The sequence below is a fragment of the Plectropomus leopardus genome, chromosome 20 (assembly GCF_008729295.1).
Source record: "Plectropomus leopardus isolate mb chromosome 20, YSFRI_Pleo_2.0, whole genome shotgun sequence".
Classification (NCBI taxonomy): Eukaryota; Metazoa; Chordata; class Actinopteri; order Perciformes; family Serranidae; genus Plectropomus; species Plectropomus leopardus.
Genome location: NC_056482.1, coordinates 27,093,266 through 27,237,444, shown reverse-complemented (window position 1 = coordinate 27,237,444; position 144,179 = coordinate 27,093,266). Strand labels below are relative to the sequence as shown.

The following is a 144,179-nucleotide window of genomic DNA, read 5'->3' as shown; positions in this document are numbered from 1 at the left end:
CTTAATTTGTCAACAAAGGGGTTTGACAAGCTCGGAGAGGCCCTGCCCCCATGTTTCCATAAAAGGATGATTTGGCCATACACGGCCAACAACCGAGCCGTGTGTAACCTCTTCCCGTCCCCGTCCCGTTCATATGGTGCGTTGACTTCCTCCGTCGCCGTTAAAGCGGAGCTATCATGGCGGAGCGCGTACAGCAGCCCCCGGCCAAGCGGCTCTGCTGTCGACCGGGATACAGCGCGACATGTCGGCAAGGCCAGCGGGCCGCGGGGGCTCCGTGCGGCGGCTCCGGAGCCACCCAGGGCGAGTCGAGCAAAACCCAGAACCCGGAGACCCTGCTGGACATCGCGGCGAGGAAAGTCGCGGAGAAGTGGCCGTTTCAGAGGGTCGAGGAGCGTTTCGAGCGGATCCCGGAGCCCGTTCAGAGACGGATCGTTTACTGGTCTTTCCCGAGGAGCGAGCGGGAGATCTGCATGTACTCGTCGTTCAACACCGGCGGGGAGGAGCTCGGGAGTAGCGGGGAGAGTAGCAACGAAACGCGGCTGCCGTTCCGACGGGGCATCGCTCTGCTGGAGAGCGGCTGCGTGGACAACGTACTGCAAGTCGGTGAGTGATGTGACGGGACCGGGCAGTACGAATATAACCCTATCTGACAGTTAATCACCCTATAAGACTCGTATCGACGATTTTATGTGAATATCGGGTAAAAATAGGCAGATAAAGTGACCGGGTTTGAAAACAAAGGGTGAAGCGGTCATGCGGCAGAGGAGCGCCTACAATGGGGCTTTAAATCTGCTGTGTGCATGAATGGGAATGTGTGACTGGGGCATTTAAATCCTGTTTTGCTTGGGGCAGTTTGAATGTGAAATGCATGGTACAAAGCCATAGAAAAACCTCTAATTGTGGTGAAAATCAAGCTGTGGCTTTAACAAAAGAGGAATCCCTGCATTTTTACCACAAGTCATTGAAAAACTTTAGCAGAAATGATAAACCACCATATTGTGCTTTAAAAAAAAATAGGCTAATTTGAAATTCAACCACATCAATTTGTGACATAAAAGTAAGATTTTCACAAGACAGGGAGGCATCAGAAGTCACCTCAAAGTACTTCATATGTCCTTAAATTGAACAATATATCACATTGTTTGAGCTTATGTGACTTCCATGAAGCACAAGGGGGCATTTCAGCTCATTTTTTATTCTCCAAGTCACAGTTTCTGGCAAAAATTCCTCACATTAGCAGAGATGACACAGCATGACCTTTTAAGATAATTACTTAAATGATTACGTGGAAGTATTCAAAGTAGTTTGAATGTGAAATGCAGGGTACATCGCCTTATAAGTCATTTAGTTGTGTTGAAAATCAGACTGTGGCTTCAACAAAAGAGGAATTCCCACATTTCTTACATGAGAATCATTGAGAAACTTTAACTGAGTAAGTATAAAAAACCATATTTACTGCTTGCTAATGATTTTTCAGTAATATTCTTGTACCACTTACCTTTTTTTGCTTGCAATTTTTGGGTAATTTCTTCTGAAGATGCTCATAGCCATTTCCCCATGTTTTGAAAGAAAAGAGAAAAATTGGATCAGGCATTAAAGCTCATTTTTATGTATTAAAATCACAATTTCTTGCCAGATCTAGCACATAAAGACTTTGACACAGTATGACCTTTTAAAATAATTCTTTAAATGCTTACATAAAAGTATTGAGTAATAAGGGAAGTACACAGGGATGGGTTGGGTGTCAACTGACACACATTACATTTGAATGAGTTGTTTTGTGTGTGCCACAGTACAGATGCTGTTGTCTCGCTGTCAGGATACGCGTTGTGCACAAATTGGTTAATAAAGTTGAAGTACTGAGTTGGAAAGCAGTCAATTATGCAGTCTCACGTAATCATTGTTATATATTTAGATTGCCTGTTATTACTGAAATGTTTGAGCAGAATAACCATTACAGAAGTGAATGTGCTCTATTTCCAAATGGCTAAAATGAGACCAGCTACCGTGTGTGAGCTTGTTTAAAACCCACTGAAAGGAGATTTTCTCTCCAAGTGAAACAAGAACAGACACCTGTGAGCTGAGCTGACAGCTGCTTGTGCATGACAAGTTTACCCCACCAGCAATACAAATCAATCACTCAGTAACATTTGATTTTATGTCATATTTTTCGTACTATTTTTACGTGCTTTCTCGGCCCTCTTTGAGATTTTAATTACCCAGCAGCACACATATCAAATGCCCAGCATCCCTATTGTGAGTTTGGCACTTTGTTCCTATTTTCATGTTCATTTGTGTCTTTCAAGCTTCCTGTCGCCTCCAAAAGGGAAGGCAAACAAAAGCATCTTTTCACTCCCTTGTTAAGTAGAAGAGATTTGGAAAGGAGGAAGCGTATTGAGCACAACGATTCTTTTAAATGGGCGATGATTCACACCAGTTTGCAGCCAATTGGTTTGGGTTTGCGTCTTTGTGTGTGTTTGTAATCGAGCACTTTGGCTGCAGCCAGCGTGGTGTTGAAGTTGAAGGGATAGTTTTTGGTTTGCAGCCTTGGTCATTGCGTGGTCAACCTTTGATTGTGTCTATCACCTGTGAGTTCAGCAGATTCAGGACACCTTCTCAGGGAGCGCCAAGGGCTGTAATCCCATTACTCTGCATGGTTAATTTGAATTGTAATGCAATCTGAACACTTGAGTTGCTGCAAGGCACGTCACTTGTCTCCCCGCTTTTAAATGCATGTGGGCTTTGTGAAGGGCCACAGGGAATACACCAGTGATTCTCAACTCACGGCCCACTGGCCAAATCTGGTGCCCGGTTGGGTGCCCCCCCCAACCATTTTTAAATTCAGTTAATTAAGTTTCAGGGAATTGTTTTTGTACTTTTGAGGTGAGGCCATGGTACTAGAAACATTCCTGATTCCTAGAAATTTTCTTAAATTCCTTGAAATGTCCTGGCATCCTAGATATGTCCTAAAGTCCTAGAAGCATCCAAAAACCCTAAAATGTCTTTATGTCTAAGAAACATCTTAAAATCTGAGAAATGTCCTAAAATCTTAGCAACATCTTAAATTCCCAGAAATATCCTAAAATCCTAGAAATGTCCTGATATCCAAGATGTGTCCTAAATCCCAGAAACGTTCTGAAATCCTAGAAATGTCTTTAAATCTTAGAAACGTTTTAAGATCTTAGAAACAGTCTAAAATCCTAGAAATTTCCAAGAACAGTAGTAACAACCTAAAATCTTAAAAAAATCCAAGAAATGTCCTAAAATCCTAGAAACATGTATGGGGCTGTTGCGAGTGCCCCCTGGCCTCCTGTCATTTTACAAAAGTGGCCCCCAAGCAAAACAAGTTGAGTATCCTGAGAATACACATTCACACAACACACACACCAGCCTCTGTCCTGCCAAAATAAGAGGCCTATATATTCCCACATATTGGGAAATGTTTCTGTGGGGAAGAAACTGAATCTGGGTTGTTATTCCAGAGTGTGTGTGTGTGTGTGTGGGGGGGGGCGCTCGTTCAGCATGCTTACAAAGAGGAATAACATTCACACACATACACAGGGAGGGTTTCTTCCTTGGCTGATTGCACCCCAGCCTGGAATTTGCTGGAAAAATAAAGCCAAGAAGTGATAAATAAAAGATGTAATCTCCCCACGTGTGGGCCGTACCAGAGGAGGGAGGTTTTCTCGCAGCAGACCTCGAGGAAATGAATTGGCACACATTTGCTGTGGACCCCTCGCACTCCACAACAAACCCTCCCCGCTAATCAGCGCAGAGATAAAGGGAGCCGTTTCTTCTTACGAGAGCAAACACTGAAGCTCCTCCAGTTTAGACTTGAGGGCTACTTTATTCCCTCGGTTGTAGCCAGTGTCATAGTTGGCGGTGGTGTTATTGTGCTGCGAGGTGGATTACCAGCACTGACGAAATAACTGAAGTGTGCTGCTGCTCCAAATGCGCTCCAGGCCAAGGGCAATTTAATACCAAACAATAATAACAGTGTCTAGAGCGGAAATAAGTCGACTATTTTGACAAGCAGTTGCAAAAATGCCAGTAATTTCATTGCTCTTGCGTCTGTAATAAATAAATGAATTACTGATTAGGAATAATCTCTTGAGATCTTGTTTTTAAGGTAGTATTCCTCAACAAAAACAATACAGTATAAGCATAATTAGATATAATATTTAACAGAAAACAAAAAAACAACAGTAAAATAAAAGAACAGCAACTTAAAGGCATCATTTTTAGCTCTCATGTTTAAAAAGACAAACAATTAATGGTAAAAATAATCCTCAGATTAATTGCTAATGACTTAATTATGTGCTTGTACCATCTTGTTAACATTAATGCAACAATTAATTGATTAGTAGTCAACTATTAAAATAATTGCCAGCTAATTTGATAGAACTGCTTTGAGTATATTTTTAAAGAAAAAGGCAAAATTCTTTGATTCTTAGATGTGAAATATTTTCTGTTTTCTTTCCCCTGCCATGACATTAAACTGAATATTTTTGGGTTGTGGATGAAACACGACATTTCCAGACATCACTTTTGGGCTTTGGGTACCACTGATCAACTTTTCACCATTTTCTGACGTTTTATAGACCAAAAGACTAATGAATATAATCAAAAGATTCATTGAATATGAACATTATCATTAGTTGCAGCACTACTTAACATGCATCAACCCAGACATTAAACATTAAAGACCTAGAAAAGATGGAAATACTGCCAACATAGTGCAATTATTTTTTTCACAACTTGTCATTAACTGACTCTTACTGATTAATTCATAATATGAGATCAAAATTCGGTGTTTATGAAATGTATGATCGATATTAATAGGGCATGCACTAACAGTATTTTTACACAGTAAAACAAGGTTAAGAGAAAATAGAAGTTAAAACAGAGCAATCAACACAATTTTATAAGTCCAAGTTCATTATTTGATTTTTTTAAAAAAAGGTATTTTACAGGGCTGACGCCAAACTACGTCTTCACTAAACAAAGCCCAGACAGGCATCCTCATATTGACCGATTCAACATCCTTGATTATCTTTAGTCTTTAAGCTCACAGAGGAAGCTCCTCTGGTGTCAAGTCATTTTGCAGTTGAGTTTCATGCAGAGAAACAGCTGAGAACATGAAAGCCTTTTGTCTAATTCAGTTTGCACTCAGGGTCAGAAAGCAGAAAGCATCCTGGGTGCAGAAACAACAGCTTTCTACAGAGATTTCTGAATATGTTATGGGAAAACATCCACAGAGGAAAAAGATGTACAAGCCACTAAACCAGAGCATATTATAACTGGCTTGATAGTGTAATTAATAGTGTAATAATTAACTTAACTTATTAACTTATTAAATAAATTCTCTCTACAAACAGCTGAATATATGGCCCAAAGCTTCGTGGGAGATGTCATTTATCACTTTTGAGGACATCTGTTTGTAATTCAGAGCAGGTTTCAGCTGTTATAAGGAAGGAACATTTGTGTTTAAAAAGCAGTTTGTACAGATACATCATCAGCAGTTGTGTTATGACATGTCTCCCTATCAGACTGATAAGTTAAAACAAGACTAACAGTCCACTTCCGTGATAACCAAAGTGTTGGAAAAGACAACATTTTGGCTTATGAGTGCTACTAAGTGAAAACTCAAGGGTTTAAACAACTATACAAAATAAAATGAAATAAATCTATGTAGCAAAAGATTAAAAAGAGATTAGACATTAAAGATTTAAAATTAACGGAAATACATAAATAATTAATTAGGTTCAATAATAATATTAATACTAGTATTAGTAGTAATAGTAATAGATAAAAAATAAAATTAATTAATTAATTTAAAAAAAGTGAATAATATGACAATCTAATCTGGACCAAACTACTGGATTGATAGACGTCACCAACCGAAAAGCCAAAAAAACCCCGACATTTCATAATAAGTTTTCCTGGATGTTTTCATGTACACAAAATTCCAGTGTTGCGTTCAGTGTGAGAAGCTGAACTTCTTATTTCTGACCCCTTTTGAAATCCAATAATCTTACCAAATTGTGACATTAGAAATGTCAACTCACCAGAAGCTCCTGACATCAGAAGCAGTTTTATCTGGAGCCTCTAGGACACAGACAGATTCACCGTAAACATGGCGTGGTGCTGCTAATACACACAGGGATAGTATATGTTTAGGCTGACGTATAGGCTTCAGTCTCATGTTAAAGTATAGGCTGCGGTGTTTATGTTTGTACTGAGAATGATTATCTGTACCTGCTACTTAAACTACTTCAAAATAGAGTGGAGGAAAAAGAGATGTAAGGTAATGTACAGCATTACATTTACATGAGTAAGGACGGTTTCTATATATGGTGTGAAAACATGTGCTGTAATATGTTTGTTAGCAGTGTTACTCGGTTATTAGGTCACAGTTAAGCTGCTTGCACTCTGCAGGAGGTCAAGTTCATAGCTTTGCACACTTCAGAGGCCCTCCTCCCGTCGTCTGATCTCATGTTAATGTGCTTCCATCTGTAGTATCAGGTCAAAGGTCATTAAAACATCAATGCAGTGTTTGTTATTGATGAGAAAATGGGAGACCCGCCCTCCTTTTCTCTCCTCTTTCTCACCTGCTCGGCCAGGAATTAGAGTAACTGGGCTAAAATAAATGATTATTTAGATATGAATTTATTTGACTATTATTTTCTCTTTTTTTAATCATCGGTTTTGTGAAATTTTCATATATTAAAAAACAGGTACTACAACGTACAACTTACACAAAAACAGCCATAGACCATCTGTCCAGACACTAACCGAAAAGTTAAAAACAGAAAAAAAAGAAACATTATTTTCTTGATTAGTTGTTTGTTCAGGAAATAATGGAAAATTTCTCCAAAAGTGTCCCAATGTCCAATTTGACATGTTGATTTTGCTTGAAAACTATCAAATATACACATTTGAGAAACAGCAACCTGATTTTTTTTGGCATTTTTACCTTTTTACCATTTTACTGTACAATATGCAAAACTGTGCAATATGCAATACTGACTTGAAGTACTCTACATTTTACATTTTGCCTTTGTTGATTTTTATGGCTAAAATCAAAGAAATCAATGTCTTTGTCACGTGTAGTTGTTTTTTGAGAGGGAAAAAAATCAATTAAAATTGTAAATATATATATATATATATATATATATATATATATATATAAGAGCCTGGTGTTTGGTTGTTATATATAGATTGAAAAACAGAGGTAACTAACTGACTGCATTATAGCCATATTGCCCAGCCCCTCTTACAGGTTATGCTCAAAGTGTAACTATTAATTACTCGCGTTCTCTGTGATCAGAGCCTGGTGTTTGGTTGTTATATATAGATTGAAAAACAGAGGTAACTAACTGACTGCATGAGCTCCCACAATTTGCATAAAAAAATCATTATCCTTCTAGGAGTCATCGATGCAACATATTTTTGATTCCCAGCACAAATAAACGTCATAAATCTGCTTAGAAGTTATAGAAGAAAGGTGCTGCCTGTAACCCCGTAACTTGACATAAAATCATTGTTTCTTTAGTTTCAAAGTAATCTGGTGAAAGTTATCAGTACATCCACAGGTACACTGCAAACAGGAGCTGCCAACAGCTAAGTTGGCATATTTTCAGTGACACCCATTTGACAAAATGTGAACAAATATAAGTTAAAATGCATCTTTTCACTCCCTTTTTAAGTAGAAGAGTTTGGGAAGGTGTCGTGGCCCAAAGTGAACTCACTGACATTATAGTTCCTGTTTACTCCTAAATTGTGGAAACTGTAGTTCCAAAACTGAGAGCATATGTTTTCTGTCTGAGTGAGATTTGTGTTTGTTTGCACAGCCCTACCAATTAAAACTCGGCTGCCCCCGAAATGGTTATAACCCAGTTTACATCAGCATTACTGTCATTTTGTGCACTGAAGTGCAGAATTTGAGACTCGGTGCTCAAGTCTGTCACCGGCCTGTTGCTTCATAGACAGAGCGCTGATAGGGACCGATAGTCTGTTGTCACGGTGGATTCTTAGTCTACCAGGTGTTGTGTATCTGTAGTTTTCAGACTCGGGCGCTCTGGTGCTCAGAGGTTGGGTTTGGTTCTGCTGGCAGGGAGGCAAACTGTCACCACACAGTGAAATCTCACCGGCTCTCTGTGGTGCTCTTCAGTCATCACTGGAATGAGACAGTTCAGCCAAAACTTTTCCGGCTCTGGTTTGGAGACGATCTGATGAAGTGCCGTGCCCTTAAACAAGTATTAGAAGTACTCAGATCCTTAAGTAAAAGTACAAATACAACAATCTCAAAGTGCTCCATTACGAGTTAAAGTCCTGCATTAAAAATCTCAGTAAAATCAGTGTTATCAGCAAAATGTACTCAAAGTATCAAAATTAAATGTACTTGCTCTGCAGTAAAATGTCTCTTGTGACTGATATCAGATTCCATGAGACATTGTTAGATTATAATACATCAATGTAAGAGCAGCATGTTTCTGTTTTAGCTGATCAAGGTGTAGCTAGTTTTATATTCAGTGAGCTAGTTTAGTCCGGGGGTTTCCAACCTAAAGTGTCACCAAATAAGTGTTAATTTTGGGAGCTATCATAGATCTCATGGCAGTGGTTCTTCACTAAATGTTAATTTTTTTGTTGCGGTTTGACCTTTTGTTCACACAACAGCGGTGTTTTTGGGGCCTGAAAACACAAACTTTGAGACCTGGTTCCAGAGTGTAATTTTTTGAAAATGTCACCTTTTCTGTCGCCACGGAAACTGGCAATGTGCGGATACCGTGAGAACGGTGATGTCACGGCCGCACTTTGTGCATGTGCGTTACGTTTCAGACAAACAGCTATATGCGAGTAGGAGGACAACAATAACTGGCAGACTAGTGAGCTGTGTTTGTGCTGCTGACTCTGCTGAGGTTATTAACACCGTCGGTCCTTGTGTGTTAGACAACTAAGATTTGTACCCAGTTTCACTGCAAACTTTGACTTATTGATAGTGAGATTAATCAAGAAGCAGAATATGAACTTTATTTCAGCTCATATTCTTTCTAAAACTTGTAACATGTCAGTTTGGAGGTTTAAATGTCCCCTCACAGAGTTTTTTTAATCAGGACTGTCAATCAGCTGTCTAAATGAAACTATCTGCTATGTTTAGAGGAAACATGTTTCTTTGGTGGAACTGATAACAACTCAGACATGTTGACCAGTCTAATCACAGTGTGTCTGACTGTGTCTGAAAATAGACCCCTCTCACGTTGTTTATATTTGTAAGAATATCGATTATTGCCGCTCTGATATTGTGATACACTACATATTTATACGCTTGACTGCTTAACTCAGCATACTCTATTGAATTAAACTAGAGCAAAGCACATCAAAGCACAATTTGTGTTATCTCAAACACACACACACACACACACACACACACACACACACACACGGTTGCCTACATGAAGCCTCAGGCCTTTTGTGTACACACTGATTACCGCCGGCTTGCTCTCTCATCTGCAATTTTATGAAGAATCAATGAATCGGCGCACACCTATTGAATGATGCAAAGCTTTGTAAGTATGCTAGGGGAGAGCGCACATACACACACACACACACACACACGTACACACAACGCTCAGCCTTGCAGGTTGTTGATCAGCATTAATGGTGTATGCATAGCACCTCAATATGCTTCTGCTCTGCAAGATCAATTTTTATTGGAGCTACATTGGGCGCATGCTTTGAAACCAACGCTCGGCTGCATCTCACAGAGACCAGTCATTGGAAAAACCTGCCATTTTTGAAAAATGGTTTTACACTACAGTGACCGTAGTTGTATAAATTTAAGGACAGAGGCAGTGCGTGTTATATCTGAGCCAGTTTTCCTCTTGTTGCTAGTTGAAGTCTTGGATTTCTGCCCAGGTATTTTCCAGGTCAGTGTCAAACACCATGAAGAATGTGGCCAAGTTTTTCAGTTTTACTTCCAAAGAGCTCAATAATGCCGTTTCAAACACATTTATTTTTTCAGTAGAGAGTCAGACTTATAAAGAATAAAGCTGGTGATATTCTGTATTTATATTTTTTGTCAACAAATGCCATGAAAAGGCCAAAACAAAGGACCTGGTCGCTGTATAGATATAAACAGCTCATTCTAAGGTGATTTAAAAACAACATAGTTTTTATTTTTAGGTGATTGTATGTTAAAGAAAACATACTTTTTATATTATATTATATCCCAATCATGAAAGCAAAACAATGAAAGGGACATTTTTATTTGTCTTCATAATTGATGTCCCAAAGAAGCTTGTAACTAAGTTTTAATAGATGTTACCCAAAGAGGAGGAGATGTTGAATTGTTGGGGACTATTTTCAGCGGCGCATTCATCCACATTTGTTGCTCTAGTGAGCACCTGTGGCAGCAGGACGGTGTGTGTGGGACAGTGTCAAAATAAATGACAGTGTGTGTTCATGGTAATGAAGCAACAGCAGTGTGGCTCACTGATGTGTTTTTGAGCCCATTATGTTAAATTTATTGTTGGTTTTGGTCTTTTTATGGGATTTCTTAACAATAGGAATAATACTGAATATCACCAGCCTCATTCTTACGAGGCTCAGGTTGGGAGGTAGTTAAAATTTGCCCATAATCTCTCACCACAGCTGCTCCGGCCCGGTTTAGCACCCTCTCCACATCCATCCACGTCTCCCTGATCTGTATTCCTCTGCCGTATCCCTTCATCATTAACCTTCAACTCGAGGGAGAGGAGAGGCGGCGGAGCAGGGAGACGGGTGGAGGAGGGGAGTTTACCTCCGCCTGCACTCAATCGGCTCAGTGGATCCCGTTTTGTTCTCGTCTCACTTGTGGGCTGCAACTAACTACTAATTTCATCTTTGATTAATCTGCCATTTTTTTCCATAAAATGTTAGAAAATAGTGAAAAATGTTCTTCACATCCAGCTTAAATCCCAAAACCTCAAAGACAGACTGAGCGCTGCAATGGCTGGTCGATTAATTGAGCAAAAACATGAATGGGCATTTATTTTGCTAATTTTGTAGGCCATTTTTCAATCAAAAATGCAGTTTAAATTAAGTTTTGGAGTTTGTTTCAAATTCTAAATGTTGACACAAATATTTTTATTTTTATTGTAAATGCATATTGGTTCCAAATATTGTTTATTGGTCTCAATAATCTGTATCGGTATTGGCCCTAAAAATTGTCGTTAGTTGTAGCCCTATTTTGGTTTACTTTAACATAAGATAAAGAAAAACAGCAAATTGCCAAAAAAGAGAGTCCGTAGTTGGAAAATAAATGGCTTTTTGCTCAGACGTACGATTAATTGCCTCAACATACGGCTGTGGAGTAAAATAAAAAGCAGTGTAGTAGTCTCTTTTCTTTGGGGACGTCTGGGGAGTTTTATCTTCCCCACAGTGTCTCAGCAAGTCAAAGCCTGCCGCTGTCTTCGCCTCACGGGGCGGCCAGGCCTCATGGGATGGTATCCGTAGAGGAGCGCCCTTCGGACCTCCGCAGCTCTGCAAACTGAGCGCTCTAGTTAATAACAGGTGAAGCGCTTCGAGCATTTCAAACATATTAGCACTGCTCACAGTTTTCTCGAGGTCATCGCCACCAAACGGCTTGTTCTTGATCGCTTTGATTCTGGTAAAAAGAGGCCGAATACGCAGAGAGAGCGAATGAAAATCACAGCGTAAGGGTGAGGAGCGTTTGTCTTTGTAGAGCAGGCGGCCCGAGTGTGAATCAGAAGCTGCTTATGAGCAATGCTTACCTTGTAATGGGAACTTAAAGGTGTCATCCATCAGAGGCTGTTAGCTCATAGCTCACAGCCAGAGCAGATTTAATGAAGACTGATGGTCCTCTTCTCTCTTCTCTCCTCGGAAACAGAAACATCGGAGTAGTAGAAGTCAAACTGAATAAGAACTCTGCGTAGATATACTGTGTTTATTTTCACTCATGAATAAGCAGCTGATTATTTACACATCCAGCAGCCACAGAGCAACATAATGAATCATTTGGGGTCTTTTGTTTGTGTCCACCTCATGAATCTTCTCTTTTTTAGCTCTCTTTTTGGTCTTCACCACTCCTGAGACAACTGTCTCTTTTGCTGCTAAATGCTCCTCTATGTTCACCCGCTAGTCTTTGATGTTAGTTTACTGTATACTACTATACTTGTGCACCACATCTACAGTGTGTGCTCTGTGTAAATGCATAACTAATGCTGAAGCCTACATTGTAACCTCACATAAACCTCTTCAGAACTGTAAATTATGGCGACACATACGCATTTATTTTTTTAAGCAGCACTGTGATGTGATATGATGCCATAGGCTTATGACCCCTTGCTTAGGCTACAGCATAGAGCTAATGTGCATCTTTAAATTAGCCTTAACTGTGTTTGCAGCTGAACTAAAGTGGCGTTTTAGAGCTTTTTTGAGCTGAAAACGAGGCTTTGAGAGTGAATCAGAACAGCAAAGTTATGAGTCGGACAGATAAACAATGAGCTGAACTCATTATATAAAACTCCGTAAAGCCACCCACTTACTGAGCGTTATACAAATGTAATATCACGATGGGTTTCCCAAATGTTCATGGTTGTAAAGGGACAGATGTCTGAATTTGCTTTGGGTACATAAACAGCAAGATTTGGGCTTGTTGAAGAGGGGAAGAACTGCCAAAACCCCTCGAATGTCAGTCTACCGTTTACTGCCGGAAAGGCCTGAAGTTTAAACTCCATCTACAAATCTACAGATATATCCTCCTTTAAAACATGAAAAATTGTACACAATAGATCATGCAGTATCGTTGTAGCTGATATATTTGAAATACTTGAAACGCCTCCATGCTGCATGTGAACCTGCTCTGCCAGATAACGCTCCTGCCATCTGCTCTCAGTATCTATACGCCTGTGCTTGTTGGGCCCAGAGAGGAATCATCACAGTGTTTGCTTAGCCAAATTTACCAAGTGCCCAGACTGTGTGTCACATAATGTAAACCCGCTGACTGCGAACCGACGGCGTTGTCCCGGGACTCATAACCATCCACTTCCTGCCTCCGCTCTTCGCTTGGGGATCCCCTGTCTGCTTTCAGTTTATTTTTCGTTTATTACTCTTTGCTTGCTCCACCTTTACACCGTCATCTGTATCTGTAATAACAAGCAGATGATCTCGTTCTCCTGGTACAGCTGTAGCTGCAGGCCTTTCCCCGAACTTCAGCACGGCTCCTTGACTCATAGCACGTCGCTGCCTCGAAGCCTCAACAGGTACCGCGTGTTGAAATTTAGACGAGTAAAACCAGGTTTAAAGGTGCATCCCGAAACTATTTGATTGTGTATCCATTGTCTAAACACTTCCAGGCAAACTGTTGCACAACTTTGTCACCACAAAAAACCTCACTTTTCTCATTTGTGATTTTATCAGTGATCATCATCATCATAACTGAAACAATTAGTTGAGTGATTGTTTGACATTTATGTCACTTTCACAGCAAAAGTGCTAATATTATAATTAATGGATAACCATGTCATTGTCAGTGGTGAGGATTTGCTGCTTTTCTTTGTCTTATTTGATAATAAACTGAAAATCTTTGGGTTTTGGGCTGTTTCTCAGTCAAAACAAGGGATACAAAAGCATTTTCTCTGGCTTCAAGCAATAGAGATGGATTTTAGACTTTTTTGGGATATTGTATAGACCCTCCTATAGTGTTGGGTAAGGGAAACAACTTAATCTTTATGTTGCTGTTCCTATTACTGTGACTGTTATATAAGTTATTGGATTTGGGTTTGGTTTTATTTATTAGGAGATTTTTTTGTTGTGTTTTTTCTATTTTGTAATATTCCTACCTTTTTTGGAACCAATTTTTAGGTGTCACTTTTATTAATTTATTGCAATTAATGGGACATTTCTTGCGCAGTTGGTTATTGCCTTTCCTCCCATGTTTTTTTTAAAGAACTTAATGTTGAAAAGCATCCAAATGCAGCACAAAAAACTGATATTGATCCAGGTTTAAACTGGTAAAGTAAACTTTAAAATGTTAAGAGTTAGGCTAAGTTTTAATTTGCCTTTGCCAAAAAAGCAGGTCTCTTATGTAATTGACTGCCTTTTTTGGCTTCATTTACTTTTAGCTTTTGTCTCAGGCGTCGTTTAGGCATTGGTACTGTCTTGAAAGTAATGTTTTATCACTAGTATAGAAAAAAGCACGAAAGAAACCCAGCCCTACTGTACATCTTGTAAAATCCAAAACAAGCTTCAACTATGAGTTACATAACATTGTCTATTGAAAAAAAAGTTTTACTTTTAATAATAATTGCGCCCAACTTGCAACTCTATCTAGTTGTAACACAAATATTTAAAGCCTTACTACAAATATTTGAGGCCTGACTACAGACGACATCTTCAGGGGTTATTTTCTCACACGTCCCTCCCTCAGAGGCCACAGAAGACAAATTAAATAATTATTCTCACAGGTGTGGGTGCCCTTTAAAGGGAGAAAACAATCAGCATAAGATCTGATAATGAAGATAATCGTTAGTTGCTGCCATAACAATTACGTATGATTATTAAGCTTGACTATAAAACCCTGTCTCTCCACACATGCACACTCATGCCTCAGAGGTGACACAAGCTCCCACAGGCCCTGCAGACTACTGCGGTATGTTTCCGGGGTATGCCTGGCATGCGCCTACAAGTTGAGTCATTGTTTTCATCTGTTAAAGATGAGTAATGTGGGTACATGTGATGGAAACGGGATGCACTTGAAAAGCGAATCGACTCTGGGCTTTAATGCAGTTCACAGCAGGGAGGGGCTGTGGTGGCGGTTAGAGGACGACGATCAGATGAGCGAGTGCTGCTGCATGTTCAGTTAAAGGGATTCAGTAGAAAAAGCAGAGGATTGACTTCTGCATTTAAACTCCTACTTATGTAAAAGTACACAAGTATCATCAGCAAAATGTACTTAATGTATAAAATGTAAAATCTAAATGAAGGGCTGCAACTAATAACTCTCCTCAGTGTTGATTAATTTGCCAATATTGCCTCAGTTAATGGTTTTATCTATAAAACATTCAAAAACTAAGTTTATGATTCAGGAAATTCAAATATGTGGGTATCTTTCTAACTTTACCAAACTGCATAGAGCTGCGTTCACAAACGGGGCTGGTACCCACTTTGCTGTGCTCAGCCAAAAACAGATTTCGTTTCTTCTTTTTGGCAGCACCTTTCCCGGTCTACCTCACCGATTACGATACAGTGCCACCACATTGGCATAAAACAGCAGCTGATGACAGAAATCAACCAAGTGCAACGATTGTTAGAATTGTTAGATTGTTCGCGTTATATTTAGAGCTGTATTCGGGGCGAAATTTGCGGCTGCCTTGTAATTCTCATCAGGACAAAAGAAAAGCAGAAAATTCTGTCATTGGAGATCCTTAATAGTCACATTTTTTGATAACCCTTTTCAGCAGCAGGGAGAGAAAGGAAGATAAATATCTGGAAGTCTGAGCAGCCAGTATAATCATGATCATAACTCTGTGTGTGTGTGTGTGTGTGTGTGTGCTTGCATGTGTGTGTGTGTGTGTGTGTGTGTGTGGCACTCAGTCGTGGTGACGAAGGATGGTTAGAAACTGCGAGGTGACAAATCACATGGCAGCTGAGCAGGAAGGCAGCTCCAGCTGGTGAATGAGATGCAGTGAGGAGAAAGAGCTGGTTGGTTGGTTGGTGCTCAGACAGGAAGAGACGAGATAATGTGAGCCAACAGAAACCAAAATAACACACAGAGAAAGAAAGAGGCGATTGATTAGCAGTGACGATTGCAGTGTTGTTTATCTTGCAGGCCAGTCATTCCTGCTTGTTTAAGCAGAGCGAGTCTTTTACCCAGATACATTGAGCAAGCTGTGCCTGTCTGTTTAGCCCAAATAGAACAGGAGGTGCAGGGTGTGTAGTTCTGGTTTGATGCACTGCCACGATATGGTGTGTCCTGCATCCTGTTTAGACAGCGAGGGGCCCCTCCTCCTCTGTGACGCTGTAGGAAAGTATGCTTTCCTCCTACAGACGTTATGACGTTACGCCGACAGTTAAACGGTTTCTCTCAGTCGGCTGCAGACAAAGACAAGCACAGCTAATTTTGCTGAGCTAGTTGTTCAACATACACATGCACGCTGTAGATACATACACACACATTGATTGTTGGTTTGATAAAAACCTGGATTTCAGTTATCCAAGAACAGTTTTAACCTGGAGCTGGAGGGGACCAATCATGATTTTCCCATTATCGGTCATATCTATAAAGTTACCGAGTTTCAAATAATGAGGCAAATGTATGGAAAACTAATCCCTGTGAGCAAAAACCTCAGGCTTTAGACCATCCTGAATACTTTTATCTCCTTTTACAGTCCCATATGTTGACATGCACAGTGCAGTCGAGCTACAGTTATATCTGGATTAGGCCATTTCATTGTACTGTCCTCGTCCCAATACACAAGCACCAGGGGACAATCGATTTATTGATGGAAGTGTGTCCAACACCTCCACAGCAGGTGGGAATGTCCCCCCTTTTCAGCTAGTTGCTATAAATCTATATTATTTATACAGTCTATGATAGAGTGAATCACAATCACGACTCTTTATTTACAATAACTTTGGGGTAGAAAACCGCAGCGTCACGTAAATATAATCAAACGGCGCTGAGCAAACTCTGCCTTCATTGATTAGTCTAAAGCCACCTAAAAAAATAATCAATATCAGTTTAACTGTGCACTGTATTTAGAATATTTTTATTGTTTTTAACCTGCTGTAATACTAAGCAGTCATATCAAAAACACCAGACTCCAATGAGAAAAATTTTACTCCATTGAACGGCGGAGCTGTGGCTCTACCGCTGCCTCCATCAGCTGTTGTGTAAGGTAAAGAGGAGAAGATATTTAAATATAGTGTAATCTTAAACTGATATTATTATTTTTTTCTTTTGGTGACTAAAGCATGTTTTGCTGCAGCCCTGTCCACAGCAGGACATTGTTTAGTTTCCGTGCCAATGTTCTGGGACTGTACTTTATTTATCAGAGGAGGAGGGTGGTTGGGGTGTGGCTTTTTTAATTTAAAATATACCTTAAATATTACCTTCTCAAGTTGTTATAAGCCAAAATTAAAAACACATGTCCCTCCTCAGTGCTTACATTTTTTAAAAATGCCTTACCTGTTTTGCACCACCCCTTTCCCTCTCACAAGTTACGAACAGTCCCTATCCCTAACCACTGAGGGAGGTCAGCGTGGCGACTAGGAGCACACGCAGAACTCTGAGTCCAGTTAAAGTCCGACTGAGGTGTTTATATGATGGAATAGACTTCCAGTCGCATTATCTGGGTGTGGTCATCCACCTTTGAGAAATTCGATTTAGTCCGATTTCAGTCAGGACCAACATGTTAGTGAAAAATTAATGGTAACTATTTATATAGTTGAAATCATTCATTTTTTTGACATTATGAAATAATGAAAAATAATAAATAATTTGCTGTTGTGTTGATATTTCTGGGTTTTGGACAAAACGAGACATTTAATGACCTCACTTTGTTCCCTACTTTAGATAATTCTACAGATTTCTGATGTTTTATAGATTGGTTGAATGATCAATTTATCAAGAAAATAATCTTTATTTGAGGCCCTAAAAAGCAGTGTCATTCACAATAACTTTATCTAAGATTAACAATTCAATCCTATTTCTTTGAAGACATGAAGTAGTACACGGGGTTCTTTCAGCCTGATAGCAACATGTGTTTTAGATAAACCATGTTTGAATTACAGAAACACCAACCATCTGAGTCATCATTTATCTAAATGCACCAACAGGAGGGAAGTGTTCCCTTTTGCTTCTCACTTTATGACCTCTCTGGTCTCACTTTTAAATATGTACACCTACAAATATAGCGTGTGAATGTGGAGATATGAAAATGTGCTCACTTACTGGAAAGGCTTAGCCCAGCCACTCTGTTTGTTTTTTAATACCACAGCATCTGCCCAGTCATTCTTTACCGTACAGCCGCCGTATGTGGCTTTGCTTAAGTGACGGTCATGGGTTCAAAATGTTCCCTAAATTTAGAAAGAAAAGTGGAAACGTATGCTTGTGTTTGTGCCAAGTCTTTTGCTGCTCGGATATGATTTGAATTTTCTGCTATCTGCCGTCATCCCCGCAGGCGGCTTCTACTGCACACACTGTCATATTAAACACACACCACACTCTGGTGTTGTCATGCTTTTTGTGACCTCAGGAAACATGTGCAGTCAGAGGTCAAAGGTCACACTGGTGTTCATGAAGAGAAGCTGTTGTTGGCTACAGCAGGTGTGTTTGTGTTTGTTTGGACAGATGCAGGTTTTCCTCCTTTAGAATATTTATGCCAAATATATATCAAGAAATAATGCATCTATATATCTGAAGCTACATAGAAATATATAAAGTAACTAGTTAACATTAGCCTTATCTTCATGTTGGTCACTTGTATATCAGTATTCGTTGCTTGTTTTATGCTCTATATTTCCATGTTATTCACATTAAAAACACAATTTCCTTTTGTCAAAATAAGTCAAGCTCCAAGTCCACATTCCTGATGAATCTTTAAACCACTAATCATACCATCTCTTCACTTTCTTTTATTAATAATAATGATATGGTGATAAATAATTATATTATTCTGAAGTTGACCACTACATGATGAGTACTTTTAAATAATATTTTGATACTAATACTTGTTTACCTCATATTTCTACTATGTTATATTAACACTTTGACTTAAGTGAAGCAGTGTTTCCCACACATTTGTTTATTTGTGGCGGCATGCCACAATTAAAAAAAAATCTGCCACCACATGTTGATTTTCTATTTTTAGAGCTGGACCATTGATTAGGAGCGTTATTGGTATATATACTATCTGGTTATTAACTGCAGAGCGCCAAGTGTATTGTGGGCACAGGTGGAGCAATAGAACAGCAGACATAGTGAAAGTAAAACTTAGCTTTATTGCGACGAGTCTAAATTGCACAAGTACTCCTTTCATCCATTGACTTGTATCAACAGATTAATTATCCACCCAGTGACTCAAACTTCTGCTTAGGGAAAAAATGAGTCATGACAAGTTCCACCTGCACTGCAAAAAAAAGAAAAAAAGTCTAAATTTAGAGAGGGGGCAGAGAATGATTAAAAAAAAGAAACACGCACGATAAAAAAACTGCAGGAAACACTGAGTAAAGGATCTAAATACATCTTCCACAGCTGCTAAAAGATTAAAAATATGTCAACGTATACCTAAAATAAGTGTTATCTGTAGATATACCCTGTCGTGGAAGTGTGTAGACTCTAATTATATCAGGAGATAGCGAGTGCAGATCCAGAGGAGGAAGTGGCGACATTGAAGAGGAAACAAAATGCAGAAACAACTGGAGTTGCACCACCAATATTCAGGTTACTCCGAGTTACCTCGTTTCCAAACGCATTTGTTCCCACAGAGTTCACAGAGTGTTCTTCCCCCATCGGCCTTTTGTTGGCCTGCCTCACTGATGCTCTGCCTATTCCCACATCGAGTTTTTCCTTTTTCTTTCCTTTACTTTCTGGTTATTTTTGTCAGTATCTGCGCTGATATGATCAAAGATGTGATGTAAATAATTTAGGGGATTGAGGATACTTTCATCTTCTTTTCTTTAAAGATATATTTAGCTCCTGTGATGTTACCAGCGATATCAAAGGCACTTTAGCACAACGTATAACCGTCAATTAATCTCTATTAGCAGCTATTTAAAGGAACAGTTCAGGATTATGGGAAATATTAAAATGAAACTCTCATGTTTTTAAATTAAATAACCAGAACCTGGTGAATTTTTGCTTAGCTTAGTAGGAGGTCAACACACCCGGCAGTGAAATGGATGCAGTTGGTATTAATTGGAGTTTTTGCGATGAGTGCAAAACAAAGCATTTGCTACCATCTTAAGAGTTGCTGTGTCGCACGCCAAGCACAGTATATTTTCCATTTCCCATGTTTCTGTGTTTTAGCGACTAACAGGAAAGATCCTTTTTGTTTAACCAGAAACAGCCTAAAAATCGCTGAATCCACCAGACTCACCCTATTTAACATTAATTTCATCAGTGTAAAACACACTAGATTCAAAGTCGACTGTTAATTGAAATGAAGTCTGGTTGGTTTTGGTTAGAGCCATTTCGGGACTGTTTCTGATCAAACAAAAAGGATTTTACTCGTAAACAAAAATGTCTGTCTCTGTAGGGATCCTTTCCGTAATGTTGTCAGACTTTTATAATAACAATCTGAACCTGTCAGTTGCAAAACGAGCACTTACAGTGGACGTACATTGATGGTTCACAGATGCCCTGAGTGGTTACATTACAGCCTGGTACGCTGCTGTAGGCGGCAACCCTCTCGCTCAATACGGGACCAATTCCAAAATGTTTGTTCCTGTAAGTCATTTAGACAATAAAACGTGAAAATAAGGTCCTGGTTGGAAAATACAGAACTTTCCAGGGTTGGAAACAAACTGTCTCTGTGGTTTGTGGATTCCAAAATCTACCAGCTACTCAGGAGATTATCATTGTTTTTTGGCTGGAAAGTGAAGCAAATCTAGCTGCCACTTGCATATTTTTATTTATTTTGTATTTTAGAATCTCCCCTTGTTTCCAGTCTTTATGCTAAGCGATTTAACCGTCCCCCTGCTTTCAGCTTTAACGTACAAACATGAGTGTTATCGATCTTCTCCTCAAACTCGGGGCAAGAAATGCGTAACTCTTCCTTTCATATATATGATCAGAGGACATGACATCAGCTGTGGCGAACACACGCTCACGATTTGATAAACGACAATCAAATCAACATGTAAGCAAACACTAAAAGCTTTTTATTTGATTTTATTTGCGTCTTCATGGGATTCCTGTGCTCATTAGCAGCAGCAGCAGCAGCTCTGTGAGATCTCTGCGGAGACCGAGCCGTATCTCTGGAGTGGGAACAAATGCATTTGGAGAGGAGAGGCACTGGCTGGCCTGCTGATGGTCCTCCGAGGCTAAACAAATGACTTTCACTGAGCACGTCGGGAACAGACAGCACTCAAACAAATGCTATTAAAAGACAGGAAAGACAGGGAGGGGATAAATCCTCGTCTGTCCCTCCAGAAGCTTGCTGTGAAACCTCGGACGGCCGATATTTATCTTAGCAAAGACACATTGACGTAAATATACTGGTGAGATTGCGTGTTTGTGTGTCCAAAATCCTCCACGGAGGAGCCGGCTCCATCAGGGAGCTGGATGTGAACTGCTGGATGTTTTCTGAAGTTATTCTAAAAGTAGAGCTCAATGCGAACTCAAACTCACCCCATCGTTAACATGCACTGCACCCCACACACGTCATGTGTTTGTGCATATGTGTCCATTTACCCAAGTACTGTAATTTAAGTACAGATTTGAGGTACTTGTACATTTGATTTTGTTTTATACGTTTACTCCACTACAGTTCAGTGGCAGAAATTGCACTTTTTAATCCACTACATTTATCTGAGAGCTAGTAAGAAGAGAGCTGGCAGGTAATTACCAAAATTTACCTAAAAACAATTAGACGAAAAGGTACAAGCCAGACAGACAATAAAATAAAATAAAGTATGAACAGACAGGGGTTTACAAAATTAGCTATAAGTTTTATACTGTTTTAAGATATATATCTACACCTCACATTTTTTTTAAAGCGGTTTATGAGGGAAATGTCTTAAAAAAGATTTTATGAATTTTAAATTAAATTAGAATTATAAAGCAAACTAACTGTATAATTATGTATAAGTATGTTTATTCTTTTTGAATAACATAGTTATAAGACAAGAGTTTATATAACAAAAGCAAAAAAATAGAAGAAAAATAAATGTAATAAAAATATAAATCAATACAATAAAATATAATAATACAAAAATATAAATAAATAACAGAAAAATATTTATCAATGTATTTATTTTTTTAACATCATTTAAAAAACTGACAAAAAAAAAGCAAATCACTAATCATGTCTAGTCCCCTAATTGTTAACCAGATCTCTCATGAATTCCCATAATCCCAATGCAGCACTTACATAATGGTGAGATGTATTTTTACAGTTTGGTACTGCTGTTACTAAAGTAAAGGATCTGAATACTGGTTAGCATGAAAGCGTCTGTGGTTAAGCTGCTGGGTGTTAGTTCTGCCTGTTAATCCATCCGTCCACACAGTGTTTCCTCATGTATGTTCTGTTTCATAAGGGTAACTTCCCCAGGGCCCCTGAACTCCTGGGGCCCCAAAAGCTACAAGCTTACTGCGTGTCAACATGTTTGTGCTACTTTTTCTTTAAATTTAACAGCTGACATGACGAAGGTCTTTAGGTCTGAAGAATTCTTATCTTACGCAGGCTCATTGTGTCAAACTTTTTTTTGAAACCGTCATTATTCTTTAATTATGTTTCCCCGTAACATTAAACAGTCCAAACTTAATCCATTTAAGAAAGAACTGTAATTTATGTTTTGTATACTTTTGATGCTCACATACTTTAACTTCTAAATAGAGCTGCAACTATTAGTTGATTTATTGTTTAATCGACCGCTCTGAAAATGAATAGACGGCTGCTTTTATACCAAAATAATTGTCTTGATATGTTTTGTCAAGCAAAAATAGAAATATTTCCAGGTTCAAGCTTGTTGAATATGAAGATTTTATGCAAATGTTTCAAATTTTTTGACTGGTGGTCAGATAAAACTAGACATTTGAAGACACCACTTTGAGTTTTTGGAAAGAACCTCAAATTCTTCACAATGTTTGGACATTTTCAAAAAACATTAATGGAAAAATAATGAAAAATAATCAGCAGATTAAACAATATGAATTAAAGTATTGTAATACAGTCGTGGATGAGTGTAGCATCTCTGAGTGCTTTGATAGTTGTTTCGGTGATTGATTTCTGTGCGGCTCTGATAAAAGCTCTGGTTGGACTGTAAAAGGCCCGTCTTTCTCTCGTCTCACTGGCATGTTGAGTCATTCTTTGTGGCTCCTTTCAAAGAGTTTCCAGTTTCCTCCCAGTGCTCACTGTGGGCCAGACTGGCCGGTGAAATGGACGCTATAAAACAGCAAGAGGAGTCGTTTTCTTGTCTGGGTGACCAGACCGTTTAGCAATGTCTCATGTGTTGTAAAGGCGGCCTCTTTGTTTTTGTGACAGGGCTGAGGAATTTCAGTGCGCTCGGTCGAGGACGACTCCTTCCTCTGTGTTGTATTTCAGTGCAGTTTGTTATTTCTGCAGTTCTGTTTCAAAAGCAGGAGGCCGGATCAGAGAGAGGAGAAGTGCCAGGTGTATTTATGGTGGCACGTATCGGGAGAGCAATGATTAGTATGTTCAGAAGGAGCTGCTGGGGATCACTAAAGAGGGACACAGATTGACCCAGTTAACTCAAATCCTCATTGACCTCATTCTGAGCTCGTGTGAAGGTGCTTCCTCCAGCTTCCTTAAACACGCGATCACACTTCAACCCCCCTTTCTCTGAACACATTACCCTGTTAGCTGCTGGCTCCCGAACCCATTGACCGTTTGCTAAGCCAGTTTACAACAGTAACAGCGGGAAATTTACCCCTCGAAAATCAAACGCCACCCACTTCTGTCAACTTTTGCCAACTGAAACAATAACTGCTTTTACACAGAGATCGTGTGGTAGAGCCACAGCGAAGTCCGGCTTTTATATTGCCCCTGCACTTTTACACAGAACAAACCGACGGCGGCGTCACGCCGGTTTAACACACGAGTGTCCGCCTCTCGGCTCACATATAACATGTTGGCAGCGCAATCATTTACCTTCTCTGTTATATGACGGGTAATCACGTCCTCTTCTTGGAAGGTAAAGAGCTCTTGAATCTCAGTTTTCCCAGTTTGCGTACATTTACCAACATTACCGTCTTTAACACGCTGTACCAGGCTGATTTTTAAAGCTAGACTGATGATACTGGTATGATATGAAATTAGTGATACCAACCATGCCATGTTAGCCTCTCAGTAACGGGACTGAATAACACTCCAAATTTAGGCTAAATTTCGGTGTTGCAAAAAGTGTGAATAATTGCGATTATCGATAGAAATTCTTTGATTAAAAGAATGAATCATTTGCAGCTCTAATTATTAAGATGACATGAATTAGCCTAAGTCAGAAAAGATTAAGTCTGCCATTTTTTGTTTATATATATGTGCCCCACTGAAGTGACTTTTGGTGCTATTTATTTGGGTGTCATCTTTAACTTATCCCTCCACTGCATACTGTAGTCCTTGCTGTCTACTGATAAAAGCTGATCTGAAACCAGTCTGTAAGCACAGATGATAATCAGTGCACCGTGACTATTGATTGGTTGTTTACTTCTCCTTCCTACAGCCCCAGAGGTGCTGCTGCATCTCCACAGGCGACAAATTTGTCACAACAAGTACACACACACACTGCACATGCACACACCAAGCACACCTTGGCGCTCACTTGCGCCTGACAGGCAGCTTTTAGAGGCTGAGCTCACTGAATGGCTGAGTGTCGTGAAGGAGGGAGAAGATGTTTGTGTATCTGGCTTCAGTGTTCTGAGAATTAAATGACGGCTTCGGCCGCATTATAGCCGTTTTAACACAAAGATCGCACTATAGGGCTGCTACTGGGTCCCTTCTTCATGCTGCCTTTGCATCATGGCACTCCAGTGTGTGATTTTTAGGCCGCGTTTAAGCGAGGACAGCCCGGATAAAAATGGATGTCTTTCCTTTGCATTAAAAAAAAACAAAAAACAAAAACTGAAAACGCTGTAGTATGCATGCCAGGCCAGTAGTTGGTGGTGTAACTTTGTAATGACACACAATAGAAGAACACCACGCTCCAGGGCATAAAGGCGTTCTTTTACAGAGCGGTGAGTGTAAACCGACAAGAAGACGATGGCGAATGCACGCACAAGAAGCGTTAATAACCTCAGTGTAGTCAGCACAACAAACAGATTTGTAGTAAGTCATTGTTTTTTTGTTGTCCACCTACTCGCTCAGGGCCGTTTGTCTGAAACGTAACATGCATGTAAGAAGTGTGGCCATGACGTCTCCGTTCTCACAGGATCTGTGCACTGCCAGTTTAGTTTAGTGTAGTCTATTTGTTTCACATAACACAAAGCACAAAGTACATCTTAGGGTGTGGTAGAAAGCTGTACTGGCTTGTATAAAAACCACACCCAGAAAACATATGAATAGTAAAACTCAAGCAATCGAAACATCAATATGTTCAGTTGCTAAAAATTCTAAATCTTTACACAGAAACAGAAGGAGAAATGTTTTCAAAACATTGCACTCTGCAACCCGGTTTCAAAATTTTGCGTTTCCAGGTCACCAAAATGCCGATGTTGTGTAAACGAAGGGTCAAACCACAGTGAAAGTTTAACATGTCATGCAAGAACTGCATGGTTTGGCATGCATACTACAGCGTTTACGGTTGTTTTTGTGGCTCCGTGTACACGAGGATCGTTCTCACAGTGTTATCATACAATGTTATTATACAAAAAAACTTAAAGACTTTTCTGTTTTAAGGTGGGCCATTCTCAACTTAACGTAGCCTTAGCGGGCAATGCTGCTCACAGCCTGAAGGTGTCCTCAGGCCGAACTCTGCAGGGAGTTGAGATCCTGCTCTTTCACAGGCGTGAACGTCCTGGCCTTGTTTTCAACCCCCCCTCACAGAGACATCCCCCTCACTTAATCCTATAGAGACGGCTTAACTCGACTACCTTGGGCTTAATTGAGAGTGAAGTGTTAAACCTGGGTTTCTAGGCGAGTGTGTTCACGGCATCAGTGGGTCTTAAAAAGTTTGATAAAAGTGCTGAATGTAGTGTCATTATTCTTACATGTAGCTTAGAAATATCTATAAATATTTTCCCCTTGCCTTCCATCGACACTACTGTGTTTATGTCTGATTGCAGCCGGTTGGAAAACACATTTATAACTAAAAGTGAGATTTTGGGAGAGATTTGATTTTGCTGCATTAAGCTGTTTAGTTCACTGTTACGAGATGATGTAAACGAAATGAACAATGAAGCATGATATCAAATGATGGACCTTTTTTATTGTCAGACGATATATTTCATCATATTGCACCGGCCAACACTGAAGAAACCAGGAGAAGTTTCAGCTGATTGTAATCTGTAATCCTCACCACTAAATCCCCCTAAATCTTACCCACTGATCCTTTAATGGATCAACATGATAGCGTTATCAATCTTCTCATCTAACTCTCTTCAAGAAAATGAGTATTTGCTAAAAAGTTGAAGCGATTATTTCATGAGGGCCTAGTATTTTACACTGCTGCAATGTACTGAAGAACTGTGATATGATAATAAATCATTCTAGGCCATATCGCCCCTCCTTGACTTCCACCATAATTTTACGTTCTGTGTGGATGTAAAAAGCTCTTCAAAAAAGTCTAAAATGTAACTTGCGGGCTCGCTGGTATTGTGTTGGCAGTGAAGGAGTTAAGTTTGGTTGCTATGCAGTGCACAGGGCCGTATTATGCAAGCTGTGAAGCGCAGACACACAGAGAGGAAGTGCATTACAGAATGCTGAGCTCAGGGCTTTGGCTCGCCGCCAAGCGTACACTCCTGCATGTGCACACACACACTTACACACACACACTCAGCTGAGGGCATACCGATTTTTCCAGCAGCATAGCGGCCCTCCTCCTCCTCCTCCTCCTCCTCGAGTCACTCTCTCTCTTTCTGTTACGTCAGTAGTTCAGCTGCGGGCCAGGCATGACTGGGGCAGGGCTGCGTAACGGAGAGCACCATGCTTTTTTTTTCTGTGTGTGTGTTTTAAGACAGGATGGGGATTTTGTGTGAGGTGCGATCTGGTGTGTGTCTGTGTGTGTTTGTATGTATCTGCTCAGCAGGAAAGCACGTTGTCTGTGTTTTTTTTTTGGTTTCACTCTCCGATATTGTGTTGTACGCTGTTTTTGCTCAGCTCACAAAGCTTCACCACAAATTCAAACAAACACCCTCTCCGTTTTCAACGGCCTTCCACCTAGCGGGGGGTGATATGTGTCAGCTCTGCGGTGTGTGTCACATGTATGAGAACATTTCAGCAAAGTGGAAGTCAAATCTCTCAGCTAATGTTCCAGAGTCAATAACACTGCTAGTATTTTGTGCACCTGTTTATTTCTGTTTTGTTTGAGCCTCACAGTTAACTGTTTATTTTCGGCATGTGTCGTTTATGAATTTGCACCTACTTTTAACTTTTAGATTTTGCATTCCTTACCGTTAACCAGGGCTGTACTGAATATCAGTTTTTGGGCATAATAGCTTGAGTTAGAAATATTCCAATTAAGGTTTGAAACCTGAAGAAATTTTCTCGATTTTTGTCTCAGTTTGCAAGAAATTAGTAAAAAAAAATCACTCGTATAACACACCTATGTGGCCTTGGATTTGAAATAATGACGGTTAGTGCGGTGGCTGCAATAGAAATAAAGCTGCTAATGTTTTGAACATGCTTCTTGGAGTGTTATCTCCAGAGGAGAAGCGCAGAACATCACTCAGTGGAAACACAGTCATCTTGCAATTGTGTTTTACAATTTAAAAAATATTGCTTATGTTTTTTGCAAATCCCTGCCAAATATGACATGCAAAGTACATCATGCAGCTCCAGCTGTCTTTTAATTTGTTGGACAAGAAGTTATATATGTCTTTCTTCCTTTGTCAAACTTCTGAGTTAAGTGACGTGTTTCAATTGTTTTAACTATTTTAAGTTGCTGTATATCATCTTCTGTGTGAGAGTGTTGTAAGGAAAGATCCCTGCAGTAAAAAAACAATACAGAAACAGTACAGATGTTCACTCTGCTAAATGTTCATGCCGTTTGCATCAGTTTTGCTCTGACTGAACTTCTGATGCTGTCTGTTATCACTGGTAACCCACTAACCCCATTAGATACATGCTCCTACTCACAAATCGTCCTCTTGTCATTACAGAAGAATTTTAATCATCAGGTTTACAGTTTGCTGCACAGTGTAGTCATCTCAGGCCCATCTGCTTCGTCTCATCTGGTTTGACAAAATGTTTGAAGCTACTGTTGCTCCCACATTCAGCGGAGTTTTCAGATCTGTTTTAGTCATGGTTTTTCAGTCAAACGGAAAATGGCACTTGCCTGGTCATGTGTGGGAGATCCTCCTCTTCACATCAGAAAACATAAAGGTTTATTTTCCTGTCAGAGCCTCCGATACCCGAACTTCAAGGTCAAGAAGTTTAAACCACATGGAAACCCGCTCCTTGGTTTATGTTTACATTCTCTCAGACACACATGGAGGCCTATAGGTCTCAGCTCGTCAGAGGTCCTCTGTACAATAGCAGGTCTGACTGCCCGCGGTGAAATGATCCTGAGAGAAGGCGGAGGTGTGCTGGGTTGGGAAAGCACTCATGTGTTGTGGAAGGGAAATGAAAAGGAAATGAGAATATTTAGGAGAACTTTACGCTTCCCTCCCTTTTGCTCTCTCTCGCTTGCTCTTGCTCTTTCTCTCTGTGTGCCTTTTTTTAACTTGTTTTCTGTCTATCTGCTGTTTATCAACGTGTTTGGCTTTGAAATATATATATATATATATATATTGATATTATAGGTGCTGATTTAATTTTTTTTAAAAAGAGTAACTTATTAAATCATATAACCTACTTTATCCAAACTCAGGATTGTGTTCAAGGATTTTTTTTAAGGTGATGACGTCATTAAATATAACCACAGACATTCAAAGTTTCATTCCTAAACCTTGATACTTAAAAAAAGAAATACTAAACAAAGATAAATAATAAATAAGATAAAAGATAAATAAAGAGTCACATGACTATTGTTTGTAAAAAGGGAGCTTTACAGAGCATCTTAGCAACTTTCAGCTTAATTTTTTGCTTTTTGGTTCACTTTCACTGCACCCATGGTGTTGTTTTCAGCTAAAAGAAACAAACAAACAAAACAAAAAAAAACATGCTACATGACCCGCCAAGTGCCAGACAACAGACAGATGCAGTGAGAGATAAGCTGGTGAACACAGTGGAGCATTTAGCAGCTAAAGAGACAGATATTAACTTCAGGAGGTGGTGGAGACCAAAATCAGAGCCAAAAGAAAAAACAAAAATAAGTCTCATTAATTCTGATAACATGTCAATGATTGTTTACAAATGTATTCCTCTGGCTCCTATTGGCTAATAAATCAGTTATTGCAAGTTTAATTTAAGAGTTTTATTGTAATTTGTACAAAAGCTGTACTGTGTATTTATTAACTTAAGACGATTAACAGTATTTTGTTCTCTGCTTCTCTGCAGGGTTTCACCTCAGCGGCACAGTGAGGGAACCGGCCACGTCCTCAGAGCCCGAGCTGGTCTGCAACGTCAGCGTCAGCTTCGACCGCTGCAAAATCACAGCGGTAACCTGCAGCTGCGGCAACAAGGACATCTTCTACTGCGCCCACGTTGTGGCGCTCTCCCTGTACCGAGTACGGAAGCCCGAGCAGGTCAAACTGCGCCTGCCCATCTCAGAGACTCTATTCCAAATGAACAGAGATCAGCTGCAGAAGTTTGTCCAGTACCTGATCACAGTGCACCACACCGAGGTGCTGCCGACGGCACAGAAACTGGCCGATGAAATCCTGTCGCAGAACTCGGAGATCAACCAGGTTCACGGTGAGTGGAGGGGCCGGAATAATGTTGGTTATCTGAGACCTGAGTGAAAGAACAGGATGCACCTCATGATTTAACATGATTCAGCACAGACACACACTCTGAATGCAGCAACTTGTGTTAGATTTCCTCCATCTCGCACCAGTGGAGGTCCAGCTGGAGGCTGACGTCCTCTGAGACGACTCAGGAAAAACAAGCTGTTTAGGGAGAACAGGAGAGAAAGGCTTTGATCACACACACACACACACACACACACACACACACTCACTCTTAAATCAGGTCAGGTTTGAACACATTGCAGGAAAAGTTTTGTGAGGAGATTTGTTGTGTTATGTGTTGCTGTTTTCAGAAACATTTATGGTACATGTCCACAGGGACATTTTTAGATGTGACGTGCCACACTCAGACTAATTCCTTCCCCCTTTCCGCAATCGGATGTCATAAAACAGAACGGGGAGGCAGCATAACGGCGTGATATTCCCGCCTTGCACCGGCAGCGTAAATGCAGCCACCATGTTTGACGTGTGTATGGGGCTGTGAAGGAGCGAGGTGTTCATCTGACTTACAGACTGTAGCGAGGCCTCGCAGAGAGCCTGTCACTCAAGCGGTCCCACCCTTAAATATACGTAACTTTGGGCATTAGTTTTATGTAAACGGGTGAGTTATAAAAAAAAAAAACGTACCCCTGTATAGTTACTTGCAGGTTGCCGCTTGGTCTCGCTGCTTCTCAGTATTGAATGTTTAATGGGTGTGCCCCCCGGCACGAAGGCTGTCTGCACCAGGACGTCAAACTGGACCAATATGGCGGCTTGTTTGGAAACTTTCTCTTATATTACAATAACAGTTCACCGAAGTGTGTTTCTAAAAGTATTGGAGGCAGGGAATAAGCCAAGCAGTAGCCTGATCTGTCTTCAATTTAGATCGACAACACTTAGTTCAAAAGTTAAGCAGTTAAATGAGTGTATATATGTAAATATGATATCTGTCTGAGAGAGATATGCTTTGCTGGTACTTTTCGGTGGTGTAGTATACTTTGAATAAGATTGCATTTTGGCTGTTTTCGCTTTAGTTTTTTTAAATTTATGCTGTTGCAGATAGTAGAATCTACTTTGCTGTTGAGTCTCATGGATTTAATCCTCCCCAGTGTCGCATGTTAAGTGTTGCTGGCTAGTTATTGTTGCACATTTTGCAGTTTATAGTATTGATCAGTGTTTACACTTAACCAGCACTGCATTAATGCAAAGGATGTTTGCTTATGCAGCCACTTTCATGTCTGCTGCTCCCCGAAAAAGACTGATTTTTATTTAATTGTGGCTAGTGGTCGAAATTAACCAAGTACATGTAGTCAAGCTCTGTATTTAACAAATTTCAGGTCCTTGTTCTTGGGTGTTGCATTTTCTGATGCTTGATACTTTTAGCACACTACATTTTTTTGGATAACTTCTTTTATTTTTTATTTTTTTATTGCCAGCATTGTTAAAAAAAGAGTCGTCTCATACTTTACAGTAAATATTTGGTCATAAATAGTAATTGCTGTCAGGTCTTTTTTCTCCATTCTCCCCAAATTTATGTTATAGTGAAATCAGTCTTAATTTTCATTCAGAGACGTTAAAAAGTCTTAAGTTTCACTGTAAGCTGTAGGAACCCTGGTTAACTAACAAATAAAAAATCAGTATTAGTTTGGCAACATGCAGCTCCAGTAATTAGTTTCTGACTGATTTTCTTTGTGTGGTCCAGGAGCTCCAGATCCGACGGCGGGCGCCAGCGTGGACGATGAGAACTGCTGGCATCTGGACGAGGAGCAGGTTCAGGAACAGGTCAAGCTCTTCCTCTCCCAGGGCGGGTACCACGGCTCGGGGAAACAGCTCAACTTACTGTTCAGCAAGGTAACACAATCATTCCCAACAAACATCATCACGCCGCACCGTGGCAGCTTTACCCACAATGCCCCTTGACGTGTGTGCAGGTGAGAGAGATGCTGAAGATGAGGGACTCAAACGGCGCTCGCATGTTAACGCTGATCACAGAGCAGTTCATGGGCGACCCCAGACTGGCGCTGTGGAGGCAGCAGGGGACCACCATGACTGACAAGTACAGGCAGCTGTGGGACGAACTAGGTAACACACACACACACACACACACACACACACACACAGAAACTCAGCAGCATATTTTGAAGCTGCATACCCGACATTTACTCAATACTGGATTTAAAGGGACAGTTCACCCCAAAAATACATGTTTTTCCTCTTACCTGTAAAGCCCAGTGTACACTGGTTGATTTTGGGCTGTCAGATGAAAGACGACCAGTGTGAAAAAAACGTGGCGATGTCTTTGGTCGTGACTCTAAAACGGTGGTTTTACTTCCCACAGTAGGCAGGTTTCCATTATAGATTTGTGCGATATTTTGGAAATGCAGATTCTTCTTTTCTGTGTCCCTTTGTGTCATTCTGTGTCCTTACTCTAAAACCTGAATTTTGTTCTTGTGTTGCTGTTGCTGTGATCGTTTTAAAAAATCTGCTTAGCGTGTAGTATATTGAGAATAAGTCATATTTTGTGTTCTTTTTTAATTCTGAAAATGAATGAATATATGATATTCATTATTAGGACTGATTTTGGTTGAAAAAAAAAGTTCAATGAAAGCAGAAAATCATATTAATGTATAATATTTTTTTATAGCCTGATATTGAAAAGCTCATTTTGTGTGCAAAGTGGTACAAGTATGAATGTTTGACACTGCAAAAAAAAAAATCTGCTGCTAATCATTGACATATGCCAGGCTGTGATCATAGAAAAATATACTTAGCATGTTGAAAATATGTTTTTTTTTTCTAAAAACATAGTGGCATGATGACAAAAACCTGGCATTTAAAATGTTATAATTCTGAAAATTAATGGATATTTGCTATTTTTTGCTTAGGTCTGATGTTTGTTGGAAAATTAACTCAATAGAAGTAAAAAATCATATTAATATATAATATTTTTGAAAGCGCGTCTTGTGCGCAGAGCAATACAAGTGTTCGTCACATCAAAGCGGACCCTAAGGGTTAATTAAGAAAATAATTTGCAGATTAATCAATAATGAAAATTAAATAATGCCGCTCGGCTGTCCCTCTCAGTTACAGAAATAACTGTGGTGCATATCTTTAGTTAACTCTTAGACAAGCACCAGCAGAGCAGAATAAATATATATAAAAAGCTGCTGTTGTGAAGGTACCTGTGCAGCAGAGGTTGCAGGTACGAACATAAAACAGATGAAGAAATGACTTTTGATTATTTGCTTGTGATAGAAAGTGAAAACAAAATCTTTTCTTCTTTCTTTAAACACAAAACTGTGATGCAACCAGTAAAGGCTGCTGGCCTGCAGGTTACACCACTCCTCTCTCTCACCTTATCCCCCCTTTGTTTTTGTTCTTTACACAATAACCCCCTCCTCTGCTCCTCTGCTCCTCTGCTCCTCTTCTCCTCTGCTGTTGTAGATTCTTGCTCTGCATTTCATCACTCACGTCTCACTTCATTTTCTCGCCTCTGTTTTCCCTCCTCGTTGTTGTCCTTGAAGCAGCGCTAACAAAGAGATGGAGGATAAAGCCTCTCTTCTCCTGTCCCCTCCCCCATCCTCTGCCTCCCTCCTGCACTCACCTCCCCCTTCCCTCCCCTCACCTCTCCTCCCTTTTCTGTCTCTCACTTCCTTTCTTTTCTTCTCCTCTGTCATTTTGTCATCTGTCATCCTTTATTTTATCCTCTAACATGTTCATTGTTCCCTCCTTCAGTGTCTTCTTGTGTTTTACAATCTGAATCGGTGTTTTCGGTCATCTGTGCTCGCTTCAGATCGATTTTAGTAATTTATTGAATCAAAAATGATATATTTTCTGGTTGCAGCTTCTCTAATGTGCAGATTCACTGCTTTTCTTTGTTTTATTTAATCATGAACTGAATGTATCCTGTTCCCGTTTATAGACCAAAAAAACTACCCGCAAATTAACTGACACTGAAATTATCATTAATTACAGCTATACAGTATTTTAACTCAAATTGAGCCGATGTAATGAAGAATCACATTCGTTTTAGTTGGGGTTTTTTTATAAATTTTTTTGATAATCTGCCAAAAACAGTTGGTTTCTTTTCCCTCTTTTCTTTCCGGTAAATGATCAGAACAAACAGAGTTTTGAAAGCAGTTGTTAGTTTATCTGTATCACCACACGATTGGTCTGTCAATTGATTTGTGGACCATTTTATCAATTTTCAAGCAAAAATGTCAAACATATAAAGGTATCATCTTCTCTAAAATTTTTGAGTGAATTTAACATATTTGGGTTTTGGATAAAACAAGGAAAATGTGACATTTTTCACTATTTTCTGATAGTTTATAGACCAAACGATTGATTTGATGATAGTGCTCAGTAATATAACTTCACTTCATTCGGCTGTATTTTTGGAGGGCAATAACAAACTTGACTATATTTATGCATTTTTTCCACAGAAACTGAATATTATTTTTTGAATGTGAGTCTTTTAGTTGCGGGATGAAAGAAGAAAAGAAAATGTGTGTGAGTGTTACATCTCTGTATGTTTCTCCGTGTGCGTTTCAGGAGCCCTGTGGATGTGCATCGTGCTGAACCCCCACTACAAACCCGAGCAGAAGGGTTTCTGGCTCCGACAGCTTCGCAGGTGGAACAGCGTGGACGTCTGCCCCTTGGAGGACGGTAACCATGGCAGCGAGCTGACCAATCTGACCAACGCACTGCCCCAGGGCCCCGCTGGTAACCCAGGTGAGATGACACCCGGAGAGCAGACGTCGCCTCCACGTTTTTTTATTTCCAAATCCTCTCCCGCTTCACATCTGAAGGTTTCTTTCTCCTCCTCCTCCTCCTCCTCCTCCTCCTCTGTATTGCCACTGTTAAGTCTCCCCCCTCCCCCCTCTCTTTTAATCAAGTCTCCTTCCCTCAATCTCGCTGCCTGCGAGCCTTATTACCTTTTTAGTGTGGCTAATAGAATGAGCCTAATAACACAGTTGAGGTCCTGCAGCCTTTTTCCACCAAATCAGGGAAAATACAGACACACCAACGTTTCTATCAGGTGGTAATAAAAACGTTTCGAATGAGGAGGCAGGCACTGTTATTACTGCTGCTGGTTTGTCTGTAATGGCTCTGCATTTGTGGTGTTATTGACTTTTTTTTTTGCTACAACAGGGTTTCCAAAGTCTGAAATATCCTCCCCTCAGACAGAACTGAGACCACAAATCAAGAAAAGAAAAATTATAAATCCTATTATTGAGATCTCTGTCTTACTTTTATTTCTTTTTCTTTGTTTTTAGAACCACATCCCATAATTTGAGGGATGTTAAAAGGAAGTAACATGTTGTCATGGTGTTACACGAGAGTCTGTTCGATATTCAGCCCTTTTTACTTACGCTACAGAGTCCCTTCTTTACAACAGCTTCATCATGCGATTTTAGACAGCATGCCGGTATCGCAGAATTTCAAAGATGCGACATTGAACACGACAGCGTCTGCCCCCAGTATTATAACAAATAACAACGTCATAACATGACAATAGCAACCATTTATCTCTGTCATGTGGCGGCTTACCTTGTCCCCTGCTCGGAGGGTTAAGAGCTGCTAAATCTTCACAAAGACATTTTTCTGGCGAGACAACAAGATAACGACGATTATCTCTTTCATAGCAAACAGCGAGGCCGCATAATAGTGTTGACTTCAATTGCAGCAGTCTTCCAAAAGTACCTCAGCAGCCTCCGTGTGTGTGTGTCACTTTCACTGCTGCTGCTGCTGACTGTGGTTTTTTAAGCAAATCAGTGGACCAAACTAGTAACTAACTTCCCAGCATGCACCTGTCCGTGTCACCTCACGCAGTATCTTTGCCTCGCAGTTTGTAAACGTGACGTCTTGTGTTTGTCTCTCTCAGATTCACATACTCGGCCTCACCGGACAGTTTTCACACGAGCCATCGAGGCCTGCGACCTGCACTGGCAGGACCCCCACCTGCAGCACATCATCACCGAGGACCACTACACCAACTACTGTTACCATGACAACCTCGACAGCTCCCTCTTCGACGCTCGAGGGTGGCCCCTGTGGCACGGTGAGAGAGCGCGGACACATGGGTTTTCATTAATAAGAAAAAAAATACAGACAGACATAAAATATCTTCCTCCTCTCCTCCTGCAGAGCACGTCCCGACTGCGTGTGCCCGAGTGGACGCTCTGAGGTCACACGGTTACCCTAAAGAAGCACTCAGGCTCGCCATCGCAATAGTAAACACACTGCGGCGACAACAGCAGAAACAGCTCGAGTTCTTCCGCACTCACAAAAAAGGTTTGTTTATTTTACATTTATATGATGCTTCCTACTTTGCCACTCAGGCGCTGGTTAGTCTTTTTCTGTTACATTTTAAGGTTTATTAAACATAAAAACAAACAAAAAAAGGATCTTTTTGTATGCACAGCTAATGGGTGTTGAGGAAACTTTACACTAGTTTAAGGGATAATTTAAGCAAGATTTAATTTCACATCTGATTTAAAACTGCACAGAACTAAAGGTTTAACTGCTAGGAATTTATTGTTATATATAGGTAGGCTGTACTAAAAAAAATGATAATAATATCAATAAATATTTATTATTAATAGAAAATTGTAGACTATGCTCTAGCTTTCACACACGTCACCACAATTTCATTTTATGTCTTAAATTGAATTTGGTAAACGCCGATCGTTGCACTATAGAGTATAAATGAACAGGTTTTATTGATGCTTCTGCAGAGCTGCTTCATAAAGGAATAACATCAGTGACCAACCTGGAGGGCTGGGTGGGCCACCCTCTGGACCCCATCGGCACTCTGTTCAGCACCCTCATGGAGACGGGGCGAGGCAGCGAGGACGGAGCTGCCCCGCTGCTCGACTTCTCAGGTACACACACACACACACACACACAGTTCTGCTGGAAGAGGTTTTATTTAAGTCAAAAATACCAATATAACAGTGTATAAATACTTCTGATGGCAGCTCTGCGTACAAAATGCACCTTTCAAAATCCAGCTTTAAAAAATATTACACATTAATATTGTTTTTTACTTTCATCAAGTTAATATTTCAGCCAACATCAGTTCTAATCATAAATATCAAATATTCATTCATTTTCAAAATGTTAACCCTTTAAATGCCAGGTTTTTGTCACAGTGCCACTATGTTTGTGGATGAAAAAAACACCGAAAATGAATTATTTTCAATATACTACATGTAAAATAATTTTTTATTTGATGACCACAGCCTGAAATATATGTCAGTGATTTGCAGAATCATTGATTGTGACAGTTCACCCTGTGAAAATGGCATGTCTGTACATACAACATGAGACGATGCAGCAGGGCGTTTTGTTGCCATGAGTTTTTTCATGGATTCGTCTTCCGCAGCGTGTTGTATTTTATAAGGTCATCGTGTGTTTTAAATTTAAAAAGTGGAGTCAAAAGTCTATAATTTCCCTCTGAGATGTTGAAACACCCAAGTAATACCTCAAAGTGGCACTTCAGCGCTGTACTTCAGTTCAGAACACAAAAACACACATTGTCCCCTGTGTGTGTGTGTGTGTGTGTGTGTGTGTGTGTGTGTGTGTGTGTGTGAGAGAGAGAGAGAGAGAGAGAGAGAGAAACATTTTGGCTGCAGTGATTGTGTCTTCCTGTCAGAGCAGCAGCCCTCAGGTTGCAATCAGCAGTGATGACACAGACGTGCTGATTGGCCCGCAGTCATCCTCCAATAACAGCTCATGAATAAGAAATGCGGCAGGAAAAACACTCCAATTAAAATGCATTAATTATGCAGCGAGCTCAGCGAGACGATTCTCAACGCGCTGCAGCCAGAGAGGACGCCACCGATTGTTTCTCTCCCAAATGTGCTCAAGTGATGGAGCTGCTGCGAGGAGAAGTTGTCAAAGTTTTCAATTAAGACTTCAAGCTATATATACGTCCGTGTGTGTGTGTGTGTGTGTGTGTGTGTGTGTGTGTGTGTGTGTGTGTGTGTGTGTGTTCGTTCACGAGGGACCATTAAACCTCCTGGGACGAACACTGAGGTCTGCCAAGACATCATTAAGCCATTAAAACACATGATTACTGTCCTCTGGAGGATACTCTCTGAAAAAGAACTCCAGAATGAACAAATCGATCAATAAATCGATCAATACTCGGCCCAGAGGGAACATCTCTCACGCTCCCCGCTCTCTGTGCCTCCCCCCTCAGGCTCGGCGGGTTCAGGCAGGAGGACGGAGCACCCTGTCTGTCCGGCGCAGCGTTTCCTGGAGGAGGGCGAGTCGCTGGTGTCGCTGGCGGTGGAGACGGCTCTGATCGGGCTCGGGCAGCAGAGGGTGATGCCGGACGGCCTGTACGCTCAGGAGAAGGTGTGCCGCAACGAAGAGCAGCTGCTGGCCAAACTTCAAGAGGTCGACTTGGACGACACGCTGGTGAAGATCTTCCGGAAACAAGCTGCTTTCCTGCTAGAGGGTGAGTCGTGTTACCAAGTGCTGTCACGAGGCGGCTTTCCATTACAGATTTGTGCAAAACTTAAGCGTTGTTTTTGAAATTTCGATAAAACATAATTGCGAGATGACTGCGTTTCTCAGAAAATCCCCGCTCTGAGGCTGAGACAAAAGTCTGAACGTTTGTGACTAACAAAGAAATCATCGGTCTGATTCACAGCTGAGTCGCTCTGATCGGTCCGTGTGTTTAAATCAAACATGTCGACACGTCAGGCTGGACAGACAGTGACCTCGTGTGTTACATTATGTCCCCGTCACATGTGAACCGTCCTGTGTTTGGCGTCTGTGTGCAGTCTGACCTGAATCTGTTGGTGTGTTTCTCTCTCAGCGGGTCCGTACAGTGGTCTGGGGGAGTTACTCTACAGAGAAAGCGTCCCCATGCACACGTTTGCCAAGTATCTCTTCACCTCCCTGCTACCTCACGACGCCGAGCTGGCGTACAAAATTGCACTGAGGGCCATGCGGTGAGTAGGAACCTTCTTCTTTTATAGTTGTTGTATAATCCATCCCATCTAATAAAAAGGCAGAAAGCTGAGAAAAAAAGGAAGAAATGAACGTGTTAATTGACCCTCCAAAATCTGAGCAAATGCTTGAATTCTTTCATAAACATGGGAAGAGTGAGCAGTGAAAGAAGGAATGACCAAAAAAAAGCAAGAAATTAGTGAAAAATACAAGAAAATTACTGAAATTAGTAAATAAAATAAACCACAAACCAAAAAAATCACACAAAAAGTTTAAAAAACAAAAGCAAATAAATGACCTGGAAAAAGTGTTAATGTTAAAATAATAATTTTGTAACATAATTTTAAATATGTAACATTTTTTTCCCAAGCTTCTTAAAAATAATTCATTAAATCTTCTAATTTCCTGCAATTTGTGGAGCATTTCTTACAGAGGTGCGAATTGCCTTTTTTCCCCATGTTTTAGAGAGAAATCACTCCAATTTGTTTAGGGTTCAAAGGTTTAAATATTTGTGGAAAGCATCCGAAACCTGGAGCAACATCACTTCTCTTGTGCTGCTTTCAAAGTTTAAATTTAAAAATTATTCAAATCACTAATTTTACACAAACTTCCTGCCGTGATTGTGTCAATTATTTGGCTAAATGTAAAGCTCATCAGCTGCTCTTAACTGTTATTTGTTGGTCACCTTATATAATATGAAATACCCATAAACTGTGTAACGTTGTCAGTTGTCAGTTAAGGTAATGATAGAGGAAGACTCCTTTTAGGAGGAGCAGAAATAAAGAGAGAGTGAAACGAGGAGTTTCTGCCCTGAATCCGACAAAACCTCTAAACGTAGCTCTGCTGCTCCGCCTCCGTTCAGTCTCGTCCGGTTTGTGTGTGAGCGAGTGTGATGGATCCAGAGAGGAGCGGCAGATTTCGGAGCTGCTATCTGGGGCTCTGTTTAATGACAAAACCTCCTTCTGCCGGAATATTCACTAAATAATTCAACGCTGCTGAAAACGAGTTTTAGAAAAATGTGTGAATAATAAATATACGCTGTTGGTTTCCTCCCTGACCGCCACGGGTGCTACCAAACTTTATATCCTCTCACCCAAATTAAACCCCCTTTGATTTTTACGATATGTAAATCTTTATTTTTTTAAGTCCAAAGGAGGAATATTAGAGAACAGAGACTCTGAGCAGCTGTTGGAGCAGCTGAGTGTTTGTGGGGAAACAGAGACGTTATTTTTACACTTTTTCTGAGCGTTCGCGGCCCGAGGCAAAGATCCACGTGAGTTTATCGATCGAATCTATGAGAGGAACATCTTCCTTATGAAATGTTCTTCACATCAGCTCCTGTCTGTTTACGTCCAGCAAAGAGCTAATAAAGTTTTGCTTTTTTTCACCTCTCTGCTCTCAGGTTGCCGGTCTTGGAGTCCACGGCGCCGTCCGCTGACCTGTCTCGGCCTCACCACATCGTGTCAGTGGTGCCAAACCGCCTCCCCCGCTGGTTCACTCTCAGCCACATCGAGACCCAACAGTGTGAGCTGGCTTCCACCATGCTCACCGCTGCTAAAGGTACGCACATTTACAGGCCAACGATGAATTGTTTTAACGTGTGTTTGTATTTCAGGCTTCAAATAAACGAATTCATACAATCTCAGTTTCAGAGCTGTTTCATTCAAACAACCGCACTCAAATAGGCTTTCATATCACAATTTCAGGCTGCAGGCGAACGAGCAAACACTCAGGGTTCACCGAGATTCATTTTTAAGGCTTTTTCGAGGGTGTCTGAAGGTCCTTGAGAAGTCTTAAGTTCTGTTTTATAAATATTAAGCTTTAAAAGTCATTCATCTGAATTTGTCAAAAATGTTTTTCAAATTTAATTTATACATCTTTGAATTTCTTTTGGCCAAAATGAGTCAAACTCTTATACATGAAATTCCACATTTTTGATGATACAAATCTTTACACCTACCGTTTTCCCAGTCAAAGTGGTCAAAAAAAAGACAGAAAACCTGTGGTGACTGTTAATTGTTTATTAAGCAAAAGACATTTAAGGTAACTTCAAGATTCTTCTGTTTCTGCCGGGATCATTTTCATAATGTTGTCAGACACTAACAATCTGAGCCTGTCAGTGGCTAAAACAAAGACTTTCAGTGAGCTTCCTGCCTGATGTTGCATCATTCAGTCATCATCATCAATGATGTAGTATCAGTAGTGATGTCTGATGGTGCTGATTGAAACTATGAAAAACAAAAACAAAAAAAAAAACATCCACCTGAATCTAAAACAGACTTATGAGTGCAGCAGTTAAAAAATTAGAATACAATATAATAATGTGGTAGAGGTGTACAGTGATTTTGGAGGGAAATACCTAACGAGAACAGGTTTCAAACAGTAATTCATATTATTATATTTATACTGAGATGGATGAACAGCTTCAGTTAAAGTGCACTGACTCACAGTCTTAATGTTACAGTATGTAATGACTGCAAACATCAGATTTCTTTTTTTGAGTCGACAACAATCCTGTTTTGTAAAAATGATGCATAAAAAAAAAGTGGCTTATTTTGGACAAAAGAAGAATTTCCCATCAACACTGGAAGGTGTAAACGTATTTTCTGACGATGTTTATTTGTTGTGTTACCAGGTGATGCCCGTAAGCTTGAAACAGTGTTGGAGTCCATCCAGAAGAACATCCACTCCTCGTCCCACATCTTCAAACTTGCCCAGGATGCCTTCAAAATCGCCACTCTCATGGACAGCCTGCCAGACATCACGCTGCTCAAAGTCTCCCTGGAGCTGGGTCTTCAGGTAAACAACAACCAAAAACACAGAAACACATGTCGACTCAATATCATGCAGATTCAGAACTAATCTCGCGTTTCTTGCAGGTGATGAGAATGACGCTGTCTACCTTAAACTGGCGGAGGAGAGAGATGGTGCGATGGCTGGTCACTTGTGCAACAGAAGCTGGTGAGTTTTTTATCCGTTCACCATTATAGAAAACCTATAATGCGTAAAAGAAAGATTCACGACTTGAAATTAAGATAACTGTGTATAAAGTGTGTAGTGAGGGGTTTTACAGCCTTAAAACATCTATAATTAAAAAAAATGTAAATTGTATTATTTTATTATTTTAAAAAATAAAGCTGACTACTTCGCGGATTTCGCCTATTGCGGGTTATTTTTTAGAACATAACTCCCGCGATAAACGAGGGACCACTGTACTGTCAAAAATGTGATGACAGTTATAGTTTCCAAAAAATACATTGTATAGTTTATGTCAAAATTGTGAAGACAAATTCATAGTATTAGTTGTCATCCAAAATAGCATAAATGGTAATAGAATAGTATGTTGTTTAAACTGTAATCAGAAAGTCATGGTGTCGTACAGTCCAAAATTGCATGAGAAAAATCATAGTATACTATGTCGTCCAAAATCACATAAAAAAGTCATATTATACTGTATCATCAAAAACAGAAAGAAATTATTGAATAGTATCTCGTCCAAAATAGCATAAAATGCCATAGTAGAGTATTTTGTTAAAAGTTATGATTAAAAAGTCAGAGTAAAGATTTTTGTCCAGAATAGCATAAAAGTCGTAGTATAGTATGTCGTCCAAAATCATGAAAATAAGTCAGAGTAGTATGCTGACCAAAATACCATAAAAAAAAGTAGTATGTTGTCCAAAAGTATTTAAAAAAGTCGTAGTATAGTATGTCCTCAAAAATCATGAAAAAAGTCACAGTATAGTATGTCGTCCAAAATAGCATTAACAAAAGTCGCAGTACATAGTGTTGTCCAACACAGCATAAAAAAGTCATAGTATAGTATATTCTCAAAAATCATGAAAAAAAGTATTGCTATAGTATTTCGTCCAAAATCATGAAAAAAAGCCATAGTATAGCATGTCGTCCAAAAAAGCGTAAAAAGTATTTAGTCGAAATTTTAAAAAAGTATAGTGTAGCACATTGTCCAAATTATGATGCATCATAACGTACGAAGTAGTGAAGAATAAAGTTGAACAACATGAAAACAGAAGTAAATCAAAAATGACCTCAAGTACAATACTTCAGTAAATGATTTAGTAAAAATTACATAGTGAAGGCGAACCAGGAAAAACTTCACAAGACCTCAAAGTGCATTTTGGAGGGCTCTCAGCCCGTGAAAAGGAATGACTGGCAGGGTAGTAATTATGGAGGATTGTGGGCTTTTGGCCGATCAAGTGGGCTTCATGTTTGGACTTGAATACCAAAACCCAGTGGCTAAATTTCCCTGAAGTGGACAGGAAGCTGTGTCCATAGGGACGAAGCTCTGTAGGGGAAAAACCCTCCTCCCAGATGATTTCTTGTGAATGTAAGAGGAGTGACAAGGAGTGCCTGTTTCTGTGAGCCGAGTTTGAATGGACTCATTGAGAACATGCCAGTTGGCGATGTAGAGAGGGGCCCGGCCCTAAAATGTCAGAGAATTAGAAATAGAATATCCAATTAGAAGGCAAAGGGTCATTGTGACTGGTGACGCATTTACTTTGTCAGAATTTTTAAAACACTTAATTACTTTAGGTGCAAAGTTGGGGCAGCAATACTTCTGTAGACATTTTCTTAAATAGAAATATGCTGTTTTGGTTTTTGCATTGGTTAATCAAGTAGAGGGTAAGGTTTATGAAATAAGCTTTAGGTATTATGACTTTTACAGTTATAGAGGTTGATTGATTTGAATGTTTTCTGACTCTAAAATGAGCATCATCATTTTGCTGGTAGTAAAGAGACTCTGTAAATAAATATACTAACCTAAAATGTTTTTTTCCCATCTGTTAACAAAAAAAAGGAATTTCATAGGACTTACCCTTTGAGGATGGTGTTCAGAGTCCTGTAATACACAGAAAGAGGACATCCTATTTAGTAAAACTGTACAAAATGGAAGCATGTAAATGTAAAAAAAAGGGGACCTATGGTTGAACCATGTGGAACACCAGAATTACTTAAAACATCAGACTTTGTAAGATTTAAATCCTAAACTTATGTTTGTTTTCTTCTCTTCCTAGGTGTGTTTGCACTGGACAGCATCATGCAGAGCTGGTTCACCCTTTTCACCCCCACCGAAGCCACCAGCGTCGTGGCGAGCACCGTCATGTCCAACAGCACCATCGTCCGCCTGCACTTGGACTGCCATCAGCAGGAGAACCTGGCCAACTCCGCCCGCACCCTGGCCCTACAGTGTGCCATGAAGGACCCCCAAAACTGTGCCCTCTCAGCCCTGACGCTCTGCGAGAAGGACCACATTGCCTTCGAGACAGCCTATCAGATTGTCCTGGACGCGGCAGCCACGGGGATGAACTACACACAGCTGTTTACAATAGCGCGCTACATGGAGCACCGCGGCTATCCCATGAGGGCGTACAAACTTGCAACATTAGCCATGACGCACCTGAACCTCAGCTACAACCAAGACACGCACCCGGCGATTAACGACGTGCTCTGGGCCTGTGCGCTCAGTCACTCACTGGGGAAAAATGAACTGGCATCTGTCATCCCCCTGGTGGTGAAGAGCGTGAAGTGCGCCACTGTTTTGTCAGACATTTTGCGGCGGTGCACGCTAACGACGCCGGGCATGGTGGCGCTGCATAGTCGCAGGAACTCTGGGAAGCTGATGCCTCTGGACAAGGCTCCACTCAGGCAGCTGCTGGACGCCACGATCGGGGCCTACATCAACACGACACACTCTCGGCTGACGCACATCAGCCCACGCCACTACAGCGAGTTTATCGAGTTCCTCAGTAAAGCCAGAGAGACTTTCCTTATGGCGCACGACGGACACATCCAGTTCACACAGTTCATAGACAACCTGAAACAGATCTACAAGGGCAAGAAGAAACTGATGATGCTCGTACGAGAGAGATTCGGTTAAAAAGATCAAATTGCCCTTCTTTTTTTTTTTAAATAAAAAAAAAACAAAAACTTTTTTTTTATCCTTTATAACTACTACGATCTGGCACTTCGGGGTCAAATGTGAAAATGAACAATTTCCTGAAGGGGAATAATTAGACTGTGATGTGGCAAAAGTCACATTCATTCATTGTGAGTCGCACCAAGCAGGAATACGTACTGACGAGACGTGCGAGGACGATAGGAAGAAGATATGAAAATACATTAAGGGTGAATTTTCTTCTTCAAATGACAAGTTTAAAATCGAAGGAGAAAAACACCATAAAAGCAACAGCTGGTATTGTGTATAAAGGAGTCAGTTTATGGAGTATATTATACTGTGTTGTCCAGTGGCAAAATGTCCACCTTGCACTCCTACTTCCCTCAGCTAACGTTCAACAGCCTCAAAGACGAAGACAAACGGCTTTAAACCAAATGGAGAAACTCCATCTGAAGTGACAAGTACCTCTTTTTAAAGGATCCAGCTTTACTCTCTCCCCTCTCCGAGTCCTGGCCCATTTGATCTGTGAAGAGAAAGAAAAACTCACCATCAGAATTCATTTTACTGGGTTCGATATTCGTTTTCATCTTCAGGCTGACTGTTCTGGCTTTGCAGTGTTGTCTCAAACATTCAGTATGCTTATTTTACTGTCACAGAAACAGAAAAAAACAAACTGTCTTGTGGAAGCTGTCGACATACATTCTCAGGGATTTCTCTTAAAAAAAAAGAAAAGAAAAGAAAAAAATCAGACAAAAAAAACAAAAAGAACAAAAGCATTTTATTGTCCTGTATATATGAAAGTATATGTCTGAATATTGGGGGAAAAAATGTATATGTTAACTAATTTATGACAGAATATTCTATGTAAGGCACAATACTTGAAGCTGCAGTACTTTTTGGTTTTTGAAACAAAAAACATATCAGAAGGACTTCAAAAAACATTCGCCTTGCATCGCATCAGGGGCCAGTTCAAAACAGAAGTACACTGCTGGCTGTTTTTTGGCTCTGCAGGCATGTAATGAGCTGCAGAAACCAAGACAGGAAGTGGACATGCAAAGTGTGTATTCTCCTGAACACAGACGAGTATTGAGGATTGTAGGAGCCGAGAGAAAGAGACGACTGTGGAAGCAAAGCAGCGACAACATACAGCTGCGATATTCGAGTGAGATCTGCCTCCGTGTCTCTTTTCGCAGTGATTCAGTCACAAAAAGCTCTGTTTTATGTCCACGCCTCTTCTGACGTCTCGACTTTGTGCAGGACAGAAAGTTGCTCTATACTGTCGATCTTGACTGTTTATGAATTTATTTTTTCTCCTCTTCAGTTTTTTTCCCTCTAGAATTCCTCACACAAGAAAAGCCTTCTTTCTTGCCTTGTCTTAATGCTTTAAAATAACCAAATGGGAGTTTTACCTACCAAACTTTTCTCTTACGCCAATACTACTTGGTTACTTTTTTTAGTGTCTTTCATTTTTTAGCTAAACTGTATTCTGTGCTTTAAAAGCTCCATTCATCTATTTTTTCAGTGTTGTCTCTAGTTAGTAGCTCCCTTTTGTTTAGAAATATGCTCCCTTTTTATTTATTATGTTGAGTAAATGATTGTACAACCACGTCAACAAGCTCATGAAGTTGAACTAAGATTTGATACACTGATCAATTTATTTATGTAACTAAATCACTGTTTTATAAACTTGTTAATGAATCAACATTTTGTTCTGAATAAATTTTTGAAAGGATAGACTTTTTTCAGACTTTTCTAATGGAAGAATAACAAACATGAAGGCTTTTCTTTGAGGCTGTGGGTCAAACATGAAAAGTGAATGTTGTCATGAAAATGTCATTCAGAATAACCCCATAACATCATTGTGTAACGTCACCAAAAACGACCCAAAATGGCACAAAAACATCATAGTTTAGTATGGCTAAAAATGTCAATGTCCCAAAACAGGCTGAAAACAGCATAAAATGGCATGCAAAAACACCCCATAGCAAAGAATGTTGCAAAAATGGCCTAAAACATTTAAATGAAGTATGTTGAAAAAAAAGCCTGAAAATCAATACTATAGGATGGCAAAAAATGTCAAAATATGACTTTTCCAAGAAAGTCTTAAAAACAGTATAAAATAGCACGCATGACATGCCATATCATTGAATGTTGCAAAAATGGCGTGTCTTTACACGCTATATTTTATATATCATATTTTGACACTTTTCGCCATACTAGACTATTGCCCTTTCGGACGTTTTTTCGACATTCTGTATTGAAGTATGTTTAGCCATTTTTGCAACATTCTATGCTAATGGTGTGTTTGGGCACGCTATTTTATGCTGTTTTGATGTGTTTTCAGCTGTTTTTGGGACATGTCATATTTTGACATTTTTGCCTTACTATATAGCCTAGCCTTTATAGTCAATTTTTCGAGATGCTTTATTAAGGTGTTTTTGTCCGTTTTTGCAACATTCTCTGCTATGGGATGTCTTTGAATGCTATTTTATGCAGTTTTAAGGATTTTTTTTGAAAAGTCAAGAATTGCCTTTTGGGCAGTTTTTTTTCGACATGCTGTATTCAAGTGTTTTTGGCATGCCATTGCACACTGTTTTATGCTATTTTCAACTGTTTTCGGGACATTGACATTTTAATCCATACTAAACTTTGCTATTTTTGTGCCATTGTAGGTCATGTTTGATGACATGTTATACAATAATGTTATGGGGTTGTTTTGTTTTTTTTTTTTTTATGTTTGACCCTCGACGTCAGAAAAAAGCCGGAAAGCAAGGCTATAGTATGGCAAAAGTGTCAAAATAGGACATGTCCCAAAAACAGCTGAAAACAAATCAAAACACCATAAAATAGCGTGCCCAAACACGCCATTAGCATAGAATGTTGCAAAAACGGACAAAAACACCAAAACGTAGCATGTTGAAAAAATGACCGGAAAGCAAGGCTATAGTATGGCAAAAATGTCAAAATAGGACACGTCCCAAAAACAGCTGAAAACAAATCAAAAAAACACCATAAAATAGCGTGCCCAAACACGCCATTAGCATAGAATGTTGCAAAAACGGACAAAAACACCAAAACGTAGCATGTTGAAAAAATGACCGGAAAGCAAGGCTATAGTATGGCAAAAATGTCAAAATAGGACACGTCCCAAAAACAGCTGAAAACACCTCAAAACACCATAAAATAGCGTGCCCAAACACGCCATTAGCATAGAATGTTGCAAAAACGGACAAAAACACCAAAACGTAGCATGTTGAAAAAATGACCGGAAAGCAAGGCTATAGTATGGCAAAAATGTCAAAATAGGACATGTCCCAAAAACAGCTGAAAAAAAAACACCTCAAAACACCATAAAATAGCGTGCCCAAACACGCCATTAGCATAGAATGTTGCAAAAAACGGACAAAAACACCAAAACGTAGCATGTTGAAAAAATGACCGGAAAGCAAGGCTATAGTATGGCAAAAATGTCAAAATAGGACATGTCCCAAAAACAGCTGAAAACACCTCAAAACACCATAAAATAGCGTGCCCAAACACGCCATTAGCATAGAATGTTGCAAAAACGGACAAAAACACACCAAAAACGTAGCATGTTGAAAAAATGACCACGGAAAGCAAGGCTATAGTATGGCAAAAATGTCAAAATAGGACATGTCCCAAAAACAGCTGAAAACACCTCAAAACACCATAAAATAGCGTGCCCAAACACGCCATTAGCATAGAATGTTGCAAAAACGGACAAAAAACACCAAAACGTAGCATGTTGAAAAAATGACCGGAAAGCAAGGCTATAGTATGGCAAAAATGTCAAAATAGGACACGTCCCAAAAACAGCTAAAAACACCTCAAAACACCATGGCAAAAATGTCAAAAATAGGCATGCCCTGAAAACAAAACACGCCATTAGCATAGAATGTTGCAAAAACGGACAAAAACACCAAAACGTAGCATGTTTGATTCCTTCCAACAACAAGCAGAACAACATGTAAACATGCAGAGACTGGTCCGGTGTGACGTGTGTAGTTTTATGTAACTCAGAACGTTTACGTGTGATTTTCGGGTTCTTGTGAGGGTCCGTTCAGCAGATTTTAATGTTTCATCAGTAGTGGTTGTATTCATGCACATTCGTGCTGCAGCAGCAGGAAGTCGACACGGATGTTTATCTCAGAGTTTAAAAGTTGCGGGTGAACGGTCGCCCCGACTCTCTGATTAATGCTCTCGAACAGGAAGTCATAATTTCTCTTAGTGCTCATTTTACTTCCTGCAAAGATAATTTGGGAATTTTAAGCTTTCCTTATCCCACTTCCTGTCTGTTGTCAGGGGCCTGGTAAAGGCAGGAAAAAGGAAGTTTGCTGTGGAAGCAAAGAAATGCTGGAAATAAAGTCCGAACTACAGACTTTAGTCAACAAAATTAGCGTTAACTGACTCAAACTGCAGCTGTATTTCTATGCTTCTTTCTCTGTGCTGGGTTTTTTAATTTAAAGTGAATTAGTAAATTGCTGCAAGGTGCAATAAAGAATTATTTGTCACATATATCTTTTGCTACATTAATTAAAAATTACTGTCATATTTTACATTTTCCTTATATTGCTGTACTGTATGTATAATATTTACTACATTTCATCTTATATTTTATCATATTTTGTATTATATAAATACTGTATATTAGACTTTTATTATATTTCTGAATTAAGAGAGACAAACGCTTCATCTTATTATATATTATTCTGGTGTACAGTCTTTGTTGTAAATGGTACATTACTTTTATTACATTTTGCTTAAACTAATCACACTTCACATTAGACAGTACTGCAGTATTAGTTCTCAGTACCATGAGAAGAACATGAAAAATTCATAGTATAACAAAACACAAAACAAATCATGAAAAGTAATATGCCGTTTAAAAAAATCATAAAAAATAATTGTAATGTATGCCACTAAAAATCATAAAAAGTCAGTAAAAAGTATAGTCTGCCATAAAAATAATAATTAAAAAAAACCTAAGTATTGTGTGCCATTAATACTTTATTATTTTTTATTTTTTTTAATCATAGTATAGTGTGCCATAAAAAATCATTTAAAAAACGAACGAAAAAAATCAAGAAAAAGTCATCGTATAGTATGGGACTGTATAAATATTTTAAATATGCTTGAATATGTCAATTATGTTAAATTACTACAACACAGATTGTCGTCACAGTGTCGACTTGATGGATTTTTTTTCTCTCTTTGCAGCTTCAGCATCAGGTTATCTCGTGATTCACACATATATCACGTTGTACCTCTGAGCGATTAACCCCGCGTCATCATTACCTCGGGATATTTTTCGGACCACACACAACAAATAGATTGTACGTGTATCCGAGCGTACCTGTGACCAGACCGCAGCTTATTTCTGTAACCCCATCTGTGTAACTGGCACCGCAGATAAATGTTATCACCTTTAATCGCACGTATCCTGTGCGGTCCGGCCTGTTATTCCAGTCCTGCTGCCATGTTAGCGAAGCCATCGACCCTGTTTTCTATCCGCGATGGGAACTGCAGAGACGGTTTGTCTCATGATATCAAATGTCAGAATTTATAATAAATATCCCTGAGATGAAATGTCATACACGAAATGCATGAAAAACCTACAACATCAGCGTCCAGGCTGAGCAAAAGTTCGGAGTCCTACTTCCACCACTGTAAAAACAGAAATACCGCCATCCGGTTTTATGCGTCCGTGCACCGGTAAAGTGGCACTTCACACACATCTTACCCCGGCAGCACAGAAGGTCTCTACGATCAGCACAGTTTCGAGGAGGCCACCCGAGGTGTTCTCGAGTTACGGCCCAAAACATGTTTTATGAGGTCGCCGTGATCTTGACCTTTGACCTTCAACCGCTAGATTCTTAACATTTCATTTTTGAGTCTGGACATTTGTGTCAAATCTGGAAAAATTCCCTCGAGGCCATCTTCAGACACAAAAATGAGACTGATGTAAGGTTATAGTGACCTTGACCTTTGAACACCAAATTCTAATCAACTCATCATTGAGTACAAGTGATTGTTTGTGTCAAATTTGAAGAAATTTCCTCAAGGTGTTCTTGAGTTATCGAGATCACAAGAATGACACACATGCAAGGTCACCTTGACCTTTGACCTTTAACCACCATATTCTAATCAGCTTATCCTTGACTCCACTCAAACCTTTGTGCCATATTTAAAGGAATTCTCGGGTGTTCTTGAGATATTGCTTTCACAAAAATGAGACAAAGTCAACCTAACCTTGACCTTAACCTTTGATCTATGACCATCAAAATCTAATCAGTCATCCTTGAGCCCACTCCAATATTTGTGTCACATTTTTAAAAAATCCTTCAAGGTACTTTTGAGTTATCAAGCTCACAAGAATGAGCCCTATACAATGCCACCATGACCTTAACCTTTGACCTTCAGCCACCAGATTCTAGACAGTACATTTTTGTGTCCAAGTGGACTTTTGTGCCAAACAGTGGCCTTGACCTTTGAACACCAAATTCAAATCAGCTCATTGTTGAATCTGAGTGAATGTTTGTGTTGAATTTGAAGAAGTTCCCTTCAGGTGTTCTTGAGTTATGAAGCTCACAAGAATCAGACAAATTTAAGGTCACTGTGACCTTTGACCATCAAAATCTATCATCTCATCCATGAATCCATTCAAACATTTTCGCCAAATTTGAGGAGATCCCTTAAGTTGATCCCAAGACATCGCTTTCACAAGAATGAGACAAATGCAAGGTCACAGTGACCTTTACCTATGACCACAAAAATCTAATCCCTTAATCCTTACGTCCACTCAAACATTTGTGCCAAATCTGAGAAAATTCTCTCAAGGCCATCTTCAGATATTGTGTTCACAAAAAAATAGATTGAGGCAAGGTCATAGTGACCTTGACCTTTGAACATCATATTCTCATCAGCTCAACCTTGAATCCGCTCAAACGTTTGTGCCAAATTTAAGGAATTCCCTTAAGGAGTTCCTGAGGTATCGTGTTCACAAGAATGAGACAGACGAGGTCAAAGTGACCTTCATCTTTGACCTTTGACCACCAAAGTCTATTCAGCTCATCACTGATTTCAAGTTTCATATTTAAACAATTCCCTCGAGACATTCTTGAGACTGCTTCTGGTTTTGGCTATTGCCGGCGTGGAGGCATAAAATTTTTAGGTTTTCATGCAGAAAAACATGATTTGTGTTTTTCTTTGTTCAGTATGAGTTATTAAGAAAAAGTTGATTTTACACCTTTGCTCAGACGCAACCTGCATCCACTGTAAACATGACTGCAAACATATGCAGCAATCTACACTGTAAAAAATTAAATCAAAAACAATGGCTGACATTTTCGATATGAACTGAAGCTGTGCGTCTGATCCTGGAGCAGCAGAGCGCTACATCACTGCCACTCCGGGTTGTTTTTTTGTTTTTTTTCTTGTTTGAGGCAGAAATGCGAGGTTGGACAAAGCACCTTGGTGAAGATTACTCGACTGCACCAATCATCCATCACGCTCAGGCTTGTCCTTGGAATACATAATGTAATGATAATCTGATCCAGTATGCAAATGAAGGCTCGGTGGGGTGACTGCAGGGAGAACAGTCCAGCTGCCCCACAACACGAGTGGCCCCAAACTACAGATCTGCAGATTACGGCCCTCGGCGGCTTCAGGGCTGAGACGAATGCAAACTGAGTTTGAAGGAAAATACTGACGCTGTTTGTGTAGTCAAATTAGATGACAAGCAACAGAATTTGCATTTGGTTTAACTTGTTTATGAGATCAGCAGCAGTTTAAGCAGCATGTGTTAGCATTAGAGATGTCGCGGTTTCAGCAGCTCTGTTTCTAATCCAAGTATCCTCAATCCCGTTGATTTAATGCGCCGTGACTGTCACACCAACTTAAGTAATTAGACTGGGTGTCTGGCACTGGTGAAACCACAACACACTCATGCAGAAACGTCGATGTGGTGGTGGGGAATCCTCATGTGGGCGATGTTTGGAAGCTATTTTGTGCGACTCCCTTTGCACCCATTGACACCAGACGTAAATCTGCATGCCACGCAAATCATGAAGTGTGACTTTCATCTAAGTCTGACTCTAAAAAACGACACATTTCAGCTTGGTTTTTTTAAAATAAATTATCTTTTAACAGAGCAAACTGGTTTGATTGCTTTCAAAAACATGATAAGGGAGAACAACATCGATTGTGTTAGAAAATAGTAAAAATGACAAATTCAATGGCAAGAGCCCAGAATGACACCCAGAAATAATACAGTGCATGTTTTAAGTTTTTATTTCAGTGGCGCATTTTTTGCACTATACAACAATTTAGTTTCCACAGTGTATTTTAGACTTATCGAAGGAGCTGAGCTGGAAATTCCAAAATTAAACAAAAATACATAATCGTGCCAAAATTCATGCCATATGCATGAACACAGCCGAAAATATCAAAAAAATGAAGAATAAAAAGCGTGTAAAACACACCAAAAAGTCTCTGAGGGTTAACGTAACAGTACTACTACTCTTACTAAGTAAAACATGTAAGTACTTCATCCAACACCTAAAATCTCTCCAGCATAACAGTTTAAAAGATGCTACAATGAAATAAACTGTTTGAGCATCCTAAAACAAATAAATGAGTACTTTATATAAATGTTTGGCTGCATCATCCTGCTTTTTGAGAAATGATCAATCATTAATCGTCAATTATCTGTAAAGTCAGTAAATCTGTTTAAACTGAAACTGCTGTCAAATCAAAAATGAATCAAAAACGCGTTCGTTTTTTTCATCTTAACATCTGTTATCATATCAATTACCTGCAGCGTTGAAAAACCTGTGAAAAGACCTTTGTCTCCATCAAGACGCATCATATTTATGACCTTTTCCTGCAGGATGAAATCAGTCGCTCTCTTTTCTCTCATCGCTCTTTTTCATCTGAGCCACACAGACTGTTGTTTTCATTTTAAAGTCCTGTGGCCCATAAAGCAGAAAACCTTCATATTCACAGCTTTAAAGGAAATCCAAAATGTCACAAGCTGGAGTGATTGCTGTCCATAAAGTTTTCATAAATGTCACAGCGACACGAAAACAGCCGACAGCAATTAGGTGTTTCCTGAAAGGCCACCTCTTCACAATAAAACGCTGCTTCTTTAAGCACAGGAAGAGAGTCAGGTGACAACAGCGGCTTAATTAAACTGATTATTTATGATGGATTTCCATTTTGATTACTCGTGTCATTATTTAGGATCTTTTCTTTTGATGTGCAGCAGCTTCTTCAGTTGTTGGATGTTTTTCGGAGCGCAGAGGAGCCGCCAAAAACACCGTTTCCACTTTTGATCACTGTGCAAAAATCCAATAGCTATTTTCAATTCACACAAATTCTCTTGATTCAAAAATGGTTATGACTCTCGAGACGAGACATGAGTAATTGCACTCATGGTCAGTAATGACAGACCAATCAGAGTCTCGTTGGGGCCGATTGAAAATATCCTCTCCAGTCTCCTAGCAACAGAGCGACCCTCTCCGCCTGTTGATTGGCATTAACAAGTGCTGCTGATCGTCAGGCTCTTTAGTTTGAAGCATCAGCCCCTCACAGGGAGCCTGTTTCACACTGCTGATAGAAACGCCTCATTAACTTATTTAATACCATAAAAAAGAAAAACATATCCACAAATAAATGTTGATGTCTATATATTTAGTCAGCTGTAACATCTGAGCGAGGGTGGAGAGAGTAATGGAAAATTTCACACAAGAAAATAGTTCAAGTGGAACCTTTTTGTGTCAAAGAAAACAATTAGGCTACAGAATAAAGTGAATTAAATTTCAACATACACAAAAATACAGTGATCCAGCGGGACAAAGCTGGATAGTTTGATAGTAGTTTGTTTTTCTAAGAAGAAAAATAAATTGATTCAAACTGGGATTTTTTGCACTTTGTGTGTAAAAAAAGGTGTCAGAGTGCATAAAAATAAGAATCAACATTATTTTAATTTTTATTTTAACCTTTATTTAACCAGGTTGGTCCCCTTGAGATTAAGAATCAAGGGAGACCTGGCCAAGACAGTCAGCAGTGAAAACACTAAACTGCAGACAGTTGATAAACACAGAGTTTGTTTATCAGGAAAAGTGAAGGAGACAAAGCTCCTGGCTCAGCCCCTAATGTCGTAAACTTCCCAAATTCCTAGAAATTTTCCTAAAATGCTCAAAATGTCCTGAAATCCTAGACACATCCTAAAATCCTGGAAACATCATAAAATCTGAGAAATGTCCAAAAAACCCAGAAACATCTCAAAATCCTTCATTATCCTAAACTCATAGCAATGTCCTAAATTTGTAGGAATAACCTTGAATCCTGATTTTGCCCTAAATTTTCAGAAACACCCCCAAATCCTAGAAATGTCCAAAATCCTTTAATGATCAAAACAGTACGAACGACCTAAAATCCTAAAAAATCGTATGGGCTGCTGTGATTGGCCCCTGGTTTCCTGCCATTTTGCAAAAGTGGCCCCAAAGCAAAGTAAGCCGAGGGCCAGAATACACACTCACACAGCACACACACCAGCCTCCGTCCTCCAGTGGAAATAAAGACGCTCAGTACGGCGGCTGCAATAGAAATGAAGCTGCTAATGTTTTGAACATCCATCGCCATGGTTACTGGAGTTTTATCACCAGAGGAGAAATCGCACAACATCAGCGGAAACGCAATCATCTCGCAACTGTGTTTTACCGACATTTTGAAAATATCGCTTAAGTTTTGCACAAACCTGTGAGGGAAACCCGCCTAATGTCTATCCCACTATGTTACGCTAACAAAGGAGGAACTTCGTTCGTTCGTTGAGGTTTTCAGTCAGGATCTGAAATATCTACTGAATAAAATACTTGGTTGGGCAGAGAAGGTACATTAAAGAGAAGGGAAACATGTGAAAGCTTTTATTGATATTTATGACCGGGGCTGATAATGAAATACTAATTAATACCGCGGGGCCTTACGCCTGAGCGATGTCTTCCACATCGTCCCTGTCAGCTAATTAATAGTCGCCTTTTATTCACTTTCCCAACAAGCCTGCAAACCCAGCTTTCATTTGAATTAAGAGATCATTTCACTCCAACCCATTAGCACCTGAAAAGCAGCAGCCTGAATTTAATATCAAAATTGCCCCTCTTGATAACATTCGACCTGCAATAATTCCTCGCCGCCCGATGTAACCGCGTAATGTAATCCCCCCCTGTGAGATTTACGATAACGGAAAAATTAATACATTAAAGTTAATTTACATGCCTTTGTTAAATTTCACCCGAGGGCATCTATTACCTTTAAAGCGTGAGGAGCAGTTAATTAATGCTTTGCCGGACTATACCAGCTTTCTCAAACTTGTGTTTAAAGAGCGGTGCTGCTGTCTGACTGTAATAATCACCTGTTCGGATGATTTCACTCCTCAGCGCGCAGCAGCAGGATCCGCTACGATGTCGGCCTCACGAAATTCACCTTAATGCATGTTTTTATTATCAGTGCAGCTCATTTACAGCCAGTGACACCATCTGACCTTTGCCTCTGCTCTTTGAACAAATCACTAACTGGTCCCACTGTGTGTGTGTGTGTGTGTGTGTGTGTGTGTGTGTGTGTGTGTGTGTGTGTGGGTGTGTGTGTGTGTGTGTGTGTGTGTGTGTGTGTGTGTGTGCGTGTTGGTGTGTGAGTGTGTGTGTGTGTGTGTGTGTGTGTGTGTGTGTGTGTGTGTGTGAAATAAACCTGTGAAGTGGCTTCACTGAAAAATACAGAAAGATACTGAAGCCCACGTAGAGCTTTTACACAACATCCCGATTCAAAAGCAAAATATGAGGCAAAGCGAAGGAGTCACAGTAGAGACAAAAGTCTTTTATATATATATATATATATATATATATATATATATATATTTGTTAAAACATTTTGTATAGGGCTGCACCTATCAATTTTTCTCTCTCGATTAATCTACCAATTATTTTTTCAATAAGGCGGACAAATCTAACGACTAATTTATTGATTATACTGGAGATTTTAAAATAATAATTTTCTTTTACTTTTTTTATTTTACTAATTTTGTTGTATTTTTGGCTCATTTCTTCTTAAGTGGCATATCACCTTCTTTTCATTCTGAAGAAATCAAGTTAATTTTAAGGGTTAATTAATCTATCGTTTCAGCTATATTTGAATGAACTGCTGGGTAGTTCAATTTAAAACAGAATATCATTTTTATGTTTATATGCAAAAAAAATCCATTAATAAAGTAAATAAAACTGTTAAATACATTTAGAGGAGTAAAAAGTACAATATTTTCCTCTGAGATGTAGTGGAGTAGAAGTAGAAAAGTGCATAAAATTAAAAGTACTACCACCTCAAATTTGTACTTTGGTACAGTATTTGAGTACATGTACTTTCCCAGCACGGTTCACAGCATTTTTCTTGCCAGATCTCTGTATCTCTGCCTCGGGATGAGATATCATGTAGAAACCGTCTCCGTCTGTTCGTCAGCAGAAACGTGTCACTCACTGCATGTTTCTCTACCTGACTGAAGTGTCATCCGCAGCTCGAGGAGCCGCGATGAAACGAGGCTTTGGTGTCAGCTTGTCAGAGACGTGCAGGACTGAGACAGAGACAAAGGTGACAGGAGGAAGACAGAAAGATGAAACTCTGCCTGGTGAGTGACTCAAACCCCACAGAGCCTCTCGACATCGGACACTCGACGTGAACTTGAGGTCTGCAGCGGCGGCATCAAAGAGAAATGTGGTGGATTTGAGCCTGGACGCTCTTATTTTCATTTTATAGTCTTATTCTTTTACTTTACAGCGTTTTGGCGGGAAATATTGTCCTATTGCGCTTTTTTCATGTGAAAACCATGTTTTTCCAAACGTGTTGATGTTGAATGTTTGTGATAAATTAAAGATGTTGAAAAATTTCACCTTTTTTCTTGCACTGAATAAACTCTTTAACCTTTAGGGCCTGTTTGGTGCATTTCACACGCTTTTTATTCTTCATTTTTTGAGATTTTTTTCTGTGTTCATGCATACATTTTGGCGGGATTGTGTTTTTTTGTTTAATCATCTGAATTTCCAGCTCAGCTCCTACAATAAGTCTAAAATACACTGTGGAAACTAAACAGTTACATTCAGTCAAAAATGCCATTGAAACCCATTCAAACTGACATTTTTGATCCCACAGCCATCAAAGCACAAAAGCATGACTTGTATTATTTCTGGGTGTCATTCTAGGCTTTTGACTTGAAATTTGTCATTTTTCATTCAATTTTCTTATTTTCAATTTACATGCATCAATAAATCAACATTTTTGACAATAATGAAAATCATTCAAAAATTATTCTTAAAAATTTCAATGTTAGGATTTTTTTCCTGCTATTTATACAGACAAACAGAGCAGAAAAATGTAAGAAATAAAACTATACTATGGTCTGTTCACTTGTAAAGTGATTTTTATCCCTGCCTATTTCGTTCATGATTCAAAGTTATCAAAATTATTTTTAAAAAGGGTCAAAAATAGGGTTTGATTATATTAAAATTCCTATCTTAATGAGCATTGTCCCTGTAAAAAAATAATGTGTTTTGTGATTTGTTTAAATCCATTTCTTTGTGTGATCATTTGTTCTTTTGTGTCCTCTATAGATGCTATAAAGGCAGGATTTAATAAACGACGGACGACAATGAAATGTATATTTATATTAGGAGTGGCTTTATAGTTGTAGTGGACGTATCTGCCGTGTTTGACCTCTCACTCACTCAAACGCAGCCTCTGTGTTAGGACTCAAAATTAGTCCTGACCCTTAAAACCTTATCTCTGCTGCACAGACAAACCTCCGCAGAGCTCTGCCGAGACTCGCCGAGGGTCCGACCCACCTGAACATCGCAGGGAGCAAACAAACAGAGCAATGAGGCACCATGGGAACAAAAAGATGAAGGACAGAGCGGATGAAAGGTGCAGGGGAGGCTGTGACAGACAGGAGAGGATGACGGGCTGAAAGCTGATTCAGGCAGGAAGCAGTGGAAGATCTGATGGTCGTACGGTGACGGTTTGATGAATGGAAATACAATAAAAGACCTGCGGAGGACAAGAAACAGATGAAGTGTGTTGACAAGAGGCAGCTTTGTGAGGATTAACTTTAAGAGTTGACTGTTTGTATGTCAGTTACTTAACACGTTTTATGTTGAATTTGTGAAGAAAACTTTTATCAAATACCTCCACGGTGAACAAAGAATCCAAAAACATAGAAAACTAAAGTTAAACTGAAGTCGTAAGCAGCGAAACTATAAAACAAACTATAAACATCAATTTAAACCCTCACACAACTTCTGCAATATAATCCAGGTCTCTTTTCCAGCACGTCCCAAACAGACGGCACTTTCTAACGGAGAAGAGAACCAAAAATGAAACGTATCTGTGTTCTCTTCAAGGCCAGACTGCATTGACAGAAATACTCATTTTACCTCACTGGACTCAGAAGCTGCTGGTCTACATCAGTAAGTCAGTGTTAGTGTGAGACTTAAGTGAAAACAAACTACGCTTTTAACCCTCTGAAATCTGGACTAAAATCACTTCACTTGTGCTGCATTCAGACACATTTCACAAGTATTTAAACCTTTGAACTAACTGAGCACATTTCTTTAGGAAACGTGGAGAAAAATGCAAGACGCAACTTAGCAAGAAATGTCCTGCAAAGTGCAAGAAATTGGTAAAAATTATAATTAAAAATAAAAGCTGAAAAATCTGTAGAAAACCATTATTTTGCAGAATTTTTAAATCATTTTCTTGTTTTTGTTTTTTTGCTATTATTGTCGTTGTTTGGCTAATTTTCTTTTTTTTTTTTAAATGAATTTCTTGCTAATTTGGGGTCATTTGTTTTTAAGTTAACAAACTAAATGATGGAAGCAGCAGCACAACAGCAACTCCTGTGTTCAGCGAGGTAAAATCACAGTTTTGGTCAACGCAGTCCTACTTATCTCTCATTTATCGTGTGGTAATAATGATAATACAGATAATAATCACCTCGTTCTGCAGCTTCCCAACTCATCAAGTGCAAACCCATCCAAATGTTTTTATGCACATTTTCAATTTATGCAGTAAAAACACAGAAAATTTGCAAAAAAAAATGCATCATTGTTTGACAGTTTTAGATGCTCTTGAAATGACATCATCTCGTTGCAACCTTCTCTGCAATGATATAATGGCTACTGACGGGAGAATTAGTGCCTCCAGCTGTTGATTTTGATACGATCCACTCCTAATATTGGTGTAATGGCAGTGCATAGATAAAAGCATTCATTTAAATTTTCTCTCGCTCATTTTTCTGTAAATTCAGATAAAATTTGCACCTGGATGGAAACCTGACTGGTGTGTAGCTGAAACCTTTTCTGTTTTGGTTCAATCTCACCGTGTCTTGGTGTTGTTTTCAGGCACAGCAGGAAGCAGTTTTAGTATAAAAGCTCCAAAAAAACTACTTTAAACTACCTGCAGCAAACAGCAAACACATTTTAAAACTACAGAAACGGTGGAAGTTTATCGTCGTTTCCCGCTCGTTGGTATGCAGCGTTCGTGTGTTGGTTTATCCATTATTCATGTGAACTATATATATCACCACCTGTGTGCATATGTGTGTGTTTACATGCAGTCTATATGCAGCTCAGCTAAATGACTGTAATTACTTCTCAAGCTGCCAGCAACTCAGGCATTTTATTCTCCATCTGGACCCAAACTGCACACCACAGTGATGATTTTCTCTTGACTACTACCTTTAGTTTGTCTTCCTCCTTCTATCCATCGAGCCCTGAGGATTTTAAACTGAGGCGTCTCTCTCAACGGGGGTTGTGGGAGAGAAGAACGGGGCGGCAGAGGGAGAGGTGTGTGAGGTGAAAGAAAAAGGTGCATGCAGGCGCTCTAAAAACCACACAACGTTAGCTACTGCATTTGGGGATTTCGCCGTTCAACAAAAGGCTCATGGAAGCAACGAAGGCACATTTGTTGGCGAAAGATTGTTTCTTTTTAGGGCTGTACCCGACTCAACTTTCCATGTGACAGTTACATTTACATAATTTAGTAAACAAGTTAACTACAGATCTGAAATGTGCAACAACCTTTTTTTGGAGAACCTGATATCAAACAAAAGCCGGAGACTCTATCTGTATATTCAAAACTTTTGAGCAGAAATTATTTCGGTGCCTTACGGTTTCTCCTGCTCTAAGCAGCTGCCCTCAAATTGCAGCAGCATAAATGCAGCAATATAGAATAGAATAAAAATACTTTTTAATCCAGTGAGGGAAATCGTTTTGTTACAGCAGCAAATAAGAGAGCAGCAACTGGGTAAAATGTTCGTTAAAAACGCAAAATAATGCAAATATATATACAAAGGGAGGCACTTAGCATAGAATAAAATAGAATAAAAGAAAATAACAACAATAATAATAATAAAGATATGTACAGTACGTACAGAAAACAAACAAAAAAAGATTAAAAAGAGCAATAAAATAAAAAATGTGCAGATAAATGTGCAAACACAGTAAAGTGCAGATGTGCAACAGAGACGACGATCAGTGAGTCCAGTGCAGAAGGTGAGTTCAGCTGCCACACAGAGGCGAGCGAGAAAGAGTCTTTCTGCAAATGGAAGGAAGGATTGTTTAAACCGTTCTTTGTTACATATCTGGAGACCAAAACTCCACACCACGCCACGCCACGCCACGCCACGCCTCGCCACGCCTCGCCACGCCACGCCACGCCACGCCACACCACGCCACGCCACGCCACGCCACGCCACGCCACGCCACGCCACGCCATGCCACGCCACGCCAGAAAGGTACCAAAAACCTATTCCTGTCCAGGAGCCAAGCCTCTACCATGGCTATAAAAGGTGAAAAAGAGAGCTTGCACATGTTTCTATGGACAAAATTTCAAAACTTTTCCTTGATTTTTCAAGAACCCACAATATTTGTTTTTTTTTTTACATCAGATTCAAGCTTAAACAGAATTTTAGATAGCTGGCATTGAGAAACAGACATAATAATAAACAAAACGTCACATCAGCGCATATTAGAGCTGCGTTATGTCGATAGTAACAGAAAATAGATTTGCATTGTGTAGAAAGATTACGGTAAGAATTTCATAACACACAACAAAATTCCACAAAACTTTCAACGATTTTTACTAATACAAACAACTTTTCCAGGCCCCGAAAAGGTTATTGAGAATTTCAGTGACTTTTCCAGGTTTTCCATGACCATGCTAACCATGTAAAGCATGGCTCTATTCCCTTTACTAAGGTATCAAACGCTTTCCGGTCACAGACAGGAGAATCCTGCACGCTCTCCAGATCCACATCAGCGTCTTTGTGTGAGGACACCAGCCAGCTACATCATTACATGTATCTATGTGTGCATCTGTGCATGTTTATGATAATGGACTTTATATGTTTGGGGGTGTTTGTGCGCACTCTGCATAATGTGTGTGCACCCGGTGTGTGAGTCCCAGTGAACAATGGCGGCCATGTGGTGCCGCAGTGGTGGTAATTGATGAATGGGATGTTTAAAGAGCAGAATATGAATGAAGAAGAGAGGAGCCCGGGGGAATACTCCACACCATTGTAATCAAAGCCTTGATAGTGTCCCCGCCTTTGACTAATGGTCCCGAAAAGAAGCCTCTTAAAGCCTGCCTCTTCAATTCCCCTGTCCTCAGCGTGACGCAGACCTCTGGAGAGAGGACGGCGGGGTGGGAGGGTGACTCATGTTGGATCTTTTACATCAGCACAACCTTTGCTGTCACTCAAATACAGGTGAGATACCTGAGAGCAGGGGTGGAGGAAGTATTCAGATCCTTTACTTTAGTAAAAGTACCAAAACAACAGTGTGAAAGTACATGGTCTCTGTTACCTCTTTGAGCCTTCAACAGTTATTTAAATATAGATAATTAAGCTGTTTCTGAAAGTGCCGATGTGAAATATTTGTGATTAACCATTCTCCAGTTCACAAAATTAAAGTGAATCACACGGAGAATTGTTTTTGTATTTACGTAAAGTGCCAGTGTGCAAAAAACAGCATCAAAATAGAGATTGTTTATTAAAAAAAAAGAGCCAGTGGGGGATCCCCCACAGCCCCAACAGGTCCTAGCTAAGTCCTGAATGTCCTAAAATCCTACAAATGTCCTTAAATCTAAGAACCATCTAAAATCTTGAAAAAATGAAGTCTAAAGTAATAGAAACGTCCCAAAATCCAAGAAATGTCCTAAAGTCCTAGAAATGTGAAATGTCCTAAAATCCGGAGAAGTGTCTTAAAATCTGAGAAACATCCTTAAATCCTTGAAATATCCTTAAATCCTAGGAACATGCTAAAATCCTGAAAGTCCTAAAGGCCCTTTAAGGCCTAATATTTAAATAGCCTATTTGAATTTTAGACATCTAAAGACCTGTTTAGGCTCTGCAGGAACCCTGTGTGAAATGTCTATTGTAAAATGTTGTAACTAAATGAGTAACTACAGCTGTCAAATAATCAGGAAAAAGGATAACATTTTCGTCTGAAATACAATCGAGTACAACTATAAAGTACCTAAAAACAGTACACAAGTAAATATACTTACCTCCCACCATTGCTTAGTGTAAACCTGTTTAGTTTTTTTACATCCATTTCACCTTTAGCCACTGACAGTATCATTCAGAGGTGTGTACCTGTTCAGCTGCTGCTGATTTATGTAGTTCATATGAAGCCATTCTTCACAGGCAGGAGGAGGAGGAGGAGGAGCGAGAGGAGGAGGAGATGAAGGAGACCGAGGTCCTGATGAGGGATGGAGGGCAGGAAAGCTCTGATACAAAAAAGGCAGAAACACACAGAGAGACACACGTTTATTGATAGCACTGCACAACGCAAAATAACTCACTGGTGCATTATTAGAGTGACTCTCATTCACATCGACCTCCAGAGTCGCTGTACAACAAGGTATGACCATCAGAGAGAGAGTGTGTGTGTGTGTGTGTGTGTGTGTGTGTGTGTGTGTGTGTGTGTGTGTGTGTGTGTGTGTGTGTGTGTGTGTGTGTGTGTGCGTGAGTCACAGCTGCTTATTCAGCATGAGATCAGCAAATCAATAAATCCAGTCAATTCAGAATGAGTCAATCTGATACAGATACTCAAAATTTGAGGATGACAAAGAGTTGGTTCTCTTACTTGTAGTGCCATGTATTAATCTAGATTTTTTTGCCTTGAGTTGCAGAGTATTGGAGATATCGCCCGTAGAGATGTTCGCTTTCTCGCCAATATAATGCAACTATATGGCACTGAGCTTATGGTGCTCAAAGCACCAAAAAACATACATTTACTTAAGAGGATCTGCAGACTTTGAGCAAACAGGTTCCCATTTCAATTTGTCAAATAACGGCGCTTTGTCAGTGGACCTCCAAGTCACAATATGAAGCACTGTGTAGCTTCCTGCGTCAGTTGCGGATGTTCAGGGACGATGTGTCACTTTACACTTATGACATTCACTGCGTCTTTTCAAGATACTTTTCACAGTAAATGTACTTTCTGCTCGTTACATGTATATGGTCATTTTCTAAATAAAATTACAATGTAGGTAAAACACCTGTTTTTAGGTTTGCCTCCTTAGAGTTAGGCACCAAAATCTGTGATTTAGGAAAAAAAAATATTTTAGGTAACAAAACTCCTTAGATAAAAGACCATATTTTGGCTTAAAATAAGTATGTTTGTTACTAAGGTGACTAGTTAAACGTCACATGTCTCATGTAAAATTATTCACTTGACATATATCATGTAACATGCTACATTTAGTTGTTAAAAAAACTCAATATTGACTTTTGGTTTCACACAGGAAGTGAACAGCAGGTTCCCTGGAGAAAGTCCGGAGTATGTTTGACCCATTCATACATGAAGACTTTACTGTTTACACTATGGTGGATGCTGGCAGTTATCCCAAATTGCCGCTGCCTGGTGCGCATGATACGGCCAGGAATGGTGCCTTCGTGCATGGGTGTCTGCTGTGGAGAGCTGCTGACAAAGCTGTGGTATCTGATGAGTTTAAAGTGAGAGCAGACTGCGTGAGCAGTTTCATTTATGAAGTTTTTTCTTTTAAGACAAACCAACCAAATCACCGTGCAGAAGGAAGCGTGCATCTGCTGCTACTTCACACAGCTCAGCGGAGGAGGACACCATTAATGTTTACATGTTGTGCTGTCGTGAGTATGAGCCTGTCATCCATGAGTAGATGCACGTTTCCTCCTGAGCAGTTGGCGGGTGTATTTCGCTAAAAAGAAAATAGTTCCTACATGAAACTGCTTACAGCAAGGTCTGTGGATTATCTTCAGTAACTGGGTCGTGATTCCTGAAAAGAGACATTGCGGTTGAGTTTTTCAAATGCATTTTTTGGCACTTTGAGCACCACAAGCCGAGTATTAGTATTATTTAGCTCCATTATACCGTTTATAAGACAGACGTTTATATGACCAAAACCTCCAACGCTCAGCAACTCATAACAAAACTATCTGGATTAATAAATAGTACTACAGGTGAAAGGGGAAATATGTGTTTTTGATTTTGGGGTGAACTCAAGATTCAATTCAAGATTCAAAGTGTTTATTGTCATATGCACAGTATGGAAATATGTTTCCCTGTACAATGAAATTCTTACTTTGCTGTCCACAGAATGCCTAACGTGTAGCAAATATAAAAGAAATATGAAATAGAAATTTAGAAATTTACAATAGAAGAAATTTAGAAATTTACAATAGAAGTGGAAAGAACAGTGCAAATAAAAATAAAATAAATGAATGAACTGTCCCTTTAAGAAAAATTAGATAATTTACGGACAATAAAAATAAAATATCTTTCTTATCACATATCCCAGTGCACCAAACTGAGCAGTTTATGCTCTTGTTTCAAACCACAACAGTCTGAACACACAGCAGCGGTCACCTGTTTCTCTTAAATGTCACAGCAGTGCAGCCTAGAATATACAATCCAACACACACACACACACACACACACACACATTATTACAAATGTATGGCATTACTCCTGCACACAGTGTGTCGGTGTGGCCTTTTGCAAGCGTCCTCTGAGACGCGGCATTGACAAACCTACAAACAGTAATTGGGCCATTATGACTCCCTGCGATGGTATTGATTCCACTGTTTTAGGTGCAGGCGGGTAATGGGTGTCTAGACAGAAGGGTTCATATTGCAGGCAGTTGGGCCGGCGCAGTATTAGATACAGTAATCTTGATGTTGTCCGTGACTCAGGTGTGTTGTTTTGTGGAAATGATGTAATTTAGTAGCACATTTGAGCCCTGATTGCACAATATGTCTATGTGCCATGAGCGGGTATTTCAGCATGGAGAGATGCTTTTACAGAAACTTAAAGAAGCATATTGCTGGTGGAAAGATGCAATTTTAATAAAACTGGGACGTCTATGCAGTAGAAAGATGCAAATACTTTTAAAATTACGTGACCAGTGAATGTTGGAAAAAAAGATGCTTTAATTCAAGGGATAGAAACCCTACAACTCCCAGAATGCACTGCACTGTACCGGACCAATAGCGCTCCTGCTGGTGATAACTCATATGTGTAACAATGGCCAACCAAAAACTGTTTTGTATTACAGTTAAGCAGAAAATTAAAAACATTTGAGGTGAGAAATTGGCAACAGAATCTTTGTTTATATTCAGTCAGCACTGCTTCGATTTACCATTTGATCTCAGGTTTTTTCAGTCATTTACAGGGAGCAGGAAGCAGCATGGTGCCCACTTCCTGTCCAAATACTCTTGCTAATACAGCTAAACATGGCACTAAAATATGCTTCTAAAAACACTTTTAGGTGATAAATAAGCAGGGCAGTAACAATCTTGATTTAGCTTCAGTAAGCACTGCCCAGTTTTACTGTTTGATCCAGCTTTTCACTCTGTGTGTCTGCGGTGATGGCATGAGTGGGGGTCAAGACAAAAATGCGGAAATACAGCCTGTAGTTTGAGCAACAGCTCCAAGAGCCAGCGAAACTCCACCGGATGATGTGCTTTGCCTAAATCTGTGTCATCAGGCAGCGTTTCGCTGGGGTGCGAGAAGGAGATCTAGGCTCTGGTTAAGCCGTGTTTCCATCGAAAGCTTTCGGTATAATAACCTTGAGACCAAAAGAAACGAACATGTATCTCGACCCTCGATCTGTTTCCACCACAGACGATACTCTTACATGTGGGCGGGTTTGTTGTCAGAGTGACATCTGCACCCCGTTTACGTCCACAGAACAAGGCTGCACACCGACATTTTCTGAACAAAAAAGAGCAAACAAAAAAGGCTGCAGTGAGAGTCTCTCTCAATGGGACATTTAAAAATTGCTAGTTTGTGCATTAACTCCTTTCTTTAAAATCAGGGCTTCAATGTGCTCCGAGTGCAAATGAACAATGCTCCAAGTTTGTTTGTTTTTTCCTAGTGAGGACTAGAATATAAGCAGCTCAAATAATGTGGTCAAAATTAATATTCAGTTTTCAAACGCTTGAAGATCCACTAACTAACAGTGTCTTTCATCCAAGAGAGACAATGAAAACAGATGGAGCAGTTTTCATGCTAAAATTTCAGGTGTGTTGATGGATTCACGTTATCAACTCACTGAGTAATAATACAAGAAAACATCCCGCCTCGAAAGTTGCCGGCCGTTGTTGAAGTGAATGAAATAAATTTTTTCTCAGTCTGCAGCTGCTGTTAGAGGCTGAGAAACATCCTTTTAAGTCATAGTTATAGTTCACTAATGTAGGAAAAACTCGTCACGGTATGAACACTGGTTAAACCAGCCACAGCTCTTCAGTGTCGAATCTCTTGGACTGAAGTGTTTCTACTCCATCTTTTAGTAGCGCATCTGTGTGCTGGGTACCTCCAGCAGAGGGGTGACCAAAAATGGAGCTGATAAGGAACGTTGCCATTGGCACTATCCACGACTTTTCACAATGGAAACTCAAAAAATGCATACCTAACTGAACTGAGCGGAAACACAGCTTCAGACGGTCCATCTTCACAAACTACACACATTTTTTTTATCAAAAGGCGGTTGAGAATCGGTGGACTGTCCCTTTAAACACTAAGAAGGACTCCATATGGAAAAAGGAGGAAGGAGAAACATGGAGATGGAGTCCTGTTTTCCCCAGTCCAATTATCACCAGAGTTAAAACTAATCCCACCAGAGCTGAACGACTACAGTCTGCTCCCCGACTGGAAATCCAGTCACCTGGAGAGCAGAAAGCAGGTGAGAGCGATCTCATCAGAGCCTGATCAAAATCAAATATTACTGAGGCTGAGGTTTCCATGGCAATAATGTGCCGCCCCCTCCATGACATTTGGGGGTTCAGCTGCGAAGGAGGTACCCCCCCCCCCTCCTTCCCTCCTCGTCTGTCTGCCTTCTTGGTCCAAACGTGAGCAGAATAGATGAGTAAGCAGCGTCTCGGCCACCTTTTCACCTTGTGTGAATCTACAGAGTTGTGTGCACAGCTCTCCCAGGGGCGGCGCCGCAGCAGGATCCTGCCATGTGTGGCAAACATCCTCCGTGTTCTGCAGAGTCCCGTCGGTCCGCAGAGAAATGCTGAGGCCATCGATTGCTTTCTCCACGGGGGCACAGTGTGCAACCCGAGAGCCTACTAAATGTCAATGGATATGAATTGTTTAAAGAACTCTTGATCCTCTAATTCAATATTGTAAAGCTTCACAAAAGGTCGCACTTAAGGTGAAATAACAACAATACCTCACACAGTCATTATTTTTATTTATCTTTTCTCCTGATTTTATATCACTTTAATGTGTTGCAATTCTGTATGAGCCAGAACTACAAAAAAAACACAAGCAACTGGACGCTAAAAAAATCGTTTTAGGTTTTGCTAAAAGGTGATAATAAATCAATCAATAAATTAATCGGTCGTTTTAATTAATTTGATCAAGTGTGAACATTGGATTCAGTACAACACACTGACACTGTTGTTTTTTAGTCACAGGCATTAGACTTGCTTCGGCATTTCATCGTTTTCTGCAGCGCTTTCGCAGAACTTCGATCGCGGTTATTTAGTCTCATTTTGTGACCACGGAGCACCAGTGCAACTTTCATACCACCATGACGCTTTAATTTTCTGCAAACATTCAACTGTTGACCTGAAGCTCCAAAACAAAACATCGACACTTCCAGCCTGAGACGAGTCGGGTCCTTCAAAATAAAACCACCGGGGTTCCACTTTGATTTATTTACTTGCAGCTATATTATATTTAAATTTGCTGTAAGAGTACTTTATTTCAAATTCTAACTGTATTTTTATGAAACTTTATTCCAATAGTAGTTTAAGTAACTTTATTTTATGTCAGTAGCTATGTTATTCGTAATTGTAGTTCATCTAATAATTTGGTATTTTAGTAGTTTATAGTAGTTTAAAGGAAATTCCAAATATTGTGATACATTGTGAATCGTATTATGGCCTCAAAATATTATGGTATTATTTTAAAGCAAATACAAAAACATGCTGCAAATACAGGAAACAAAATAAAATACAGAAGACGCAAACAGATACGAAAACCTTCAAATAAAGAAATCAATCATTCCTCAAACCCATGTGACCATCTGCATATGCATTAATAAATCTATATTTTTTGGGGTGAAAGATCTTCACGTAGTGTGTGACCCTCTGTTGCCATCAGTCGTGAAGTGTAAAAACCACGACTACTTCAAGCTGAGCAGCGATCTGACGACTTTGAAAGTTGTGTAATGTGAAACCTGCTTAATGCACATTATCATGAGAAGTCTCTGAGCAGCTCATGCATTTATGCTGTTTATGTGTTGTGTCTGTTTGCATGTGTTTTCAGTTGCGTTGAGCTCTCGGGGCCAACATGCAGAGCAGCATTTTAACCAACACTTTCCCTCCCAACACCAGATCCCGCTGCCTTCCCACCTTCTGCCTGAAATATTCATCTGGGAGAGTGCTGTCATGATGAAACACACATTTTAATGCTTACAAGAACACTGCCCCGGGCTCTTCTCACAGCATCAGTCACCTACCATCAAGTCAAAGCTGCTTCTGAGGGGCGAATGTATGAACGGGCCCCAAACGCCGCGCCGAGGAAGACAAAATAACAGGACTGGAGTACAGCGAATGTCTAGCTGCTCGGCTGTGAGCAAACATGCGGGTATTGGCTCAGTGTGCCGAGGATCCAGTTCAGCTTTCTGGTCCTTTGTTTAGTTTGTCGCAGATGTTCTTGCCTCCGTGTGTGTGTGTGTGTGTGTGTGTGTGTGTGTGTGGGAGGGAGTGTGTGCGGGATGATTTTCACCGTGGTCTGCTGATCTCCTCGCTACATTAGGTCGGGTCATTCCTGTGATTGCTGCCAGAGCTGCCAGTAGACCAGATGAATGTCTCAGGAGGAAGGCTGGGAGCCAGCACATGCATATATTTACAGGCCAGAAGCAAAACAACACAAAGCTTCAAAAGCTCTTCGTTGCATTTTAGTTTTTTTTTTCTCAAATCTTTACCAGCTGTGGTGAGTACATAACCTTAAGAAGTTTAATAACGCTGTAGACACTACGGGCGGATATTGTGCTGCAAGATCAGATATTTTGATAGAAAACAAATATGTTGTCAGGGAGCATTTTTATGACATGATCAAAAGGTAGATAATAAAATAAAAAACACGACCGTAAATAATCTTAACCTGAACTGCCACTAAATACCAGGATCATACTCTGACTTCAAATATCGACCTTTTCTAACACGATAACACCGGACTGAGCCCTTTATAGAGAATATGCATAAAGCACCGATAACTGGAAACAACAACTCGTCTTCCCATAACACAATTTCCCTGAACTAGTTCAGCTCTCGTTCACAGGGTGGTTTCCGTGGTAATGAAGCCCTCAATACTTTCGCCATATGGAAATACCCGTGGTTTCTAAAGTAGAACGGGCCAGTTGCCCGTTCTCTGGTACTGTGGCCGAAAACATCACAACCCGAACCGAACCGCGTGGGTTTAAGCCTGAATCCTGCCTGTACTGAGCCGGCGCACAACCCAGCACGAGCCCCCGAAAAGCACTCCCAACGCCTGAGACACACCAGCTGTGCGGGGCCACGCGTCTCCAGCGCAAAATGGACCAGCTCTACACTGTATTTCCCTGCCAGAGCAATAAATATCAGCAATATATGCTGGATTTATTTATATTTTAAATTAGCATAATTGAGAATTACTTCTGCTCACTGTTATTTATGTATTTATTTTTAAAAGGATTTTTTTCCCACCGCCCGAGTCATACCCGACCCCGCCAAATGGCACATATTTTTTAGTTTATTTTTTCGTCCTGAACCTGGCCTGGGTTGTTGAGCTTTTCGGGACCCGTTGGGACGCGTCAGGCTCGGGCTGAGATTGAGAACTCTCGCAGCTCTCTTGAGAAATGCTCATCCAAACAACTTCACACTGGACTTTGCAATTTTTTCAGGTCCTAAACAAAACATCCACCAACAATGAACGCTTGTCAAGAAAAATAAAAGAATAAACTTACAAAAAAGGAGACTCCTTCTATTTTAGCTGGATATTTTGTTACTTTAAAGACCATTATTTTTATGTAAAGCTTTTTAAAAACACATTTTTTACATAAAGACCTTTCAAGCATGAAATAAAACAAGTAAATGGATACATACGTAGCTGAGATGTAAATAATCAATGCAGTCAAGTTACAACAACATAAATATTAAAACCCGACAATAATTGTCAATTTTATTATAAAAACTAAAATTGTAGTTTCATCCACCTCTTAGGTAGGGACCGAAAAAATAATGCATCTCTTTTTATCCATTCAAGTTCCTCTAGTTTAATGAGGTGCATCAGCTCAAAACTAAAAATGAAGCGACCCTTATTAAACTGCCATTGTGCTCTATTTAAATCTATTTACATTTATGCAATTTTATTTGTTTTTCTGAAAGAAGATTATTGGGAGAAAGATAAGATAAATGGCTTTGAGTATGAAAATTGTACAGTAAGGCACTTAGACAGATGAAGGAAATGAAAGGGGATTGTGGGTTGGAGGATTGTGTGTGTGTGTGTGTGTGTGTGTGTGTGTGTGTGTTGGGAGGGGGGTATAAATGAATACACAGAGGGCCTCATTCTGTCTGGTCCATTGTCTTAATTGTCATACTATTCTGTTTTGCAGACGCTGTCCTGTGATCACTGAAGGAGAAGCTTTACAAACACACACACACACACACACACACACACACACACACACACACACACACACACACACACACACACACACACACACACGTGTGTGTGCAGTAGCTGGCAGCACCTCTCACAGGTTTAAAACTGTAAATGCATCCACTGGACATCACCACAAGTGCGTCTCAGATCTTTACTGGTTTCAGCGTTTATGTCTGGAATAAATTTGACCAAAGTTTTGTACAAAAAAACAGCCAAAAAAAAGGAAAGCATAAATCAGGAGCTGGCTCAGGGTCTTAACGGCGTGGTTGTCTATCAGCGTCAAAAGGTCTCCCCAGAAACAAATGTGACTGGCTGCTTAAAATTCCCAGAGGTTTATGGTTATTAATTATAGCAATTCAGGCATCTCTAATCCAGGTGTAGGTGATTAATAGCAGTCTGAGAGGTGGAGGACGAGGCCTTCAGCAGCTCCGACGCCATAAATCTACACTTCAAGGAAAAACGCAGCATTCAGATGCATCTCTGTCTGAAGTTTGATCTATCAGTCATGCTGTAAAGTTTGTGTTTTTACTTTATGAAGCTCTTTTGCAAACTTTTTATCCCTCAGCTATGTGTTGTAATTATTGATTTATCAGTGTTTTCAGGATCAGTGCCACAGACTTTTGATTTATCGTGCTTTGTGTGTCCTCACGCTGGAGAGGAATCCTCCACTCGATCTCCACTTCATTCAACGTCGTGTCCATTTTTTTGGAAGCCGAATGCATCTCAATGAAGATGAATTATTCCTCGCCGCTTTGATTTCTCCCTAATCGAACTGAAGTTGGGCTGCGCCAAAGTTTCTTAGGCACAACAACACATGCATTTTTTATAAAAGACAGATCATGGAACGCAGTTCGGAGGAAGATAGCGGTGACATATTTTGTGCTGAATACACCATGCATATTTCATAACTAAAAGTGTTTTCTCCCCACCAGCTTTTGTCGACATGCGGACTCGGAGGACCTGGAAATATGAGAAAGTGGAGGTTTTCATCTATTGTTAACCGTTTGTTTTGCACATAAATCATAATCTTGAATCACAGTCAGCTTAAATCACACCGCCTGAAAGAATATCCCATTATTGTTAATGATATTTTATTTTTGTTATACCCACATTTCCATAAGTTATAATCAGCAGAAAAACGCCCTAAAAATGAAGAGTACTACTGAAGCAGTGAACTGGAGAAAAAAAAGGTTCAAAGTTTACAGCCAACTGCTTAACAGATAAAGATGTTGTATGCATTAATTTTGAGCTTTTTAGGCTGTTTATTTTACCCCAGAAAAAAATCATTGCCATCTATATTATTCTTAAAAAAATGCAGACGCTGCACTTTTATAATCTTCAGGGAACGTTAGCGAAAGAAAGTGTGGTCTTTTAGTTTTCGTCTGCACTTTAAGTAGTTTGTTCAGGGTAAAAAGATTTTGTTTTCATTATTTTCAGCTCATATTTCATAGGAATTAAAGAGGATCTCCATATTTTTATATAATTTTTTTTAAATGTTACAACTAGGTTTAAGCAATACGGTATTGGTCATCACGTCTGATAACAGAACAGTATCCAGTTATGCAACACCTGTTATGAATTTTGCACTTTATTCAGTCTCTTTCTTTTATTCTGTCTCCATGCTTCACTCGTGGATAGAGGGGAAGAGAAGGTGGAAGGTGGACTACTGCAGCATGTTTCTGTAAGTTAAGTGTAACTTTCGAGTACTCAGAAAGCTGCTTTGTCCCTTAATGACCCGCTCACCCAAAACCCATTATATTTTCTGAAAAGGTTATTAAAAACATACATGCAACATACATGTAAATGTTCTGTGTTGTTTTCTGTCTAAATTCGATAAAATCTTCTTTAAACATCAAAAACTCTGGTTCAGGTCTTAAATACAGTCACTGACTGGTTTGGCTTTGTAGTAGAGATGATATCAACAATCGATTTATCAGTTGTTAAGAATTAATCGAATATATGAAACGTACTCAATTGATAGGCTATGCAGTGCTGTCATAGTTTATGCAACATGTTGCTGTGAGTTAAGAGTGAAGAAGTTTATTTTGCCATTTGTACATGCACAAGCAGTACAGGTACATACTTTGCTTTACTTTTGCTCCAAGTGGTGAAAAAAAAAAGACAATACAGATAAAAACAAACAAGAAAAAAGAAAGATACTAATAAATATTTAAATAAAACACACTTTAAAATACAATAAGTTAAAAATAAGTTACAAACTATAAAAAACGATCGTTACTGCTCCTACTGCAGTTTGTGTGAGGAAAAAACGCATTTGTTGTTGTTTGAAATATGCAAAGTTTTTATGTTTTTTTGTCAAATAACGATTAACCGATTGTTAGTTTTACCAAGAATTGATTAAGGAAAGTGCTTACGATCTGAAATACGACTTTGTAGGGAAACACAATCAAATAAACACGTTTCAGTGTGTGTGAAACGTGATGCAGTGCTCATATAAAGAGGTAAATTCCCGTCTGCCGGCGGTGCAGCACAATCGCTCCCCGTCATCTCTCAGCTGTCATCTGCTGCAGTTTGTCACAATCCAGAGCATCCCACCGACTCTGCGGCTGACAGCTCTGAGGCCCCGCTGAGGGGAATCAAATGCATTGTGAGCTAACTGATGCAACACACACACACACACACACACACAGTTTGTGAAATATACATTTTCAAATAAAAATTGACAAAGAAATGTAATCTCAATTCAGAGAGCCGCTGAGGCTTTGTCACCGGAGAAAATTAATTGTTACCCGCTCGGCGACGGGCGTGTGACAGTTGTTGAATGGGCTAGATAATGGCTTTATCATCTAGCCATGAAACAGCCATATTGAAATAAGTGACAAGCGGTGCAACAGGAAGGGCGCGCGAGCTACAGATAACAGACAGACAGGAATCGATGGAATCACGTTTAAAACAGCCCGAACATCATCTGACAAGACATCAATTTCTAAACGTGTTGACAAGTCTCACAAGTAAAAAAGACTTCAGAGCAGCCAGAGACAAAAGACTCCACTAAATTTAGCCCAGTTTGTGGCCTAGTTGATGGTGGATTGGTGGAGGGCGGATGGCTGGGAGTATTGGATTTCTGTGCCACACGACTCTAATGCATCTCATTACAGAGCCGGTCCAGATAGATTTGGTTTAGAGTGAGTATCGGGTCTGAAAGAAAAGCATCAGATGGACTCAGCAGCTGCCAGCGAGTCTGGCTTCAAAATAAAACACAACAGCTTCCTACAAGCACTTCATTTCATATCTCAATTAAAGCTTTATTTTATTTATTATAAGAACGGCTTATAACAAAAAGTAATAAATGCATTTTATAAACAAGGAAGCACTTTCACTGCTCTCTTTTGTTTTTCAGCTTCCTGTCTTCACCAGAATCAGGAGAAATTATTGGAAAAACTGATGGGTTTTAGTATATTAAGGTACTTTAATGCTATACGCGGTTTAGGTTTTTCAAGAGATTAAACAAAACCTTAAAATTGACCAAAAACATATTAAGATATTACCTTAGGGCGTTTTTTGTGTGTGTCTATGTAAAGTCGTTCCAACCTCTCTAAACTTTCAAACTGTGAATTTAATCCATCAAGAATTAAAGATTTTGTCATTTCTAATTTATTTTAATACATACACAACCCATAAAGTACCCCTTTAAATCCGACTTCATTATTAATGGGTAATTTTTTGTTATTTTAAGGGATAGTTTAAGGGATTCCATTTTATAGTGTTAAGGAAATTATAAGGATTTTAGTTTACATTAGTAAGTATTAACGCCTAAAATCTATAATTAATTAAAAGGGCTTTAATATAGATAAAGAGGACCTTAATTTGTCAATTCAGGGGCAAATTCGGGGTTTATGCTAAACATGGGGATAATTAATAAACGGAATTATTTATTTAGCTACTTTAATTAACCGTACATTTTTAAGTGGCAAAAAAAATCTTAAAATTGACCAAAAATTTGTGAAAACTATCCTTTATTAAGCCTTTAATTCAGACCTTTTTAAGTGGAAGGTAAATGGTGGTTTTAAAGGGTTGTGGTCAATTTTTAGTTTTTCTTTAACCAACTTAAAAAAGCCCTTAAATCTTGTACAATATCTGTTTGAAAAATCACAATACAGATATATATAGTTTCATGATTAATGGGTTTATAGGGTTAAAAAAAGGTTAAGAAATCATATTGATAGTTTTTGATCTTAATCATTGCATATTACCTAATGATCCTGTATCTCATGACATTTTTGTGTCTCATTACACCATCCATAACATTTTAACTTTGATGGATATTAAAGTGAGCAAAGACGAAGACTAAATCACTTAAATGGCTAGAGAGGGTCAAACGTCTGCTAAGCATCGTTAAAAATACAGTTTTACTGATGTTTTCTTTGTCGTTTGCTTGATATAATCTGAACAAAAAGGCAAGAGAAGAAACCTCTAATGTGGGCAAATGAGCATGAGGAAATACAACGTGAATGGTCGTTATCCCACTGAATTGATACGGCTGCTCCATATAAGCCAATTCAGTGCGACCTGTCAATCAAACAGTCACAAAAACACACTCAGCGTGTCAAGGTATCAACTGGATTCAGAGGTTTTTGATGTCAGCAACATCAATCCATGACCTGAAAACACTGGAGCGTCTCTGCCTCCTTGTTATTCCCCTGGAGTTCGTCTCTCCTGGGCCAAAAGCTTCGAGAATCAGCCCATGAAAACACAATCAGCAAACATGGCAGTAAGAGACGGAGGATTGGGGGGGGGGGGGGGGGGGGGGGGCTGTGCGGCACACACGTCCCACCAAGCACTTCAAAGTAAAAGCACCCTATCCCCGGAGAAGCCTCTCGCTCCTTAAACACTGCAGCAGCATCCTCCGCCTCCTGCCCTCGTCTTCCCGAGTTTCTGCCCCTCCAATTAAAGGTCTCTGGCCTGTTTCCTGACAATAATACTACGCAGCTTATCGGTAGCCTAAATAAAGATCTCTCTATGAAAACCAAATTGTCTAATTTCACATTTGATTGACCTACGCAGTTACACAAGGACGTTGTTTAGCGGAGTACAATTACCTATGCGTAAAAGAAGAGTGCGTGAGGTTAACGACAAGCATAACTTTTCTTTTCTTTTTTTCCATTAAATGACCTCGAGAGAAAAAGAAACGACAGCTCTAACTGCCGATGAAACCCTGGGGGGATGTTGCAGCTCCACTGAACAGGACTAAGGGCCCCATCGTTGCCAGAAACCATTACCCACTGAAGCCGCGGCCTCCGCCATGGAAATGAAATCAGTAAAATGGACGGTAATTCGATTGCCTCCTTTGTCCTCACAGAGCAACGCTGTCAGTTCTCCAGCGCAGATCTTCAGATTTGACAGTGGTTATTAATTAGCCGCCATTACGGCGCGTGCAGAGGATGACATGTGCCTGCACGGGTCATCCTGGAGTCAACAACGCACTGACTGCTGACACGGCATTCATCTCACTTACAGTCAGTGGTGGAAGAATTATTGAGACCCTTTACTTAAGTTACAGTACAAATACCACACTGTGCAAATATTTGGCTACAAGTAAAAGCCCTGCAAAATGTGCCTAAAGTATCCACTGTGCAGTAAAACGGTCCCTGTCTGTGTTTTCCTATCCCATCACTGCTACAATAATGTGTATGTGGTATTTTCCTGCTGTAGATGTTTAAGGTTGTGCTCATTTTTAACGTCTTTATATCCTGTTGGTGAGTTTAATCCACAGCAATGGATTATAATCTATAAAATCATCATGTTTGTAGTGTGGCTGTCCTATGAGAATAACATATATCTAAAAAGTCTACTTTTTACAAGCTCAGAAAAGCTGCAAGATCGCCATGGCATCAGCATTAAGAACTGATGCAGTATATGAGGTGGAGAGGATGCTGAATGGTGTGACACCTACAGACTGTTTGAGACCTACAAACAACATAACTCGTGGCTATTTTGTGATTCATTCTTGTGTTTCCAGCAGCATTTAAGGTGCAGAACATGGGAGTTTTGCATTTTAGGCTTGAAAAGTGTTTTTTATTTATTTATTTTTTTTGTTTTTTTACAAAGACATTGCTGTTTTTCCTGCAGGGATAGAGGCATGAAAATCAGTTTTTTTTCTTTTTTTTAAACAGACTCAAAAAGTGGTTGCGATTCATCAGGATATTGCTTCTTTTCTTGCTGGATTAGTGGCACGCTCTGCCCCACAAATCAGCTATTTTTTATTTTCCTAACTATAACCAAGTGGTTCTTGTGCCCAAACAATGCCAACATTTTTTCTAGCTATTGGGTTGTTGTGCCGATCAATAAGCATGATCACTCATTTTACATCAAACGTCGCCTAACAAAGACATCAAATTAAACCTAAATAAAAACATGTTTTTGGTTCCTCCTGCAGGTTCTTGAGCGAGTAGAAGTTTCACATGAATCCGCGATCATTTCAGAGAACTCATTGCTGAAACACACAACATCAATCCTCCTGATGATGATACTAGCGTGTGCGTGTAAACGCAGCGACAGACACACCCCTCTGATTGTGTCTGTAAGCAATCCTATAAAACTGTCAATACTGTTCATGTCGTTACATGTCTGAGTGAAACTGCAGCAGGAATGTTAAACACAGGCAGCTGATATGAGCCGATACATCACAGGTGAGTCAGATCACCTGAGTGAAAAGAGCATTATCTCACAGTGCAAATTCACATGCACTGAAACAGAAGCAGCACGGCCTTTACAAAGTGAAGGGAAGTGGAAGAAAGGGGAATTTCCCTTAGCCCCAAACCGCCTTCAAAAGGATTTTCATATGCAATGTCGGTGCAGATCATGAATTATCCATGATTGCAAAACAGATCCCTTGCAGTAGCTGCACTACACGGCATATTGGTATGTAAAATAATGCGAATGATCCCCAGAAATATGTATGCATGCAGAGTTGGTCTGGATTCAGTCTGTGTTTTCCTGCAGACAAATTAGCTTCCTGTGGCAGCCAAATGTCACGAGCAGTTTGCTTAAATGAAAGGAAGCTTTTATAGAAGCATTGTTTCACACAAAATGTAATTCATTGTTACATTTTCATTGCGTGACATGCTCCAGTGTACCCTCCTCTGCTCATGCACACACCGAGACACAACACCGGCACGGTAATCCTCCAGAAACCAAAGCAAACTGAGAAAAAAGGCACTCTCTCAAGTCTGATGGGGGAGGCTGTGGTTGCTGGGGAAACGCCTACGAGAGACAGTGATGGCCGACACCTCGGGGACCGGATGGACTGATGGGTAAGCGAGGGGATGTGTGAGTGTTTGTGTGTCTGTCCGTCTGTGAGCGTGTGTTGTTAATGAAAGAGTGTGAACAAATTGAGGAGGTCTTAGAGGATGGATGGTTGGTACACGGGGGGAGCGACAGCTACGGCTCAGGGCGAGCGGGTCGAGGGAGGGAGGGAGGGTGACAGATGTTTGCTGTGGGTGCATCTCAATACCCTCAAGTTCCTCCCTCGTGTCACTCTTTCTGCTTTCTCTGAATAAAAACACAAACTTGAGAGGTTTATTTTAAGGATTTGTTTTCCTCTGGCGCAACACAGAGGAAAAGTAATGGCTCAAATGTTGCACTGTTGATTATTTGCAGGATTTTACAGGATGCAACTGTAATATTTCACAATAAATTGCTGTAAAAAGATACAGTGATGTTTGACTACACATTTACAATAAATTACCAGTTGCATTACTTTCACAATAAATAATTTTACGGTAATTTATTGTGAAATACTGCAGTTACAACTTGTAAAACCCTGGAAATAATCACAGCATCTTTACATCTGTGTCACTGTATCATTTTGACATTGATTTATTGTGAAATGTTACAGTTGTAACTGTAATATTTCTCAATAAAACATTGTAAAAATGAATAAACATTGTAAACATTGTAAAAATGATACAGTAAGTTACTGTGAAAGTAATGCAACTAGTAGCCAGTAATTAAATGTAAATGTACAGTCAAAATTGACAGCATTTTGACAAATAAATCTAATATTTGTGTTTAACTAATTGTCAATAAACTGACTAAAAAAGGAACAAATCCAACAATGATTTGATCCTACTAACAAGTTTTGTGTGTGTACGCAAATCCTGATATATCTTATTTACTCACTCTGGGCACAGACGGAGCAACAGAACACCAGAAACAGTGAAAGTGAAGCTTAACCATTCATTGTGCCAAATTTTTGTTTTTAAATTCACTCACTCTTCATTAGCTGCTCATCCTACCATCAATCTGATCTGCTCTGATTAGATACGCTGATCAATATTTACCCCACAACTCAAACTCCACAGACGGCTGCTGAACGCTGAAATCTGTTACACATCTTTGTCCCGCTCAGGGTAACCTTTGGTGATACTTTAAGTTTTCCTCTGGCGCCACCATCAGGTACTTCTCCTCTCCAGTACTTTGGGTTAAGACCAAATACCAGCAAAACTAGTGACATTCTCATCAGGCTCAGCTGTGCTGTACTTGTCACTGAGAGCAGTAAATTTTAGGGATTATCAAGTAATTCACACAAAAGATTAAACAAAGATCTGAAATACTACATGCAATTTTGTGCAGCAGAAGCATGTTTTTTTCTGCTTAACGTTGCCAATAATTATCTAAAAACTCCTCAATGAGACATCTTCATTCACAGGTGTTTGAGGCGATGAACGACCAGTTGACTCTGAAATTTAAGGGACAAATGAATCTCACCATCGGACTGTATAAAATAATAATACATGAGATATCAATCAGGTTAACTTTTGTCCCCAAAATAGTAATATGTTTACTCAGTTTGGTTTGTTTCGCTTGTTTCTTCTTTCTCATTTTGCACTGAAAGGTCTTTTTTTTCACAGCTTAAAATTAGAGAGCAGATTAACACAAGTGTCCTTCAAAACAGAAACTTAATAGCTTTAAAATTACAGCAAAAGAGCTAAATGATTTACAGTGCACCGTTTTCTAGATCAGACTCAGAGTAAATCACTATCTGCTGTTCCTATAAAGAGGCCTCTGCTGCCATCTCGTGTTCGATGAGGAGCTCACATTTCTGTTACACTGTATTATACAGAACAATTATATATATATATATATATATATATATATATATATATATATATATATATATATAGAGAGAGAGAGAGAGAGAGAGAGAGAGAGAGAGAGAGAGAGAGAGAGAGAAAGAAAATACCTAAACCTAAATGACAGCACACGCACAAAAAAAATACTGTATAAAAATCAATGTTGCTGCTAATCACTGACATATCCTATGCTGTGATAATCCAAATAAAACCCTTTTTTCCCATCTAAAAATACAGTGGCATCATGACAAAAGGGTTTAAATTCTAATAAATACATAAATAAATAATGAATATTTGATTTTTATGATGAGAACTGGCATTGGTTAAAAAAATAAACTCAATGGAAACAGAAAAACATATTAATGTATAATCTTTTTTAAAGCCTGATTTTGAAAAGCACATTTTGTGTGCAGAGAGATACAAGTGTGTGTAATATAAGTACATTTTGATGCTAAAACTTTTGTACTTTTACTGAAAGAATGTCTTATATGCAGGACTTTTATTTGCAAGAGTATTTCCACAGTGTGATATTAGTACTTCTGCTTAAGTAAATGATCTGAGTATTTCATATTTTCCACTACTGCTGGTACTGAGGATGCTGCTGACTTCACCGCCCGCGCATGCGCAGCGGCTCGCTCTCCTCCTGCCTCTGTGACTGACCGCTAGTGACCTCAGTTTCTGCAGCAGCACACAACTTGAGACAACACACACACACATTGCACGCAAATTTAAAAAAAGCCCACGCGAGGAGAGATGGCCGGTATATTCGGGAAGATCTTCGTGGGCATTTACGTGGAGATAAAACGGAGCGACGGTACGTAGCTAACAGACCGACACGCACCGCTCTCCATCCGGATCCGCTAACGTTACCGCAGCGGGGTGTTTCTGCTAAAGCTAACGCGCCGCTACAGCATCTTTTCACCGGGATGTCGGGATGAATGATCGGTGCTGAGGTGTTGCGGAGATGCGGTGCAGCTGCTGTCGGCTGACAGTCACACGCCGGCCGGCCGGTCAGGGGAGCGGGCTGCCGGCGCGGGCGGGTCCGTCCACCTGAGCGGCTCTCCGGCTGTAAAATCCTGACACCTGCCCCGCTGTGGCTCCTCTGCCCGCTCCCCTCTGCACCAAACCCCTCCAGTGTGCATGATGTTAGCTGCAGTGCATCAGCCAGCAGTGGCCTGTGGATCTGATGGATGGATGCATGCATGGGGCCTCTCCCCTCCTGTGACTGAATTAACCTGCTTTATAACAGCTTTGTGCTCATTTTTAACACACAAATGTGTTCATAAGGTTGCCACTAATCCTATTAACAGCCAATAAATGCAGCTCTTGAAGTTGTGAATGACAGCAAGGAAGTCTTATCACCATCCATCATGAGCCACACCCATTAGCATCTCAGTACCTTCATTTTAGTGTCTGCAGGAATCCAAAATGTTGTATTTTGGATTATTTTCCTGCATGACATAATCTGAAAATGACATTCTCAGTTATAGATGTGTTCAGTTTGTGGCTCATTCGATATCTTGATGTCTGCCTGCTGTGATTTAAAGGCTAAAGCAGCTTCTGTATATCCTGTGCTCTACAGTCCCATGCAGCACTGAGCAGGCCTAGCATGTCTTTCCGTCCTCTCTCACTGCAGGACGGATACACCAGGCGATGGTCACATCACTGCATGAGGACAATGACAGTGTGACGGTGGAGTGGATCGAGAATGGAGACACCAAAGGGAAAGAGGTAGAGCTGCCGCTCCGACTCCCACTCTATGATGACCTCTTACAGGTTTTTTCTGTCTGGAAAATCATTTCTGTGGCAACAACTTGCATTGCATTAAAAATGTTAAAAGTGTAGATATCAGTGGTGTGAATTAGGCTACAATGATGCTCCTTAGGGTTAGGGTTACACATGCACACACTTCCATATGCACACACAGTAAGGCATATATATATATATATATATATATATAAACAAACTTACAGAACAACCTTCTCCTTGCGCAGACTTAATACTGGACACCAGCAACCATCACTGCATTTGTAATTGGGCATAAATATAAAAGAAATGTTAAAAAATATTCATATGATGGAACAGTTTTTAATAGATATTCATAGTTTTTTTTAGTATACGTAGAATAAGCTTACACTTTTTGAAATAGTTTGCTTGATATTAACTTTTTTCCACCTCATGACAGAATAGGTTTGTACATTTGAGGGTGAATATACCAAACGGGACATTTCTGTCAAAGATTAGAGGGTTTTTTTTTCAAAATGTCAATAACACATTTCCTTTGGGGGCCCACTCTCATAATCGCTGCTGTAATGGGCCCCTGAGCAGCCGCACTGCCTGGTAGATATATTTAATAAGATATACGACAGCGTTAAAGGTTTGTAACCTCCTGTGAAAAAGCTGGACTGGGTCCAGTCAGACACCTGAGAGGGCTGCTCTGTAGTTTGGTGCATTTAGGTTGTAAGAGAGTTTGTTTTGCTTGTTTTGAACATGTAGAACGAATGGAAACTCAAACAAAAAAACCTAAATAATGCATATACGACAATATTTCATTGTATTTCAATAAGCCGCGTCCTTATCTGAACATAAAGTCACATGAAGTTCTTGTTTTACTTCGACGCTCGGCTGTCTTGATCTCAGTGAGATTACCTGGTTGAGTAAAGGTTTTAATTAAAATACTGCCGATAATAATTATCTTTGTCTCGTTTGTTCCTCAGATCGATCTGGAGAGCGTCTTTGCTCTGAATCCAGATGTTGCTCCTGATGAGGAGATACCGCAGAGTCCTGAGGCTCCTCTTCCTCCCTCCAACGCTGCCAAAACCAGCAAACTCCCCAAGGTCTGCTCCCCCCGCCAAGTTTTTAGGACTAGTTCCTGTATTTACTGCTTTTAGTACTCGTTACAGTTCTTGTGATACATTCACAAAATGCACATTATTGAAAGAGTTTTAATCTTAGTGTGAAACTTAGAGAAATGGGATAATTATTGCCTTTTGTTTAATAACAGGATCCAAACTACTGGGCTCCGTACAGACGTGTGAGATATAATTAATAGATTTAACTGCTGTTATTTGAATTGAGGTCTGGAAAGCTGCTAATGTACCTACAGGTGTTTTTTCAGCTATATAACAAATTTGACTTAGCTAGATTTGAATGGACTTTTGTGTTGAGATCGGCTTATTAAATTTGCACAAACTGCACTAAAATATGAGTAATTCTCCACGAATGTGACGGATGCACGCTGTTGCTCTGTAATGGTTTATGGTCTTTTTGCTTCTTTATTTTTTAGACTAAACGGATGACATCAATACCTAAGGCTGACAATCCTCCGCGGGAGAACAGAGGTATGTTTGATTTATTTTAGAGATTTTCAACAGCACGTGGAGGCAGTTACTGTGAGGGACTTTAAAATCCCATCAGTGACACAATCTGTCTCAAAAATCACACTCTTGTCTCTGTGTCGTACCTCCGTCAAATCTGACATGATACACATAATTTTAGATTCAGTGACTTTCACTTTTTGAGGTTGTCATTAACCTCGATGTTCATCACGAAACTGTGGAAAGATCCACCTTAAAATCAAAAAGTCATACGGTGATAGTTGTCTGTACATAAATGAGTATACTGCAAACAAAATGTAAACAAATATAAGATAACAGACTCTCTGCCAACATTATACTTCAATGTTTACATATTAAGCCTTCAAACTTTGGATACTGCGAGTGTTATGATGATGATTTTTACCCCCCATTTTCACTGCAGAGCTTACTCTGGGCACAGACGGAGCAGCACAGTGCCATGCACAGTTAAAGAGAAACTTAACTATTCATTAATTCAGAGATTTAGGGTTGGCAATCATTTTCCAACATACTTTAGATGAAACAAGCTGTGTTTCCATGGAAACGGCACGACTCGAGGTCCTAACCGGATAAAGAAAGTTTGCTTTCACTTGAATCTGCTCCTCTAATCCATCGATCTGATCAGCTCTCATCGGATAATAAAATATAGTCATCACAACTTCAAATAGCTCAGAGAGATGTCCAGAATCCAAATTTATTCAGTTTTAGTCTACTTGCCAGTAAAGTCAACCCGGAAATGTTGAGTACCCCAAAGTTTTGTGTTGTAAATGCACAGTATGAGTCCCCAAAATTAGGAAACTGCCGGATGCTAACTTGCATATGTTTGGCATTTTGCATTATTTACCTTGTTTTTATAAATGTGCATAATCACATATACTGACAGTATTTTAGCCACTGCTTGACCACTTTGGACATTGTCTTGTTGGTTAGGGGTTTTATGAGGATGATTCGTTTCTGATCAGTTGTTTTAACACTAGTTTACACATAATTCTCTGTTCTGATATAATTTTGTTTAAGAAAACACAAAAACGTTTTTAGGACTTGTGTGTACCACCTGTCAAACATGACTTTATTATAATTTCTTTGCCGTGTTTCATGTCTTTCCTACCAACATTTGCCAACTGTGTATCAACTCTGACGGTCTGTGAATTCAAATGTTAACTTGAGTTATTTCAATTATTTCAATAATAATCAATTGCAGTTAAAATATGCAGACATTTGGTTTAAAACATAAAGAATGGGATTAAGCATCATCAAAAACCACCCAAATAATGTCCAAATTGGCCGTTCAGTGGCTGACATACTGTCAATATATGTTTTTATGCAAATGTATGCAAATTATGTATATTATGCAAATCATATACAAATTGCATTACAGTTTTGTTGGTTTTTGTTTAACAACATTATATCCAAAAATATGCACATTTATACAAATTAGGCATATTATGCAAATTGTCCAACATATGCAAGTTAGCATCCAGCAGTTCCCTAATGTTGGGGACCCGTACTTTGCATTTATAACGTAAAACTTTGGGGTTGTCAATATTTCCGGGTTCACAATGGAGCTCTTTAGGCTGACAAATGGACTTTTTACTAAGAACCATGAAACATGCTCAAAGAACAAATCAACTATGAAAACATTTAACAATTAATTTCTCTATTGACTAACCGATTAACCGACTTCACCAAAACCATCTGCATGAACAGATAGCAGTAGAGGGCAAATGGAAATTTCTACACATGCATGACTATGGTTTTTGCTCCTCAGCTGCAGCAGTAGGAACCACGCGGGCCCGTCCCAGCCAGCACAGCCAAGCTGCGGAGCCTCCTCCCCCCGCCATCGCCCCCCCGTCTGCACTCAACCAGTCGCTGCTGCAGCAGCAGAACGGTAACATTTAGTCTCTTTATCAGGATCATACAGGTCAGAGGTCACACTGTCCTCATGCCTCAGATTTTATCACGTCTGATAAACTTTGGGGTGGTTTATACGGCCGTGTGTGTTGTTATTTTGTGGTGCAGGGTAATATTGCAGAGGCCACAGCCAGTGATGTCATGCTCCCACACAGCTGTGACGGCCTCAAAGGCTCTTTCACAGGCGCTCACTGGCTCCCACTCATACGACAACACTTGTTTTAGTCTTCAGCTGCGGCTGCTCGAACATTAGCATAACTGCATAAGTGTTCACTACAGTGGACTTAAAATCTTCAGATTTAATACTCAAACTGATAGGACGCATGGAAAGATGCAGATTTACTTTCAGGGAAAAGATTCAGAGATTACATTTTTACTGTCAACATACGCCACTGAAAAGACAGTGAATGTGTCCCGTTAAAAGGTAACTGATGACTGATTTCTGATTCCTCCTGGTCTTTCAAAACTTAAAGTCAAAATAGTGATACAACCGTGTAAAAACAGAGCATGCGTCATCAGAAAAATCATTTTAGTTTACTTCAGATTATTATTTTGCTCCCTCCTTTGCAGCACGGAGGAAATCTAACTGTGTGAAGGAAGTGGAAAAACTGCAGGAGAAACGAGAAAAGAGGCGACTTCAGCAACAAGAGCTCAGAGAGAAGAGAGCACAAGTGAGCAACACACACACACACACACACACACACACACACACACTTACAGTACAAACACCATCTAAGGTGGAGAGTGCTTGGTTTCAGATTTACGTTTTCTCGACTGATCTGGGGAGATATTTCATCACAGCATGAATATTCAGTGTAGCTACACTGAATTTTAAAGTTTGCGTTTCTCTCTCGTGTGTAAGCTGTACATTGGACCACGATTGGCCTCCAAATTATTTGTGATGTTATAAAATCTTGCTCATTTGCACACACAGCCTGATTGTTTAATGATCAAGAACATTTGAAATGAATTAAATGCAGAGCTCTGCTGGATCATTACATTTGCAAAATTTGTGTAAACATTACCACACAATTTCCCACATTTCCAAATAAAAAATGTTTTTTTAATTTGCTTCAGAGTAAACACATATTTTTCTCTGCTCTTCCCTCATGCATATGTAATATACATATATATATTTTTTTAATTTGACATTGATACTTTTGGGTTTTCTTTGTTCTGTTTCAGGAGGTGGATGTGAATTTACCAAACTATGAAATCATGTGTATGATCAGAGACTTCAGAGCCAGTCTGGACTACAGACCTTTAACCAGTAATGATCTGGTAAGTCTGCTTCAGAGCCACGTTTCTAGATTCGTGAAAAATAATCTATAACAAATAATAATTTGTGTGTTTGCTTCTGTAGAGCCTTAAACCCCACACGATTTTAAAACCTCATGCTGTGCAGTTAACAGTTAACCCCACAAAACTTCATTTTATTATTAGTTGAGATTTTAATATTTCCAAATATATCATATACAATGTCAAGTTGAATTAGGAAAACGTGTACAAAATGATGCACGACAGATCTTGTTTGAATATTTCACTCAGTATGAACATCATCCAGCTTCAATGAAGAGCTGAAACAAAACGTGAAACTGTCAGCGTGAAATAAATGACTTTAAAGCTACTTCAGGAGGAATAACTAAGGTTTTTTTTCAGTGTCTGCAGCATAATATTCAGTACATGAGAGGCCTGCGTGTCCTGAAAAATGACAAACACTGTGTTTGTACTTTTTGACGTTTCAGATCGAAGAGCACAGGATATGTGTGTGTGTGCGTGCACGTCCCCTCAATAAAAAAGGTAAGAGTAGCTTCATACAGGTGTGTTCAGAATCCACCGCAGGTCTCTGTAACTGCGGTTTTCTCTGCAGTCAGAACAAAAACACATAATGAAGTTTTTTATCTGTCTCTGCAGAGTTGACGATGAAGGATTTGGATGTGATCACCATTCCCAGTAAGGACGTGGTGATGGTCCACGAGCCCAAGCAGAAAGTGGACCTGACCCGCTACCTGGAGAACCAAACTTTCCGCTTCGACTACGCCTTCGATGAGAACTCCACCAACGAAATGGTTTACAGGTGAAGTGTTTTTCTATCAACCCCCCAAAAAAGGAAAAATGGAGCCCTGAGCATCAGGGTTGCACCAATAAAGACAACTTTTAACCTCCAATAATCAACAGTTAAACTTTAAATTATGCTGCAACAAACTTAACAACTGGCTTAAATGTTGAAAGATTACAGTTAAATCTCTCTTTATACCCTGGATTACATTTTAATTCTATTGTACCAAAACTTTAAAGTCAAATACAGTATTTACACACACTTCAGGAGAATTAACTTTTCAAATAGTTGAGTTTTTGAGATGGACTGAGCAAAATAATCAAAATTCCCATAAATTCTGTTTATTTTATAATAACTGGAAAAAATAATCACATCAATAATGTTTATTTTCTACAATTTATTCATGTTTTCATTATTTTCATATTTTTTAAAATATTATATATATTTTCTGCTAACAAACACTCTGCTCTCAGGTTTACTGCTCAGCCGCTGGTTGAGACTATTTTTGAGCGCGGGATGGCGACCTGCTTTGCATACGGACAAACTGGAAGTGGAAAAACACACGTAAGAAGCTTCATTTTAACATAGGAGTTGATTTTAGACACTTTTCCTGTTTTAATCGTTTGAAACCTGGATTGACAGCAGTTTTCTTGTGCTGCATTCAGATGCTTTTCTCAGGTATTTTAACCCCGGAAGCCGGAACCAGGGGTTGAATTTTTTTTTAGAGAACTTGGGGGAAAAAAGGCAATGAGCAGCTGGCATGAATTGTCCCGCAAGAAGAAAGACATAAATAAATAAAATGTAGAGTACAAATTACATCTTTAAAAAGATGTTACAGTAAATACATTTATTTTATTTGATTGTCATCTTTTCTTTTTAGGTAATTTTCATGTTGGATTTTCTGTTACTTTTCTTTTTTATTTATTTTCAATTAATTTTCTTATTTATTTATTTCATTTAACTTTCTCTTGGCTTTTTATGAGGTATTTTATTAGTTACTTAAGTTATTTTTTGCAAATTTATACTCTATTTCTTTTGTTACTCATTGCCGCCTCAAGCCAATTCACGTAGGTTTCAAAGGGTTAACTCATGTCTTTTTTCAGACTATGGGAGGCGACTTTTCTGGGAAGAACCAGGACTGCTCTAAAGGGATCTATGCACTCTCCGGTGAGTTTCTTCCACTGAGCCTCTCTAAAGTCACTGCTGGTTGCTGCGTCTGACTGAATTCATTTCTGTCATTTCTGTCTTTATGCAGCCCGAGACGTCTTTCTCATGATCAAGAAGCCAAATTACAAGAAGCTGGATCTCCAAATCTTTGCCACGTTTTTTGAGATTTACAGCGGGAAGGTGAGCGTCCTTTAACATGAGATCAGTTGAGAAGAGGACTGAGTATTTTAAAACTTTAATGCATATTCACGGCCTGCAGTGACAGTAAATCTCACCTGACTGGCCAAAAATGTAACAAAATGGTGCATTTTCAGTCGTACTTTTATCAGTTTTTGAGGCTTAGTCTCTGTTAGTATTTAGGAGCACTGCGGAGGTTTTTCCTAAACAAACGGCGTTCAGGCAGAGATGCTCTGCGGGAAGATTTGGGAATGCTTGAGCTTACTAAACGCCTGACTGACCTCGTGCAGGATGCAGATTAGACACATGCTGTCGATGTCCTTGCAGTCTCCGCACTTACAGGCAGAAAATCCAGCTCAGCAACAATGATGATTTGGGTGTGTCACGACCAACAATTTCAGCAGTAATAAAAATTATTTTATCACTATTAAAGCTCAGATTTACTCACTCATACCCACCAGAGTGAAGTGTTGGGAAAAGTTACTGAAATAATTTTGTACTCTTTAAATGTATTCTCTGTTTGCAGACTGCAGGGATGAATTTGAGATTTCTGTGCTGCACAATAACTAAGAGATTCATGGCAGCACGCTCTAAAAAATGTCCATGACTGACTAGGATACTTTGTGTTTAAGTAATAAATGTTAGCACACCAACGTGCGTAACCAATATGTTGTAAATTCAATACTGGTTTTGAATTTAAGCCTTTATCATTAAAATGGATAAAAACTGTCCCCCAGATAATAAATACAATTATTCTGTTGGGTAAAATATTTATATTTGAAGCTCAATGAAGAACATTTTCAGTTGATTATGGAAAAAAATGATTGCTACAAGACTGTAGAGTGGGACCATATAGAGCCATAATTACACTCTACCTGTCATATATAAATATCAGCTTAATTATTTATTTAAATGCAATATTATTGTGAACTTAAATTTTTGAATTACTGGAGTGATCCTATTCATTTTTACTCATCCTTTTCAGTTTACTTGTTTTCTTCTGTATTGGGCCATTTGTCTCTTCTTCTTGTTCATGATGTATTGTTATGCTATCATAATGTCATCTGTGTTACGTGTGTTGTTGCTCGCCTTTACATACATTAAAAAAAAAAAAAAAAGATTATTCTGGTTAAACATCAGCATTGTCACTGCGAGCATGCTGACTTTAGCATTTAGCTAAAAGCAAACCGCGTATTCGTCCGTGCAAGTTACTAATGTTTATGTTACGAGCCTCTTCTGCAGGTGGAATATGAGCTTTAAAATATATATTCATTGTGTCATCATATTTGTGCACAAAATAACCAAAAATATATGACCATACGTATAAAAAGTGGTACTATTTTCTGCATTTAAATGTTTCTTTGTCAAATACTGCAAACTGGAACTACAAGGGTAACTACAATACGTCATAATCTACCTCATATCTACTTTGTGGCCGAGAGTCACAAAAAACTCAGCTGGTTATTTGTTGCATCCGTTCAAACCGTGAAGAGAAATGTTACAGACAGGCGCAGTAAAGCTGAACAAACGTCGCGTCAAACACTGAACTGATCGTGTCTGTTTTTAAAAAGGTCTTTGACCTGCTAAACCGCAAAGCCAAGTTACGCGTCCTGGAGGACGGGAAGCAGCAGGTGCAGGTGGTGGGGCTGCAGGAGAGGGAGGTGAAGTGCACAGAGGACGTCCTCAAACTCATCGAAGTGGGAAACAGCTGCAGGTAGGAGACGAGTGTTTGTCACCGGGAGAAGTTTGTCCTCAAAAGTTTGGACAGGTTCTCAGGGACAAGCTTTATGTCTCTGTCTCTGCGTCTCTCCTTCAGGACTTCTGGTCAGACTTCGGCAAACGCTCACTCTTCTCGGAGCCACGCCGTCTTCCAGATCATTCTCCGTCGGCGGGGGAAGATGCACGGAAAGTTTTCCCTTATCGACCTGGCGGGGAACGAGAGGGGAGCGGACACGTCCAGCGCTGACCGCCAGACTCGCCTCGAAGGAGCCGAGATCAACAAGAGCCTGCTGGCACTGAAGGTCTCCTCCTCAGTTCATACAGGCTGAACAGAGCGGTCAGGAGGGTCTGTGAGGGTCCATCAGGGTCCGTCAGGGTCCGTTAGGGTCCGTCAGGAGGGCTGTGGGACACGGAGGTTATCCAGCCTCAAAACACGAGCGTGACTTTGGTTACGTCACAGGTTTTAGTGACTCAATGTCCGGCTTCCATAGTCTAAATGTGAAATCAGATTTAACAAATCACCTCAGTCTGTTTGGAAAAGTGAAATTTTAGGCAGAATGAACTCAAGAAAGTTTAGTGATTTTGGGTCATTTAATAAAGATTCATTTACATTTTTATCATGGGAGCAGATGTGAGTACAGTTTACCTTTTTCGTTTTTTTCTATTCCTTTAAAAACTTTTAGTTGTTGAATCAAATTGGACTAAATTTTAGAAAAGAGAAACGGCTGGTTTCTCTCTAAACTATAACCCGTGACGTCACGTGATGTCTTCTTATTGTTTGTTAAAAATGTCAAAAACACTTCCAATCGTCCACGGTGACTTCTTTAAGTTGCTTGTTTTATTCAACCAAAAGTCCAAATCTACAACCAGCAAATCTTCACATTTGAGAGGCTGGAACCAGAGTTTACTTTAAATGTTTGTTCAAACATTAATCTGCATTTAGAAATTGTTTCTCTTCGGTCGCTGATAATGTTTCTGTGTCTGCAGGAGTGCATCCGAGCGCTGGGCAGGAACAAACCTCACACTCCGTTTAGAGCGAGCAAGTTAACCCAAGTCCTGCGGGACTCGTTCATCGGAGAAAACTCGAGAACGTGCATGGTGAGCCGAAAAGACAAGCTGTCTATGTAAGACTTCATTTGCATGTTCTGCTGAAAAACGTTAATCCCCTCTCTTATTGTTTCCCTGCACAGATTGCAACCATCTCTCCGGGGATGGCGTCATGTGAAAACACCTTGAACACGCTGAGATACGCCAACAGGTAAATGTTCCGAACCGCGACAGAAAAAGCCGATAAAAACACGACAACGGTGAGATAACGTGATCCTCTCCTGTGTTTTTCTCTCTCCTGCCGTTTCCAGAGTAAAGGAGTTTGGGATCAGTCCCTCAGATATTCCCTTCTCTCAGAGCGGCGGAGGAGGCGGTCGCTCTGAGCTCTCCCCGACTTACGAGTACGATCCGTTTACTTCATCTCTCCACAGCTTCACAAGTTACAGCCGTCACACATTAATCAGCGCTTTTTGTTTCTTCCTCTCCGCTCAGAAGTCACCCAGAGTCACTCTGAGCTATAGAAAATAGATTTGAGTCCCCGGCTAATATTCTGTATTTTTTTATGGTCAGTAAATATCAGGAAAGGGTCAGAGAGTGGAGTACTGCAGTAGAAAAACACGAATGCTACAAACACAAAACTACCAACATGCCGTGAGCTGGACTGGACCAACAAACGCTCCCAACTATGGGCGACTTAAAGTAAACTGGTAACAAACGATCTCGTACTACAGTTAAACAAAAAGCTAAAACATGTTTCTGAAAAAACTATGGATGATAAAGAGGCGACGCAGTGAAGGATGGTAAATGGACCTGAAAAGGGTCCCAAATTTAACTTCGCCAAGTTTTAAAAGCAGGTAGATTTCCGTTCGGCGAGTAAGGGTGTTTTCACACTCAAACCTGTGACTCAGCATTTTTTAAGCATATGTGAACACTCTGACGATCTCAGACCACCTGAGGAGGCGGTTTGTTTACAGCTCATTTACACAAACTACCCACGCTGTTACGAGACAAAGCTGGTCGAAAATCGGCAAAATGTCCCTTTAACGCAGCCGTCAGGAGCAGCAGCTATCAAATCTCTCCGTGCAGAAACTGATTTAAAAATGAGAGACATACATTTGCAGCATTGCTGCTTTCGACCTGAGACGCAACACGACGATCAACAAATCAGCACAATCTGATCTGATCACAGTGAGGGCCAAAAGACCCGTGCAGCAAATGTCGTCATCCAGATAATATATGTCCTCTAAAAGGTGCAACGTTTGTTTTTTAACCTCAAATCTGAGTTGAACATGTTCACGTAGCCAGTCCTGGTCCAGTATTAGGCCACGTTTAGACGAATGTGGCCTTACTGCAAACAGCTAAGTCTTGCTTTTTTTTTTTTTTTTTTAAATCTGCATTTATACAAACTATCCTTGTGTACACGGATCCACAAAAACTGAAAACACTGTAGTATTTATGCCAAGCCATGTAACGTCTGCCTTTTTGTTCATTTTGCACTGACAGCACTCTTTGATTTGAGCTGATCTGATTTTCTCCGGGCTTGATGGAGTCAGTGGAAATTGTCTGTTTCTTTCTCCTGCCGTGCACACAACTACCATCACGCTCACTACATCAGATACCTCAGCAGCTGTCACTGCAGTCACACTGTTGTTTTAGGGTGAAGGAGCTCACCGTGGACCCCGCGGCAGCGATGGACATCCGTCAGGGAGGACACGTCAACCAGCTGGAGGTGCTGGAGGCGCAGTGGGGGGTCGGGAGTTCTCCGCAGAGAGACGATCTGAAGCTGCTCTGTGAACAAAACGTAAGACAAACACAGATACTCGTCAGCTTCGGTCGCAGCGTCACAGATGTAAAAGCAAACAATGTTTGACGACCGTGTCGTCTCTGCAGGAGGAGGAGGTGTCCCCGCAGCTCTTCACTTTCCACGAAGCCGTCTCTCAGCTGGTGGAGATGGAGGAGCAGGTCCTGGAGGACCACAGGGTCGTTTTCCAGGTACAGTGCAGCGGCGGATTTTAACTTTATTCCACAAAGGACACATTTTCTAAATCTGAATAAACCGACGACCCTCGACGTTTCACAGAAAGGGTCAGACTTTTTTTTATGCTGTCGCGACAACAGAAAACAAACCAAAAGTTGCTGAGAATTTGACGGTCAAGAAAACACATAACTGTCTGGTTGTTGCAGTGCCATTAAATACAAATAAATACAAAAAGAGCCCAAAAATGTCACTGAAACATGTTGAAATGCAGAGTTACAGCCCACACGGTATAATGTCTCTTCTATTTTTATCTAGTTTCTGTTACGTTTTCATCATAGACATTGAAGTCTTGTATTAATGTTTAAATCGGTGTTTGACTGTCCTCACAGGAGTCCATCCGCTGGCTGGAAGACGAAAAGGTGCTTTTGGAAATGACGGAGGAGGTGGACTACGACGTCGAGTCATTTGCAACTCAGCTAGAACAAATCCTGGATCAGAAGATCGACATCCTCACTGAGCTGCGAGGTAAAGATCCCGAGCTTTATTTAAACTATTTTAACGGTCAACGGTGCATTTAGGGCGTCCAAACACTTTGCATTCACCTGGGTGCAAATTTTGGTTTGACTTCTTTCAAAAACATGAAGGAAAAAAGCAATTAAATTTCCCACAAATTACCAAAAATTAGTAAAAGGTCACAAGATAATTACCTAAAAAATTGTTTTAAAAAGGAGGGAAGGATTATTATTAACCAAAAAATAGGGAAAAATGTCCAGAAAACTATTTTTAGAATTATAATTGTTTCATATTTAAAGATTTTTAACAGAAGAAAATATAATAATAGTATATACAAAATAAATATTATTTTGTTGGGAGTTCATTTTGTGTTTGTTTTTTTAGTTTAATTTTTTCCCAGTGATTTTCTTGTAATTTTTGTACTGATTTCTTGATTTTTTGGTCCATATCTTGTTAAGTTGCTTGTTGAAAAATATCAAACCAATTTCTCAAGTTTTGTAGGTTTAATCATGGGTGTGTTTTGGGCATATTTTTGGGAGTATTTTTAAAGTGTGGTATTAGTCCTTAAATACTCAAGTAAAGTATATTTTCTTAAAAAAAAAAAAAACTTTTTTCAGTAAGAAAACAGAAACAGCACTGGGGTGGCTAAAAAAAAAAAAAAAAAATTATCCGCATCCTCCCATCGCTCCGTGCAAACGTATGGGAGAGAGGGTAAAAAAAAACCCCAAAAAAAACCCAAAAACGTGTCCTCTGTTATGTATGTTTCTGTGGTCATCCTGAAATGACGCTGCATTATTAAAAGTCTTTTGCGATAAAGTGCAGTACTTGAGTAAATGTGCTTAGTTACAATCCACCTCTGATAACCTGTTTTATATTTTCTCCTCTTTCAGATAAAGTCAAATCTTTCCGCTCTGCACTGCAAGAAGAAGAGCAAGCGAGCCAACAGATAACCCCGAAGAGGCCTCGAGCACTATAGACGCACGCAGAAATCAAATCTCGCTGTAATACTGACTCGAGAAAGGTGAAGGCCTGCCGCCGCGGAGCTCGAGAGCTGATTCAGCTCAGCTGTGATTTTTCGACTTACTGTCTTCTGTGCGTTTGGTCTCTCCTCAACCTCTCTGCTGTACAGGCCGCCGTCGCTTCCCATCATGCATCCGTCCATCCGTTCAAACCGAAGAGCAGGCCGTCTCTGCTCCTCCATCCTCCTGTGAAGTGTATTTACAAGGTTTTGTATGTGTCACAAGTGCTTCATTTTAAAAAAAACAACAACAAAAAAGTTATTTGTTTTAAATACATTTTTTATAGAGTCAAATCATAGCTTATGCTCACTTTGGCCAATTTTATAAACAACTTTTTGCCATTTTGTGCAATATTTGAGAGGATTTTCCTCCCGTTTGTCCCCTTGTTTCAGCTGAAGGGTGAACAGAGCGTCGAGTTTGTGTGTAAAAGGAGCCACTGTGTGTTTGTGTTGATACTGTATGTAATATATGTTTGACTGAGAGAAAGATTAAAACAAAAATAACCTTGCATTACATTAATTGACCTAATGGGGGCACTATAATCAAAGAAGAAGCAACTGATTTCAGAGTGTCCCACGCAGCGATTAATGAAACAGTAATTTTTAATTTGCCAAAATAAAGAAACTCTACTTCTTCTTGTGGTATTTGTTTTTATTTATTCTAGTTTTAACATTTTAAAATCATGATGGAAGTCTTGAACTTTATGAAGTATTTGTTAGTGCAAACAGACTATTTTTTAATTACATTTTACAGATGCTTCACATTCAAAGTTTCTCAATTCAGATTTTGAATTAATGTTTTTAATTTTTCTTTATTTATGGGAACTGACTGACAATGGTTTGCTATTTTTTAAGCAAAAATGCCACCGTTAAGTGTTTCTAGCTTTTAAATGGGCTGCTTTTGCCCCCCCCAAAAAGGAAATTATATATAACCCTATACATACATTTTGTCTGTAACAATTTAAACATATTTATAATACTTCTAATCATTTTCTTTTCACCTTTTGGTAATTTCTTTCTTTTTTTTTTTTTTGCCAAGCTGCTCATTGCCTTTTTGCTTAGGTTTCATGGGTGAAGTAGGTTATGAAAGTCATCTCAACACAGAACAAGCAAACTGATTTCGAGCCAGATTTCAAGAGATTTATACTATGTGTTAACTTCAATTAACAACACTAAAACAGCAAAAATCTGATTACGAAAATACTTTATTATATACTATTTAGCCTATGCCATATGCATGATCACAACTAAAATTATCCAATTAAATACATTAATAAAAAGGATCGAGAAATGCGTAAAATCCGTCAAAAACTCCCTAAAGTTTAAAAATATTCTAGACTAGGTTACTTGACCATTAACGTACATTTTCATGGGCAGCAGTTAACGTTAAATTATTTGAACTTACACTAAAAGTCAATGGAGTAAATTTTAACATTAACTATTGTCGAATGTATATTTAACGTTACCTCGGTTGTGTTTGAACTCTCCGTCGAAATGTTTACGCAGTTTATCCCGGTTAACGTCTCAAGTATCGCCAATGATAACGCTGAATTTCGGCAGGTGCGAAAGTTAACGAATAACGTTTAAAAAAAAACTCGACCGTTATTAATTTTAAACCTAACGCGATTTTTGATTTTTGATTATAAATGCACAACTATGCCGAAAAAAAGTGACGATTAACGTTACAACGCATTTTTATATTTCCAGGTGGCCTGACGGTCAACAGGAAGGTCACCAGAAAAACCGTTAACAAAGAACCAGTAACGCCATCTAACGGTCACAGAATATACTGGAACACCTGTTAGCCTATCTAAACAAAAACAAGTTAAAACGCCAAAAACAGCTAGAAAATACCTTTAAAACATACTTAAGTGTTTTTAAAAGACTTTCTGAGTATTTAAAACGTTCTCTTTTGAGGACAAAACAATGTTTTTGTCGCTGTAGCTACATAAAAATGGCGTCGGTGACTCACCAGTTTAAAACGTTCAGTTTGTCCGACCGCGGCAGCTCGTTGGTATTCCGTTAATAAGTCAAAAACAACCGTAGTTTATTAACATTATTTTACATGTTTACAGCTGGGTTGTTTCATCTTGTAACTCCGTAAATTCACCGTCAAACAGCTCGTTTCAGAGCGGCAGCTCAGCGGCCTGAACACGGCAGGTAAAAAAAGCGTTTCCGCCGGAGACTCAAAGCTGGTTTACGCTCACAGGAGCGGTCACTCGGTTCGATTTTCGTGGGCCTTTTTTTTCTTTCTTTTGTTTGTTTGTTGCTTTGACTATAAAACTTATTTTGTTTGTTTGTGTGTTTATTTGTTTGGTGAAATATATTGACTGTTGCTGAATTTTGAAACCGAACGTTCTCATTATTATTGTTTGTCAAAGCACTTTGTAAACTTTTTAAAGGTGCTATATAAATCAAGTTAATATTAAAATAATGTTAAGGTCTTTATTGTTACCCTTTGAAACCCGAGAAAATCGATTTCTTCGTCATCTTTGCAAGAAATTACCCATAAAAGCGACCAAAAACTGGCAAGAAATGCATAAAAAGTAACCCTCCACCCCCCCCCCCCCACCCCAAAAAAGAAAAACAAGCAATTGACCTGAAGAAAGTGCAAAAATAACTAAATAAAAAGAACACATTTTAACTACATAAAGCATTTAAACTACACAATTATAATGATTATACGTTTTTTTAAAAAAAAAAGTTTTCTGGATATTTTCCCTTTAAAAATAATAATAATAAAAAAACAAACACATTTTCAGGTCATTTTCTTATCTTTTCCCAATTTCTCGCAATTTGCAGGGCATCTCCTGCCAATTTGCTCATTGCCTATTTATTATATATTTGTGGGCATTCTGATGTTTTTCTTGTTCTTGTTTTTCTCTCATTTTATTTGGCATGTTAAAAATAAAGATAACTAACTAACTAACTTTTTGAAAAAAGGGAAGTGCTAACTAAGACACATTTATACATACACATATTAATTGAGAGCATTAAAAAAAGTCTTGGATCTTTAACTTAAACCCGTGAAAAATGCATTGCATTTTTTTTTAAAAAAAATTTAAGGTTGAATTGTGGGTTTCTATTTTTTATTTTTACTTTTTTTTTTTTTTTTTTTTTAAGCTTTTTTTGCTTTTGTAGGGTTGACTTGTACAAACCCGCAATAAATAACTAAATAAATTTTAAAAAATCCATCCACCTAATATTTGCTTGTCTGAACCACAGCCGTGAAATGGATGAAATAACAATAAAATCAAACGCACACATGTTGAGTTACCGTTGAATTGTATTTATTCCACAGAACAGACAATGGTAGAGAAAGCCGAGGTCGGCCCGATCTGTCCGAACACGTATGAGACATAAGTACCTACTGTATCCTCTGAAAACAAACACAGTGCTTTATCAGTGGCTGCCAATGAAACAACAACACTTTGCAATCATGTAAAAAGTATTTATGGCTGTTTGTATACAGAAATAATACTGGTAACACTTTCATTTAAAACCCTTGTTTAGCATTTAGAAGAATACTGACACTTAATTAATGTTTTTTACACTATAATGGCTTGTAGTTGTAATCGCTGTTTATTCACGTACTTTTCGATAACCCGTCCTGTGGCGCATATATAACGTGTATAAATGCTTTAAAACAAAGTTTATGTCCTAAATGTTGTACTAAATAAATCCTGACGGAGAATTACAAATCATTAAATAACTGTATATGTGCACATCATTCACAGGCAGGTTTAATACTGTTTTTAAATGTATTTTTAAAACCCACGAGGACATATTTGATTGCTATATTGCAACATTTTATTATCATATTACTGATTTTTTTGTCCACTAAGAATAATTTGAGTTGTTACAAATAAATATATTGTCCTCATAACTGCTTACAACTACATTATAGCGCGTTACAAACTGTTTATTAAGTGTTTATGCTTATAAATGTTAAATAACAGGGTTAAAATTAAGTGTTTAAAATTTGAATCTAATTTCAAACACTGTATATAATTAAAATACATATTGATTATTGCCACCATATATTTTTAATTGTGTGTGTGTGTGTGTGTGTGTGTGTGTGTGTGTCAGACCTACAGTTCTGTTGTATTTAGGATGTTTTATTTCAGCCGAGTTTTAAAAACAGAAATCCCAGCGCTGGGACTTTAAATTAATTAAAAATTTAATTTTGGTACAGCTTAATAATAAACAAGAAATATAAACTGGGATTAATGGCTTTATTAATGGTCATAAATAATTTATAGATGAGTTATCATCCATTAATAAAAACACATTTTCAGTTGGCAAACTGTCTAAAATCACTGGATTTTGTTTATGCTTTTTATGCGCTTATCAGTTTTTCTGTGTGAAATTCATTCATCTTTAACTTGTATTTAAATCTCTAAAAGCTGAAGATTATTGGTTTGAAAATGGGGAAAAACAAACGGCAACTTGGCAAGAAATGTCCCTCAAACTGCAAAGAAAATAGTCATATATGTTAGGTCATTTTCTTGTTTGCATTTATTTTTAGTTTTTCTGGTATCAAATGTTCAACGAGTTACGAGAAATTTTAGAAATTTACTTTTAGAAAGCTGGGGAAGAATGAGAGAAAAACTATATTTATAATTATCATAATTACATATTTAAAATCATTTGGTTTTTCTTTTTTTTTTCTTTTTTAACTTGTTATGGTTTTTGTTTTTTGTTTTAAAATACATGTTCTGGTAATTTTCTACTTTTAAAGTTGAAAGTTGAAAGTACTTTTAAATAATTTCTTGTTAATTTTTGGGCCATTTCTTGATAAGTTGCTCGTGGCCTTCTTCCCATCTTTATGTACGGAACATAGGTGAATTTTTCCCAGATTTTAAAGAGTTAACTAGGTGACTGCAAACACTGAGAGTGACATCAATCTTCTCATTTAACTCTTTATAAAGGGATTTTTTTTAGAAAGTGGCAACACAAAAAAAAGTCAAATAAATAAAACTAATACTGGAATTTATTTTAAAACTGCGCTGAAGATAAACGTCTGTAGGTGTTTAAGCATCTTATCCAAATTTGGCAATAATTGTAATAATCTCAAATATAATCTGCAAAATGTTTTGATATATATTTGATTAAACAGTGAGGACATAGTGGACAACATAACAGTTTTTTTAATTATTATTATTATTCTTAAGCATGAAGGTTAACTATTTCCAATCTGACTGGATGACATGCAAACAGCTTGTTAAATAGAGCTGCTTCTTTTATGGGGTTTTTACTTTTTTTAATATTTCATGCACCCACTGCGGACTGAAAAACCAGTCTCCTGTTATATCTCAAAGGTTTCTGTAAAATACTCCAGTTTGAAAAATAGGTACAGTAAGTCCTATAAAATGCTCAGCAGTTGTAAAGAGAGACAGCAGAGGTCAACAGTAGGAGAGATACAAATAGTTTTCACGAGGTGTGAAACATGACTGCAGGTGGTGTGTGTGTGTGTCGGTGTGTGTGATTTTAGCCCGTGGAGTGTGTTGCGGTAGATTGTGCCCCTGCTGTGATCGGAACAATAATATTGCACTGGTAAAAACAAAAAAAACTCCTGTTGTTGGTCCGTAGCCTTAATGACCGCCACAAATAAATGCTACATATTTTCAAATATATTTCACCTGAAATTTCCAGAGTAACATCATGATCTTAAGGTAAATAAATAACTCTCAACCATATAAGTCCTACATATACATCTTTACAGTATGTACACTGACACATCCACGGCTCCTGAGGGGCCTCAGGGGACATTCAACTCAGCAGCCGAAACGGCTAAAAGGGGAACAATGTGTTTGTAGCCAAAAAACCTGCCACCCACAGCGATTTAAAATTCGGACTATCTGAGAAACAGCGACGCGCTCTCTGCTCTAAAAGCCAAAAATACATCTTTAGTTTGCTATTGAAGCCACTTTTTCTTTCTCAGACATAATCATCGCATTAAAAAGGTCACCAAACGTCATCAGGTCAAAGTCCCAATCTTACTGAAAAGTTCGGGCACAGTCTAAATCAGGGGTTTTCAAACTGTAGGCGGGTTTCCATTAACCCTTAAACTGCACAAGATAAAATGCGTCTAATGAAAACACTTTGAATTCGAAAAAAAATCCCATTTATCGCAAAAAAGTTGTTATGCTCGCATGAGTTGATTCGAAAGCCATATTTTGCAAAACTGCGATGCAAACATTTTTAGTCTTTTCTAGGTCACATGGTGCTGTGGCTATGTGTTTGTCAGTAGGAACCGGAGGAGCTACAAGAGCTGTTATTGCATCTCATAACTCTGAGAAAGTCGAGCGAATCATCCCGAAGTTATGAATCCACAATCCCTCTGTGAAATCGTGGACTATCAGCTCCCAGAAATCCCTCATACGTGGCCGCTCCCACGTATAAGGAGCTCGCCTTTCCATTATCGCTCGAATAACACGCCTGCGTCGCCTTCGATTGTAAATAATGACGGTTAGTGCGGAGGCTGCAATAGAAATAAAGCTGCTGATGTTTTGAACACCAGTCGCCATGGTTACTGGAAAGTTAGGAGAAGTCGCAGAACTTCATTCAGTGGAAACGCAGTCATCCAGTAAATTGTGTTTTATCGACATTTCGGAAACATCGCTAAAGTTTTGCGCAAATCTGTAATGGAAACCCGCCTTGGGGAAAGATAACAGACACTATGAAAGACTGGCACACTTCCTGCATGACTCACTGCATCAATACTTCCTGTTTACATCATAATTTTCCTCCAAATACAAACAAGACAGGACAACGACAGGAGAATAGGAGGGCGGAGGTGTTCGGGGACCCACAGAGACTTTGAAAACCCCTGGTCTAAAAACATCCCCTTTAAACTTTCTACTGTTTGGCACGTTTACTTCCATTATTTTTATATCCTGACAAAATGTACAGACATGCGGCACGTACCCTGAAATGAAGAAAAAGTGTCATGCACTACAGAGGTGCCCAAATGTAGCGACATGAGATGGTAACTAGAGTCAATTTCCACCGAAAACTAGTGCAAAAACACAACAATGAGGTCACACAGTTGATTAACTACAGTATTCAGAGGATGATTTTGGCTTTTTGTGGTGGCTTGAAGACATTGCTGATCACACACAGAGTGGGGAACACACACTCTGGTGTTGTGTGGAAGCTGAGCTTAAAACAACAGCATAGTAAAACACACTAACAGGAGGTACAACTGCTCCACACATCCGAAAGCCTTCATGGGTTTAAAGGAGAGGTTCACAGTTTTTCAGTCTGAAAATAAAAATCAGGTGCACATTTGGACTCTGAACAGGTTTTGCTGGATGTAATTCGGCCTCTCATTTTTAGTGGCCATTAAAAGATCCCTTCCTAACGTGCTTACACTGCAACAATGCATGTTAAATTCACATTTCTCATTCTGTGCAAAAATAATGCTTATCTGAAGCTAATGTGAGGCTCTACCAGGAAGAAAAATGTAGTAAATATCTTTCAAAGTGTGTCAGATTTTATTTTTGCTCAAACTTGAAATATAGAAAAAGCTCCTGCTACTGACAGAACTTATTTGTTTTTTTAGATTTTAATGCAGCAACAAAAATTACACCCAAATTTCGACCAAATGTGCTGAAATTTGAAGACCATGGTCCACTAGAATTGGCCACACCAACTCTCAACTCTGCTCATTTGATTTGAGTGAAATTTGACTTAAAAGTGATTTAAGATTATGTTTTTTTTCTTGGTCTTAAGAGGAAAAAATAGCTGGGTGTCATCAGCATAGCAAGTGATAAGAGATGAAGAAATTAGAAACACAAAGCCGAGTGGAAGCACAAGAATTAAAATAAAAAAAGGGCCTTGGATGGAGCCGTGGGGTACACCACGAGAGACAGCAGCCAAAAAATATGAATCATAACCATCATAATTGATACTACTATGTTACTTAAATCTTAGATAGTAGATAATAATTATGAGCAGCGCAGTATTTTTAACAAAAACACAGTTAAAATCTCTTACAAATCTATTTCATTCATAATTGAAAAACCGATTATTTATCCGTATAATTATAACAATGGATATGTTTTTAACTAAAACAGCCACAAACCTTCAATCTATTCCATTTATAACTGGATTTTTTTAATACTGATCAGTATAATTATCAAGATAATCATGTTTTTTGACTGAAACAAGGTCAAAATACTTTGATCTACTTGGTTCCTGGTTGGACTGTAAGCCGCAGGACAGCAAAGATGGCAAAAATATCAATAAACAGAATTAAAACTGACAGAAAAGGAAAGCATTTATATCCGTAGCCTACTCAGCCATTGTAGAATCACAAAAACAAAGGAAAAATGACCACAAAATGAAGGGAAAAAGACGAAATAAGCACAATCTCAACGAGTCGACAGCACCAGCACGCTCTGAAACAGTGGGCTACTGAACCATATTGACGACGGAGCGAAACGGGGTAGCAGACGTAACGCCATCGACACGCTGCTGGAGGAATCAAGGCGAAGTAGGAAATCTGCTGGCGGGGAGGAGGAACAATCGTACTCAGGCACGGCATAGAAACTACTGAACCTTAATTATCTTCTTGTTTTCAGTTTTTAACACATTTTTGCACAGATCAAGAACTCTGTTTTATGGAAGCACATCAGAGAAAGGTAACTTTTAACAGACAGTATGAACAGGAGGAGCAATTACTGTCAGTACGGGAACCCGACTACTGTTTAAGATGCTGAAAAACTGCAAACTCGTCCTTTACTGAGCGAGGGTGGCATCAGCACTGGGGACTATTTTGTGCACATCGTTTTTTGATTGGAGATGTGAGGTGGCTCCTTCTTCTTCTGCACCCCCTCTCTTTGTATGAAAATATACAGTTCAGTAGACAGAATCAACAACATGATGTTTGCTCGAATGATTTTCTTCACTTCCACCTCTGAAAGCATATCGACCCGGTCGACATTCACGCTGAATCACTTCCGGCCCGTTCTTCGGTCCGTTTGGTAAAAATGCTGAAAGATTAACTCGTCTCCGTGAGTGAGTGAAAGCTATATGTGGAAATTCTGCCTCTGGAGTTCAGCTCCTCTGCAGAAACACCGGGTCCATCCTGTTTGGCGTCCTACGAGCGAAAAGAGCAAAACGCCGGGGAACACCGCACGAGTGTCTCCCGGCAGCAGCGGCACGTGTGGGGAGCAGGACACCACCAACAGGCGGATCAGAGGTATTGCAAGCAGATGAATATATAAAGGGATTGTTGCTGTGGACTGTACAGAGTTTCAGTTGTTGCTTTATGCTGCATGCCCTGTTCGTCTGCTTTCTCTTCCATCTGTGGAGCGAGTGTGTTGTTGGGTATTAAGGCCTTGGACGGCCCAGAGGCCACACTGAAAGGGTTAATAATACTACAGTCTCACACACACACACACTGGGGGATGGAAACGACGTTTTGTGTTTAAATACATGTTGTAGGAACGAACTTGTTGCGTGACTAAGACAAGAAGTGATGATTTTAAAACCAGCTCTCAGATGTTTAAAGGATCAGTTCACCCAAACTACAAAAAATACACATTTCTGACTTATGTTGGTGATATCTGCAGACCATTTTATCTATTTCATTGTTTTCTGTATTATGTTTGCTATTGTGTTGATAGTCATGTCAAATGTATCTTTTTTAAATGAGTTCGTATGTGTTGACAGTAACGTTTAACCCTTTGAAACCTAATTGTTTTGATTTCCTAAAAAAAAAAGAAAATGGAAAAATGACAGTGAGCAACTAAAAAAGAAATTACATTTTGTAATTTTGTAAAAAAAATACATTAAAATAAGAATAAAAAAAAAAAAGAAAATTAAAGTTAAAAAAAAAAACAAGAAACATACCTGAAAAAAACATTAATAATACATCTGTAGCATAATTTTGAATATATAATTGTGAGAATGAGAATAAAAATAAAAATAAAATAAATAAATGTAATTTTCAGGATATTTAGCCATTTTTGGATATAGACAAAAAGGAACAAATACTCATATTAAAAAGCCAAATCAGATTCAAACGAAATAATTCTGAATCAGGTCCTGATGCCAAATACTTTTGTCCAAATATTTACAGCAATGCAAGTGGTACTCTGTGATTATTACTATTTTTTAAGTTATCTATCATTATCTATCATTAACAATGCAATACCAGAAAAAAAGATTCATAAAATACCCTTCATACCTCAGCACATTTAAGACCAATTAAGGCCTTTTTATTAATTCAATGCCTTAGGACCCTGTCTTTGTAAACTCTTATAAATAAAGTTAGAATTATTATTATTATACCACACAGATGAGTGAGCAAATATGTTCGTGTCATTTGTGATTTGGATGAACTGACTCCTTCACTTATTGCCAGTCATTTCTGCGGGTTTGTTGTCGCTCAGCTGACGGTGGGACAGAAACAGAGGTGAACGCCGTGGGTTCGAACCCGTGTCCGAAGATGAATCTGGCTCTGCAGTTTGTCCTGAGCTCATGAGAGTGTGAATGCTTGGACACTGTGTGTGTGTGCGTGTGTGTGTTTGTGTGTGTGTGTGTGTTTGGAAAAGAGGAGTTGGGGTCCCGTTATACGAGATCAGTTTAAGGCTTACAATATTTCATTTAATCCTTCCTTGACTTTTTTTTGAATAGTTAGTGATGTCTCCTATAAAAGTATTACTGTAAAAGAGTCATGCTACAGAATCGTCTTTTGTTCGCTGGATCCCGCTTGGCCTGATCGGTCCACTCCTTCTGGACAGATCCCTCTTTCCCTCCGTCATGCTGTAGTGATCACCTCATCCCTTTCTTATTTCTAAAATACAAACCCTCCATCCAGAGATCATGGTGGCTCGGGCCGGCGTCCTTCAACACCACAGCTCCTGTCTGAGCCTTATTTCGGGCCCAGTAACCCTCCGCTGCCCTCCTTGGTGCTCCCGCTGCGCCCCCAGCACCCCGCGGCTATACTCATGCTCCTCTGGGCTGCTGGCAGGACCCCTCGATCCCGCTCCATCTCGCACTGGCTCTGGGTTCGCTCGGTCCGGCCCGGCTGGTTGGGAGAGGCCGAGCCCGCTCCTCCGGGCTGCTTCGAGGAGATGGTGCGGAAGATGTGATTGCGCTTGCGAAGGAAGTCTCCTCCGGCTGCACCCAGACCGAAGCTGCCCTTGCGGAGGACCATGCGGGTGCTGGCCGACTTGGCGGGACGGGACCTCTGGTTGTACTCGAGCTGCGAGAGGTGGGAGGCGTAGCCGTCCGGGATGAACTGGAACAAAGTTAATCAGATTTAGTTGACTAGCCTGAATGGAGAGCCTGCAGGGAGTGAACTCACACGCACACACAGAAATAATCAATAAAACCTTTAAAAAGCCAACTGAAAACAGCAGTGGAGCCTGAACAAAGTGTTACTTTACCCTCGAACAAATGTGAGGTATTTGTACATTCTTTGAGTATTTCAATTTTTTTGTTTTTTTGACTTCATCACATCTAATACTTCATACTCCACTTTATTTATCTGACAGCTTTAGTTATTTTTCAGATTATTTTTACATTAAAAAACACGTATAGCTTATAAAATAGCTCCACCAAAGAAATATTTCACCCCCAAACTTCTCAGATGTTTTTACTGGGAAAATTATTTATAAATTGATCAATTTTGAATTGATGTATTTTGTTAAGATATTCTACAGTCTATAATGTATTCTTTTTTTGCAAAAGCATTTCTTAATGTGACTGTTCAAGGGTTAAAGTAAAAGATCACAATACTTCTTCTACCATACTCTAACATTTGAAGTGCAAATTGGTATTATTATAGATTTAAAAGTTGGTGTTTGATGGTTAAAATGTTGCTATGATGAACTAATCTACACAAACAAAAGCACCGTGCAGCAGATTTATGCCGTTGCTATCAGGTGTTATTCCGTACCTGACACTGGTGCTGCATCTTCTTCGTGGGTCTTCCCACGATGTAGATATGTGACGGAGGCAGGCCGATGGACGAGTACACAGAGATGTCCTTTGTGGAGCCGTAGGCTGCAAAGATCCTCATGTGCGCCTGATCAGAGAGAAGGAGGTCCACTTTCAGAGACTTGAAGGATTTTATGAAAACGCTGCCTCAGACTAACAGCCGCCTTCCTTACCTCGTTGATGAGGCCTTTGAGGAAGTTGGCCTTGTGTCGCAGCGGGTCGTGAACCAGCCCGTCGCAGAACGAGACGACGCCATGAGGGAAGTTATGCTGGGAGAGCCACGCGACCACGCGCTGCTTCTGCATGTCAGGACGACCCGTTACGTACACTATCAAGTACCCCAAATCCTGCCAATATCTGCAGAAAACAAATGGAGCAAAGCGTCACTTCAGGCAGAGCAGAGCTGAGTTTTGTCCACCTCATGAATTTAAGCCCAAATTATCTCTCTTTTAGCTCTGTTTTTGGTCTCCACCAACTCCTGAGGGAAATATCTGTCTCTTTAGCTGCTAAATGCGTCACTTTGTTCACAATCTTGTCTCAAACACCATGGACACGGAAACATCTATATTGTCACTTGTCTTTCACGCTGTAAGCTCATTTTTCTGCAGAGATTTGCTCCTCTGCTCCGCTCTAATCACATGAAGGGCTCTTTCTCTGTCTGCTTATGTGTCCATGTATGTCTGCTTGTCTCTCTTGCTCTCTGTTTAAAATATGTGGAGGCATGTAATGCATATTATGGTGAAAAAAGTACAAACAACAACCACATAGCAAAGTTTGAGGGGCTCTGTCTTTAGTATTTTACAGTTGACTGCATGATAAAAGCACCTACTTGTGTGTTTCTATATATAAATAATCTTTACCTCACCACGTCCACAGCGCCAGCTCGAACCTTTGGATCGCTGCCCATTATAGACACACTGGCAGCAAACGACCCGTCAATACTGAACACAACAAACTCTGTTCCTCGTGGGACGATGGACAGATAACTGTCTGCGACTGTGTGGTCGCCCCTAAAAGAGAGAAAGATGAGTTACAGGAATCAGTGTTTACTGAAAGGGATTCATAAGATACGTGACCTGTACTTAGACGGAGTGTTTATGTCCTTTTCAGAACAGTAAAGGCATTTTCTGGAAGTACTTACAAATCAAAACCTGTGTCACTGAGGGCCAATTAATGCAGGATAAGACCCTGTATTTATTATTTTTATTACCTGGTGTGGTACACAGGGCAGCTATGTTCTACAAAATCTTTAAAGGGTTACAAAAAAATATTTGTAAAAATCTGAGGATCATTTGGCAGAAGGATTTAGGGTGTGAATTAAGCAATGACGGATGGTTAAAAATACTGTCAAATACTGAGAAACACAACATCCATAGGTTTTATTTTACTCCCTCTAAGGGTGCGGTGGCTGGTAATTTATGTTGGAAATGTCAGACAGAAACAGGAACTTTTCTACATGCAATCTGGGAATGTAAACTTGTTAACCCATTTGGGGAAAAAGTTGTGGCTCACATAGGGAGGTGGGTGCGCACGACAATACCTAAATCACAAAACTATGCCTTATGGGGGACCGAACAGGAGTGGCAAATATATCAGTGGATATGTCCAACACCAGCAACACTACTGTCGGTTTGTTCATTTTTGATTGAATAAACAAATCAAAATTTGAATTATAACATTATCTCAACACACCTGACCACCATTTTGACAGGATAGACCCCGATACCGAGCTTTTTGCTCTCTGGGATGACGTAAGAGACACGTCCGCTGCTGTTGGTGAGCTCGGTGTGAAAGTACACCCACTCTCCGGAGGGAGGCTGCGTCATGATGTGGATGTCAATCTGCAGGATGCAAACATCTTTTCAGCACTTTGTGACCTCGACGACAAACGGTGACATAACTTTTTATCATTGGTTTGGTCGCAGCTGAGCGGTCGTCGTGGTTACCTTCTCTCCGGTGAGGGTGACCATGTCCAGAGGGCCGTACATGAAACGTCCCGTCACCATCTGGGCTCCGTCCTCCGTGAACACGGCGTCGTTCACTCGGTGGTTGGCAGTCACGTTCTGACACAGAGGAGGATGAAAATCAAAATACTGTCCTGTCTTAATTCAGTTTTTGTTAAACAATTAATGAAAAAGTGTAACTTCCACCCACTTTTAAAGTTCCTTTAAAATCTCTCTAAAATAAGTCTTTTCACTGCACAGCTGCCAAAATCCAGCAACAGGAGCTCGAAATTGTTAAAAAAATATTAAATATCATCATACGTGACTTTGAGACCAGATACTGTTAAGAGATCTGGAAATAAAAATATGTTTAACATAATGCTTTTTATGATATCTATGTGATGGAGAAACTCATGTTTATTGTAAAACCTGAGCAGGATAAGTTTGATATCTGTTAGGCATCTTGGACTGAACATATATCCACATTTAGACCGAACTTCACTTGATCGAAGAAGACATATTTATAACATCACTTCCCCTAAATTTACATTAAGCTGCTCAACTGTTCATAGCTTATTCGTGATGCTTTTTATTCTTGTGACTTTCTTTTAAATTACTATTGTTGTAGATTTTATTAATTTCTTTAATTTTTAATGTCTTTTTGTTCTTTTTTTGTTTGATTATTTCTTCTTTTCAGAAAAACATACTATTGTTGTCGCTGTTGCCTGTAAGAATGATTTTGCAACATATACATAACCCCATTTTGAGGGGTTAACAACGGAAAAAAGTTATGTTGTGCTGTATGATGTGCGACAATTTTGATTCCAATAAAAATTTAAATTTAAAAAAAAAGTTTATAAGGTTCAATATTTAAATTCTGAATTTTTTTTGGGACTGTATGCAACTGTAGAAGAAATACTCAGATCATTTACTTAAAGATATACTCACCAGAATCTAAAATTAAACCAGACTGAGTAAATCAGTATTTCAGTGTTGAAAATTTCTGCATGTCCATTCGATCCAAAACACGTTCTGTAGTAAATGCAGTTAAAAACAAAATCTCACCCTGATTTTAACATGAGTCCTCTTGCGGAGCCACTTCTCTCGCGGTTTGGACGGAGTGAATTCAGACACTTCTTTACCGTCCAGCTCCAAAATACTCAAGTTCTCGTGTCTCATCACCTGAGGAGGATAATGCATTTTTAAAAACAGAACTTGTTTAATCTGTTGCTGTCTCATACTAAACTAAACCGATGTGCTCTCAGACCAAAGCGGTGGATCCTCATCATTAAATACACTTTCAATTCAAAGACAAAATGAAATAAAATTATTATTATCAATAGAAACAGTAATAGTATGAACCTGTCTGAGTAAGAAGGAGACGACGTCTGTGGACTCCCAGTAGGAGGCGTGGAAGAGATGAGGCAGCGCCACCGTGGGGAACGCCGTCAGAGCGTCAGGGCAGTACAGAGCGTAGTCCATCCTCTTACTGCCCCACCACCGAGAGGCGACTGCAGCCGGGACGAAACAGAGACACAGTCAGCTCAGGAATCCAGCGTCTTCATCTGTGTGTGTGTGTGTGTGTGTGTGTGTGTGTGTGTGTGTGTGTGTCCACACTCTGCTCATCTAGAAATGCACAGATTAGAGCAGCGATACTCAACTGGCTTTCCTTAGGGGCCACTTTTGCAAAATGAGCGGAGGCCAGGGGCCGGTCACAGCAGCAACATACAGGTTTCTCGGATCTTAGGACAGTTCTCAGATTTTAGGACAGTTCTCAGATTTTAGGACGTTTGTCGGCTTTTAGGATATTTCTTGGATCTTAGGACAGTTCTCAGATTTTAGGACATTTCTAGGATTTCAGGACATTGGTGTCTTATCTAGGACCTTTGTCGGGGGAGTTGGAGATCCTCTTCTGGCACTTTTTTTGATTAACAAGCTCTATTTCGATGCTGTTTTATGCACTCTGGCACCTTATGTGCATTAAAAGTACAAAAATCATTCCCAGTGTGAATCACTTTATCTTTATTGTGAATTTGAAAAAGGTTGGGGGGCCCTGAGCACCTTACTGGGGTCCAGATTTGGTTTGCAGGCCGTAAGTTGAGTATCACTGGTTTTGGGTTATCATGGACTGAAGTAGGTTAAAAGATGGTCTAAAGGGTTGCACTAGGAGGCACTGAAGTCTGAACTATGACAAAAAACAGACAGTAAAGAGTCGTAAAGATGAAACGCACACTCGACAGAGTACATCAGCTCAGACTCTGTGAGAACCTCGTCACGGTTTATTTTTTGTGTTCTTGCAGAAGAAAACTAATGGTTCTCATGAAACTGAGCTTAAGTGGAGTCATTTTCTTGGAAACAGGACTACTGAGGAGGACTATCTGAGAGAGGAAGACGCCAGAGGAGGAAGAAAAGAGCACAGGGATCGAGGACAGAGCATACAGCCGTCCGCTCCTCTCACTACAGCTCCCAGGGTACCTTGCTCTATGTTCTTCAGCACCCCGGGTGACGGGGGCTCCGAGCTGATGTCTGTGACGTCAGACGTGACATCAGTGAGGTCGGAGCTAACGTCCGAGCTTTGCTCAGACTTCACGCCGTTGTTTTTGGGAAACACCGGACGGACCGTCTTTCGGGAGCGCAGCGACGGGCTCCGAGAGGCGAACCTACTGTAGGGCAGAGCCAGCTGGGACAGCAGACTCGGCCGTTTACGGAGGCTGACGTCACGATTGTGCGCTGAGGGGGCGTTTGGAGGGAGGAAATGAGAACGTCAACATGTAAACTGTCACCAAAACGTGGGTCACACGCTGGAGGTGAGAGGAGGACTCACTGGTGGCGATGTTGGAGGCGGTGTAGGAGTCAGCTAAGCCCGACACCTGGCTGGCGATGCTGACCTCGCTGGCCCGGCGGGTGCAGCGGAGGTGGGGGACCCCAGGTGACGAGGACGACGGGTACTGCCCGTCCACAAACATATGTGAGTGAAGAGAATCCGCTGCAGAGATAATACTCATAGTTAGATCTTTATGTTGCATAAATGAATGAATCAATGAATGATATTTTGTTTTAGTCCTAACTAACTTTTTTTTTTTGAACACACAAATTCCTCTAAAATCATGTAAACTTTCTTTTATTTGGATCTCGTTAGGTAGAAGTTTATTTTTAGCTCTGAAAATGATTTGAACAGTTTTGAAATCAACCAAATAGGGTTTGACTCACATTTTTCACTGCGGAGATGAACAACAAATATTCCAGTTAAAAAACTATGATTTGGATCTTATTTCTGTTGGTTTTAACACCGTTAAACACACATCTTCCTCATCCAGGTGCTGAATCCGAAAACTGCAGCTGTGATTTCTGCTTATTAATTACTCCCTCTGTCATAAAAACACACCTGAGTCTGTTTGTTTCCTCTGTCGCTGACGAGCAGCCTAATAAGTAAAACTTTTAACGAGAGCGGGTGACAGAGTCGAAATTCAGCAAAATATCTGCTGAGATCTGCAAACATTACAGACGCTTCAACACCTGCAGTCAGACGGGTTACAAACAAGACAACAGTTTATTTGGAGGTAAAACTGAACGTGAGAGCACCTGGAGTGTCGTCAAAAATCTCTAATTACGCCGGAAAAAATGTGTCCGTTCGGAATCGGCTGAACAACAACTTAAAGTTTTGGTAATAATGTGTCCATCTGCTTTTGTTTTATCTTCCTAACGAGTTTGGCTAAGGACTAATTATCTCAACGTTTTTGTTTTTTTGCCCTCGTTGCGATGTTCACAGATGTCTCCATGTAAAAAGGTATGTATGACAGTAACTTTACTAACGTTACATTACGGCTCTTCATCATTTGATTATATGTCGTATGAAAATTCGAATAATGTTAAGGTTGCCGTCCATATGCAGTACCTTCATCAGTGACCGGGGCCACCGCCAAATGTTGTCAATCCAACTATCCATGCTGCTGTCAACATAACGTTATGACACTACTGTCCAGCCAGATCCGTCTATGGTGAGGGCATCACATTTTGGGCCCTCTGGTGAGTCCTGCCAGTCGTGTGCAGGAACACCCTAGAGTCTTGCCAGGCACTGATTAGCGAGCTTCAGAGGTGAAGTCGTACACCGGTGAAGTTTGTTACTTTCGGAAAGACTAAGGCTACCTACTCCTTTCTCTTAGTAATGATATCAGAACAGAAATGATGGTTAAAAGCAATTTCAGTAAGACTCAGGATGTTATAAACCAGAATTTCTCTTTAAAAGAGGTAAGAGATTGCGTTCAAAGAACACTAGAGGGATAAAGAGATGAAGAGATGAACCGATACTCACTCTCTGTGTGGGTCTGCCAGTTCAGCACGGGTACGGGAATAGACGTCTCATTGACGTTGCTGTCCTGGCCGCGGTGGGAAGCCGCACCTGCAGGCTCCAGCAGAAGCTGAGGGTTACTCTGCACCGTCTCAACTAGAGGAGTCACAGGAAGGGAAGAAGAAGAGAAACAAAAACTCATCTACATGTCTGGTGATGTCTGTTTGAACCAGTGTGAGATAAGATAATCCTTTATTAAAATTCCCATTGTTACAGAAGCAAGAAAAATATAGAAATATTATTAAAGAGCAAAGTATAATAAAAACAAGGTGCAAAAAGTAGCATCAAACTGGTAACAAACTAGCATCTACACCTGGTATAAACCTGCGTTTATATGCACCTGTGTCTAACATGCGTCTCTCGCTGATCACCTGTGTTCAGAATTACATATTACCTGCATCACTTATCCTAAAAGGACAAAGGGCCCTGAAGACAGTTATTACGTCCACACTCCCCCTAACTGCTCGCTAGTTATGTTAGCTGCTGTGTTGTTACAATTGGAGATATCGCTCAACAAGTCTCCGTCCACAGGGCGAAACGATGGACCGTCACACAACGCTTTGTCCAACTTGTTGTAAAATGGACAAATTATGGAGGGTCGCTGCGCTGTGTTTGAAACCACCATGTCCTGCATTAATGACGTAATCCTTGTCTGTGATGCATCAGGAGCCAGAAGTGTTCACACTACAGAAGACATGTGGTCAGATCTGTCCCACATCTGTCCCCAGCTGTAAGTCATCTGAGTGATCAGATCATAGCAGCTGTTCACACGTGTTTGTGATTCGGTCTCCCAGGACACACGTTAACACCACGCACAAACAGGGTCTTTCTGTGGACTCACCCAGTAGAGCCGAGTGTCCGTCCCCCAGAGGAAAGCGCTGGTAACGAGGGACACTGAAGGGAGGCAGCAGGTGGAAGCGTTTGTCCAGGAGCGGCTCCAGGCGGGAGGCCGATGGGTCGGCCGGATGAAACAGGTTGTAAACCTGCTGACAGGCTGGACGCAGAGCCGACACTGCAAAAATATAAGAGTTAAAAAGAGATTTAATAAAAAAGACTTTGAGATAATACACGGAAGAAGTCATCAAGAGACACATAAACCGCGGTTTGATTGTTTTTTAATTTCTGATTGAAAGTTTCAAGTCTGTTTCACCGGTTTGGATACCTACTTTAGCAGTACATTTTAACTGCGCAATGTTTCGATGTAACAGTGTTAGATCGAGATGTTTAAGAGTCGATTCAGATATACGGGGAGCTTTTAACACAGTGTGTGGATCATTTTTTGACTCTTGCCTCAATAAATAAAGTATGAAAAAAGAAAAGGATTTATTGCCAGGTAGGTTTTCACACACAAGGAATTTGCTTTGGATTTTTGCTGCATCCATAAATACATGCAGTAAACATATTAAGAGAAATATAAATAAGGCAATGTACTGCAACACTCAAGAACATAATGTAGAATATAAATTATAACTAAGATACTTTTAAAAAGTGCATGTTTTCCCTTCACTCGACTATATCCGTCCCATCAAATAAAGAGAAAATCCCTAAAAAAAAAAATAATAAAAAATAAATAAAAAATACAGTGCTGGTTATGGTCGCAAAGCAACTGCAGATGCAACCTTACTCATCTGGGTATTTTCCAGGCGGTGAAAAACGCAGCATGGCCCTAAAAAAATAAAAACCTCCAGCTATAAACCACTTTACTATCACAACTTAAAAAGAAGCTGCCACAGCCACACGTTTAAAAATCTTTTGTGCTGTCGTGTTTTGCTTGTTTCGTTGGGAGTTATAAGCTTTCTATTGTTTGTAAAAGCTGCGTGATGATTTATGGACCAAAATAAGCCTCAATAAACCAAAACATGCTGAGAAATGAAAAGAGAAACATGACTGTGATCACATTAAGTTTATGAGTCCGGATGTTAACCCAACAGCTGTGAATCAGTAACCTTTAAACCCCCCAGCGGACACACACACTCAGATTCGCCGCCAAAAAGTTTTTTGGCCTTTGAGATCAGAAATGTGACCTCTGACCCCGACACCTGCCTCCCAGCTGCTGGAGACGAGAATCTCACAGAGGAAAAACATCAGAGGCAACAAATAACCACGTCCCGCTTTCATCTGGAAAAATGAAAATTATTACAAGAGACTGTTTTGTTTTTAAACAAGCATGCGCTTGATGAAAGACATTTCCCTCACCGTCTAACGAGGGCACCACGGTCTTCCTCAGAGCGAGCACCAGCCCCAGAGGAGAGCCGAACATGAAGAAGTCCGTCACCTCGAAGTCAAACTTTCCCAAAGAGCCTCCTTCCAGCATCGTGCTGCTGCTGGAGCGCCGTGAGCCGGGCTCCCCGTGGAGCACGCTGGAGTGGAGACTGGGAACATTCAGACAACGATATTAATGAAAAATAAGACAAAAAATATTCACGAAAATTGTACTTTTCATGACTAAAATGAGGCTAAAATGAAATAAAAAGTAACCTTTGACAACGAAAATGACAATGAAATTTGTCACATTTTTCATGAACGATTAACCCCTTGAAACCCGGATCGATATCAGTTTTCTTGCTCTTGTAATTTGAGCAACTTGCTTTGCTTTCTTCTGAAAACATGGGAAAAAGGCAACAAGTAACACTAAGAACTGCTGCAAATTGAAAGAAATTAGTACATTTGGAAAAATAATTTTTTGAAAAAGCTAGGTAAATATGTCCAAGAAATAATATTTGTAATGATCAGAATTATGTGAATTATATTTTAAATTATTTTACAGAATTATTATTATTTTTAAGCACTATTTTCAGGTTATCTCAGGTAAATTATATTGTTTTTCCCCCTTAATTTTAGATGATTTTTAGTTTTTGGGTAATTTCTTGTTAAGTTGCTCAAAGTCTTTTTCACGTTTTTAAAAGAACTCAATCAAATTTGCTAATAAATAATTTTTTGCTAATTAATAAATTAATTAATAATATAAAAGAATTACGAAAAGACAAATGAAATGAAATAATAATGAATAATAAAATATATAAGTAACGAAATATTTAATCGAGTAACCAGTAAAATTAAAAATTCATAACGTAAACTAGAATAAAATGTCCTAATTTTTTGTTTACAAAAACTAAGAAATGCTGAGATCTGAGGCAGAGTCTGTGACGTTTGTGTCCATTTCCGTGTCTCACCTGGACAAAAAGGCCTGGTGGTGTTTGATGGTGTCCAGCTCGTACGTGGACGAGTCGCTGCGTTTGCGTGGAAGTTGTCTCTTGGGGTCGTCGGGCCCCGAGCAGCGAGGGATGTCGATGTTGCTGCGGCTGAGGTGGCGGCTTCCTTCGAGGGACGGCGAGGACGGAGAGACGCTGTTTATGACGATACCTGGAGAGAGAAGGTCTGTGTCCTGAGAGACGGAGGAAACAAAAAGACAAACGAGTGTTTAAAAGGTTTCTACAGTTTACATTTTTCATGCGCGGCTTCACAGAGCTGTTAGAGCGCCACTGCAGCCCAGAGACGCTCAACTGGCTTCGCCTGAGGCCATTTTTCCAAAATGCCAGGAGACCGGGGGCCAGTCGCAGGACCCCATACATGTTTCTAGGATTTTAGGACATTTCTAGGATTACAGGACATTTCTAGGATTATAGGACATTTCTAAGACTTCAGGATGTTTCTTGGATATTAGCATAGTTACAGGATTTTAGCACATTTCTAGGATTTTAGCACATTTCTAGGATGTTTAGGGACTTAAAAGTGTTTCTGGGATTTTAGGACATTTCTTGGATTTTTGGACACTTGCAGGATTTTAAGATGTTTCCAGGGTATCAGGGAATTTCTGGGATTTTAGGACATTTCTAGGATTTAAGGTTGTTTCTGAGATTAATGGACATTTATAGGATTTTAGGGTTTTCCTAGGATTTATTTAGATTTCTAGGATTTTACGGCATTTTTGGGATTTACTGACGTTTCTAGGATTTTAGGGTGTTTCTAGGATTTCAGGACGTTTTTAGGATTTCAGGGTTTTTCTAGGATTTATTTACATTTCTAGGATTTTAGGACATTAGGGGCTCAGCTAGGACATCTGTTGGGAATGGCTCTATCAGGGCCCAGATTTGGCCAGCGGGCCATAAGTTGAGTGTCACTGCTGCAGCCTCTCAGTCTCGTTTGACGTCAGAGAGACCGTTACCTGTACACTGATGGCGCTGCCTCGTCTGCTGCTGTTTTGGCTCTCCGACACCGTCACCGAGCTGCTGCACAGAGCATCAAACCCCAGGATGCCTCCAACACAGTCTCCAATAACACACACCTGCATCAGAGCGCAGACACACGAACACACATGAATCATCCGCACATGAGTCATCAAACCACTGAGGAGAAAACACCAACCTCCAGGTTACACACTGACCTGCCCGTTAAAAGACGCTCCCTCTAGAGACTTGATGAAGTCGCTGTACACCTGATTGGCTCGTAAGATGACGGTTGCCACGGCGTCCTGGTACTGTGGTGCAGATGTCGCCAGAAGAGGCAGAGCAGCCAGAGGGATGTGGTCCTGGCTGCTGGACAGGCAGCTCTCATCGTAGCTGTAGGGGCTGAGACTGCAGAGCGGAGAGGACGTGTGTGTGTTTAACATTCACCGTTTTACAGCAGGTTGTTTAAATACTCGGTTGAATACTAAAGAGTTTTGGCTCACTTGGAGACGAGTGAGAACGCGTCGACACACACAGCGGGACAGGGGACCATCCGGATGGCGATGCGGCCGAGCGCTGCAGGGTAATGGACCCTCATCACCGTCTCGAAGGCTCCGCTCAGCGTGTTCACATCTCCCTGCTTACTGTTCTGTTCACCTGCACACAAACAAAATATAACATTTTTAGGTCGAATCCAAACCTTTTCTGAATCCTATAAAACAATTTGGATTTCTTAACAAGCTGCAAGTCAAAATTTTATGACTCTTAATCAAAGTCAAGAAAAGGTAAACATGAATTTATTTAAACAGCAGAAATTGTGTTTCTTCTCTCTTATCCTGTTTTCCTTCATACACATCCTCAGATTTATCTTGTGACATCTGGAGGACAGACTCTTGGGAACTACTGCTCCACTTCAGAGCTGTAATTATGTGTTTCCTGCTGAAAAGATCTGTCGCCTCTGAATCAAAACATTTGTGATTTTAAATCTGCAATATCTGCATTTTTTTTGGCCACTTGAGTGCAGCGGAAACACGCTGTAAACACAACACTGACGAATCATCTTTAAGATCACTATTTTGCTGCAGGATTTTGTTGCTGTTGTACCAGAGCCAGTGTCCAGAATGTTTCCTCCATGTAGGACCAGGACGAGGACGTGAGTTTTGGACGGCTGGAGACACTGCTGAGACGAACAGTCCTGCATGAGAGAGGACAGGAGGTGGACAGGAAGGAAACAGGGTTAATAGGGATGAAGGAGCGAGCAGGTTACAGGGAAACAGGAAGAGGAGAGAAGAGAAAAAAGAAGAGGAAAAATACTATTGCTGAGAAAAAAATATATGCATTACATGTACGTATTTTTTTTCTTTTGAAAAGTTTTGTGTTGTTTTCATATGTTTTTATTTTATGTTGTGCTTTAAATTTTTTCCTGTTTGTGATTTTTGTGTTTTTAAGTGTAAAGCACATAGCAACAATGGTTTTGATAAGTGCTATATAAGTAAACTTCATTATTATTATTATTATTATGATCTATTTTTTTTTTTTTTCAAATAAATTATATTTCACTGCCAGCTACTCGGATCAAAGAAAAAGTGAGATCAATACTACATACTACACTAAATTTAATTTATTCTAATGTTTTACCTATAATGTGCTCTAATGTGCTTGTGTTTTTTCTGAGTGTAATTTTTGTGTTTTTAAGAAAAGCACTTTGTAACAGTGTTTTTGATAAGTGCTATATAAATAAACTTAATTATTATTATTTGTACATGTTACTGCAAACTACTACTAGCCAAGAAAAAGAGAGATCAACACTTTATTCTTCACTAAATTGAATCTATTCTAATGTTTTGATTTTTCCTATAACGTGCTCTACGGTGTATCCCTAAATGTCTAAATCCACAAAGACTTCTAAAACCAGGGTTGGACATTAACCTTTGTGTCCACTGTGGCTGTGGACCTCAAAATCTGCCAGCCTCTCAGAAGATAACCATTGTTTTTGTGGCTGGTGATTTAGCAGAAACCGGTGCTAATTTCCAACCCTGTCTACAACACAGCCTCTACGGGACTGACACTTACATTTAGTTTTCGGATGCACGGATGTCTCTTCCTTTTTGAGACACGGCGCTGGACACAAAGAACACACAGCATTTATACAAACAAAAAACCCGTGGGCGCCTCAGGGCCGTATTTTAAAGGTGTAAGTGCAGCGACAGGTGCAGAGTCGCCGCTGTGGGTGCTTAATCTTTTACCTCTGATGAAATTAAACTCGGCTGATGGCTGCAGCAGAGTGGATCCTAATTTCACTACACTGTCAGGGTGACTGAAAGCTAATTTAGGAGGGGGAGTGTTATCTAAAAGCTATTTAATGAAGAGTGTCAGTGTGAGAGAGAGAGGGAGAGGCATGAATGAAACGAGAGAAAAGAGGAGAAACTGTACCTCCTCGTGCCGCTCCTCGTTACTCATCACAGCGTACTCGCCGCCCGACTCCTGGTACAAAGTTTCTGTGAAAATAAAAAATTCAGTCAGACACTTATTGATAAAAGACGACTCATAAAAATCAGACCTGCGTTCTCCTTTTTAAGCACAGGATATAATGTGACCTTAAAGGGAAACTTCAGCATTTTTTGTGTCTAAAGCCCTTTTACAAGGGACTAGTATTACCTGGTGTTGTAGTCAAAATTAATATTTTGTACTATTTAATTACGTAATTCACACGGGACTAATTTCATCCCATGACCTCTGAGTTTGCCAAAATATTGTAGGGAATTAACCCTGGAATTTTTACTTTACAAATTACAGACATAGCTCATTTGCATGGGATTTAAAATCATAGAAGTCCTCCGCAAATATTACAAATTACCGCAGGGCCCCAAAAAATACTAGTCCCGCGTAAATACGGTTTAAATGACACATGGAGACAATATTTTTTTTTAATTGGTCCAGTGAAAAATAACAATAATACTAAAAAAACACTCATTTTCAAACAAATTTTCAAATCGATCACCGTCAATTTCTTATTCTTTATTTTGTATTTGTATTTATTTTCTTTTTGCATCTCATGTAAAGCGTCTTAGAGTACTTAAAAAAATGCAATATGAGTCGTAGCTATTATTACTATTATTAGTATTAAACAGAAACAAAAACACGAGATAGAGTCCACATTGAAAAATTCCCCAGTTATCCCTTTTATAATTTAAAGTTAAAATATCTATAAATGTAACTGAGTGAGAGTCACCGACCTTGTGCTTCATCCACCTCTATCGTCTCTATCTTGTCCATCAGATCGTTGGAGCTCCACTTGGTGATCTCCTTGGCAAACATCTCCTCGTTGTCAGAAAAGTCCTCTGCAAGAAACACAGAAAACCTTCGATATAAATAATCTGATGCACTTAAATCAGGTCCGAACAATCTGACAAGACTCAATTTAAACCCCCTTGAAGGTTGTTTTAATGTCTTTGCATGAGTTATTTTTAAATTTGCTTTATAGATAAAATTAAATAAACATGTTTCTAGCAGCTTTTTTGAAGGACAAAACCAATTTACTGCTCATTTAGTCAATATAAAATAGCCCATAATATATCCTCTATAAATCTGATGGTCTGATATTTTTATTAGAAAATCTTGAGGCATTAATTTAAAAGAAATTCACCTGAACTAATGACACTAAACAAGAAGCCACTCTGGGGAAATGATACAAGTAAATCAGTCAAAATCAGGATCATGTTTGTCAGCTGTAAAACCAGAACGAGGCAGGAGGCACCACTGAAATATAATTTATAGCTGTGTTTATAACGTGCTGTAAGGAGGAATAAACAATCCCACAGATGTTCAAGGTGGAAAACTTTCCATGGGATTATCTGGAATAAAACAGGTATGTCGGGGTTGTTTGTCAGTATTCACCATGATGACAAACAAACCTTTATTAGATCATAAGCAGACAAATTTGTAAAACCTTCTCATGGAAATTAAGAAAGAAAATACAATCATTTGATGACTTAAATGCTAATTAACATTGTGGCAGTCACAGGGGGCATTTTACTGCAAAACGAGCTCATTTACTTTTGATACTTTAACTACAATGTACTGCAAGTATGTATTACTTTTACTTAAGTATGGCACTGAATGTATGTATTGCTTAACCCTTTAAAACCTGGAACAACATCACTTTTGCTGCTTTTAAAATGTCTCACACAAGCATTTAAACCTTTGAATCCTGAGCAAATTGGTGTGATTTCTTTGAAAAACATGGAAAAAAGACAATAAGCAACATGGAAAAAAATGTTCCACAAACTGCAAATTGAAAAGCTTGGGAAAAATATATTTATAATCATCATAATTACATATTTAAAATAATGTTATAGAATTATTAGAATTTGTAGGCAATTTTTCAAAGGTTATTTCTTTATTTATTTTGTTTATTAAGGATTTTTTTAAAACTAATTTTCATGAAATTTCGTTGTACTTTTTTCTTGCTAATTTTGGGGTCATTTCTTCCTTTGCTGTTCATCGCCTTCCTTCTATGTTTTTGAAAGAAATCAAGCCAACTCTACTTTGATTTTTAATGGTTTAATTAATTATTTTACTTTGCATTGAACTTCATTGAGCAACGAGAATAAAAAAATCCCTCTGAAGCGCCTCAAAAATATAGTATTTTTCTCAAAATAATAACGTTCTTCTCAGGTCTCCTTAACATCTACACAGACTTTCTCTGTATCGGATTTCATTTTTCATTTTCCCCAAATTCTTGATCATAACTCCACTTAGAAAATTGACAGAAATTTACCCTGGACATACTTTTCACAAACACATTCAACAAACCTAATATTGCTTTATAAATGTGAACATTTTCCCCAAATAACCATGTATAATTTTATTTTATATTGAGATTGTGAAAAAATTCCAGTGCTTAACTTCCATTAGAAAATTTAGAAATTTCCGACCCTTTGCAGCCCGTGTTGTAAGTATGAAACGTATCGTGCAGGAAGCGATGATTTTACCGTGAGCATCGAAGAACTCGTCGTCCGTACTGTCCTCTGAGTCTCGCGCGATGCTCTGCATCCTCCACTCTGAAATGCTCTGATGAGACGGGCTCCCTGTGGACACGCAACAGACAAAGAGGACGTGATGTTAAAGGGACAGTTCGTCACTTCTGAGGTGGGCTTGTATGAGGTGCTTCTCCATAGTCAGCGTTAGGGATCCTTAATTTTTATTGATAATGACACTAATATCAAAATTCCTTGATGATCAGGTTCTTTATTGATACCACTATTGATACTTTTCTATTATTTGGTGCAAATGTTGGTCAATATGTTTTTACAGAAATGGTTTCGCTTTTATTGCTTAACGAGTGACTGTTAATTTATTGTAAATGTTTTCTTTAAAAAATCTTGGCATCATTAGTTTTAATTATGTATTATAAAATGATTAGCGCTCATGATGGGATGTTAAAAAAATTGTAATTCCATCTTTACTGTCCATTTTATATTACTGGGAAAACAAGTTTCCTGATGTAAGACATTATTTTGCAACATAAATTGCATCTTGCCTCCTCGTAGGGCGTAGACAAGTTTCTGGCAGCAAGGTGAAGTCTGAAAATACTCTAAAAATGGCATACACTTAACCCTTTGAAACCCAAGTAAGTTGACTTAATTTCTTTCAAAAACATGAGAGGAAGGCGATGGGAAACTTTACAAGAAATAATCAAAATTAGTAACAAATTATAAAAAAGATTACCTGAGAATTAGTGAACTAATACTGGAAAAAATACTAAAATTAAAACAGATATATCTCCTGTAACATAATTAGAGTATATAATTCTAATATTTACTTTTGGTTATTTTCTAATTTCTCTTTCCTTTTTAAAACATAAATTTTCAGGCTATTTTCTTGTCACTTTTTAACTTTTTTTATGATTTGTTCATTGCCTTTCCTCGTGTTTTTGAAGAAAAGTAAACATGTTAGTTCTGGATGAAGGACAATAAAACGAGGTAAATCGCAGCGTGTCGTCCTCACCGCCTCTCTTGGACGACCTGTTGGAGGATCTCGAGGATGTTGACCACTGCTTGGTGAGCTCCCCTCGTGTCTCCAGTGAATCTCCCAGCTTCCCTCCTCCTCCGTCGGCCTCTGCAGCTGCTCCCACGGCCTCCGCTTCCTGCTCCTGGTCCTGGCTGACGGAGGAGCCGTTGGTCTCTGCCCCCCCCTCTTCGTTCAGGCTGTACTGGGCCATCTTCTTAGCCAGAGCCAGCTGAGTCTCCAGCTCCAGCTGCCTGATGTCCTCGATGGTCAGGCCGTACCACTCGTCCTGCCAGCACCACGCCTGCCGGTGAGCCCGAACCATCACTTTACGCAGACCTGCAGGGACAGAAACAAAGATTCATGGGCATTTTAGTGAAGAACAAATCGTATTTCGCTGACACAAAACAACTAAATGGATTAGTGCGGCCGGAAAATACAGAACGCACTGTCAGAGATTCACAGTTGAGAATGTCAGTTAAAGGTCCTCGGCTGAGGTGTGGGTTTGGTTTCAGACACGAGGAGGAGCACGGTGACGTGAAAGCTGTTCTGCCGAAAAAAAAGAATCCTATTTAACAAATAACGCATCACAGTAAAGAATTTTGAGTTAGGAAATTGAGATAAAGTCCATTTACGTCTCTGACCGAATAATAAAGCATTCAAAAACTGTAATGCAAATGTAAATTTTGCTATTAAAATAATGAAGTTTCCTATTTTGTTGAAATAAAATGTTGTTTTTATAATAAATCTAGTGTTGCAATCTTCATTTTTAGCCAACACAAACCTGGAATAAACTCCAGGATGATGTTAGAAAAGCCTCCACTCTGAATACTTTCAAGACAAAGCTTAAAACTTTTCATTTTTTACACTTTACAACACATACATGTTTACATAATGTTGGAAAACATTCAATTATTGTGTTAGTCCGGCTAAAACTGGTATTTTTTAAAACACTATCATACTAACACCCATTTAATAAATCCTGATTTAATAATTCCTGATCCTGAATGGGATAAACGGTTACAGAGAATGAGTTACGATTGAACTTTTAATGCGACAGGGAATTTTTATAGCTCGTAATACTATTTTTTACCTCGAATGCTCCTGAGTATCACTCTGAAGGGGACACGTGGTAGAAATTGGCTCTGAAAAACAGATCTGACAAATATTTTTGGTTTTCTCCTGATACATAATCCTTCTGCTGCACTCAGGTCTCCTGTGCAAAACAAATCTTGATCTCAATGACATTACACGAGCATTATTTATATCGAGAAATACACCCTGAATAAAAACAACACACTGGAGAAATCCCCTGACCCCCTAACACGAGTGACAGGTGATCCATCAAAAGAGATTTCGTTTGAATCGATGTCTTTCGTTTCATGAACTAAACAAGCAGCAGCTGTTATAAAACCTGAACCCTCTGAGCAGATCATGATTAAAACATCCCACCTGGTGATGAAGACAAAATCAACAAACAGAGATAACTACTGAATTAATATCCAGTGGAAATAACCAGCGACACATTAATACAATTTAAGAGGTTTTGTTTTATACGACCGAATGACCCGTCCAACACCATTTATAATAAAAAGATAATGTTATAACTGGTGTGTTGACCCTTTGAAACCTGAAAAAAACTGCCAGGATTTCTTTCAAAAGCATGTTAAGAAGGTAATGAGCAACACTAGAAATTACCCCTGAAATTTGCAACACAAAAACGTACAAAAAATTTAACTGAAAATGAGCAAAAAAAAAGAGGGTAAATTAAAAAACAAAAGAAAATTCCATGACCTGAATAATTGTTCAAAAAAATATAATTTTCTAAATCCGACACAAAAACTTTATTTTAAATTATCTAAATATATCTTTTCATCTTTGCAGCACTTGTCTGCACTCGAAGAAATAACCCAACAGTTAGCCAGAAATTATTAAAAAGTACAATTACCTGAAAATTAGAAAAAAAAACAACAAAAAACAGACAAAGAAAAAAGAAAAGGAAAATAAAAAACAAGACAGGGTGGTTAAAATTTTTTTATCATTTTTAATTAGGATTTTTTTTCTTTTTTCCCTAGATACGCTTTTTAAAAATCATTTTCTAAATCTACTAATTTCTTGCAATTTGCAGAAAATTTCTAGTCAAGTTGCTCATTTTTCCCCCATGTTTTGAAAAGACGTCAGACCGATTAGCTCTGTGCTCGAAGACATAAATACTTGTGAAAGTCATCTCAACCCAGTGCAAGAAAACCTGACGTTAATCCAGGTTTTAAAGGGTTAATGCAGTGAATATTTCAGAGTAAAAGCCCAGTGAACAGCTTCAGGTGGTATCAGATAAAAACAAAGGAAAACTTCTATAAAGCGTGTGCTTTGAAGCGTCGGTGGATTAAACAGGGACCAAAAAAAAACACATTTTGAGGCTGGACGTGTTGATTAGAGCAGCGAGTGAGAATGCCATGAAGATAGAGCAGCTGCTGCTTCATTAGTCTGGAGGTAAACGCGGTGAGCGAGCGAGCGCAGCGTCGCTGTATAAACAGTCTTAAATCACAGCAGAGGAACAGAAACAGCGGCAGGAAATTAATCCAGTCTGTTGTGTTATCTCAGGGAGCCAGACTTCTTCTCCAGCGCTCTCTAAAGGGTTTCTTAAGCGTTTGGTTTATTTGATTTACCTTTCCTCCGACTATTCCTCACGCTCACCTGCTTCTCTCTCAGTATCTTCCCCTCCTCTCTTTTTTTCTGCTCTTTATCAGACAGTTTTCATTAATCAGGGGTTAATCGTTAAAGAGATCTTATTACAGAAACCTCTTCACTTCCAGATCCAGATCTCAACTGTTTGGTAATTAGTGTTGGGACCTGATTTAGGAAAAAAGACATCACAGATAAACAGTTCCTAAATTAAAGTTCCTATCCTAACTTAAGAGAAAAAAGTATCACGCAGTTCTGACTTCCCAAAATCTTAAAGCCTTTGGAAAGGTGGCTTGAAATAGTAAAAATGCACGTATCATATCAAAAATCTGAGTGAAAATAAATGTTAACAATATCCACCGAGGGTCAGAAAAACGAGCGGCAGCGTTAGCTCGAATGCCGTGAAAACACAAAAAACACATCTGAAATGGGGAAGAGCTGCTGAGCGACTGACCGCACAGAAAGATTCGAGCAGTCGGAGCGTTTTTCTTACAGACTGCCGAAAAGAGAGAAAAAGAGAAGCAAACGGATCGCTGCTATTCATAGAAACAAGTAGAAATCAGACCTCGAAACGTGGATTTACGGTTCCCATTTTGTGTTAACTGTACTTAAGTATCAAAAGTAACTTTCTGGCAATAAATGTACTTTTAAGTATCACAATTATCTAAGTAAATTATACATATATTTACATGCGTCAATACTGTAAACTGACTTATTATTAGCTGATTCAATTAAGCATTTTTCTGATTTTCGTTATCAGTTTTGCTTGTTTTTAAATGTGGTGGCTGATTAAAACGTAAAAATGGGAACATTTCCACCAGCAGGTCGGCTCAGTTTGATTTGCATTTTTTAACATTTCCTTTGTAAAACGTTTCTGACAAGCATTTCTCTCGCTGCTGCGTGGTGTGTTTTCCCTGAGGTTTTTTAGGCGCCAGAAAAGTTCAAATATTTTCAACTTTTACACTCAGGCCGCAGAGTCGAACCGCTAATTAATGTCATTTTCAGGCCACGTGCTCGCAGACCTGCTCCACAGGCGCTCCCAGCGGTTTATCCAGATGCGTTTCTGAGGCATTTTGGAGCGGCGGCGTCTGTGCGATGCGTCTCAGTGTGATTGCCGCTTTACTGTGAGTTTATTCGGAGCGAGCAACACCTTTGATGTGTAGCTTCTTCAGATTTTGCTCAGTGAAATTACCTGAGTATTCACATGGAAGTCACATGACTAATTATCAACATATCTTGTCTTTTTTTCAATTGTGTGTCAATATCATATTTATAAAAGTGAGCCTAATAATGTATGAAGATACGTTTAAAAAAACGATGACTGAATCTTGAATCTATCGTTGTTGTGGTGCAACTGACAAACGCGCTTATTCCGGAAAAAGGAGATTTTCAAAGTGAAGTCAGTGACAAAATAAAATATCTCAGATGTTGATTCAAAGATAAAAAGAAAGAGAAAAATGAAGAAACTGCGGGAGAGGTGAATTGGCTGCAAAGACTCTCAAGGACACACACACACACACACACACCATCTGCCATACCTACCCACGTCGTGAATGAAGCGCTCGATCTTGGACTGCATGCCCCAGTATCTGAACTCCACTTTGCAGAGCTTGTATGCACACATGACGGGACATTCTCCGGGGTTCTGGTTGATCTCCTCGATCCAGTCGTCCGACAGTGGACCCCGTTTGGTTTTTGCCGACTGATACAGTTTGGGGTCTTCTTCCACCAGGTACTCGTGGGGAGGGATGTAGTCCTTCACGATGTCTATGGGGTCTGCAGGGGGGAAGAAATATTATTAATCACACAAAGCTGAAGCAGATGTGAACAGCAGGTGTGAGCAGGACAGATGTCGCCACGTACTGACTGAACACCTGTCTCAAAAGGTGTGTGCGCGAGTTTGTGTATGTGAGTGTGTTTGTGTGTGCGAGAGAGTTTTATGTAACAACTCCCTGCAGGGAAAGTGTCTGCACATTTTACCTGCACCCCAGTGAATTTTAGTATTCAGAGGCTCAACACGAGCTCTTACACTCTCAGTCTGTGTCCCGGCTCGTCACACTGTCTGTGTTTTACTGAAAATGATGCAAATTTGACTCCTCATCTGGCTATCCATTAACCCTTTAACACTGGATCAATATTAGTTTTCTTGTGCTGCATTCAGACGCCTTTCACAAGCATTTAAACCTATGAGGTATATTATTTAGAAAAAAAAACAGTCAGCAAATTGGCATGGAATGTTCTGCAAAAATTAAATTAAATTAAATTAAAAAAGTAATTAAAAAAGTTTTAAAAAAATGGAAAATGTATCATTATAATTATACATTTAAAATTAGGTAACAGAAAATATATTGATCCAGTGTTAAAGGGTTAATATTAATTTTATTTTATATTATTTTCAGATTGTTTCCTGTTCTGGTGTCTTTTTTGTGCTGTGGGAAAATTTTCTTGTAAATTTTAAGTATTTTCTTGTTTGTTGCCTTTTTCATGTTTATGTGAGAAATCTGGCTTCAAAGGGTTAAAAAAGAGGACTTTTTATGATGGTAGCAGAGGGTGTGTTCTTTTGTGTCCGTCACGACTGGCTTACCTACTGTCCTCTGTCTCTTTTCAGCAGAGGACATGTTGAAGAAGACGTCCGCTTGATTTCCAGTGTCTGGTTTATAATATGTTTCGATGTCTATCGAGAATTTCTCTACAAAGGGACACGTGTACCTGAGAAACACAAGAAACACAAGAGAAACACAAGAGAGAAACAGTTGTTACTGTCATAAACTGTAAATAACCAAACATCCACTGCTTTATGGATTATTACAGATTATATTTTAATGAACATATCATCTGTCACTCTAAACACAAATCCTACACAGTGTATACTTAGCATGTATGCACGTGCATAATGTACAAAAAGTATCCAGTACAAGTATATATCCATTCAGTATTCATTTCTTTGCACTATTCGTATAGTTCACAACTTAAAAAGCAATTTTCATATAGACATTTTTTTTCATTGTAATTTTTTAGATTAATTTTTATTAGAGCTTTAGAGCTTGTATACAGTATGTCTTGTAACTTTAACATTAAATCTGTTATTTTATTAGTATTATAAATATTATTTTTAGGGATGCACGATAATTATCGGACCAATAATTATTATTTTTCGGTATTATTTTTGAACAATTCAAGTTGACATAAGAAGAGGGGAAAAAAAAAAAAAATCCCAGCTTTTTGTCTGAAATGTGTTTTTTTTAGGAAAATGCACAAATTAAATTAATCTATACTCACCACATCTCAGCCTTTCATGCCCTCAGGTAATGAAAAATAAGCAATAAGAAATTATCGGCATGTTATCGGTCACGAGAAGCTGGAAATGTTCTGTTTATCTGTATTGGTTGAAAAAATAATTATCGTGCATCACTGATTATTTTGAATGTACACTCGAGGATTGTGTAGGGGAGTTGGGCGATGATAAGGGGGAAATGGAAGAAAAGGTAGATGTGGGTTCTACTGCTAATGTTATTGTATGAAAAATTCAATAAAAATCTTAACGGAAAAAAAAAGAAGTAGGATTTATGTCCCCCAGAGCACCTTCTTTCATTACTTTGGCAGTTTATGGTAAGAAAATATTAAATAGTTGAAGAATTTCAGTAAGCTGAGACAATGTGGTCTATTAATCCACAAGTTAATTCATCCGGAGGATATAAAAAAGTTGATTATTCAGCTGAAATTGTTCCAAAAAAAAAAAGAAATGGCCCCATCAGCAATATCTACTGAGTGTTATTTTATTAATTCATGAATCTTATGAATCTAGAAGCTGTAAAATGAAAACCATTAACAGCTTTTTATTACCAAGAGTTCAGTCTTTGTACTTTAAATAATGCCACCTGCCTGAAATCACTTTATGTGATGTACGCTTAACAAATGTTTTAGGTCGAGGATGATTTTAGTGTCTGAGCTCTTCTGTTAATATCTTCTCGTCCAAATGAGCGTTCATCATTTTTAATACGAGTGTGATGAGTCACTGAGTCTCACCGGGTTCGGGTGTAGGGGTAGGCGTTCCAGGACTCCTCCTCCACTCGGAGAGCAGCTTGAGGCAGGATGGCACAGAACCAGGACGGGATGTGTTTGCCGATGTGGTAGACTTTGTGCGTGTACTGACCCGAGCCGCCGGGGCCATCCTCGTAAGGCTTGTTCTCCAGGATCTCCACCCCGCTGCCCTCGCCACAGCTCTCCTCTCTGCTCTTTTTCTGCAAGACGGCAGTGAGGTGACAGGACACAGTGAGGAGGAGGAGTTACTTAAAGTCATCGAAAACCAAAGCAATATGATATTTTGCATTTGGTTATATTACTTCACAGGTGGAGGTTTGGTGGTCAGGTAAAGACGAGACAATGAAATCAGCGGCTCTTTAACCCAGACTGCAAAGAAACTATTCCCTGCATGTACTTACGTCTATGTTGTATTGATTATTGTGTTTTATTAAAGAAAACAATAGAAACCCTCAGTGCGACCTCACACATACATACATGTACATGAATTTCCTTTTTGTTTACATGTAAATATTCTCTTTCTGCTTTTCTCAGCAAGTGTCCTCCATGTTCTAGGTGGTTGGTGAAGTTGTTCAAAAAAGGAAATGTCAGTCTGACTGCACGCCCATTGTATTTCTTGTATGGCAACATTTCCAAATAAAGATTTTTTTTTGTTTTTAAAGAAATGCTTTGCACTGGAAAAAAAGATCACATTTATTTCCCTCGACAGAGACCTGAAACTCTGATAATTAAGGAACGAGAAGGAACAAAAACTTTGTTTATTCAGTTTAAGAACCGTTTTTAGTTTTTGTTTAAAAAGCAAATAATTCCCATTCCCCATTTTTATGTTTAAAAAGAGGACACATATTTCAAAAATTAATAAGAGCCTCTATGGTTAATTGGGCACCGTTTGTACTGTAACTTGTGTATATAAAATCTGGACAATGACAGGTGTTTTAGCAGCAGGTGTTTTACTGAATATGAGCAACATTTTTACAACCCCTCACTCTGATTAGAGAGTTTATTGAGTAAATCAAACTGAAACCCCCTCATTCCCAGTTATTTTGTCAAAAGTGGGTTTGAGAGATGATTCAGTGCAAAATCAGCCACTGCTAGCATCGAGTCATCCAGCCGCGGTCGCCTGACATCACACATCCTCCCGCCTTTCCTGTAACTTTAAATTAAACCCCTGAGACCCTTACACAGCGCTCCTGTCTCTGACTCGCGGTGGTGTCCAACCTTGTGAAATCCCTCAGAGAGCTGGACGGATGACGCAGCAGAGGCAGAGTGATGAGCTGGAAAGAAAACAGCGGCCACGTGGAAAAATAAAGAAGAGACTCACATCGTCCAGATTCCTCCACAGCTCATTTTGCCTCTTATTTCTCCCCTCCCCTCCTTCTGCGTTAAATTATCTTAACTCTGTTAAGAGCTTATTTTTTTCAGAGGAGTTCAGGGGTCTCGCTGCGTAGAGGATTTGAAATCAGTAGTTTCTCTTTCTCCTCATCTTGTGACCTCTGATAAAAGGCAGCAGATGGTCTGACCCTACAGATCTTTTAAGACTGAGCTGTGCATTAACAGCACGTTGTGGATTAAAGCATCAGTTTGTGTTTAAAAACACACTTCATCTTCTTACAGGCTCTTCATGTAGACCGGATCACCCACTGTTTATATGGCTGGTAAAATATATTAACACTTAGGGACTGTTTGGTGCATTTTACTCACTTTTTACTCATGTTGCAAACCAATGCTGCAAATCTTTGTCATATCCCAGACTATAACAATAAAAAAAATAAATAAAAACCCAAAGAAAGAAAAAGAAAAAGAAAATTCTACTTTGCATGTAGTATACTAAGGAAAAGAATCATTAAAATCATTTTTTGTTGTTTTTTCAATCTAAATACATGGTAGCATTATGACAAAAATCTGGCATTTAAAGGGTAAAAATTCTGAAATTTAATTAATAGTTGATATAAATGATTAAGACTGATGTTGGTTAAACATTAAACTCAATGAAAGTAGAAAATAATATTAATGCATAATATTTTTTTAAAGCTTGATTTTTTTTAAAAAAGTGCATTTTGTGCGCAGAGCAATACGAGTGTGTGTAATATTACAGCGGGCCCTGAAGGGTTAAGCTGCCTTCATACAAATACACACTGATAAAGGAGCGGTTACTTTGAGCGCAAATAATCAGTTAAAACGTGTTTGTTTCAGCCCAACATCTCAACCACAATAAATACTTTTGACAAAATATGAATTGCACTGTAGTTTTAATCACTTTATTAAATCTTTGTTTACACAGACTGCTGAGTTTTTATCTTTCTGCTGAGTCAGTCAGATGATCGTACTGTACAAAGTGTATCCTGGTGTCAAAGTGGTGATTGAAAAGCTTTTTTATCCCGTCCATTGTAATGTGCTGCGGGTCGAGGAACAGCACTGCGTGAATACAAATCATCGCGATCATTATTAACAGCAAGAGCGGGGCGCTCGGGGTCAACAATGAGAGCTCTGATTGAACACGGAGCTCTCTCTCCTCAAGACTTTAGGGAGGTGATATCAGTAATGAAGGTCAGAGGAGGCAAACAGCTGGAAAATTGCTGTAATCTAGCAGGTAATGTAATTTAGGTGAGGAGCTAAGGGCCCTAAATTACCCTCCTCGTGTCTGCTGCAGCACAGGAGAGAGGATCTGCATTAATGACACACGTCTTAGAGCTACACAGCCATCTGTACAGCGTTTCTCCAGCGACTTTCAGGAGCTTCATGAATCTTAATGAAAACAACTGACACAAACAACAGTCACAGACGCCCAAGACTTTAGACTTGAACTTAAAGATGCAGTCAGCAGTTTTAATACATGCACCTCATATTAATACGACCTTCTCCCCCCTGTCTGCTGCTTTACTTAAAAACAAGCGCCATGTGCAACAGCAGCGGGAGCTTTTCCAAACCTAAAGATGCTGCGTCTGCTGCTGATGTGTGCATTTTCTGGTGTTTGACCGTCATCAAAATTCAACAACCACACATGCACAGACACAAGGCGGGTTTCAATTACAGATCTGTGCAAAACTTAAGCCATGTTCTCTAAATGTCATAAATCTCAGTTTTGAGATGTCTGCGTTTGCACTGAGTGATGCTATGTGACTTCTCCTCTGGCGATAACACTCCAAGAAGCATGGCGACGGTTGTTCAAAACATCAGCAGCTTTATTTCTATTGCAGCTTTGCACTAGCCGACATGATTTCCAATCAAAGGCGACGTAGGTGTGTTATGGGAGCATTAATATAAAGGCGAGCCCCTCATACGTGGAAGCGGCCACATATGAGGGATTTCTGGGTGCTGGTAGTCCACAATTTCACAGAGGAATTGTGGATTCAAAACTTACAGATGATTCGCTCAACTTTTGAAGAGTTATGCAATAACAGCTCTTGTAGCTCCTGCGGCATCATGAGGGAGCCAGTTCCTACAGACAAGTGCATAGCCATAGCATCACGTGACCTGGAAAAGCCAAAAAAAAACCGTTTCCAGTGCAGATTTGCCGAATATGTTTTTTTCAAAGCCATCACACAGAGAGGGAGTTTTGTGGGGTTAACAGAAAGCAACAAGTCTCTCTGTCGGATTTAAAACTGCTGTGTGTGGGGGAGGCTGCCAGGTTGCATGTAAACACCAGCATGCAGATACAGAGAGCTCTTGTTGGTCTCATGTGAACGTGTACGTCAAGGCTTCAGGACACTTGGATTACTCTGCATGAGCAGTATAGAGACTTTTGTGGTTCTCTTTTGTATTTTTTTCAGTGTTTGAATCCTGTACAGCATTTGCTCAGAAGTTTCCTGGAAAAGACTCTTTATTTTGGTACTAATTATCAAAGAGTCAGTCTAATTGTTAGCGTAACCTAAAAAATCTTTAAGTCGGTGCACAGCAAGTCAGCTGAACATGCAGTCCACATTTAATTTGACATACACAAAAAATAAGTTAGAAATAAGAAATCAATAATGAATCATTACTTATTTGGGTTTAAATCATCTTGTTCTTTCTTATTAATCCTGCAATTATGACCATACAAAATTATGTCTTCCCAGGGATCTTTTTCAGCAACCACTGCAACATTTTTAGGAAAATAGGTCTTGTAGTCCTTGAATGTACTAAAAAACAGTGATGTGATGTGACTACCAAACATCTACATGAGGAAAAATGAGTCAGAAAAGCAGAGAGAGGCACTTAACCACTTGAAACAAGGACACAAACTGTTCAAGAGAGAGAAGTCTGAGAGAACAAAAGCGCAGAGAAAAAGAGCCTCGGCCAATTTGCAAAAAGGGAGAAGAAAGTTTGAGTATCTGACAGGAAAAGAAAATCGAGGAGAAGAAGTGAAGGGAAACGGAGCCCGTGTACAATCTAAGGAGTGCGACTGGCTTTGTGCAGACACTCGGTGGAATTATAATGGGTCTGGCTTTGCTGTTGGTCTCGCTTCTGCCGGGCTGAGCTGTCCCTGAATAATTTATGTGACACAGCAAGGTTAGCATAAACCGGGGGTGCACAGCTGCCCTCCTCAGGCGTCCGTACGGTCCTAATGGAGCCACAGCAGAACCTCATGCATCAAAACGTTATCACGGGCCGCTCAGACGTTTCATACGCCCCACATCAGCTGTGCTGCCATTTTTCAAATTCTGAGCTCGCTTTAAGTTTGGAACTGGCAACAGACAACGGCCATGCATCAAACTGTCACTTCAATGTTTAAATAAAACTGCAAATGCAATGAAAACGCCAGTTTTTCCCAAAGAATTAGAATCTATGTGTGGCTGTAGCTGAAAACGAGCAAACTTTTATCAGAAGTGTCCCCTCTTTAAATTTGGACGTTTTTGCAGGTTTGGGAACACATCCGTGGCAGGGCTGGTGTAAAATAAGCATGATATTTTTTAAGATATCTTGTGATTCACAATATATATATATAGTATTTTTAAATGTCCTCTAAACCACTCTTAACTAATAAAATACGAAATTATTAAATGAACTACAGTTACAAATAAAGTAGCTACTGCCATAAAATAAAGTTACATAAACTACTGTTATAATTATGTTGAATAAAATACTGTTATAATGTAAATAATTAAAGTATAAAGTTAAATAAAGTACTGTGATAAATAAATCAAAGCAGAACCCATTGTGCTTTTATTTTGAAGGACCCGGCTCATCTCAGGCTGGAAGTGTTGATGTTTTTGTTTTGGACTCAAAGCTTAAAGCGATAGTATAAAGTTAAAATGTAAACTAAGGATTCATCCACTGAGAGCTGGAAACAAACTAACAGCTCTCCAGTTCATTTATTGCAAAGATTTACAAGTCGCACTGGTGCTCCGTGTTTGCACAATGTGACTATATAGTTGCGATTGGAGCTCTGCAAAAGGCCTGCTTTTTGTGTGTGTGTCTGTGAGAAGCAGAGAGCCAAGAGAGAAAAACAAAATGCAGAAGCAAGTCTCATGATAGTGGCTAAAAAAAACTAGACAATTTATATTTGTTATTCAGGATAAAGTCCTTTTATATATCACACGTGGAACAAGTATAGTACAAGTAAGTACAAGTATATTCGTAAATTCACACACCCCTAGCTCTGTGTCTGCCTTTTCATACCCAAACCACGTCCAAACGACGGAAGGAGCCCCTCTTTTGGGTTCGAGCTCCTTGTTTTGGGAGGTTGATCGGTGTAAATGTCCAAAGAAAGCTCCTAAAACCCAAATAATACCGGCATAACATGTCTTAATAAAAAAATGCTTCCCTCAGAACAAGGCCAAAGAGAATATAGTCATATCTGTAATTATTGCAAAAAATGAGTGTGTGTGTGTGTTTGTGTAGACGTAGTCAGTGTGGCTCACTGTTAGTGGCGTCCATGTTAGTGTTTCCAAACTATGAGTTCATTTAAAGTTTAAAATCTATGACATCATATTGCTGTTTTTGTGTCCGCCTCTCCGAATCTGTTTCCAGTAATTCAGAGTGAGACATGTCATGTTAAAGTCGACTGCACCATCACGTCTGTCCTCCCTCAACTGTCTCTCTCTCTCTGCTCTTTTCCGCCCATATCACAAACAAATGATGGCAGCGGCTGCCATGCTGCAGCTGATGTCACCAGTTACCATGGCAACCGGCACTCAGCTGTGACGCTCAGCAAGAAGAGGAGGGGTCCAGCACTCTGTGTGTGTGTGTGCGTGTGTGTGTGTGTGTGTGTGTGTGTATACATGAAAAGCTGATATTCAGGTTTGTTGAGCGTATTTTTTTTACTTTTCCTCACCATTTTTCTACATTTGCATAAATTTGACCATGAGTGTAAGTTTAGATCCATATTCTTTGTATACATTTACAATCTTTCTATAATTGTGTCAAACCCTAATTGTCTTCACTGTAATTATGTTGGTGAATCTGTACCAACAGCATCTGCTGCAGTCTGTCTGTTCTAAGTCTGTTGAGATTTATTAATTTTTTTCTCCTCTGGTGAAAAACATTTCTAGTATGCACGGTGTCATATGCTGAATCAGCCTGTTTTAATTCTCAACTTGTAAAACTTGGTCAGTGATTTTGGTGTCAGACACCTTTCGCTGTGCCAGTTTACACCTTTTGTGGTGGTGTGCTTCCCTGCCGGACAAGGTCAGTTTATAACACTGCTGGATGGCACATTTTGGCAGCAAAGCAATATAAGGAGCTGTAAAATCACTGAGCAGGAGGTGCAGTGGTTGGGTCCAACAAACCCTGGACTTTCACCCAGGAGCCCGCTGTTTGTTTCCTTACATGATCGCACAGCTGACAGGTACAGTGGTTTGTTGACATGATGATAAAGAAGCACATATTAAATGGATTCAATTTCGACAGGCCTACAAATTTGCAGAGAGAAATATTTTTACCGGACATTGTGACCGGAGAGAACTAAATATGTCGGACTTCAGTAGATAGTCATGGTAAAAAGCTCAATAATGGAAAGCATAAACACAGCAGGGCTGCTGATAAAGCTGCTTGCTGTGTGAGAGACAGAGACAGAGACAGAGAGAGACAAGAGACAGTGGAAGCTGGATTTTTAGCACAATATTTCTGTAATTTAATTATAACTTTTTCCCTTTATGACCCACCCGACCCAGGGTGTGGGCTGTGGGTCAGCCTGTGCAAGTAGATGGAGGACTGGATATCATTTGAGTGGACTAGAGCTGGATGATAAAATTAGATGGGTCCAGCAGAGAACAGTACTGGTAGATGACATTACAGTTAAAAGTTAAAATATTTTAACTTTGTGATGTTGTGTAGCTCCCTCAAACAAGCAGAAAAACACAGGTGATCTGGACAACTACTGGACATTACCAGGGGTGGATGGAGCTGCATTACTAGTACTGAGTAAAAATGTACTTTTTAAGATCTTAATCTCTACTAGAGTATATTATCGCCTTCTTTTTCATCTAGCCTGCTCTAAATGCAAAGACTGAGCGTTGGTGGAAGATCAGCTCAACTACAGATGCCAGGTTGCAGCTGCCTTAAAGACAAAGCAGCCCCAGCTGACCTCGCTGAAATAATGACAGAGCAAAGCTAACAACAAGAGGCAGCTTCCAATATCAAAAATAAATAATTTCTATAAGCAACAACCGGAATTATCATAATGATTAAATCGTCACTTTCTTGTAATATAATATGCATAATTTAACTGAATTATTTATATGCTCTTTCAATTATAAAAAACACACTAAACTTTAATGCTTTCTTGATTCATGGCCAAAAAAAAAGTATTCTTTTTTATGTCTGTTTTATGTTTTTTTATTTTTGAATGTGTGTATGTGTGTGTGTGTGTGTGTGTCTGTGTGTGTGTGTATTTTTGCACAAAATTATTAAATGAAACACAATCCACGGGCATATGGAGCACCATCTGGTCTGCAGAGCAACGCTGCCCCGTGACCCTTTGACCACGTTCTTCGCCGCTCTTGTTCTGGTACAGTATGACACGTTGACACTTTAAACTCCTGACCTCCACCTTGTGCCTGCACCACCCCCACCCCACCCCCCCACCTGAGCTCTAAAGAAAATACTCCAGATTAACAACTTCTTTGCAAAACCCTCAAGTAAACTCTTTACGGTAAAATAAACTGCTTTTTCTCTCTCCGTTACAGTGTGTGATTTTGTTGTTGAGTAAAAAACTACTCACCTGGATCATGTAGAGCTGAGCAATGCGGTACTCCTCCACGCTCATTGGCATGGGGATGCGATACTCCTTGATCAGCATGGTTGTGCTTGAGTTGAGCCACGCGCGTGTGTGTGTATGTGTGTCCAGAGGGGAAGGAGTGTAAAGAGGGTAGACGCTCCTCTCGGTCGGCTTCGCTACCCGAGCAGCATGTTCAAACAGCGAGGACGGGAGTCATCGTTATTCACGCCTGAGAGAGGAGACAAGAAAACAGACTCTCAGTGGGACCGGAAAAAGGCGTTAAGAATATGTAGATTTTTAGCTTCCAGCGTTACTTACAAACCAGAGGAGGAGTTAGCATGTTTGTCTGAAGGATTAAAGCCCCCGTACACAAGCCAACACTTCCTGTGTGTGTGTGTCCTGCTGCCCTCCTACAGATCTATTACAAGGTAATCCACTGACCTAGCAACATCCCTGAAATCCCCCAGCAACCTAAATCCCAACTCTGTCTACACACTGAAGAGTCAGCCAAGACGCGGACACGTAGCCCTTAAATTCAGGTACTTTATAGTGTTATTTTACACTTCTACTCACTCACCACTTTATTTTACACTTTTTTACTCCTCCACGTTATTTTACACTTCTACTCCGCCACATTTTAAACAACGTTTATTCTCAGTTTCAAATATAAACAATCCTGTTTATGTAACAGGCTATTGACACATGAATTCAACCTTCCTCCCATTACGCATGCATGTTCTGCAAAATAATTTTAAGCAGCAAAACTGAAAAATATAGTTATAAACTTGAAAGAAAACACAGAACTAAACCTCAAGCTTCTGAAATAATCAATGACGATACGCCAATCCTCGTACGAAAATGTGCACAGCATCTCTCTTAACGGGGAGTCAGACAGCAGCTCTGCTCAGCTCTCTGCTACGTTCGCATTTTACAGAATGAAATCAATGTTCCCCTCATCAATAATTTAATAATTATTTCACCAACTGCAACTAGTAGTGGGGGCAAAATTGATACAGCATAATACTGCAATACTTTTGTGTGGCAATACTGTATCATTACAGTATTGATTTTTTAATAATATAAATTTAATATTAATTTATTTAAAATGCTGTAAAATTCAATTTGCTTTCTTTTTTCAAGTTAAAACACCTATTTATAGAGCTTTTTTTAAACAGGACTTGACATAAGTTAAAAAACAAAATAGCTTTGTTTGTTTTGTTTCAAGAAAATTAGTTTTTAAGACTTAAAGAACACTTAGCTGTTAATACTTCTGTACTTTTAAGTATTATTTTGAATGCATGGCTTTAACTACTTACTCAAATAAAGGATCTGAATACGTCTTTCACCACTGATCCTCTAATCTCTGCATCCATTGGGAAAACAGTATTAAGGGGCTTGGCTCACCCACCCTTTTTTCCAAAATCAACACCCGTCCATCCGAACAGCGGTGACAGTCTGTGATCCGTCACACACTAACAAGCAGACAGCAGTGACTTCAGGAGGGTGACATGACAATGGCCACTTAATCTCAGACAGATTAGACTGTAAATCTGATGCTGTTAACATGTGAGACAGAAGAAGAGGAGCTGAAATGTCAAATGAAAAGTGTCCGCTGTGTGTGTGTGTGTGTGTGTGTGTGTGTGTGTAAAGGTTGTGTCACATAGTCTATCCATCTGTGCATGATCAGGTTACGCATGTTTGGTCAAACTGCAGCAGCAGATGAACCGTAGAGGTCAGGAAGTACAGTATGACACTGAAAGTAGCCTGAAGGCTCTTTCTGCTAACAACACGTGGCGTGATGAGCTTTTCAATATTTTATTAACATTTTAAATTTCAGCTAATCTAGCTAACAGTGGAATCACATCCCGTCACCTGACGCCCTGCAGCGCAAAAATATTTTTCCCTTTGACTGACCCGGCAAAAAAAATCATCTATAAATCAGTTAAAATCATTTTTTTGAATGTCAAAACCTCTGCAAAATGACTTGTTTCTCCATCAGGATTTAAGCCATTTGGTCTGATAACATTTGGAAAGTCTGGACGAGCCACAAGATTGTATCATTTTATCCTCAGTCAAGTTAGAAAAGTGCTAAACCGGAAGTAGCCCGCTCAGTCGGTTGGAGGTTTTAGTGCGCCTGCTCTAAGGGCCACACAGTTTGGAAGTAGTGTCGATCATATGGGTAATCTTATTCAAGGCAGCTTTCATAAGAATAAACCCGGCCCCGCTTCCAACACTGTATCCAGTTCTCTGTATAAATCCACGATTCGGGCTCCAAAATAACAAGATGGTGAAAAATGCAAACATGGCTTCAATACTTTTTCCCATTGACTGAGAGGCTGCACGGACATTGATAAATAAGTCGACATCCACGATCCATACAGTCACAATGTTGAACCTTTGAAGTTACACTGGACACTTATTAATCTGCTCCTGTGGAGCTTGAATGTACAAGTCATGCTGTGCACAGATTAATGTCAACTGTTATGTGTTTCTGTCATGTAACGGTCCTCAACAAACTAATGGGTACCGTCATGCTGACTGTTTATACTCTTTATACAGTCTACATGTGCAAACCATTAGAGGTCGACCGGTATTGGATTTTTAAAGGCCAATACAATAACGATAGTTTGGCGGAGGGCAGAGCCGATAGACAATTAATGGACCAATACTAATGAAAGCTGCACAGCCAATTATAAATCAGTCGACCGCTACAATTCATGCAGTCACAATTTTGAAAAATGAAGGACAGAAGACAAAAAAATGCCAGTTTTTGCTGAATATATAGTCAATTGATGATTATCCAAAACTGAACTAAGGGAAAAAGACAATCCTGTTACCAATATATAAATTCAATTATACTATACACAAAAGCTTTAATTGTGGAATTTGAGCTGTTCAATATTGTTGAAGGGGATCGACTGTAGGGTTTACATAAGTGAAATATCTCAAAAGTATCATTTTAAAGTAAATCTGGCCTTCAAACCACATTAAAAAAAAAAAAAAAAATCAACAAGAATAAACTCCAAATCACAGAGCAGCTCTTTAAATCCCTCGATGCCCGCAATAAAGAGCAGCTACAGGTATTAAAACTGCAGCGCTCTGTCTCAACCGCGACTGAAGATTCAGATCTGAGCTGCTCTCCAGAGGCTGTAACGTACGACCTCATTTACTGAGCTGAGGCAGTTTGTGCTCAGATACAATTACAGCGGGGAAATGGAGTGGTGTTTCTCTCTGAATCCTGCAAAGAATAAGTCCTTGACCGACAGAAGAACTGCTATATATAGACACAGTAATCCCCATAAAGCAGAATGTGAGACAGAGACAGATGGAAACTGACACATTAACAGACAGACAGATTGACATGCATGGAGACGCAGCCTTTTGTCTTTTATTTGCCTCCATCAGCTCAGTGAGCTGTGAGTCAGCACATCAAATACAGCAGCCGGCATCCACTAAAAAGATCAACTGAGAGAATAAACCAGAGGACGACTGCTCAACAGCAAGACGTTATGATGTTTGTTATGAGGATGTAGAGCTCATTACTAGAAAATGTTACTACAAAAAACATCTGTTTCATATATTTGATATCTTTAGGTTTTGCACTGTTGGTCAGACAAAAAAAGACACATGAAATCGGCACATTGGACGAATTGAAACTGCTTTTAGTGTGCCAGTCTGCAACATTTTAAAAAACCTGCCAGTTTCCACCAATGAGACTTGACATGACAAGACATCATCTGCAGCAACAATTCTCTGTAATTATTCTAACTTCCCACTTTTCAGGTGCAAGTGACGACATTTTGACATTTTGACTTGATGAAAATAGATGTAAGAATGGACACTTTTTTTTTAACTTTTGTGACAGGGAGTAAAGCCTAATGAATGCACTCTCAAAAGTAATTCAAGCAAATGCATGGTTGCTGGATAAAACTTTGAACTGATTGATTCAGACAGACCTTTAAAGTTATTAAAAAAAGACTGAGTTGAGTTGAGTTGTAATGACAAAACGTTGGTAATTACATCAGCTTAACATTGTTGCAATTAAAACTCAAATTTCTTTGTCAATTGATTTAAAACAAAATTCAATTTGTAGTAACCTAATAAAACTGGCTAGATAATAACATTTTTCTCCACCTTCAGTTCAAGTCCCCTTCCCTAATTATTTAACATGCCTTGAAAAACTCAGTCAAGACTGCGTGTTAGGGACCTGCAGGCCACATGACTACAACATTTTCTTACTTAAAAAACTGTGTTCATGCTATCAATTATTAAGCACTACTTAAAAATGCCTTTAATTTTAGAAGAAAAGCGAATTCCCCTAACTCAATGTGGTGCTCTCATTGCATGTGATTTCATTAGAAGTGATCATAACTCAAAAAGATTGACGTAAACCATGGCATTTATTATTTTGTTGAGCCAAATCATTTGTTTTTAGAGTGGTAGTGCGCTCCATAGAAATGTAGAGCTGCAGCCTTGAAAGTCAGAGATTCAAATCATCAGTTGGCGACCCCTCAGTCGAGCACTTCTTCTTTTGTTTGGGTTTTTTTTGCTAGTTAGTTTGCTGTGCAGTGTGCATGTTGTGATTCGTAAATTTTGCTGCAGAGCGAGCACTCTTGACTTTTATGACACTCTGTGATACAAGCTGCAGCTGACACGATGCAGCAGCACAGAGAGGAAGAGAGACCTGCACTGTAAGGCTCTGAGACAACATTATCTTCTCTCCTCCGCTTAGAAATAGCAAATCTACAGCACACAGCAACTTATAGTGATAGATCATCCAAGAAATTAAAATTCAGTCATTATCCATACAACCTCATGCTGATGGAAAGTCCTGTGAAGTTTTATAGTCCACAAAACACTGCTGGGGTTTCACAAGAAAAAGGCGTTGCACTCATCTCCCAAACAATTGAAGCATATGGTGACCAGGGTACAAACATTAAAGAAATATCTAATAAAACACAAAATGTCTCTATACTGCTCATCCAAAGTAATCCACGT

General features: G+C 39.4%; 4 protein-coding genes and 1 long non-coding RNA gene across 5 annotated transcripts in view; 2 read left to right on the top strand and 3 right to left on the bottom strand.

Moving 5' to 3' along the window:
• The window catches only part of LOC121959929 (zinc finger SWIM domain-containing protein 6), a 46,359-nt gene extending 51 nt beyond the window's left edge, over positions 1-46,308 (top strand). The window contains exons 1-14 of the mRNA XM_042509482.1: positions 1-603; positions 29,337-29,693; positions 31,428-31,576; positions 31,657-31,807; positions 34,280-34,459; positions 35,613-35,789; positions 35,876-36,022; positions 36,466-36,612; positions 37,935-38,195; positions 38,559-38,694; positions 40,095-40,252; positions 41,328-41,491; positions 41,572-41,653; positions 43,726-46,308. The exon at positions 1-603 is cut by the window's left edge and continues 51 nt beyond it. Of these exons, the coding sequence (XP_042365416.1) occupies positions 177-603; positions 29,337-29,693; positions 31,428-31,576; positions 31,657-31,807; positions 34,280-34,459; positions 35,613-35,789; positions 35,876-36,022; positions 36,466-36,612; positions 37,935-38,195; positions 38,559-38,694; positions 40,095-40,252; positions 41,328-41,491; positions 41,572-41,653; positions 43,726-44,588 (3,399 nt within the window). The 5' untranslated portion in view covers positions 1-176 and the 3' untranslated portion in view covers positions 44,589-46,308. The remainder of the gene's footprint in view (positions 604-29,336; positions 29,694-31,427; positions 31,577-31,656; positions 31,808-34,279; positions 34,460-35,612; positions 35,790-35,875; positions 36,023-36,465; positions 36,613-37,934; positions 38,196-38,558; positions 38,695-40,094; positions 40,253-41,327; positions 41,492-41,571; positions 41,654-43,725) is intronic.
• Positions 46,309-58,346: 12,038 nt separating this feature from the next.
• LOC121960322 (zinc finger protein JAGGED-like) lies at positions 58,347-94,122 on the bottom strand. The gene is made up of 3 exons (XM_042509996.1): positions 94,063-94,122; positions 63,316-63,449; positions 58,347-58,709 (listed from the first exon to the last, which is right to left on the bottom strand). The coding sequence occupies exons 1-3, from the start codon at positions 94,087-94,089 to the stop codon at positions 58,409-58,411; spliced, it is 462 nt and encodes a 153-aa protein (XP_042365930.1). The 5' UTR covers positions 94,090-94,122; the 3' UTR covers positions 58,347-58,408.
• LOC121960323 (kinesin-like protein KIF2A) lies at positions 81,617-95,979 on the top strand. The gene is made up of 21 exons (XM_042509997.1): positions 81,617-81,769; positions 82,592-82,686; positions 83,673-83,792; positions 84,242-84,296; positions 86,080-86,199; positions 86,793-86,893; positions 87,408-87,503; positions 87,968-88,022; positions 88,137-88,299; positions 88,755-88,845; positions 89,385-89,448; positions 89,537-89,628; positions 91,197-91,339; positions 91,442-91,646; positions 92,332-92,442; positions 92,535-92,602; positions 92,703-92,792; positions 94,048-94,192; positions 94,282-94,383; positions 94,759-94,894; positions 95,773-95,979. Exons 1-21 carry the CDS (start codon positions 81,709-81,711, stop codon positions 95,856-95,858), a joined length of 2,199 nt encoding a protein of 732 aa, XP_042365931.1. The 5' UTR covers positions 81,617-81,708; the 3' UTR covers positions 95,859-95,979.
• LOC121960324 lies at positions 94,115-98,057 on the bottom strand. Its single transcript, XR_006106958.1, has 3 exons — positions 97,873-98,057; positions 95,967-96,087; positions 94,115-94,179 (listed from the first exon to the last, which is right to left on the bottom strand). It is a non-coding gene; the product is annotated as an uncharacterized LOC121960324 (long non-coding RNA).
• Positions 98,058-106,785: 8,728 nt separating this feature from the next.
• On the bottom strand, positions 106,786-139,394 carry LOC121959754 (membrane-associated phosphatidylinositol transfer protein 2-like). Its single transcript, XM_042509231.1, has 26 exons — positions 139,185-139,394; positions 131,030-131,244; positions 129,588-129,712; positions 128,546-128,779; positions 124,322-124,660; positions 123,307-123,402; positions 121,549-121,653; positions 120,746-120,810; positions 119,417-119,507; positions 118,816-118,969; positions 118,531-118,720; positions 118,312-118,431; positions 117,320-117,531; positions 116,343-116,518; positions 114,988-115,158; positions 114,111-114,242; positions 112,623-112,784; positions 112,274-112,528; positions 111,161-111,309; positions 110,864-110,980; positions 109,802-109,918; positions 109,548-109,696; positions 108,716-108,865; positions 108,029-108,212; positions 107,815-107,943; positions 106,786-107,154 (listed from the first exon to the last, which is right to left on the bottom strand). The coding sequence occupies exons 1-26, from the start codon at positions 139,260-139,262 to the stop codon at positions 106,786-106,788; spliced, it is 4,284 nt and encodes a 1,427-aa protein (XP_042365165.1). The 5' UTR covers positions 139,263-139,394.
• Positions 139,395-144,179: the final 4,785 nt, after the last annotated feature.

Bases quoted from the DNA above. Each gene is read 5' to 3' on its own strand.
- LOC121960323 (XM_042509997.1), top strand. From the start codon at position 81,709: ATGGCCGGTATATTCGGGAAGATCTTCGTGGGCATTTACGTGGAGATA. The intron at 88,300-88,754 runs GTGAAGTGTTTT...CTCTGCTCTCAG, and splicing joins ACCAACGAAATGGTTTACAG to GTTTACTGCTCAGCCGCTGG. The intron at 91,340-91,441 runs GTAGGAGACGAG...TCTCTCCTTCAG, and splicing joins GAAGTGGGAAACAGCTGCAG to GACTTCTGGTCAGACTTCGG.
- LOC121960322 (XM_042509996.1), bottom strand. From the start codon at position 94,089: ATGTCCATCGCTGCCGCGGGGTCCACG. The intron at 63,450-94,062 runs GTGAGCTCCTTC...TTTTTGTATCAG, and splicing joins TCGCTGCCGCGGGGTCCACG to AGCTTTCCTGCCCTCCATCC. The intron at 58,710-63,315 runs GTACACACCTCT...TGTCCTCCGCAG, and splicing joins AATCAGCAGCAGCTGAACAG to GTCTTTTATTGTATTTCCAT.
- LOC121959754 (XM_042509231.1), bottom strand. From the start codon at position 139,262: ATGCTGATCAAGGAGTATCGCATCCCCATGCCAATGAGCGTGGAGGAG. The intron at 118,432-118,530 runs GTCAGTGTGTAA...GCTCTGATGCAG, and splicing joins GAGCGTCTTTTAACGGGCAG to GTGTGTGTTATTGGAGACTG. The intron at 117,532-118,311 runs GTAACGGTCTCT...TCCGTCTCTCAG, and splicing joins GCAGCGCCATCAGTGTACAG to GACACAGACCTTCTCTCTCC.